This window comes from Micropterus salmoides, unplaced genomic scaffold (genome assembly GCF_014851395.1).
Source record: "Micropterus salmoides isolate LMB-PRFRI ecotype aquatic unplaced genomic scaffold, ASM1485139v1 Ms_hic_scaffold_2, whole genome shotgun sequence".
In the NCBI taxonomy this organism is placed as follows: Eukaryota; Metazoa; Chordata; class Actinopteri; order Centrarchiformes; family Centrarchidae; genus Micropterus; species Micropterus salmoides.
The window spans coordinates 30,702,677-30,819,480 of record NW_024041150.1 but is presented as its reverse complement, the minus strand read 5'-3'; the positions used below and the strand labels follow the sequence as shown (position 1 = coordinate 30,819,480).

Sequence of the window (116,804 nt, the reverse complement as noted above, 5' to 3'; positions counted from 1 at the left end):
TTTCTTAAGTTGAAAGGTGAACCAAATAAAATTTGACTGCTTTTGCGGCGTCTCTACGGGGGAGTCGCGGTGTGAACCGCTATGTTGGTCGTTGTTTTGCGCTCCATGTCACGTGACTGAAAACTATGAATAAAATGCCCCAATAAAAACACGTCTCCGAGCTAAAGGCAAGATTACCCTGATGACATCATCAGGAACCATTTTCTCAGACTGTAGACGGTGACACACACAGTGTCTTACATCTTTTATGGTTTTATTGCCCCAAAATGGTGCCACTAGTTGCTAAATTCAGCATATGGTTTATGTTTAGACCGCTACAATGAGAAAAGGAATGGACTGTTTTGAGCAGTGCCACTACAATAGTTCAATAGGGCCCCTTGTGTGTATTGGATGATACAATAATGGAAAAGTAGAGTCCAGAAAAGGAACTTTCTGTAAACAGAGGTGATCTTTTAGGTGACCTCTTCATCAAGTCATTAGTTCATTTTGTAAATTATGTGAAATTAATATGCAACTCCTTTAAACCCACAGGATTGTGCAACACCTAATGCACCATATAATTTGAAGATGTGTTTCCTGGCTGTGCTTTATTTGTGTAATAGTGCCTTTTAAAAATGTTCCATCGCAGTATGTTAATAGCTATAACTGGAGAGGTTAAAAAAGTATCTATAAAATGAAATACCGTTTTAAATTTTAGGATTTTAGGATTTAAGCACATTTTGTCATCAGAAAGTCTAATCATGTGGTATGTAAAATGTCAGCAATTCTATAAGAAAATATTCCAAATCAATCAATTAACTTGATTGAACAAAACAATGCACTATTTTTTATTATAGAAACGTCTTTAATACAGTTATAAAACAAAACATTCCATCATCAGAGCTTCACATTCTAAATGGCGACGCACATAAAATATATGGTCACATTTTTTATGATGTCTTGCCTACTTAAAGGGATGATGATTGTATTCCAGCTGTTGTTGATGTTTTATTCTACATTTTGAAATACTTTTCCTATTTAGTTTTTGTGGACTTATTATTTTGTTGCCATACCCAGCAACAGCAGTAGGTGTCAGCAGGAGTCAATGCATGGTCCCATGCCTTGGTGCTGCAACACAACACAGGCAAAACTTGATGAGATAGGCATATGTGTCTGTCCAACCTAAGTTTTCCATCTTTCACAAAGTGCCTCCTACCTTTCTGTGAGCATTTGCTTAAACTCCTCTCAGAGTTGACTAAGCTGACTCAGAGGAGGTTTTAAGTAGTCCATTAAAATATTCTGTAATTTAGCTATTTCTACAATTCTATTTCTACAATTATTTTACTTTTTAAATCTCCATGAAGGTGTTTATAAGATCACTTTAAAATATAACTTTTGCTGCCCAGCCAACTTTTGTTGCCTGTGCCTTTTATTATGGATGTAGCCAACCAAACCCCTTGCTTTGCAGTAGCACAGGCTGCCAATACAATCTGATTATTCCTGAAGCATCAAAATAATCTTCATAACGCAAAGAATTATTGTGGCAGTAACACGGAGCAGCGCCTTGTTGAAGCAGGTAAACCTACATATAGAGGAAGCTGTGCGTCATGCGTAAAACTCAACATGATTATTTTATCCACCCATATTTTCTCTCTCTCTGTGCATCTCAAAAATAAATAACAGCTGATAGCTGCTGAGTGAAAGATTAGTTTCACCGGCGACATTCTGTTTATGGACTCACCCTCTGACATCGCTAAACAAATAGTAACCAATGTGTATTAAAGAAAAGAAACAGACTTATGTCCAAAGTCAACAACAGGACACTTTTAATATGTCTCAATCAATGCAGTGATCGTCTGACATAGATCTTACAGTGTGTAGTCTAGTCTTCATTTGGTCCGCAGAGACTAAGTTAATGGAAAGTGAACATAAGTTCACTAGTAGAACATAAAGTCTGAAACTGAAAAGATATTTGCCTGATTTTCTAAATGTTTGCATCTGCCCAGCTCTGTGACTGTGACAAGCGCGACCAGCGCTTTACTGCGTAATTGCACGAGCACAGCCTGGATTTAAGCAAAATGCAGATTACAGATTGATTAAATTATGAAGATATGGATGGAAAATGTAGCAAAATAAAAAGTACATTAGACCCCTGCTGCAGACATCATCACTCCTGCCTTCACCTATAAGTAACAGCAGCACAAAGGAAAAGTCTGTAATATAGGCATATGTATATATGCATATATAGGCACTTTGCTGCGCCTTGAGCAACTTGTTTTTTCCTCCCTTAACATTTCTATCGGATACATTTTGTCCGCGACTGATGTGGAGTGTGTGAGTGATTGACTGTTCACTTAGTAAACCGCCTCCTATATGAGCCAGCTCCGAAATCGCCTGAGCCAGGTAGGCAATGCGAAATAAAACTTTAAATTAGGAAAGAGGGGGGACAAAACATATATTTTATATTAATATGTATAGGCCTAATACCTCTTATGCCTATTAGGTGATTAACCTCACCACAAATCCACACACGTTAATTCACGTTCGCCTCTGATAAAGTGCAGCTCACAGCTTCAGGTGGAGCAGAGAGGACAGACACAGAGCTACAGCTGGATCATCTTATTCTCGCTAAGGAGAATAAATAATAACAATAATCTCTCTCGCTGGCTCCCGTACAGGTAACGTTAGTTAAGCGAGTAAAGTTCAATTTTCGGCCTTTTGTTGTTTGTTTTTTAAAAATCCTTCTGAGATTCGGGGCTTTTCAAAAAACATCCGGATGCCCAGGGCTAACGACGCCGCTGATAGACGGTAGCCTACATAAGATAGTGGACATAGTAATCTTGACATCACCTGTTGCTTTGTGGACTGTTTTGCCTCGAGGTTGGCTGATAGGGCGCTGCCATGTAGAGGTTTTGCAACCAGTTGCAACGGACGTGACCGTATTTGGACAAGACAGTGGCGCTTAGTGTTGTGTCGTTCAAAGAACGTTTCGTCCATTTGACCTAATCTTGTATGTTACTCAGGAGGAACGGGTTGTCTCAGTGAGTAATTCATACATTTTCACACATGCTTGAATATCCAACAAAGGTTAAAATCAAGGGCAACTGGACTTGGTTGAAGATACTGGAAGACTTCTTCAGTTCTGACTGACTGGCAGGGAAACTCAGCTATTTAACCTCAGTGGGGTCGTTATCCCGGGTCATCGATACTGCTGGTTCGTTAGTGTTCCTTGTTGCTGTGACGACAGTCGTTACAGTCGTTAAGACTACCGGTGGCCAAGACTGAACGACCATCGTTGGTATCTTCACCTGAGGCCAAGAGGTTACGTTTGTTGAGTTTCCTGGGAAGTGATGAAAGGACAGCATTGTAAGTGGGGGATAAGTGGTGGCGTAGACCCCCTCCCCTGTTCAATGACGGCTTCTCAACCCTGGTGCAGATGGCTTCCTTGACACCTCTTTCAAACCATCCATCTTCTCTGTCTAAAATGTGCACCTGGTGGTCCTCAAACGAGTGTCCTCTGTCCTTCAGATGTAAGTAGACTGCAGAGTCTTGACCTGAGGAGTTGGCCCTTCTGTGTTGAGCCATGCGTTTGTGTAGTGGTTGTTTAGTCTCCCCAATATACAGGTCTGTGCATTCCTCACTGCATTGGACCGCATACACTAGATTGCTTTTCTTGTGTTTGGGTGTGCGGTAGTCCATAAATGCATGGAATGGCTTCTCCAGGATACAAATGGTAATATTGTTCACAGGTGATGGTGTTGTCCTTCTGTAACTGTAAACATTCTATGGCCTTTTTCTTGTATCCGCTGGTTGGGTCTCGTCTCAGTGTCTCATACGTGTTTGTGTCCATTAGTAGTGTGTTGACTTTGTTCTGGTAGTCAGCTGTGTTAAGTACTACCGTGCAGCTTCCTTTGTCAGCAGGTAGGATAGTGATGTTTTGATCCTTGCTCAGAGATGTCACAGCCTTCCTTTCTTGGATGGTGAGGTTGGAAGGGGGGGCCTTCGCATTAGAAATGGCTGCAGATACCTTTAGTCTGAGCTGTTCCGCTTCTGTTTCTGTTAATTTGTTTTTCCTAATGGCCGATTCTGTGGCTGTGATGAGGTCTACTATAGGTAGTTTCTGTGGTGTAATGGCGAAGTTTAATCCTTTGGCCAGAACGTCTTTCTCTGGTTGGGTGAGTTCCCTATCTGACAAGTTTTTCACCCATCTGTTGTCTGTTTCAAGTGTTGTGGGGTTATTGTCCTTTCTCCTCCAAGACAATTCTCCTGTTCTGTTAGTGCAGCTCGCTCTGGACTGTAGGTTTTGGAATTTCCAGGTCTGTCTTTCTTTGCTCTTGTTGTGCTGAGACACAGGAAACAGAATTGATTAGTTCAGGACTCTCAACTTTGGGTCTCTGTGTTTGAGTCATTTATTTTTCATGTGACATCTCGGCTACTGTGGAGCAGGATTTCGTTCAGCGCTCACATGGGTCCTCCTCGGAGTCTGTCTTCACTCGGCAGGCTGACTTGCACTGGGGAATGAGAGGCAGCTCTGTCAGGTGACAGTCACTGGACTGACATATATCTAATATCTATTTTGATAATTTTGTGACATTTAATAAAGCATAACGTTATTACAGCGCAATTATGTTGTGCTAAGTTATAGTTTTAACACAGCCGCACCATAACTTTAGTCCTGCTAGTGTTTACAGCCAACAGCTGATGAGAGTTGTTCTGGCTCCACTTCAGATCCCTGACAGGGTTCTACCGGGAGCTGAATTACCACAGAGGTCATCTCCTCTCCAAAACAAACAGACCCGGACATTAAACCATTAAAACACAGCCACGTAGCAACGTTATCGTTAGCCCTGTGATGTGTTTACAGCTAACAGCTGATCCATGTCCGCCAGAGAATGCAACTTAACTTTATTTATCAACAGAGCCATGCTTTTGTTTCACCGCTCCTGACTGGTGAACAACCTGCAGTGTTTGAGATTATTATTACATTTGTTAAATTTTAATAAAAGTGTGTTTATTCATCTAGTGTGTCAGGCTTATTACTTCAATATATTCCCTGTAAATCTGATGTTAATATATAGATTTTACTCATGGATAGGCGTTAGGCTGCTGTATAAATGAGCAATTTATAGCTATAGTGATAGTAATTATAATTATATATATATATGGCTGGTCTGGTAGTATACTCAGGAAAGATTGTGCAAATGGACGGATGTAGCCGGAGAAGTGGCTTAATCGAATATTGACAACATATTTCTGTGTTTTTTCCATGGTCTGAATTTGGTTGTGGCTCCATGGGGCTTTATAGAACCATGATAGAGAAAGAATTTGTGCATTATACTTTGACAGTTAGAGCAAGCCAGGCAGCCTTCTGTGTTTGAGAACTGCGCTGTTTTTTAAAAATCGCTCACAAGAAGGCTGCATTAGTTCATTTTAATGAACGAGATTTGGTGACTCGAGTCTTTCAAAAGAGTGACTTTTCCCATCACTAGTGGCGCTAACGGCCCTATGTGGAGCAGGCTAGCAAGTTGCATCTGTAATTCATGTTAACTGTGTTAACAGGGCTGACAATTTTTTCTAGCAAACAACAGGCTTAAAACTAAATGTACTCACCAGAGAAAGTGAACAGCCAACTCCTAATAAGCTTTTTCAATGGCACTGGTTAAATTTACACAGTGCCGTCGGCACTCTAGCCTGATTGACAGGTTGCCATTGTAATGACTTGTCAATCACAGATAATCCCGCCCTGAAGCATACTCTGCTTTATAATAATAAATGGAACCTGACATAATTTTGGCCGTTCAGTAGACTGCAGGTTTAAAGGACTTCCGCATTGGCTTCGCGTCTCAGACTGGAAGCTTCCCGCTATTAGGAATATAGGAATATATGGCACACATTTCATAACTGAACACGGCTGCAATTGCACATTTGATGCGTGTAATGTCTTTTTACATCATTTAACGTAAGAAAATACTATTACATATTTTGTGAAAAATAACTGTTAGAGTCAGATTCCTCAGTTGTGTGTGTGTGTGTGTGTGTGTGTAGAGGTGCTGACCCCCAGAGAGCAGAGGACAGATTATTAAAATAATAACTCTACTCAATTCAAGAGTTCAATCGTTCAGCTTTATTTCCACAAAGAAACTGCATATTTTAGCATATGATGATGCACCAACACAGTATGGAAATGTATTATTCTTTCCTACCTCGAGGTCAATCAGACAATTACAGAATTTTCTGTTGTTTAATGCAAATTTAACTACTGTTGATGCAGTGACCTATTAATAGTTCAGTTGTGCATTTCACATCTCCAAGGTCTTTCTCACATTAAAACCAGATGACATGATGAAATATTAAAACATTAAGACAAGGAACTTTACAGCTACATGTACTGTACATTTACTCGATATATATTTATTTAGCGATAAAACACATCATATAGAGGGATTTATAGGAATGCAATTTCACACTTTTCTAATGTCACTACTGATGCTGGGATTATAATGTATGATTTCAACTTAGTTCATTCCAGAATATGGGAGTAGAAAAAAAACTTTGATCTGATATCAGATGATTTTACAATCTTAGTCTCAGTGTCTGAAGAGATGGAGTCCTCCATCCTCCATCCTCCATCAGACAGATGTCTGGTTACGGGAGATTTCAGTGACACTAATCTGCATATGAAGAGCATGAAAATGAATGCATCAGTGAATGACACTGAAACTTTGGGCTCTGATCTATGTTTTGTGCAGAAACACAAATACACACTAGTTGATATCTTGCAAGGAGTGCAGGAAATTGCTATTTCTATTTTAAAACTATAGGTTCCAATATTTTTAACCCTCACTAAGGACTTTGTTTTGTGCTGTAGAAATACACTCTTTGGGCTCTGCTCTTCGCACCTAAGGGACAGAAAGAACTGGTGAAGGTATTGCAGTGAAGTACAATATGTGCACACATGCAGGATGTGAGGTGTAACCCCTACCTGATAGGCAGATGAAGTTGAAAAGCTCACCACAAGGCTGGTCATTCCACAGGAAGAGCTCGCCACTGGCCATGCCTCCACAGGGATTGGAGTAAAAGGGAGGTGCCAGATTTTGCGGCCATTTAGTAAATTTCATGGAATCGCCAGACATCCAGAACCACCTGTCGTCCATGATGTCTCTGCAAAATAGATGTATTAACATATTTACTTGTTAACAAAATGTTGATGTTTAATGACTGTACAGTGATTTCTGGCTGCGTTTTATAATCACTCCATAGCAACAGCTTCTAATGCAGAAATATTTTAACATTTTTGACAGCTTAAGTTTCACACGGGCCCGTCAAACATAAATCCGGCCTTCTCTTTATGATGTTATATAGGGCTACAACTAACAGATACTTAAATTATTCTTTTTTTTATTCATTCAGCCAATGCAGTGAATAAAACATAGTGGGGAAAAAAGCACTTCACAAGTTCTGAAAGCTTAAGTTGAGAGCTCCAAATGCTTTTTTGTCTGACAAAGAGACCAAAATGCAAAGATATTCAATTAAAAAAACCTATAAAACACAGAAAAGCAGCAAATCCTCACATTAAAAAAGATAGAACCAGCAAATGTTTGTGCCAGATTGACCAGCATAAACAATTTATAATCAGAATTAGTGGCTATTCATTTTCTGTCAATTGACAAGTGAATGAATTGACTCTCTGTTTCAGCTCTACTGATACAGTAGATTTGTCATAGCGTGTGGCTTCAGTGAAAGCTGTTAGCAAAGCATCCATGAATGTCTGTTTTGGGATGGCAGAAATGCAAATCAGACAAATAAGGACAGGCAACATTTGACTCATAGGCGTGTCTTTTGAGTATATGTAAATGAGCAACATTCAAATCCTTATTTTATTTTACTGTAAGGACAGAGAGCAGATTAGAACATCTCACCTCTCAGTCTATTCATGGAGCTTGTACCTTCATCAAGAGTCCAACTTCTAACATCTTTTAAACCTGAACAAGTTCCATGATCTTGCCTATGACTTAGGCCTTTACACTCAGTTTTCAAATTCTATATGTTGTAAGTTGCACTTCTGTGTTTAATAGATGAGTTCAGAGCAAATAGTCAACTCGGGGCTTTTTGTTCCAAAATGAACCCATTGCTGTTGTTATACAGAAGACTGGTTGAAAAAGTAGTATAACAAAATACAATACAGGGGTTTTGTGGGAGGTTATATATTAAAAACCTTAAATTCTGAACTTTAGGAAGGTATTTTATTCTTTAAAGATGACAATCAAAGAGGCCATCATGTAAATGAAAAACCACAACAGTTAATGTAGATTATATTAGGCTGAGTTGTACTTGAGTGAGACACTGAGCACTTACCTGTTCATTTTTACAGCTGCCCTGAATCAGAACATCAACTAAATCTCTAAAATGTCAATGTCAGTGTAGAGTACCTGCGCAATCCCAGCCAGACATGCTGTGTGAGGGAGAAAGGACTGCTGTTCAGCAGCTGCTCCACCTCACTCTGTTCTTCCTGGTTGGAAATGCTAAGCAGGTCCCAGTAGTAACGTCTACAGTAGAACAGAGCATCGGACCAGCAAAGCCTCTTCCCCACCACCGTCGCATTCCTGCCACTCAGGAGAATGCTCACAGTGGGAGGAGGAGGAGCAGCAGGAGGAGCAGTAGTAGGAGAAAAAGTGACTTCTGGCTCTGGAGAGAAAGAATGTTGTTGGTTTCTGTTGGCTTAATTCACATTTGATTGTTGTTTTAAAAACAGGCTTGTCTTGAAATGTCAAGACAAGCCTGGGGAGATTTGGTTTCAAAATGAAAAGATAGGGAGAAAAGTCAGAAGGTCAGCACCTGACCGTGTAGCCAAAAAGTCACTGGAATCAATTCACATTGTACCAAGATATGATTTTATTTTTTTCTGACGTAGTACTCTTTAAGTAATGGAAAAAGTTAAAATCAATAGTAAACATCTCATTTGTTGCTCACCAGCTGTATCTGACTTTAGACATTGTAGCAGCAACAACAGCAGCAACAACATTAGCTTCATAAGCCAACAATATAAGAAACAGAACCACGTCAATATATAAAAGTATTTGATAGCTTGTTTTCTATGTTTTTGGTTGATTTCCATCTATTGGACATATTATTCAAAGACCATACCTGCCAGAGAAGCATACACATTCACTTCACATAGCGTCAGAATCTTCCTGTCTCCTGGAATGGTCACAATGACGTAGCGACCTTCCATGCCTGCACACTGGAAGGTGAATACTGATGTTCCCTCCACTGATGAGATAACACCACAACTGATGGAGGGAGAGAAACATCATGTGATTTGGGGACAATTTCTCTAAAATGTAAATGTGCTTTAATGTGTAGCTGCTCTGAAGCTAAATCAGAAGAAACACATACTTTTTAATTATTAACTGACAAATATTCCAGTTGTAGAAATCACCTGGGGTTTTTAATGTTACTGTACCACTGTGAGTTCCCAATCAGGATCTGTGTCCCCAGCAGCCTTTCAGGACAACATTGTTTCCTGTTGACGATGGTGACAGCAGTAACCTTGTGAACAGCTAGCAAGTCTACTCCCCACCAGGGGTTGGATTGTATAAACGTACAGGAACAGCATTTATCGAGTCCACTTCTACACCCACTGACAGGATTAGAGGCCATCCAAAGCCCAGGCCGAAGAGATGGCCAAATAGATGACTGTGCTGTTGGTTTGTTCAAGGCCATGTTTGGTAAAGTTTCCACTAAAGAAAAAAACAACAAAAACAAACAAAACAGAAATGAATCAATATCTGACTGTTGTGTTGCAGTGAAATGAAGGTCGGGCATGCGATTCTAATCCAATATGCATTTATTTTTGGGTTAAATTCACTCCTCATGGTCTCATGTCCATTTTGTTTGTGCACTGAAACAAATCTTGTACACGGCCCTCGCTCTGTAAATGGGAAATAAAGTGGCTCAGACTGAACCACACGGCACTTTTCCAGTCATGATTTGTGTGGATAACGTTAAGTAACTTGCCCATGGACAATAAGCTTACTTTCTAGTTTGCCAAGACATGCTGATGCTGCGATTTTAGTTATAGTAGCAGGAGACTTGTGAGAACTGCTGTCTGGAGCTGATGTGCTGACTCCGAGACCACAACTCTACTCCAGAGACAGAACCAGAGTCAGAACAGAGTCTCTTCCTCGCCGGCCTCCAATACATTCCTTTCCCACGTTCATCCCCTTCCTCACACCCATCCTCAACATCCTATACTAGTTTCTTTCCTTAAACCTTTAAATTCACACTCACTGTTCTGGCAAGTCAAACAGTTACAGTTTTACCTGATGGGACAGCATACACCTCCACTTCGCACAGGGTGAGAGTCTTCTTCTTTCCAGGGATAATCACGTTCACAAAGCGACCCTCCATTCCACCCCCATCACAGTAGTATGTGCAGGTTTTGCCAGCTTTGATTTGGGGGATGGAAGCACACCTGATTGGGTAGAGTGGGGGAATAGTTGTGGTTATGTTATGGGGTTCTTGTTAAAAGAGAAAAGTCCACATTTTCAAGCCTTCTCTCACTAGATATATTTACTTGAACTCCAAAAGTAATTCACAATTGAATTGCCAATAAGTTGCTGCACCAACATTATAAAAAGTATCAGAATAATTATGCGCCATGCATGGCTAGTACAGAAATCGATGCCATTTGATTCTGACAAGTTGCTGCATCTAATTTTAGCCCAGTATTGGTTTTCTTCTAACTTGTGGGGATTATGTGTGCCTATTCTCAGACACATCAGGACATAAATCCTGTGCAAAATAATTGTAGGAGTCATTAACTGATTTATTGCAATTAAGCTGAATGCTAATGTTACCACGGTAGCATCACAATGATGACAATCCAAACATACGGAGGATAAGAGAGGAATATTTACCATGTTCGGCATAATTGTAATGTTTACCATGTTCTGAACATCTGTTGCTATGCTAATGCCATGCCATCTGAGTTTGATGGGAATGCCATTAGTTTTGCAAGTATTTGTTCTACCAAAGTAAACCAACCCAAAGAAAGGTCTGGGGATGAACAAAGTTATTAGATTTCATCATAAGCTTGACATGATTGTACCAAATGTCATGGCCATGGCTATGAAAAGTTATGGAAACATTTGACTGAATTGATCTGTTGGATTTATTATCTGGGGATCCTGAATGTCTGTAGAAACATGGCAATTTCCAACATATTTCAGTCTGGACCAAAGTGGTGGATGAGATGATTGACACTGGCAATCCCTAGATACACCACAACATTTGATAGACTATTTCCAGTATAGCATTTTAAATACCAACACTTGGGGTGGAAAACTAACTGGAAGAGTTGGTTCAGTACAGCTTTCTCTAAAATAAACACAGTTTTCAATCTGGACAAACATTTATCAATTTTAACAGATTTTCCTGTGAAAACTTGTTAAGGAGATCTCTGTTTTTGGATTCTCTAGTGGTAGCTAAGTAGCTGATGGGTTGGCTGATGTTCCAGTGGGCAGCTATATCTTTTTCCCTCTGTCTGTAATGGAGGTTAGTAATTGTTGGAAGGATACGTTGTATCATCTAAACACTGAAATGTTACTATTATTATAATTGTAAAATGAAATTTACATTGAATCCAGCATGTTCTGATCTCTTGTTTGTACCTGGGGTTGTTGTTTCCATTGTTCTCTTGTGAGTTCCCAATTCGGATCTCAGCTCCATCCAGCCTCTCAGCACAGCAGTCTCCTCTATTGGTGACTTTGACAGATGTCACTATATATGTCCGTTGCAGGTCCACACTCCACCAGGGGTCGGTCTCATTCTCTGCTGTGTGACTACAGAACCCACGGCTGTAGTATGAGATCCGTCTCCCATCAATGGCTTTGGAGGCAGCAGCGAAAGAAAGTGTTGATGACTGAGTGGCATCTCCTTTTAGTGCCACATTAGCTAAAGGATATGCTTGAAACAAAATTAAACAGATGGTTAAATTTATCATTTCTGGTTGTTTATCATTACATGCATGAAGATTACATATTGTCGCTGTATTGAAGGTAGTGAGGGGATCATTTAAAAAATCTGCAATAATTCAAATGACTCAGAGCTGGACAGGTATCCTGGTCCCAGACTACTGAATCTCCAACCACATCTCTGATCTGTTTAGTGAATCAAAGGATTAAAATTGTGGATGTCGTGTTTGTGAGCCTGAGCTAGAAAAACAGCTTTAAATCGACTAAATGACAACTGTAAAATTGCCATACTTCCTCAGTCATAAAACATTGTAAGTTAACTACTCATTTTTGTCAATTGAAAATGACATCAGCAAGACTGACATCACTTTTTAGTTGATTCGTATTAGCAAGACAACCCCAAATAACCCCAACTCCCAAACAGAAATCAGCTAACACACATTCAAATAGTGAGGTTAAACCCAATGGCAATTCTTTCAGATTATCAGGCCACTGGACAGGGTCTCTGCAGGAATGTGTCAAAGAAGATGTTTACTGCTGTTGCCTGTGGCCCAAAATGTCTATAGAACTACCCCTGTTCACAAAGGAACATTGATTTTAACATTTTGGGCCCCAAGCTAAAGAGTTCTTGAACTACTACATGTATCTAGATCAGACTGTATGACATGTATCATTACCATAGTTCACAGTGTACACCTCAACTTCACAGAGACTTAGAACCTTCTGGTTTCCTGGGAGAAGCACAGTGACGTAGCGTCCCTCTATAGCGCCACATGAAAAGTATAATGTGCACCCGCTTGGAATGTTAGAAATGACTGCACACCTGTGTGAGAGAAACGGAGTAAAGTAACAACTAAATGTTCTTCATATCACAGTGGGATTTGTATTATGCAGGTCCGTGTCACACTGTTTCACCTGATGTTGCTGCTGTCATTTGTCTTTATTGTGTTTCCAATCCATATTTCAGAACCATTGAGCCTGTCTGACTGTTCGTCTGTGTTGGTTATCGTCACAGCAGAAATGTTGTAGACATTCTGCAGATCTACCCTCCACCAGGGATCGGACTCTTCGTTGGTGAGGGAACAGGATCCATCTGAAAAATGTGGATCTCTGTTCCCATCAACTGCCCTGGCAGCAGCAGCTAAGCCATATTGTGAAGACTGAACAGCGTTTTGATTCAGTGCCACATTTTGTAGAAGATGACCTAACGGCAAACAAATAAATATTAGACAAGAAATCTGCAAAATGTGTCGAGGAATACAATAGCTTACCTGCCAGTGCCACAGATGTCAGCATGAGGGAAATGCCTAAGTGTTTAGAACACAGATGTTAACAAAGTGCATTTTGATATACAGAATATAAAAGTTGAACTTTTTTATAAAGTTTATAAAGAAACAGAAAAGTGCAACATATGTCACCAATACTGATAAAAATAAAGTGAGCTAATTAAAACAAAAAAGAAACATGACACTGACTTTTGTCTAATATGTGTGTCTAAAACAGCCTATTTGATCTAAAACTTTCTCAATTTAGACCTGTATTGATACATATTTTTATTAAAGATGATTTGAATTATTCTGTAATGTCAGTGGCAGGATACCAGTAATTAACCTCTGCAGGTCTACGGAATCTTTTTTGTGACTATTTTATCAAATTGTTTTGGTTTTAAGGTGAATGTCCAGTGGGCAGACAGAGTACTTCAATCACATGTTAATGCTAACACACATTACAAATAAAAAATCTTGGGATTTGGTGGTGGTTGAGTATCCATCACTTTGTTTTGATGATTTGTTTGTCCTATTTTGCAAAAATTAAAATAATATAATTCAGCTTAGCTTCAGAAGTTTAGACTAACAATTAAATATTGCATTTAAATTAAATAACTAATAAAATAAAGCATTTAGTTTAAGGTTCTGTGACTTACCAGTGATCCAGATGTATCGACTCCCAGTCATGGCTTTGGAGACGATCCCAGTGTCAAGGTTAGGATAATACAACTAATACACAGAAACTAGTGGTGGACTTCCTGTCTTTGTAGTTTTTGACTGAGCAATCACATACTGTACTGGATAATTTGTTCTGGTACATGAGAACATGTAAATTTGCAGTCAGAGATGTTTGCATAATGGACACCACACCCAGTTGGACATCTGGTTATTGCAAACAAATCCTGCCTGCGTTTCCATTAACTTTGATTAATATATTGTGTACAACACCATACAGTATATAAAGTTTATTCTTCTTTCTATTTATTTTTCTCCTGATTATAATTTCTACTTTCCCCAGTAGGTAGGCTGCATAATTTCCAAGACGTGACAAATGGTGTGAAATTAGGTTTTTCCCTCTTAAAGTTAAAACATGTTACAAAATACGGTATATTAAGTACCCTTACATAAATTGATATTGCTAAACAGATATGCTTTCAAAGTGTCCAAGATGGTATGCAATCACCCACTATTACCATGAAGTTATAAAATTACATAAAAGTAATAGCTTTTATCAGCTTCGCATTCTTAGTTTTAGACTTGGGTAGGAAGGGAAACACCAGCCAGACAGCCAGATGTTATTGCACAATTAATGTCAGGTCCCATATTGATCTGTAAAAAAATAATGATAACAAATATCCATTCTTTGTGGCACTGGTTGTAAAAATCTGCCTTTGTAAAGACTGATCTGCACTGAGGATTAAATAGAATGAAGATCATAGCAGTCTGAACTGCTTTCCACTGGGGTCAGAAATAAAAAAGAATGGAGTGATAAGTGGGGTAATTTCAGAGTATAGAAGATGTTTGTGAGGCAAGAAGACAAGATTCCAACACCGGAAGAACGAGGAAAGTAATTTGGTGTGCCTGATTTTGTGGGTTATATTTGCATTATGTTAAAGCATGAAGCCATATGAGAGAGCTCCACTAAGATGTTTCTGCTGTCGGGAATGTTGCTGCAGTATGTAGGCCAATATGAGTCCGAAGATGAGGAAGTGTGGGGATGACTACTGTGAAAGGGAGGAGCTTAAAGAAGAGCAGGAACAAGTAAAGTGCATAGGCCTAAATTGGAAATCACCATGCGGGGTTACACAATGTCCAAAAAGAATTAAGGATATTCGGTTGAGTAAGATCATAGTAAAGAAGTGTTATATATATATATATATATCGGGATTTGATATGGAATTTTAGGCATGTCACCACAGCCCTATAATGAACTGTGATGATGCTGAAAACTCCTTTTAGGAGTATTTAAATCAACAAAGGCTCAGTTTCAGATAATCTGATCTGCTTGTTGGTGATTGTGTTTACCATCTGTCAACAATAGCTTATCTGACAAGTTATTAATGCCACGAAGATATTCAGTTTGCATATTAAAAAATGTATTAAAAAAACAACATAACATTTACATTACATAATGTAATGTGCAAAATCAGTTTTACAAATATTTGTTATCATAGACAGTAAACAGCATTCTTTATGAGCAACTGGTCATATTCACATGTACTTACACATACAGGCACATGCACACATGAAAATATCAGCCAATGACGGCTTCATTGTAAAAACATTGTTGAATCATAAACAACCCATACATTCACACCAAAGACAATGAAATCATAATAATAACATAATGCAAAAACACACGTCTGCCATTTGCTGGCATCATTATGAGCAACAGGAGACGAAAAAACATTGTTTCTTTGCTTGTCTCATCAAGAAACACAACACATAAATGTAAATATGTAGTGACACACAAAAAGCTAAATAATGATCCTTCATAAGGGCACATCTACCTGTTCTGAGTAAAAAAATAATATCATGGTTAACAAAAGGTTCTTCATTAGTTCCTGAGTTTTCTGACAACAAGTTTTGTCAGATGTTTTCCTGGCATCACAGTATAATAATTTAATGGCTCTACGGGTTGCTATGGAGTTGGCTGAGGGCTTAAAAGGTAAATAGACTCCAAACGCAACATTTGTTTAAAGCATGACATGTACTGGTGAAGCCAGCTACTGGTTCAATTTATTTGGGTACAATTATTGCAATAGTGCTTCTCATTTGTACCCCATTCTAGCCATTCAAACACTGATTTTAAACCACTGACAGGGAGTCAGTGTAATTGTCTGCAATTAAGTAACTTGTAGGACAGAAACCTAAAAAGGTATTACACAACACATTAAATGAAAAACAAAACACAAATTTACTTGTTTGTTTCAGAGCCTATAACAGATGTGAAAGCAGTCGAAAGGCTGTGGAAATGTCACCGCCCTCCACCACGCCTCCTCTCACCTGCAGTGACTTGATAACAAATTAAGCATGATCATAATAATTTGTGATGTACTGTGTAAAGTGAACCTCCTGGGAGATGTGGAACAGTTTATATTCAGTAGCAAATGTTTATGAATAGGGAAGTTATGGTTTTCTTGTCTTCACTCATGGGGGTTTCAGTTTTCTCAGAGGATGGCCAGGCCCAGCACACCAACAGTGATCAGCAGAGCTATAGGGAAGATGGGAGAACAGGCACTATTTATTAGATATTATTCAAACCTGGCATTTTTTGAATAACTTTGCTCTTTTAGGATAACAACACTACCTCTTATGCTTACCTTGCATCAGTGATTGCTGTAGTGCAATGCCAGCGGTAGCGGAAGATGAAAGCAGATTGGTGACAGTGGCGTTAGGGTTTGACAGGTCTACAAGACCACTCCTAAATTTGAAGTCAGGCTTTCCCAGTGCCCCAGTCACTGAGAGTGCAAGCAAAAGACAAAAACATTGCTGATGTTGGGACATGGGAAAATATTAATATATTGTATGTGGTAGTCTTTGTGACAGTGGAACTTAGTTGACTGATGAAAGTGCACATGATGTGTGAGGAAATGTGTTAGCTTACAGATGTCGAAAGTTCCACTGGAGATTATGATTGCTAAATTTATTGTTTTAGTAGCTTGGTCTGGTACGGTGGCATCAAATGTACACTGGATTGTGGTTCCATTGAGCCTGCCCTTCACAGAGCTCACGTTCAGCTAGAGAGCAAAGACAGATGACCAAGATGTTAACATATATATTTACATATATACTAATATATAAATATATAAAGAAATATATATCTATATAAATAACAAAAGAAAATTAAATGGAAGCATCGATAGATAAGGATTATTACGCAACTAGATCAGCTGAATGTACTGCTGTTCACATACTGTTTTTATATTTTTTTTTTACACAATATGTTTATTATTGTTCAAGTTTATATGACAGGCCATTCATGTGTGCTATGCAGCTGCCATGAATCTAATTTTAATATTTTTTGGAGAGGTTAAATATATTGAACAAAAGATAAAGAGCATGAACATCTGTAGCGAAAGTTGTTTCCAACAGACCAATAAATCGTCCTCACCCAGCTCTACTCCCACCACTAGCTGAGTCAAGTACAACTCACCGTTGTTGGAATCAGTGTGCCGTTGTTGAGGAAAGTGCTGATGAATTGAACAGCACTGCCATTCTTAGCACAGACGTAGGTTGTGACGTTACCTGCCTGTGGTGCAAAACCAGAAATGGTTAGTGTAACCTGTTTACATGCCCATGAATTCATACAAAGTGTGTGCTGTGATTGGCTCTGGGTTTGACTTTTATCTGTTAGTGGCAGAACTCGACATACCAGTGTGGTGTTAGGTGCCAAGGAGGCAGCGATGTAGCCTGCTGACTGTCCTGAAAGCCCCAACATAAAGTTTTGACCACTCTGCTGCTGAGCAGAAAAAAAGAAACAAGATCCAGAGGAAGGGTCGCAGTTAGAGGGCTGAGCCGCGCAGAGCTGTTGAGTCCCACAGCCTGTCCTATTAAGAGGTGTCTGCAAGGGAGACGAGAAACGTGACAAGGAAATGTGCATTTAGATTATGTTCAAGTTCATTAATAAAAGTGACTTCAAATGTTCCTGTTCTGTTCTACTGTATTCCACTATTATCTCTTTTTTTTTATTGGCAATATTTACCTCAAGAGTTGAAACTGTTTGAGCATAGGTGCCCACAGATATCCAGGACAGCGTCAAAAACAGGACAGCGAGGATCAGTCTGTTATCCATACCTGGAGTGGGTAGGGTAAGATTTTCAGTTAAAAAATAAAAGGAGACACTTCTCTACAGTCTTTTCTGCATCTATAGTTGTGTTGTAACAGCATTTGTACCAGGTGAGCTCAGAAATATGTTAATAAATCTTTTAATAAACATAAGTCCCTATGAAAGTTGTTTATAGTTATACATATAATATATATATATATTATATATTATGTTTAATTTCTTCCCAAATTCTGTGTTTTACATTTAATTTTCTTTCAGTATTATACAATTTAAGAACATTTTGTAATCAGAAAGTGTCTGTCATGTGGTGGATGAATAACATTTCAACAATTAAACAAGAAATCTAAGCTGCAAGCAGCGATTAACCTAGATTGACCTAGCACCTCCCTCACGTCGGGATGTTCTGCAGCCGTGGTGTTGTTACCAGAGGTTTTCATCATACAGAAGTGGGCGTGGTTTCGTCTTAACTTTGCTGGGAAACGCAATCAGGCGTCTGAACAGTGCCCGTCCCTCAGTCTACAGATACACAAATCACTTTTTCTCCACGTTTCACTGAGATTTGTGGTGCAAAGTCAGAGGGCACAGAACTTGTGGGTGAAAAACTGCATTTGAGACTTGTACAGCAGATTTAAGAAGTTGTTGTTTTTTGTTTTGTTTTTTGTTTGTGCTAGCATATCCAAGAAAATATATATATATTCGGGTGTGAAAATCTGATTGCATGCAGTCACATGACTTCATATTTTTGATGGGGGTTTGTGAATTTGTTTTGCACTGTGTTCACTGCCGAAATGAGTTTCTTCATTTGTGATGTAAGATAGGATTTGTGCACCTGTAATGAAGAATTTGAGAAGGTATAATTGATGTGTTTGTGTGTGAGAAAAAGAAAAGGTTTTTACATTGCTAGGTTGCACTGCAAATATTTGTAGCTGACTGGATTATAAAATGGCCGTCAGTAAGTAAGTCCGCCACTTCTGACGTTTTCTGAAGTCTCCCAAGTTTTTGACAACATTTAGGCTGCCATCAAAGCTATTCATTTGAACAAAAAAAATTATAATTCCTTGTATTTCAATAGAGTGCTCTGTTCGTTGCACGGCTCCTAAATATTCCAAGTTTAATGAATATCATTGCACTAATTTATTATCAAAGAAAGTGCTTCAATACAGTTATAAAACAAACATCCGTCTTTTTGTATAATAAATGCTCAAGACAGCAATGGCAGCACCGCAAATCCTGTTTATTTTTCAGCTCCACACAAGCATGGTACATCAGGAGAATCTGAAGGCGGAGCGTGTTTCTGTTACTAGTAGTCACTTTAAATTGATTTTCTAAATATTTATTCAGATCTTCCTTGTTAAAAGTTTCTGCACTGTTGCTGTCATGGTAACGTAATGTGACACCATGGCTCATCTAACATTTTGGCCGTTTCATATTTACTGTTAATGAAACGCCCACGAATGAGTAAATTAATGGCTTAAACTTATGTTACAGACTTGTTATAATCTGTGACGGCCCCACGGTGTTAGGTTAATTTACTGATTGAAAAAAAATAATTAGATTAATCGATTTGAAAACTAATCGTTAGGGGCAGCCCTGATTTTACCTTCTGTATATGTCACTGTGTGTGTGTAGTAGCTCTCAAATCAGAAAGCAGAGGACACAAACCAATAATTTAACAATACTAAAGTCATGAATCTATTTCCATTAACAGATTAAAGCAAATGTCCAAGTAATGTAATCTAACATTTTTGTGAATGGTGTGACAATCTTCAAATTTAGAATATACATTTTAAAGATAAGATTATACTTGATTATAAATGCACATGATCATCAATTATTTATATTTTTAATCTTTAATTCTTATATTTGAATTCTTAATATTAATTGCTCTTGATAAGAAATTAAGAAAAACTAGAAATTTGATAGAGAAAATATTTATAAAACAGTCATTCATAAACCTAAATGGAATTCATAGAGAAACTTATATTCCATTAATTACATGTACATTATATACACCAATCAGTACAGTGACTTGTAAATAGTTTCAGCTTACCTGTAGATCTTCTTGTCTTCAGTTCTGAGGATAAAATTGGTTGAGGCAGCAAAGTTTCTTGAATTGAAGATCCTGCGTAGTTGTATTCTCAGGCTTGGCTTACAGGTAGACTGCTGGTACTTCTGATGTATTTAACAGGATCAAAGGTAAAGATGTGACACCTGTTCACTCTGTGTCGCTATTTAAGCAAAGGGGTATGGAAGAGTCAAGGTATCAGAGCCCAAAAACTCCCAACTTCTCTGACATCATCACTGATGTTTGTAGAGGGCATGTGATGGAAACCACAGATTGCCAGATGATAATGCATACTTCTTTGAAGACTCACAGTGCTCCTAACTTACCTGATTGACTTGATACAGATAAGGAAACACATTTTATTTTTACTGTGTCACACAACTGGTGACACAATGCCAAAAAGTTGTTTATTAGTGGAAGTGCAAGCTGTTGGGTTTGCCTCACTAACTCCATTGTGTTCTGTGATCTCAAGTAAATATTTAGCCACCAAAATGTATTAAGAAGGCAAATCTGAACTATCCATATGTGATGGACAGTGGTAATTATTCACTTAGGTCTGCACATTGGTCTTAGGTCTGTTAGATTGCCCTGTTTGTTTTGGACTGTGGTATCTTGGATTACCTGAACTCAGCCGCTCTTGTAAGTGTGCTCGCCTTATATTAAATTATCACTGAACTGTAACCACCAGTCTACGTGTCCTGCATTTGGGTCCTCCAACCTGCTCTGCCTCACCACCACAACTGTGACACCAACTCCCAAACAGAAATCAGCTAACACACATTCGAATAGTGAGGTTAAACCCAATGGCAATTCTTTCAGATTATCAGGCCACTGGACAGGGTCTCTGCAGGAATGTGTCAAAGAAGATGTTTACTGCTGTTGCCTGTGGCCCAAAATGTCTATAGAACTACCCCTGTTCACAAAGGAACATTGATTTTAACATTTTGGGCCCCAAGCTAAAGAGTTCTTGAACTACTACATGTATCTACATCAGACTGTATGACATGTATCATTACCATAGTTCACAGTGTACACCTCAACTTCACAGAGACTTAGAACCTTCTGGTTTCCTGGGAGAAGCACAGTGACGTAGCGTCCCTCTATAGCGCCACATGAAAAGTATAATGTGCACCCGCTTGGAATGTTTTAAGGTGAAGTGATGAGCATTGGACAGACACAGAACTTCAGTTCTACACACTAGCAATTACAAGGCAAGGCAAGTTTATTTGTATAGTACATTTCAACAACAAGGCAATTCAAAGTGCTTTACATAAAACAAAAAAGCAACAGGGAAATATAAAAATTTTTTAAAAGTTAAATAGTTAATATCTAAAAACAAAGAAAAAGAAAAGACCTGAGCAGCAGCGTTCTGAATCATCTGCAGCTGTCTGATGGATTTCTTAGGGAGCCCTGTAAGGACACTGTTAGTCAAGTCAAGTCGACTGAAGATAAATGCATGGATACGTTTTTACAGTTCTTGCTGAGACTTAAGTCCTTTAATCTTTGATATATTCTTCAGGTGATAGTAGGCTGACTTTGTCTTGATGTGGCTCCTCAAATTCAGGTCTGATTCCATGACTACACCAAGATTTCTGGCTTGATTTGTGGTCCTTAACATTACAGATTGAAGCTGAGTGCTGACTTTCAATCGTTCTTCCTTGGCTTCAGTCTTATCTTTGTTTAATTAAAGAAAATCCTGGCACATCCAACCATTGACCTGTTCAGTACAGTTACTCAGTATGTATGGGATCATAGTCCCCTGGTGATATGGTTATGTAAATCTGTGTGTCCTCTGCATAATTATGGTAACATATTTTTTTGTTTTTCATAATCTGAGCCAGTGAAGCATGTAAAAGTTAAACAAAAGAGGCCTTGGGGAACTCCACATGTCATTTTTGTCAGCTCAGATGTGTGATTACCTACAGACAAATTTAAAATCTTGGGATTTGGGGGTGGTTGAGTATCCATCACCTTGTTTTGATGATTTGTCATATTTTGCAAAATTAAAAAGAATATAATTCAGATTAGCTTCTGAAGTTAGATCAAATTGAACGATTAAAAATGTACAAATTAACAAATATTAGACTTAATAATTAAATGACTAATAAAATAAAGCATATAGTTTAAGGTACTATGACTTACCTGTGACCAGTCATGGCTTTGGAGACAATCCCAGTGTCAAGGTTAGGACAATATGACTAATGGTGGATATGCTGGATAATTTGTTCTTACACAAGCAAAATTGAGGAGCAGTTTGCTAACCCACAACTTAGCTATCATTAGTGACATTACTTGTTGCTTTGTTATTTGGTTCTTAACCTGGGGGTCGGGACCTCCCTGGGTCAGTTTGGGTGGACACTGTAAATATTTTGCACTGTTTAATTCAGCAGTTGGAGGTAATGCCAATCACTATAAAACGACAAAGAAGAATCAGGCCCCGATCAGACAAGCGCTTTGCAGGTTCAAAATATTTTCAACTTCAGAAAGGAGGTTGGACTGCCAGAAAGGTTAAGAACCCCAGCTCTACACCATGGTATTAGATTTTTGTCCAGAACTGCTTTTTCAGGGAATTTACAGAAATGTTCTTAATCGGGATATGTATCGTTATTGGGATATGAAATACCTATATCGGGATTAGATATGAGATTTTAGGCATATCACACAGCCCTATAATGAACTGTGATGATGCTGAAAACTCCTTTTAGGAGTATTTAAGTCAACAAAGTTAGAGAACACTGAAACATGCAGCTAAAGGCTCAGTTTCAAATAATCTGATCTGCTTGTTGGTGATTGTGTTTACCATCTGTCAACAATAGCTTATCTGACAAGTTATTAATGCCACTAAGATATTCAGTTTGCATATTAAAAAATGTAATAAAAAACAATTGTTACATAATGCAATATTCAAAATCAGTTTTACCAATATTTGTTATCATAGACAGTAAACAGCATTCTTTATGAGCAACTGGTCATATTCACATGTACTTACACATACAGGCACATGCACACATGAAAATATCAGCCAATGACGGCTTCATTGTAAAAACATTGTTGAATCATAAACAACCCATACATTCACACCAAAGACAATGAAATCATAATAATAATAATGCAAAAACACACATCTGCCATTTGCTGGCATCATTATGAGCAACAGGAGACGAAAAAACATTGTTTCTTTGCTTGTCTCATCAAGAAACACAACACATAAATGTAAATATCTAGTGACACACAAAAAGCTAAATAATGATCCTTCATAAGGGCACATCTACCTATTCTGAGGAAAAAATAATATCATGGTTAACAAAAGGTTCTTCATTAGTTCCTGAGTTTTCTGACAACAAGTTTTGTCAGATGTTTTCCTGGCATCACAGTATAATAATTTAATGGCTCTACGGGTTGCTATGGAGTTGGCTGAGGGCTTAAAAGATAAATAGACTCCAAACACAACATTTGTTTAATGCATGACATGTACTGGTGAAGCCAGCTACTGGTTCAATTTATTTGGGTACAATTATTGCAATAGTGCTTCTCATTTGTACCCCATTCTAGCCATTCAAACACTGATTTTAAACCACTGACAGGGAGTCCGTGTAATTATCTGCAATTAAGTAACTTGTAGGACAGAAACCTAAAAATGTATTAGACATAACATTACATTAAAACAAAACTTAACAAATTAAGCATGATCATAATAATTTGTGATGTACTGTGTAAAGTGAACCTCCTGGGAGATGTGGAACAGTTTATATTCAGTAGCAAATGTTTATGAATAGGGAAGTTATGGTTTTCTTGTCTTCAATCATGGGGGTTTCAGTTTTCTCAGAGGATGGCCAGGCCCAGCACACCAACAGTGATCAGCAGAGCTATAGGGAAGATGGGAGAACAGACACTATTTATAAGATATTATTCAAACCTGGCATTCTTTTGAAAAACTTTGCTCTTTTAGGATAACAACCAGGGGCGTTGCTAGACATAAAGCTCATCCTCCATGTAAATATTTGATTTATTTTTGATTGAAGTGTGTTAGTATGTGCCTCACCAGCTTCCCTTGCTTAGCCCATTAATATTGGCTCTGTCAGGTCAGAAAGGGCGTTGACCGGAGCATAAGCACACATTCGTATGTTACCACCTAAGAAGAATTCTGCCATGGCCCGCCTACCTGAATTGTGATCCATGTACACAATTTGCCATTGCTGCACAGTCACACCTGACACTGCAGTCTGTCTCTGTAATATGCCTGAATGGAAACCTCTTCTAGAAAAATCCTCTTATGTCTGTTAAGAATGATGCTGGTTGTACATCTCTGGCTGTGCTCGTACTGGCTGAGGATGCCTCTGTTTCACCTGGGTCTGTGTGACCTGCTAAAGACATCTGGACTGGGTCTGTGCTGGTACTGGATTTGGATCAACTACACTTGTACTGGCTTATGATCCAGCATCTACTTTACTGATAAATTTAAGGATAATGCCAAATACTTGATGCCAAACAGTGGATCACTTAACAAATCTGAAGCAGAGCATTCAGAACTATTATGATAAAATCTGTTTTCAACAAATGTACACAAGTAAAATTAAGATAAATCTTTTTGAGTCCCTTTTTCCTCAACAAAATAAATATCAATACAAAAAGTGGTAATTTGTTTATGATTCAAATGAACAAGATCAAACATTTATTGAATATTTATTGAACATTTGTTATATTGTTATTGAGGAAAATTAGACTTAGATAATTTTTGTTACTGTTTTATTGTCCAACCCTAATTTATACTACGACTTGACTGAATAAGTGATGTTTATTATTTACTGAGAGATATTCATCCATATTGCTCAGTCTGCCCTGCTTATCAACATTGTAATAGTCAATGTGAACAGAGACAAATATTCACTGTCTTGTTTTAAAGTGATGCGTGCCTATGAGGAGTGCCATCACATCTGTCTGGACTCTGAATGTTGCTACTGGAATGCTGAAAGTCCGACTGCGGACATAAGTTTACCTGACTGCTGTTCCTGAAAGTCACTCTCATTGAGTTATTTTCTCTTCTTCTACACAGAAGGATAGTCCCTATTTGTCCTCTCATCCCCGTTATAAACACCTGCTTTAAACACTGACTCTCTTTTTGTGACGTTTCATATCATTAACTAGCTTACGTACCGCTTCGCATTAGCCAGTAGTTCATTTTGAAAGTGTAAACGGACATTGCATTTATATTAACGTTATTGCTAACTTGACCAGCCAATTGTTGCTAACTTGACCGCGGAGACCTACACGTACAAAAACGACGCCAAGGGGTCTTGAGACTTTCACTGGGGCACAGCATATGAATACAGGAGCACGTGCCCCAGTAAAAACGGCCTATGATAATAATACTACCTCTTATGCTTACCTTGCATCACTGATTGCTGCAGTGCAATTCCAGCGGTAGCGGAAGATGGAAGCAGATTGGTGACAGTGGCGTTAGGGTTTGCCAGGTCTACAAGACCACTCCTTAATCTGAAGACAGGGTTTCCCAGTGCCCCAGATGCTGAGAGCGCAAGCAAAAGACAAAAACGTTGCTGATGTTGGGAAATGTGAAAATATTAATATATTGTATGTGGTAGTCTTTGTGACAGTGGAACTTAGTTGACTGATGAAAGTGCACATGATGTGTGAGGAAATGTTTTAGCTTACAGATGTCGAAAGTTCCACTGGAGATTACGATTGCTAATTTTGGTGATTTAGTAGCTTGGTCTGGTACGGTGGCAGCAAATGTACACTGGATTGTGGTTCCATTGAGCCTGCCCTTCACAGAGTTCACGTTCAGCTAGAGAGCAAAGACAGATGACCAAGGAGATGTGTGTTAACATATATATATATACACGGGGTGAAAATTTACTTTGTGGCTCACCTGCCAATTGGACTTGTAGATGAAAAGATCCAACGGCCAAATATATTTTTTTACCAGCCAAAATAATAACTTGCCTTTTTATGTCACGTAAACATTTGTTTCAGTACTTTTAATTTAGATAATAAGCTAATAATAAACAGGATAATAAACTTAAAGAAGAAATAATATATTAAATAATAAATAATAAAATAATTTATTGATATTAAATGTACTTCAGACATAATATTAAATTGTTTTATAAACTTACAAGGTGCTTATTAATCAATCATTCAACTTAAATCTTATCACTGCTCACTCTTTATCATGCTTTATCATTCAACTTAATCCTCCACATTAATTAATATATTTTTCACTTTTGCCCCCTCACTACATTCATTCAACATGTAAAGTGTATCACTACTATAGGCCTAATATTAATTGTGGGTTGTTTTCATTTATTAAGTCCTTGTGAAAGACAATTATTCAACATTGGTCTGTAATTTATTAATGATAAACAAAATAATCATAACCATTCATGCACAAAAATAACTTAGGTTGTAGTTTTTACTCGCACATCGTAAATCATTTTTCTGGTTTTCACGTTTCTTTTTAACAGGCAAATGCATGTTTTGGCTTTAATGGAAGTGAACGTAGCAAAGAGCAGGTACAAATAAACGGGAGGTTTATGGGGAAATATTTTAAAGGGAGGACATTGGGAGAGAATGTTAAAATGCGGGAGAAGCTGGGGGAAGATGAGCCATGTGTTGGACAGGTATGAAATCTACGATGGTAGCTAGCTAAATGCTAAAAAAAACAGTCCAGGTACTTCAAGGAAGACTTGACTGCTCCCAACTCCAATCCCCTAACGCCCACCCCCTTACATATCTATGCCAATCAAACACAAGAAACCTTAAATGAACATAAACAACAACCAATTAACGCCTCTAACCCGTGTGTTACACGATTTCGATCCCTTGGTACAGTGGGGACCAATTTCAGTACGACACACAACAAAACAACGCTGATCTGCTGTACCATTAAAAATATATTATATGGCGATAACATACTGAATAGGTTTACCTGCCAATGTGGCGGGTAGCCTTTCAACATTTAGCCGCCAAATGGAAAATCTACTCGCATTTGGCGCTTGGTGGGTGTTAATTTCCAGTCCTCTATTTACATATACATGTATACATGTACACACGTACATGCATATTTGACTTGTAGAACAAAAAGAAAATTTAATTGAAGCATGGATAGATAAGGATTATTACTAGACTAGATCAGCTGTATGTACTGCTGTTCACATACTGTTTTTTTAAAACAATTTCTTTTTTTTTAATACAATATGTGTATTATAGTTCAAGGTTATATGACAGGCCATTCATGTGTGCTATGCAGCTGCCATGAATCGAATTTATTACAAGTTTTTTTGGGGGTTAAATATCCAACAAAATATAAAGAGCATGAACATCTGTAGGGAAAGTGGTCTCCAACACACCAATAAATCGTCCTCACCCAGCTCTACTCCCACCACTAGCTGAGTCAAGTACAACTCACCGTTGTTGGAATCAGCTTGCCGCTGTTGAGAAAAGTGCTGAAGAATTGAACAGCACTGCCGTTCTTAGCACAGACGTAGGTTGTGACGTTACCTGCCTGTGGTGCAAAACCAGAAATGGTTAGTATAACCTGTTTACATGCTCATGAATTCATACAAAGTGTGTGCTGTGATTGGCTCTGGGTTTGACTTTTATCTGTTTTATCTGATAAAACTTGACATACCAGTGTGGTGTCAGGTGCCAGGGAGGCAGCGATGTAGCCTGCTGACTGTCCTGAAAGCCCCAACATAAAGTTTTGACCACTCTGCTGCTGAGCAGAAAGAAAGAAACATGATCCAGAGGAGGGGTCGCAGTTAGAGGGCTGAGCAGCGCAGAGCTGTTGGGTCCCACAGCCTGTCCTACTAAGAGGTGTCTGCAAGGGAGAAAAAAATGTTTAAGTGGGTAGGAAATGTTCACTTTAATTAATTTCAGTATCATTAATAGAAGTGACATCACATTATCCTGTCCTGTTCTACTCTTTTCCACTATGATCTTATTTTATTTTATTGGCATTATTTACCTGAAGGGCAGTCACTGTGGTGTTGGGAAACAGTGTGACAGTGGCAATAGGATTTCCCACGTCTACAAGACTACTCCTAAATTTTATGTCAGGGTTTCCCAGTACGTCAGTCGCTGAGAGTGCAAGCAAAAGACAAAAACATTGCTGAGGTTGGGACATGGGAAAATATTAATATATTGCATGTGGTAGTCTTTGTGACAGTGGAACTTAGTTGACTGATGAAAGTGCACATGATGTGTGAGGAAATGTGTTAGCTTACTGCTGTCGAAAGTTCCATTGGAGATTACGAGTGCTAAATTTGTTGTTTTAGTAGTTGGGGTTGGTACGGTGGCAGCAAATGTACACTGGATTTTGGTTCCATCGATCTTGCCCTTCACAGAGTTCACATTCAGCTAGAGAGCAAAGACAGATGACCAAGGAGAAGTGTGTTAACATATATATATTTACATATATACTCTCTCTCTCTCTCATATATATATACACACACACACACACACACACACACACACACACACACACACACACAAAGTATGTGCGTATTTGACTTGTAAAACAAAAAGAAAATTAAATGGAAGCATCAATAGATAAGGATTATTACTAGACTAGATCAGCTGTATGTACTGCTGTTCAAATACTGTTTTTTGTAAAACTATTTCTTTTTTTTTTCTCCCAATATGTGTATTTAAGTTCAAGTTTATATGACAGGCCATTCATGTGTGCTATGCAGCTGCCATGAATCTAATTTTAATATTTTTGGGGGGAGGTTAAATATATTGAACAAAAGATAAAGAGCATGAACATCTGTAAGGAAAGTGGTCTCCAACACACCAATAAATCGTCCTCACCCAGCTCTACTCCCACCACTAGCTGAGTCAAGTACAACTCACCGTTGTTGCAATCAGCTTGCCATTGTTGAGGAAAGTGCTGAAGAACTTAACAACACCACCCTTGTTAGCACAGACGTAGGTTGTGACGTCACCTGCCTGTGGTGCAAAACCAGAAATGTTTAGTATAACCTGTTTTCCTAAATGAATTCTAACAAAGTGTGTGCTGTGATTGGCTCTGGGTTTGACTTTTATCTGTTAGTGGCAGAACTTGACATACCAGTGTGGTGTCAGGTGCCAGGGAGGCAGCGATGTAGCCTGCTGACTGTCCTGAAAGCCCCAACATAAAGTTTTGACCACTCTGCTGCTGAGCAGAAAGAAAGAAACATGATCCAGAGGAGGGGTCGCAGTTAGAGGGCTCAGCCGCGCAGAGCTGTTGGGCCCCACAGCCTGTCCTACTAAGAGGTGTCTGCAAGGGAGAAAAGAAATGTTTAAGTGGGTAGGAAATGTTCACTTTGATTAATTTCAGTATCATTAATAGAAGTGACATCACATTATCCTGTCCTGTTCTACTCTTTTCCACTATGATCTTATTTTATTTTATTGGCATTATTTACCTGAAGGTCAGTCACTGTGGTGTTGGGAAACAGTGGGACAGTGGCAATAGGATTTCCCAAGTCTACAAGACCACTCTTAAATTTTATGTCAGGCTTTCCCAGTGCCCCAGATGCTGAGAGCCCAAGCAAAAGACAAAAACATTGCTGAGGTTGGGACATGGGAAAATATTAATATATTGCATGTGGTAGTCTTTGTGACAGTGGAACTTAGTTGACTGATGAAAGTGCACATGATGTGTGAGGGAATGTGTTAGCTTACTGCTGTTGAAAGTTCCATTGGAGATTACGAGTGCTAAATTTGGTGATTTAGTAGCTTGGTCTGGTACGGTGGCATCAAATTTACACTGGATTTTGGTTCCATCGATCTTGCCCTTCACAGAGCTCACGTTCAGCTAGAGAGCAAAGACAGATGACCAAGGAGATGTGTGTTAACATATATACATATATACTCTCTCTCTCTCTCTCTCTCAATCTATCTATCTATATAGATATAGACACACACACACACACACACAGTACATGCGTATTTGACTTGTAAAACAAAAAGAAAATTAAATGGAAGCATCAATAGATAAGGATTATTACTAGACTAGATCAGCTGTATGTACTGCTGTTCACATACTGTTTTTTGTTTTTTGTACAATTTCTTTTTTTTTCTCCCAATATGTGTTTTATAGTTCAAGGTTATATGACAGGCCATTCATGTGTACTATGCAGTTGCCATGACTCTAATTTTAATATTTTTGGGGGGAGGTTAAATATATCCAACAAAAGATAAAGAGCATGAACATCTGTAGGGAAAGTGGTCTCCAACACACCAATAAATCGTCCTCACCCAGCTCTACTCCCACCACTAGCTGAGTCAAGTACAACTCACCGTTGTTGCAATCAGTGTGCCGTTGTTGAGGAAAGTGCTGAAGAATTGAACATCACTGCCGTTCTTAGCACAGACGTAGGTTGTGACGTTACCTGCCTGTGGTGCAAAACCAGAAATGGTTAGTATTTACCTAAATTAATTCAAACAAAGTGTGTGCTGTGATTGGCTCTGGGTTTGACTTTTATCTGTTAGTGGCAGAGCTCGACATACCAGTGTGGTGTCAGGTGCCAGGGAGGCAGCGATGTAGCCTGCTGACTGTCCTGAAAGCCCCAACGTAAAGTTTTGACCACTCTGCTGCTGAGCAGAAAGAAAGAAACAAGATCCAGAGGAAGGGTCGCAGTTAGAGGGCTCAGCCGCGCAGAGCTGTTGGGCCCCACAGCCTGTCCTACTAAGAGGTGTCTGCAAGGGAGACGAGAAACATGGGAAGGAAATGTGCATTTAGATTAAGTTCAAGTTCATTAATAAAAGTGACTTCACATTATCCTGTCCTATTCTACTGTATTCCACTATTATCTCTTTTTTTTATTGGCATTATTTACCTCAAGAGTTGAAACTGTTTGAGCATAGGTGCCCACAGATATCCAGGACAGCATCAAAAACAGGACAGCAAGGATCAGTCTGTTGTCCATACCTAGAGTTGGTAGGGTAAGTTTTTTCCGTTAAATAATATAAGGAGACACTTCTCTACAGTCAGTTTCATGACTGAGAAATTCAATAGAAAAAATATTTACAGTCAGTCATGAATAAAACTAAATGGGATTCATAAACTTATATTCCATTAATTACATATACATTATATACACCAATTAGTACAGTGAGTTTCAGCTTACCTGTAGATCTTCTTGTCTTCAGTTCTGAGGATAAAATTGGTTGAGGCAGCAAAGTTTCTTGAATTGAAGATCCTGCGTAGTTGTATTCTCAGGCTTGGCTTACAGGTGGACTGCTGGTACTTCTGATGTTCTTAACAGGATCCCAGGTAAAGATGTGACACCTGTTCACTCTGTGTCGCTATTTAAGCAAAAGGGTAGGGAAGAGTCAAGGTATCAGAGCCCAAAAACACCCAACTTCTCTGATACCATCGCTGATGTTTGTAGAGGGTGGGGTGCATGTGATGGAAAACACAGATATCCAGATAATAGTAAACGCATACTTCCTTGAGGACTCACAGTGCTCGTATCTTACCAGACTGACTTGATAAAGATAAGGAGACAAACATTTTATTTTTTGTGTGTCACGCAACTAGTGACACAATGCCAAAAAGTGGTTTATCAGTCCAAGCTGTTGGGTTTGCCTCACTAACTCCATTGTGTTCTGTGGTTTCATGTAAACACACACAACACAAAAAAAACTTATTAATAACAAGGCAAATCTGAACTATCCATATGTGATGGACAGTGGTAATTATTCACTTAGGTCTGCATGTTGCACCAAAGTGTGATCACTGGAGGGGACTTTTAAAATGCAACATTTTAACAAATGGGTGTGATAAGAATGTTTCTCTGCATGTATATGATGCAGTTTCTTCCTTTTTTCATCTCCCGTAACGTTGGTGTACTTGAAGCCTGTGGATATCTTAAATGGACCTTACATTAGAAAAGGGTTGTCCAATGTCCAATGCAGTGAGGAAGACACAGACCTGTATATTAGGAAAAGTAAGCAACCACTACACAAACGCAGGGCTTAAAGCAAAAAAAATGTCTGTGCCTGAAATGGGTTTATGAAATGTGTTTATAAAAGAAAGTTTACGAAAGATGGAGGGTAGAGGGCAAGAGCGTAACTTTGGGTAGAAAACTGACGGGGACATAGGGACTCAGATTAGGGTTCTGACATACACTTAGCTCATGAAACATGAAGAAACACAATTCTGGGTTCACAAGAAAAAGGCAATAAGATAACTGTACACTGGTTAATTTCCTGCATTCTGGTTATATTTTCTGCCACCTCCTATAATCAGTGCTTGAAGTGGAAAATATAGATACTGGGCAATATGGCTGAAAATGTTATCACAAGCCAAGGACCAATCACTGAAAAGATTTCCTTATTTAAGAACATTCTCAGATAAATTCACATTGAATGGTGAAATTCCTAAGAGCAGTTTATATTCAACACACATTTAACAATAAAGATTTTTCAAGAAAATACATTCTGATATAGGCCTACACATTAATAAAGATAAAAAGTTTATCTTTATATATCTTTATAAGCGCCTGTGTTTGCTTCTGTCGGATTACAGGGGTGTTGTTGGGAAGTCAATGAAACGCGTGACCATGGAGCTGTAGGTGCCATAATTGTTTCCATGACTATTTAGCTTTTTGATGGTTGTGACAAGCCAAAATCATCAGCATTGCTGCATTTGTCCTGACGCAAAGAAATGAAGTGTCATCACCACCTTCAGTTTAACTGAAAACGCATTAATGTGTAAAGTCAGTGGTGAGATGACTTCCCTCACCAACTCGCTGACAAGAATTATGCCTTTGCTGTCCGACCCCATCTTATTAACTGCAAATCGTCAAATGTTTGAGAAACAATATTCCTCTCCTGAAAGATTTCCGCATGTCTCTGTCTCCACAGTGCCATCACAAGCCCCTACTGGTTCCTAACTCCTAACCACTTGAGAGACCTCTGGAGCTGTCTTAAATAACTGGGAGAGTAAGAGTGATTCTTAGCTTTAAGAAATTTGATAACTTGCTTTTATTCTTAAATTCTTAAATTTCATGAAATCTCAGCACTAAAATGGCACTTTGAGAAGCTTGATAAATACCAGCCCAGATGGTTAATTGTGGTTTTAAACAATTTTTATGGTCAGAGCACACTTAATGCCAGGATCCAGTGTTTCCCATACATTCATTTATTTGTGGCGACCCGCCACAATATACGCTGACCGCCATATATTGATTTTCGATTTCTTTTAAAACTAAGCCTATTTCAAATGGTATTTGATTGCAGAGCACCGTAGTGCATTCACGAAGCACATCCTCTCGCCCGTCCCTCTCTCTCTCTCCCTCATGAACACCGCTGCACTAATCTGTCCAACACAACGCTGTCAGATGCCCATCTTAAAAAAAGTTATTAGCAAGCACGTAAGAAGCCTAGCTAATAAGAAGAGCTAAGTTAACGTTAGAGCTGACCCCCTCCCCTTGTCACAACAACATTGTGATTCCATACGTGTCTGGAGTATCAGAGAAACTCAGGAGGATTTTCAACAAACATAACATCCCTGTGTTTTTTAAACCCATGAACACACTAAGACAGATGCTGGTAAACCCCAAAGACCGCACACCCAAACACAAGAAAAGCAATCTAGTGTATGCGGTCCAATGCAGTGAGGAATGCACAGACCTGTATATTGGGGAGACTAAACAACCACTACACAAACGCATGGCTCAACACAGAAGGGCCAACTCCTCAGGTCAAGACTCTGCAGTCTACTTACATCTGAAGGACAGAGGACACTCGTTTGAGGACCACCAGGTGCACATTTTAGACAGAGAAGATGGATGGTTTGAAAGAGGTGTCAAGGAAGCCATCTACACCCGGGTTGAGAAGCCGTCATTGAACAGGGGAGGGGGTCTACGCCACCACTTATCCCCCACTTACAATGCTGTCCTTTCATCACTTCCCAGGAAACTCAACAAACGTAACCTATTGGCCTCAGGTGAAGATACCAACGATGGTCGTTCAGTCTTGGCCACAGGTAGTCTTAACTACTGTAACGACTGTCGTCACAGCAACCAGGAACACTAACGAACCAGCGGTATCGATGACCCGGGCCAACGACCCCACTGAGGTTAAATAGCTGAGTTTCCCTGCCAGTCAGTCAGAACTGAAGAAGTCCTTTGGATGAGGGACGAAACGTCTTCCAGTATCTTCAACCAAGTCCAGTTGCCTTTGATTTTAACCTTCGTTGGATGATTATGTAGTGTACCAACAGTGTGGATTTGGGCATTTTATACCAAATAAGTTTGGACTACTCCAAATTCTTTCTCTCTCCCTGACAGAAGGAAGAGGGGGTTTGGATTATCAACCCTCTACAGACAGCCGAAGAGACCCCAAAGGAAGAGGTGAAAGGTTGCTCTCCCTAAGTGCTGTTTCTGGGCAGTCTGATCGTAAAACTGGCCACCTTTGGCAGCAGCCGTGATAATCTCGCTGCCTGACTGTTAAAATGACAAAAGAAACACTGTTCAGAGACTAGCTTTCTCCTGAACTCTTCTCTTCATAAGAGAGGGCAGGAAACCCTAAACTGCCCCCCACACACGTAACCATGGCAACTGACCTTCCTCTTTGTTTAATTACCTCACATCAAAGGCTTTTCTCCTTTTCACGCCCAGGTGTGAGAAACTCTGGTGTCCTGCCAACTCCTTTGTGTAAACAAAGAATGCTGTCTCCTCAAAACTCAAAGCATTACCTTGTTTAATTAAATCTTTAAAGTTACTTGACTAGGTCTCTCCACTACATTTTAGTAGTTATTTTACCATGTTGTTGTTGTTAATATTTGTTATTGAAAAGAATCTAAATAAGTTAATTTTGAAGTGTTTAATTTTCAGCAAAGACCTCTGACCTTTACACAGTCTATGTTGCAATCAATGCTTTGTTCACAACACTTTCTGACACTTCCTTTGGAAATGATGATAAAGAAATGTGATCCTATACTCGATTAATTTTCCAGCTTGAATGTAAGGTTAAAAATAACTAAATTCCACAGCTCCTGAGCAAAGATTGTTTTAGGGTTAATCCAAGCTATCGTCATGTAACCCCAGCTCCCCCAAGTGGACAAAATAAGTATTACATGATATCGTTTAATGTATAAATATCACTCATCTCTCACATCTTGTCAATAATCTGATGCCATTCGTGAATCTTGCTTATATTCTCTAAGAACGTGTAACAGCCAATATATCCACAAAGCTAGTTAAGTTCCTTTCATCTGCGATTCCTAGGAAATGCTAACCTTTTAAGGTCTAACTACTAACAATTGTTTTCCTTTTTATCAAATGTTTAAAACTAAGAAAGGTATACCCGTTTGATAATTAGTGCCGCGACCTCAGCTTTCCCTCGTTTAACAGCAACTTTACTTGCGTTGTATTTTCTTTGGTTTTGTTTTGTTGAAAGTTATCAGTCCGTTAAGTTACACTAGTTTAATTCAAGAACGACCAAGTTCTTTTTAAACCTTATCCATCGAGCTAACTTCCACTGATCCCTCCTCAACCCCCACCATGTGGTCCCGCCAGCAGTAACAAAGGACAACTAAAACCTTTGACCCGAACCAGGGGTGGAAAGGCCCCCACTGCGAGTTTCTTCAGTAAACCGACAAAGACGGACCTTCGGAGCAATTCCCTGGCAGATAAAGCGACTGGCCGACGGCTTTAAGCTGTCCTAACTGAGAACGCACAGATCTCAGCCATTGACCAGCACCCGGCTGGGAGAAGCGACACGCAGTAAGACCAAAACCCTGCATTCTGTGATCAGTGATGTCCCATAGTCTGTTAGTAGATTATCTTTAACTCTTAATGGACCGTGACTTTAAATTACCCTTTTTAAACTATGTGTAGTCCTTGGTCCTGCGTGTTCTTTCATGAAGCAATAGGAGAAGATGTTTTTGGTCCAAGTTGATCAGTTTTATTACAAGTAAATGAATAAAGCTTACAGAGCTCTGGGTTGATCTTCCTTTCCCTGACAAGCTGTATCAGTGTGACTGGCTATCTCTCCCTGACCCAGTGTTTTAGTATACATCGTCATGTCATAAAACAATAAAACAAAAGTGTAGGTCAGTCCATGATTGGCCCAAGTCCTCTGACCCCAATGTTTGTCCTCTGACTCCACAAATCGCCATGCTGTTGCTGGGCAGATTACGAGTGTAGTTCCTGAAATGAGATATCTTGGAGAAGAGATGTTTTGTGCCACATTCCAAACTACCCCTCACCCATTGTGAGGGGTGTCCTTATCTGATCATGCAGTGACCCCTGTTTCTGCACATCTCCAAAAAACACACACATCAGGTCTAGTTTAATAAATGATAAACCAACATATAAACTTCTACCTATAAAATACATCAGAGATCAATATAAGAAAACACAATAATTTTGGTTACCCTGAGTAATACAAAAATCATGCTATCATAATCTCTCAAAACTCATAGCTTGCGTTCATTAGCTGCCCGTATGAGTCAAATGCTCCCCACAATAGAACCCCTTCTCATTTTTAATTTCTTTGATGTATTTAACCGCATTTTTATATCACCTTAGTTATTTAATAAACTTCACTGTAATCAAGGAATTGTGTGTTTATTGCCTATCTCCAAGTCCCTGCCAAGAGAATTTACCCCTTCGATATGAGATTGACTGACTGATTTAAGATAATTGAGCAATTGTTAACTAACTGATCACTAGTGAATAATTGTCTAGTTATTAACCATACTGAGAGGTCCGGAGACTCTGGGCGAATTGGATCTCCGGTGGTGCCTCGCAAAACGAGAAGCTTTGTGAATTAATATTTTCTGAATATTAAAATTCATAATTTGGTATTAATTCTCGTAAATTTATTAAAACATAGTAGTCATGCTAGAACTAGAATGCTGGACGCTCCAATCGACTTAAAAACGTGAGTACGATGTTTTGTATCATTCCTTGAAATAGGGAAAAAACCTAGGTTGATAGGACATGTGTTGGAGATTTTCATCAGAATTCGGCGTAAGACCTTTGTGGTAACCAGGTGTTCTGTCGAGTCAGACACCTATTCCGGAAAAAGTTCGCCCAGTTGGGGTTTATAGAACTATAAATATAGTTAATCATCGGGGTGGTGATAACGCTTCTATTCGGGGGAGTTTAGACTTAAAATGGAACTCTAAAAATACATAAACAGAGAAAAAACAACAGGCCAGGAGTGATAAGTGCATAATCCCATTATGGTACCATAGTGATAAACTATCTAGGCGCTTATATAGACTAGCATACACATCTATTTCACTCCGTATTCTTTGGGAAGGAATTATTTTCCCTGACAGTCCCAGGACGCCAAAGAGTAAAATGTAGAAGTAACTTTCTGGTATCGGTGGCCCACTTCAAGCACTGCCTATTATCAAAATTGACACCACTTATCTGTGAAGCCTTACTCCACCAGTGGATTACATTCCACAGAAATTGGCTTGTTACGTTGCCAAAGGTCCAGATGATCCAATCCAGTAAAATATTTAGTCTAAAACGCATTATAATTTCAATAAATACACACGGACTGCTATTGTGTCTCTTTATATAGCCTAACTACAGCTAGCATGTAAACAAAAAATGTGTCTACACGTTGACTTTTTGAGTGACACCTTAATTGACCCAATAGAAACTTCCATGCCCTGTTCACACCCTACAATATATACCAATGAGTGTCCACGTCGCCGGGAAGTGCCAGTCCAAATTCAGAATATATGAAGGTATTTTTGTGTCTTTTTAATGCAAGCAAAAAAATGTTTTGAGAGCATATTTATTACACTGCAATCAAAAATTAAGTTTGTAATTAAAAATAAACCTAAAAATAAGCCTTTTTTTGTGTCACAAAAAGTTTTAATTGCTAATTTTTCCTTATTGATTGCAAGTTAAAAAGTTTTCCTTGCGAGTCAGAAAGTTTTGCAGGTTAAACCGTTTTGCAAGTGAGAGAGTTTTGCAAGTTGAAAAGTTTTGCAAGTCAAAAAAGGTCTAAATAAGAGATTCTATTGGTGGTTTGGCTGACCAATCATGGGTTTGCATCGAACGCATGGCCACGCCCACAATCCCCTCGCTCCGACGGCTCCGTTCACTTTCTGGAGACGGAGCTGGAAGGTGTGCAGGCCTTTTTATATAGTCTGTGGTACAGGCTATGGAGGTAAATTGACGTTGTGTCGCTTATTTCAATAGAAATGCTTTTTAAATGTAGTATGGCATGATTTAATGATTATTTATATTTACTGTTGGCAAGGTCACGGAGTCTATCGCTGTCTCCTTTTTTAGAATTTAGTGTATAACAGTTAGCTAACGTTAGCAGTCTTGACATGAAGCTTGACTGGCAGTGCATTTGTGCACTCGGACATGACGAGCTAGGCTAAGGTTAGCTACTCATGTTTAAAACACATTGTACATGATATCCAGCTAAACTAGTTTTTTGTGACTGTGGTAACTGAAATTTATGGTCACACAGCATTCACTGTAATATACATGAGACCGCTAATGTTATATTGGAAATATAGACTGTTATCTAGATATTTTGAAGTGTTGCTGCCTTGTTACGTTTTCTCCTGTAACGTTAGATGTGACAGAAGAATTTATTACACTCATTTATTTTCCTCCCATAGTTGCAGTGTGGATCATTGGTTACAGCTATGTCCAGCATGGTGGCCAGAGAGCTGCAGAGAGCTTAGGAAACATCTTCACCCTGCCCGATGTCTCTTGGTCTGGTTGGCTTCTCCCCTTCTTTTCCCCTCCCTGCGAAGAGGTGCACCATCAGATGTCCTCATCATCCACTGTGGCGGCAGCAGCATGGGGGAGGTCATCAGCATGAAGCTGGTCAACATGGAGGACGACCTGCACCGGCTTTACCTCCAGCACCCTGGCATGAAGATCCTGTTTTCGTCTGTGACGCAAAGTGTTGGTGGAAGGCTGGTGCCAATCAGTTAACAATGTTATGGCTGTATTTGTTTGTACCTTAAATGATGCCATGATTAACAACCCTCGCATCAGACATGGCAGTCCTGGGCTATATTTGAAAAATTTATTTTATTTCACAACTAGGGCAGATTATGTTTTCAAGTACAGTAACTAATTGCATCAAAGACCACCTCCAAATGCAATGAACTGCTTTCAGTTGGCAGTGTTACTGCTTTTGAATTTGGCTTTTAGGGCCCATTTTCTTGCACCTAAACATAGCTGACAGTCATGGTTAATGTTGTTTATGTTCATAATAGTTGTTAAAAAATAACACTCCCACCTTTATCCCCCTTTCTCCCTACCACCCCATGGACTCCTAAGTACTCTGGACCTATGCCGGACATACAGTAGCTGTTACCACTTGCACAGGCCCAGTCTGTTCATTTGAATAAATGTGTTTACTACATGTCCACATTTAAGAACATTTAAAAAAAATGTTTTACATTGCAATAAATTTTATTTATATATTTGCACTCCTTTTGTGTTTAATACTGACTGGAAATGTTAATTTCAAATTCTGATATACTGTAAGTCTAGTTCAAACATGTGCACATCCAACAAACTATGTTCACATAGTGCTGAATAAACGTGCTTAGAGTGAAAAAATAAGAATGACCTGCACACTAAGTAATTATGAATCCCACAAGGCAGTATCATTTATTGCAATGTTTCAAACTCAGGTCTTCTCAGGTAAATACACAGGTATCGTGAAGCTTTTACAGTGAGGCAAAGAAACAATCAGCTGATATGCACCTGTGATTAATAGGTGCTTTCTATCAGCTGATTTAGTTTTTTTCCTTTTGCCTCACTAAACCGGTAAAGCCTCACAATACCTGTGCAATATCTACAATACTTCTCAGAGGTTGCAATAAATAACACCTCCTAGGGAGCTTCAAAATTATTCTTTGTGAAGATATTTCTTTGAGTATAACTTCTAAGTGAATTTCACACTGGTCTCTTTTCCATTTTTTACTTTCTGCAAAAAGATTCAACATGTATAAATACCATCTCATTATTTTCATTTTCAACTATTAACCATCATATTTTGTGAAAGGTTTAGATCACTATTATGTTTCAAATTAACATTGGGAACTGATGATTAGTCCCGCGACCCTGTATGCAGGATAAGTGGTTGACGATGGTTAGATGGATGGAACTGATCATTAGTCTTGCCTGATTTTATTTAACAAATGATTACACTAAACAAGAAACAGCTGAACAAATTGAAGTCCTATCCTGCATCCATGAAAACAGCAGTAAAAAGGTTAAAATTGTTGTTTTGTATGACTTGTAATAATGTACAGTTAAGACACTTAAATAAATGAAAATTTGTAAAAGTTGTAATAAGTATGATAATTTAACCTGGATAGTAACAGTAGTAAATAAGTAGTGTTCATATACTGTGGGATTAGGTGTGGAGTAAAAATAAACACAATGGTTCAACAAAGCAGTAAGGTGCAGGTGCTGTCAGGGAGAGAGCCAGCCGCAATGGAAGGTGGGACTTTTATATCCTGTAGCGTACTGGGCCCAGGTGCTCCATATCAGGTAGAAGTAGACTAAGCAGGGGCCGTCACACGTCCTACATGAGAGACAGACGACAGGTACACAAAATAAGAAGCAGCTGTCTCACACATATTGCTCGCTAATCTAGCTTTACATAACTCGCCCTACAGCCCAGCTACCAGTCTTCATAAGGTACAGCCACTGATTCTGATAGTGTCCGCAAATCCTTCCTCTCCCTGACCACCCTGTTATAGTACCTTGCAAAGTAAAGTCAATTACTTGTCAAAAGTATTATCACTCTAAATTATAACACTTCTGTATTACGTCTTGACTTCCGTGCATGCTGGTTTAAAAACTACGGCTAGCATACACTCACATTATGTTAGTATCCTTAGCGCAGCTTGGCATTGCTTAATGCTGGCTAATTTGCTAGTTAATGAGCTAACCTTACATGCTGTTGCTGCCACAGTGGATCCGATGCTGCACTCCTGCAGCGTCCCATTTACCGCGGAAGTCGGAGGTCAGAGCTGGGAATGACGTCACACCCGAGTTGACGGCGTTCCAGTTAACAAGTCGGAAAACCTGCTCAGCCAGCTCTTTGTTAGCTATTGATATGCCGGTTGATTAAAAAAACGCATTATGTGGTATTTACACACACTAAACACTGTAGCAACACGTCCACAGACAGCTGTTGGACAGCACTTTCTATGAGTCACAAGTGCAAAGAAGTGCTAATTAACAGTATAAACTACAGCTTTCACTAACTGTTGATACCCCGACAGCCATCTTGGATCACGTAGTGGTAGTGCATTTGTCCCGTGTCAGAAATCCGACTTCAGGGGGCGTTCCAGTTGAAAGTTACAACTGGGAACTCTGACTTCACAGGGAGGGGAAAGACGGGGGGGGAGCCAGACCAAGAGACATCAGGCAGGGTGAAGATGTTTCCTAAGCTCTCTGCAGCTCTCTGGCCACCATGCTGGACATAGCTGTCACCAATGAGCCACACTGCAACTATGGGAGGAAAATAAATGAGTGTAATAAATTCTTCTGTCACATCTAACGTTACAGGAGAAAACGTAACAAGGCAGCAACACTTCAAAATATCTAGATAACAGTCTATATTTCCAATATAACATTAGCGGTCTCAAGTATATTACAGTGAATGCTGTGTGACCATAAATTTCAGTTACCACAGTCACAAAAAACTAGTTTAGCTGGATATCATGTACAATGTGTTTTAAACATGAGTAGCTAACCTTAGCCTAGCTCGTCATGTCCGAGTGCACAAATGCACTGCCAGTCAAGCTTCATGCCAAGACTGCTAACGTTATGCGATAAATATACTCTCAAAAAAAATTTTTGCTTGCATTAAAGAGACACAAAATACCTTCATAGAATACAGAATTCCGGCACAGTGCCAGAGAACTTTAAGCCCTGCAAACATGATGGTTTGATAGAAGTTTCAAGGAAACTATTTACACCCGGTTGACAAACCGTCGCTTAACAGAGGAGGGGGTCTGCGACACCGCTTATCCCCCACTTATGTAACAGCAGTATAATGAGATGGAATACGATGCCAATAAGGAACTTTGGAATACCAGTCAAGAGCAAGGTTACCCAAGAGCAGCCTTCAAGGAAGCCTTTTACTGGCCAACACCATGGCATCATGACGTCACTGGAGTTTTGTACCGGAGTGAAGACAGATAACCAATTTAACTCTAGTGTATCACTCAGTTATTATAAGTATTATACTTGGTTTATTTTCTGAATTACCAGATAGTTAAACGTCTGTGTTCATTGTAGGTCTGAACAACAAATGACCACAAACAGCTTTCTTAATTTATCAGAAAGACTTTCCCCGTTAACTTTTAGAATAGATATAGTTTTTTGTAGAGAGTCTGTCTGTCAGCACGAAACACTTTTTACATAATTTATTGTCATTTATATTCAGCCACATGTATCACTGTTCACTGAGAACTCCTGAGTGTCAGGTTTGATGTGAAGTACACCATTTTTTATTTCCCTGAAAGGTTTCTCAATAATGAATTCAGAATTAGAATATAAGTAAGTACAGATGATAATAATCATTAAATAATATAGGGACTGCAGATGTGAATTAGCTTGAAGCTATTAGCTGGTACAGTGCATCAAATGGTAACGTTTATGTTTTACTGTACGCTGTCCCTTTTTAAATAAAGAATTTAGTATATTAAGGCATTCTGCATATAGAAATGACTCCTGTGTCTCTGAGCCGGACATAAATACAGAATGCAGGTTGTTATTCATGTGCAGGTGTCTGTTAAACAGGTAACAGCAACAGAGAGAAAACACTTCTGCTATGATCCAGTTACAATCAGCTGCTGCTATCTTTAGAAATAGATGTCGCATCACGTCACGCTTCCGAGTAAAGGACGTCTCTTTTCTCTAAAAACATATTTCTTGTTTCTTCTTGTATGCTTTCCTCATGTCTTAGTCCCTCCCACCAGAGATGCACAGAGAGATGCAAGTGAGAGAAACGTGGATGCTATTAAGAGACTTGAGATGCATCTGTAAAAAAATAATTATGGTGCCAAAGTCCTAAAAAGGCTTATCGCAGTGGCCTGGGTTCGACCCCAGCCAGCAGCCCTTTGCTGCACGTCGTCCACTCTCTCCCTCAATTCCATCTCTCTTTATCCTATCCACAATAAAGGCCCCAAAAATATATTTATATATACAAAAATTATGTAGCTAAAATTTAGCTATAAGTTAATAAATTAAGTAGGGTTGAATGAAATGCAAAAAACAAACAAACTAATCATACAATAACACAAATCATGTTTTTAGTGAGAATGGTCATTTTTGCATTTAATTTAAAATTAAAATTAAAAAATTAAAAAGGATTTATGCTGGTTGTACCTAACAGACATTGTATTTGTTGGCTGGATCACCTTTGTAGCACCGTACTGCTTCATTAATAACGGCTCTTCCCCTATGTATATATCCCATTGATGCCATATGTGCTAATAACTTTTATTACTATTTATTGCTCATCGTATCTATTGTTACACGTAGATCTCTTACTTTATTGATGCTTGCATGTTCCTCAAAAGTCCCTTTGGATAAAATCATCTGCCAAATGAGTAAATGTAAATGATCTAACACTTTGTACCTTCATCAAAAAAAAATATTGCACTTGGCCATACTGTGATTTCAATAATACCCATTTAGTGCGAGCAAACTCAGACATGAACTCCATAGTGCTGTGCGAGAGAGAGGTTTTTTTTTCTTTTTCAAAACAGCATATCATATTTAGTAGTGTTGTAGTAGTGTTCGGAACAATATGCGCAATGTGAGTGCAGGCCAGCGGGGGAGTGGGGAGTAGGGATAGGAGAGAAAATCGATTCTTAGATGCATTGCGATGCGGACGTGGAACATTCTGTATCGATTAACAAATGTAAAAAATCAGTTATCTAAATGTTAATTGATAACGTAATGTTCATGGAACACAAAAAGCGGAAGTCTCAGAAGTGCACAAGTGCAGCACCTGGACAGTCAGAGACCAGTGTCCAGGCGCTTATTAAGATGAATGTGCAGTTCATGAGTTTCACTCGCACACATTAACACATTTATATGCAGTATAAACTGTAACACTCAACGCTGGGCTGGCTCCCTGTGTCACCTGTGTGTGTAGTGAGTGAGTGGGCGAGCAAATGAGAGAGAGCAGTTGCGGATTGGTCGTCGGGAGAGTTGGGGCATTTCCTGGTGGCCTGCGGGCCGTTTTGGTCAATTTGACCAGCGACATCAATAATCTTGCAAGCTTCTTTTAATAATCCTAATGCCAGGAATCCACTGACTCCGGCAATGGCACGTTATGGCTGCGCCACGGTTTTGATGCATCCATAGCCCGACGTGTAGAGCAATGCAGAGCTTCTGGTGTGAGCACAGAGCAAAATGGCTGCGATCCACGACACAGACAGACTCAGTAATTCCGAGGTCATGTTAACTTGGTATAAATGACTTGGTAGCAGGTGGGCCCCGTGATGAAGCTCGGCCCTCATCTCTCTCTCTGTTTCTCTGCCATTGTTAAGAGCTTCCACGCAGCTGGCCACATGTTTTAGCGTTTGTCTGTTCAAAGCCTCCTCCTGCGTCGTCTTTTGGATGCGCAGGCTGTCACTGCCCTCCTCATGTGAACAAACAGGCAAACAAGGGCTCAGTGAGGAAACAATAAACATCTGATGATCTGTTTCTATGATGACAAGCAGCACAGTGTCCCTGTTACACCAGCGGGAACATGCCCAAAGTCACAGCTACGGGGTTTCACTCAGTGACACTCTTGAAAGTGATGGCTTTTAAATAAGTCACTGTGCTTAAAACAGCATGCATCCGTCTTCTTTTCACTGCAACTCTGCATCGCGGTGTAACGTTACATATTTAATCTACTACTTTAAAAAGTAACAGTGGCAGTGAAGCTTTTTCTCATACTATGAGGGTTAAACTCGGCCCAACTGTGCCGAGGGAGGTGGGGGGTATTTTCATGACAAAAAGTATGAGTGGTTCAGCCTGAGAGAGACATTGAGAGGAGGGAGAGGGAAAGAGATGTGTGAGGAGCCATTTCCTGTGACTTTAGTATTAATAACATTTTAATTAAAGTTTTCAATACAAGTTTTTTTTTATTTCATGAAAAATTCCACCAAAAAATAATTGTTGTAGTTATTACACTACTACGCCACCATTAAATTTTTCCTGTTGCGCACCACACTTTGGAAATCACTGACTTAGGACATTGTACAACAGTGACAATACTGAGGTAAGTGCAAAAAGGAATAACAAATACTGATCATTGTGAAACTGCACTGCTCAGTGGTTATGAATAGAATAGAAGAATGTTCTAGACAAATGATACAATAAGAAAAAAATGCATGGACTGTGATTCATACTGTGATTTCCTGGCCTCGCTGTGTTAAACCTGTTTGGTTGTCATGGTAGAGAAGGATATTTGATCACATGAAACTGATCTTGTGATTTGTTTTAGCACATATTCATGTGGTGAATCAGACACAAACTAGTTAGCACACCCAAAAAATGTACCCTGCTCAAAAAAAGTAAGGACTAAAGCTAGTAACACTTTGGACACTGAATCACAAATCAGATCTTGATGAACGAAATAGTTCAATGTTCAAAATCTTTACTGTACATTGAATAATTTGTTGAGAACAAAATGACGTGCGTCCCCTCAACCCGACCCCGGATAAGCGGATGAAGATGGATGGATGGAAAATGACGTGTGTACCAAAATCATGAACCAATTGAGCGCTGGATTCAAAGCCACACCGAAAATCACAGTAAAAAAATTGAAATCACACACTGACGCAACCTCATGTGCCTGTATGCACTCCTAACAACGTCTGGGCATGCTCCTGATGAGATGGCAGATGGTTTCCTGGGGGATGTTCTCCCAGACTTGGATCAGGGGATCAGTGAGCTCCTGGACAGTCTGTGGCACTACTTGGCGGTGTCAGATGCACCAACACAGAGGTCCTGAATTGGATTCAGGACTTTAGAATATGAGGGCATCAAGGCCTTTTTCATCCAGGAGCTGCCTACACACTGGCCACATGAGGTCCATCAACAGGAGACACCCAGGGTCCACTGCACCAGCGAAAGGTCTTACAATGGATCTGTGGATTTGATCCTGGTACCCTTGGCTAGCACATGGAGGCCTGTGCAAACCTACAAGGATATGCCTCCCCAGACCATCATTGACCCACTGCCAAACAGTTCATGCTGGATGACCTTGCAGGCAGCAGAATATTCAGCACTTCTGTCTCCAGACTTTGTCACATTAAGGGATGTACTGGGACTGAAATTCAGCCCAGGACTTTGAGACAGAGAGACCCTGCCCTGCCTTATAGGCGCCTGCCACAGCAACCTTTCCACCTCGGAACAGGTCAGCTAATTTGGCGCATTTAGTTGCCACTTGCGGCAACATTTTTTGGCACCACCCATTTATTTTTCCTCTTTCTTTCTTTTGGCCATATTTACCTTCCCAATGGCAAGTCCGCCCCTGCTCACGTCTGTCACATGTGCTTAGTGTGAACCTGCCCTCATCTCTGAAGAGAATGGGACACCATTGCCTGAATTTCTCAGGCAAATGCCAATCGAACTGCACAGTGCTGGGCTGCTGCACATCCCATTAAAGGATGACAGGCACTCATGCCACCCTAAAGGACTTTGTTTCTTACAATTTGATCAGAGATATGCACACCAGTAGCCCACTGGAGGTGATTTTGTAGGGCTCTGACTCCTCTGGGTCCTTCTTGCACAAAGGAGCAGATACCGATAACAGAAGTGCCATCCTGTAAGAGCTGGACTACCTGTGCACTAGCAAAAACGCAAAACTAGAGAATCAATCAGTCAGGAAGGACAAGGAGGGAGCAATTGTCTTTTACAAAACCACTCCTTTTAGGGGGGTTGTCTTGCTGTTGGCTTTCCAGTGCACCTGTTATCATTTTCATTTGCAATAAAATAAGTGACACTGATTCGCAATTCCTTACAATTCCTAAGTGGACAGACTGATATTCCAAATTGTCATGATGTTATACTGTGTGTTCCCTTTGAGCAGGAAATTTAAGTAACAATAGAATACTAAAGAAGCATGTTGCACCACAAATACTACAACTAATGCAATGTCTCAATAAAGTATTGTATTGCTAAATGTATTAATGGAGAACTCTTATTTTCACAAATGTATATTGATTTCTTATTCAGCTCTCCCAAATGCAGTCCTAAGTGACCTTATTCCCCAGTCGCACAGATAGATACCAGTTCCTGGTAGATGTACAGTGTTTGCACTGTTTATTTGAACCAACCCAACCCCTTCTTGCTGTATTATTTGAGACTAGTTTTTTGTTTGATACTTTCAGTTTTACTTTTAGAGCCATCATACTGATGCATTAGAGGTGATCAGTGTTTCTCTCAGAGTTGACAAACAGACATGGAGATACGCTTGTTTCCACTGTGCTGGAATATACCCCGTATGTACCTACTCCCCTTTCTCTTTGTATAAATATCCAACCAATGCTGCTACAGTGTGTTGGATGGTAGATATCACTGAATTAGGCACAGTCCTTCATGAAACAGAAAAGAAATACACTGACAAATTCCTCCAGACCCCTTAATATTGTTGTATCTTATCATCGGTCTGTTCATTTGTGTTAGTAAAATATTTTTCATTTTATATATTTTCATAGTGGTATGTTAACAATGTCACAGGGTGAAAATATTCATTTCCCAATTTCTTCTATGTTTTCTTTAAATTGTGGTTTGCTAAATACCTTGCCTTTCACATCATGTACATACTATCCAAGGGTTGGGCGTGATGCGTAATAACAGGTTTAACTGATGCAAGAGTCCTGCCAAGTTTATGTAAAAAGGTTAGGTTTGACTGATGCTTTTCATCAGTCTCTTGTACAAATTGTTGCGGAGAGCTAGGACTGTATGTTGTTTTGGGGGGATTCGCTGGAACATCTCATCCACACAGACACTCCGATTAGAGAGCGAGGCCGGACACAATAGAACAGTTAACGTGGCTTTACTGATGAAGCACGACTCCAAATTACATACAGCTCTGTGTTTCTTGTTTGCTGTTTACAGTTTGATTTTTTACAATTTATCTCTATTGTCTGTTCTGTCTGTTTAAATTGGTCTGATTAACTTTCTTTCTGTACTGGTATCTGCAATAAACAAAACACATTATACGTGAAAATACTAGCTAAATGAGCACATGCTAACTCGAATTTAGCTTTAGCTTATTTAACAGTTACCATGTCAGTTATCACTTTAAACATCAAATAAACACTGCTGCATGATGTTATCTTGTGTTAGCGCTGAAATTCGCCCCTTCATTTGCATATCAAAATAACTTCATCACAACCCACCTTCATCACAAACGCAGACAGGCATCAATGTAAAATCAACCAGAATGCCCTGAACAATATTTTAACAATTATAACAATATTATGTTCCCAAGGACCCCTTAGCTGCCCAACAAGGTGCCTGATGTGAAAACACTAAATTCAGCATTGAACAAATCCTGCACCAAAAACACAGTAATAAAAGGGAATTTACACAAATGTTCACATTTGGCTCCTCAGGAACATTGTTTAAAAGAAAAAATACATGCTAACAATTTTCAGTTTTATTTGTCTTTTGTGAAACAGATTGTGACATGCTTGTGCAGAGAGATCATTAGGGCCCGCGCACGAAACGGGTGAGGTCCCTTTTGGAACTGACGAAATTATGTTTCTTTTTTTTTCTTCTTTGTTTTTCTCTCAATTGTGGAGGCCTGAACATGCTGTGGATTTAAAGGTAATTTATGGCAATTTAGTACTTTAGTACAAACTATTAGTCTGATTGACTTCAAATTTTCGCTGTGCAGTCTAAACTCATTGACGATTAAAAGTTGTACAAAAGGTTAAACTGTCCCAGAAAACCTTTGCCATGACGATGCCATGTTGTAAAACTTCCGAGGTTTCAGCAAATGGCGTGGCGTGGCGAAGTTAAACTCTGCGCCTTGACACAGGAAGTTGTCGTATATGATCAAATCTGTACCACATTTTACATGTTTAGAGTCCCACCCTGCCCACCTCATTAAAATCTAGCACAAGCGCCAGCTAAAGCTCTCTTTCCTAATCATGCACACAGCTTGGATGATAGCACATATCAATCAGTTTTCACTGAACTGCAGTTCTTTTTCTCTATTAATATGGCGTATCAGCCCAATTGTCCTGTGGCCCACCAGGAAAACTCTCAGTACTCCCTTGATATTAATGTTGAATGTTCTTTTAAACTGTAAAATCTATTGTCAGAAGGTACTGCAGCCTGTCCTAACAGCTATGTGTATGTTCAAACTGAGCCTAGTAATGTAAATTGTTACTATGTTGGGATTTATGCATTACTAAAACAACAGGAAGCATGTTTTACTCTTATCTTTGATTGGCCACCTGCCTTAGTTATTTCTTTACTTCAAACTAGGTAGGTTCTGACCCAAATAATCGTGGGGCAACCAATTTTAGCTGCTATAGTTACAAACTAATATCCAACGAGGGTTAAAATGAAGGGCAACTGGACTTGGTTGAAGATACTGGAAGACGTTTCGTCCCTCATCCAAAGGACTTCTTCAGTTCTGACTGACTGGCAGGGAAACTCAGCTATTTAACCTCAGTGGGGTCGTTATCCCGGGTCATCGATACCGCTGGTTCGTTAGTGTTCCTTGTTGCTGTGACGACAGTCGTTACAGTCGTTGAGACTACCTGTGGCCAAGACTGAACGACCATCGTTGGTATCTTCACCTGAGGCCAATAGGTTACGTTTGTTGAGTTTCCTGGGAAGTGATGAAAGGACAGCATTGTAAGTGGCCCAGTTGCCCTTCATTTTAACCCTCGTTGGATAACTATGACCTGGATGACTGAGAATCTTCATAGACATCTTACAAACTAATAATTACAATAATTCTAGTTATTGAGAAATCATGTAAATTGCATATAGACATTTGCAAATGTATGTGCATTTACTTATGGGGACAATTCACAATAAATGTACAGCAAATGTATAATATTATATCACTGTTGCAATAATTGTGAATTACTTTATACAGATTCAGGTTTATTACCATGCCAAATAGGTTTACATATTATAAAAGGAATTTGCTTTGGTATTTTTGTGCATGACAATAATAGAAAAATAGTAAGTAGAAACCAAATAAAGAGAAAGCAGCAAGTCAAGAACACAGTCAGCAAATCAAGACACAGTCAAATACACAGTGTTGGGGATTGAACATGGGGTCAGCTTTGGTTATTAGCTGAATATCAAATATATTCTGGAAATATTAATACAGTTATTAATATTTAAAATGATTAATTATTATTCATAAATAATGGGCAACACCCTGGAATCAAGGACCAACAACCAAATATGAACAAATAAGGTTTGTCCACCTATAGATTGCAATAGTAAGACTTGGCTATTACACAGTGAAGGGTGAATTTGTACACTGGCTGTAACCACCTCTTACTACAATATCATGGAGGAAAGGCACACAGAGCAAGGTTTACAAGATCCTGGTTTGGTTAGATACAATATAGCACAATCTATCAAACAGCCACCAGCAGAGAATCTTTGAGATTGAATGTACTATTGTCTCTGCATTGAGACAATAGGAGCTAACACCAGGAAAATATACAAATCCTGTGGCAAACAACTAACTTCATCAAACATGAACCAGTAGTGAACTTTACATTCAGCAACCGTGTTACTATACTTATTAATAATAACATTGATATTTGTCATACACACAGTAATTGGAACGAAAAATTTGCAGCCCAGTGGTGTGGTACTGGACAAAATCAATGTGCGTAGCACGGATAAACACACAGGACATGGCAGTCTTTAAATATCCCTCAGAACAGAAAAATCACCACATGAAGCGTGCACAAGGTACATTAAGGTTATAGTACCTATCATCTTCTGCCCATACATACAGAGCCTCTTACATGATTTCATTAGATTAGATCCGGCGGAGTCTGTTCTCAGCTCATTTCTGACAGTTTCAACGATGCACTGGTCCTTCAGCGGCACTAAAAGTAATCAGTGGAGTCGATAAGGTACAGAGTTACCTTCTCTCTGTAAAATATATTATGTAGTTATGCAAGTTCACACTTTTGAATAGTCACATTAAAATCATTGGTTCACATGTGATTTCAATTTAGTTCATCAGACAGATGTCTGGGTAAGATTGCAGTGACACAAACCCACTTATGGGGAGCAGGGAAATGAATGCATGAATGACAGCTTTGATGACTGTTTGGGATCTGATCCATGTTTGTTGCAGAAACACAGCATACACTCTTGCCCTTGCTATTTCAATTTTAAAAACATAGGTTCCAATATCGTTAACCCTCACTAAGGACTTTGAGGGTGCTGTAGAAATACACTGTTTGGGCTCTATGCTTTGCAGCTTACCAAAAGAGCTGGTGAAGGTACTGTGGTGAAGTACAATACAGTTGGGGGAAAATTTTTTGATCCCCTGCTGATTTTGTACGTTTGCCCACTGACAAAGAAATTATCAGTCTATAATTTTAGTGGTAGACAAAAAATCCAGATAAATGCCTGTCAAAAATGTTATAAATTGATTTGCATTTTAGTGAATGAAATAAGTATTTGACCTCTCTGCAAAACATGACTTAGTACTTGGTGGAAAAACCATTGTTGGCAATCACAGAGGTCAGATGTTTCTTGTAGTTGGCCACCAGGTTAACCCCTACCTGATGAGCAGACAAAGTTGAAGAGCTCCGTACAAGGTTGGTCCTCCCACAGGAAGAGCTCGCCACTGGCCATGCCTCCACAGGGATTGGAGTAAAGGGGAGGTCCCAAATCTTGCAGCCATTTGGTTAATTTCATGGATTCACCAGACATCCAGAACCACCTGTCGTCCAAATGTTTTATGGACTGTAAAACGGTTTCTGGCTGCATTTTGTAATCCCCCCATAGCAACAGGTATCAGACTCTCAAGAAGAACTATTTTGACAGCCCTGCAATATTTTGACAGCCCTGCAAATATAAGGCAATCCTCACATTAAAAAAGATACACCCAGCTACAACCAATGTTTTTTTCTGATCGAACACAGACATTTATTGTCAGAATTTAAACAGATACATTTTCTGTTAATTGACAAATTAATGCATTTACTCTTTGTTTTAATTCTAATGTTACAGTAGGTTTGTCATAGCGTGTGGCTTCAGTGATATCTGTAAGCAAAACATCCATGAATGTCTGTTTTGGAAAAGCAGAAATGCAAATAAGACAAAGGACATGCAAATTTGCTATTAAGAATTTTTTAATGTATGAAAAGATACCTGATTAGAGCACCTGCCCTCTCAGTCTATTCCAGGAGCTTGGACCTTCATCATGAGTCCACCTTCTAACATCTTTTAAACTTGAACAAATTCCATGATCTTGGCATTGACTCAGGCATTTCCCAGACTCACAGTTTTGTTGCACTTCTGTGTTTATTAGATGAATTCATTGCAAATAGTCAACTTTGGGCTTTTTGTTCCTAAATTAACCCAGTGCAGCCCAGCAGTATAAGCAAAACATGAAAATGGAAAGACAGGGCTTTTGTGGGAGGTTATGGTATTTTATACTGTACATTATAACTCTAAAGATGACTATCTGAGAGGCCATCATGTAAATGAAAAACAACACCAGATCATGTATATTATGTCATGTTGTGTTGTACTTAAGCGAGACACTGAGAACCTACCTGTTGATTCATACACCTGCCCTGAATCAGAGCATCAACTAAATCGCTAAAATATCAATATCAGTCAACCAGACATGCTCTGTGAGGGGAAAAGAACTGCGGCTCAGCAGGACCCAGTAGTGACGTTTACAGTAGGACAGAGCATCAGACCAGCATAATCTCTTTCCCACCACCGTCACGTTCCTGCCACTCAGCATCATGCTCACAGCGGTAGGAGGAGCAGTAGGCGGAGAATAACTGGCAGCTTCTGACTCTGGAAAGAAAGAATGTTGTTGGTTTCTGTTGGCTTAATTCACGTTTGATCATTTTAACAAAAACAGTCTTATCTTGAAACGTCAGATGCCTGAGGAGTTTTAGTTCCAAAATGAAAAGTCAGAAAGTCTGCAGCTGGGAGTGTCAAAAGAGTTACTGGAATTGATGTACATTAAGATATTACTTTACTGTTTTGTCTCATGTTGTATTTTGGAAAATTATAGCCTATATTGCTACCTATATAATTCTCCTTTTTGGTTAAGCTCATTGCACTTCTGTATTTATGTGTAAATGGGTTTTCGATACAGTCTCTTAATATGAAAGTAATTTGTGTTACTGCCACCATTAATGTTTTATTTGACGTTTACGCCTTGTATGAAACGTGTTGATATTTCAAATTCTTCCAAAATGACTGTTGATCATACATTGACTTCATGTCAACGTAGTACAATGAACTTTGATGATGCTGAAAACTCATTTCAGGGGAATTTAAATCAACAAAGTTAAAGAACACTGGAACATACCGCTAAAGGGTCAGTTTCAGATAATCTGATCTGCTTGTTGGTGATTGAGTTTACCTTCTGCCAACAATGTGTGACAAATTATTAACTACGATAATCACTATCCACTATGCCACTATGATAATCAGTTTCTGTATTTAATTAAAAATAATTTTTTACATACAAGTTACTCTGCTTCTCTTGTCAAGAAACATAGCACATAAATGGAAATATGTAGTGACACAAAAAGCTAAATAATGATCCTTCTTAAGGGCACATCTACCTATTCTGAGGCTAAAATAATATTACGGTTAACAAAAACTTCTTCATTACTTCCTGACTTCCTTCATTACTTTTTGACAAAAAGTTTTCAGATATTTTCCTGGCATCACAGTGTAATAATTTCATGGCTGTGGAGTTAAAATGTCACAAGGTTTTGACTGACAGAAGTTAAAAGGTAAATAGACTCCAAACACAAAAAGCATGACATCTAGTGGTGAAAACCAAGTACTGTTTCAATTGATTTGGTACATTGATTACTGTTAAAGATTCCAATTGCAATAGTGCTTCTTTTTTGTACACCATTCCAGCCATTACACCCTGGACAAGAGTCAGTGTAATTGCCAGCAATTAAGTAACTCATAGGATAGAAACCCATCAGTCCCTTTGTAATAAAACAAACAAAATTAATATTACATTAAAAACAAAAATTAATTGACTTGTTTGTTTCAGAATCTAAAACAAATGTGAAAGCAGTCTGAAGGCTGTGGAAATGTCACCGGCCTCCACCACGCCTCCTCTCACCTGCAGTGACTTGATAACAAATTAAGCATGATCATAATGATCTGGGATGCACTGTGTAAAGTGAACCTCCTGTGAGACGTGGAACAGTTTATATTCAGTAGCACATGAATATGAATAGGGACGTTGTGGTTTTCTTGTCTTCACTCATGGGGGTTTCAGTTTTCTCAGAGGATGGCCAGGCCCAGCAGACCAACATGGGAGAACAGTTTTTTACTGGGCAATGAACAATGTAATTCCATAACTATTTGGATAACTTTGCCCTCTGAGGAGATCAACCCTATCTCTCATGCTTACCTTGCCTCAGTGATTGCTGTAGTGTAATGACGTGGATAGCGTTTATGCCAGCAGTAACCAGGAAAGTAGTCGTGTTGGAGGAAAGCTGGTGACAGCAGCATTAGGGTTTGACAGATCTACAGCAGAGCTCTTTAGTAACTGGGTCTGGTACGGTGGCAGCAAATGTACACTGGATTGTGGTTCCATTGACCCTGCCCTTAACAGCATTGACGTTCAGCTTGAGAGCAAAGACTGATGACAAAGAAGAAGTTTGTTAATAGATATATACATGTACAGTATTTTGAGCAGCTGCCACAAATCTAATTTTTTACAATTTTTTGGGGCGGGTTAAATATATCCAACAAAAGATAAAGAGAATGCACATCTGCAGGGAAAGTGGTCTCAGTGGTTATAGCTGTTGATGTCGTTGCCGCTGCTGTGTTGTTTCCCGCTGTTTCTTACTAAGATATTCCAGCTAATTTTGAGCTAGAATGAACGAGTAACAGGGTATAAAAATGTATAACTTCTCGATTTAAGAATGCCAAGAAACAAGAACAGTAAAAGTTGTTTATTTCCATTTGTTATGTGTTCTCAGGCCATCTGAACCTGACAGAACCTGCTGCTTCATATCCAACATATTAAGATGACAGCAGGCTGGTCTATACAACATAATACAAATAACCATGATGGACAAAAACTGCATGGCTCAAATAAAACAAAATGACCAATCACAATGTAGCAATGAATATGGTTTATGCAGTAGGATCCTGCTAGCATAAGATTTTTTGTTTTGTAGGTAGATACTGCTCCTGAATTTCAGCAGTGGAGCACTGGAGGCAGCGATCTTTCAAAAGAGGAGGCCAGTACTTTTTGTGTCCAACTGAGTATACATAGTCTTCACAGACAGAAAGCTTAAACAGGTGCGACGCTACTACTTTGAAAAGAAATGGCTAGGGACCGAGCACAGCGTGGTCTTCTCTAAGGAGCTTTTCTGTCGACGCATAAGTAACACTATGACTAATATGATTTCTATTGCAAGAACCATAGAGGACTGACTGCAGATACCCAACCAAACATGAGGTGAATGTTATGGCAAAACGATTGGTGGATTACTATCCAATGATAAAAGACAGGTAATCAAACAGTCAGTGGGTGAGTAGATTTTTGTCACTATTGCTTGTTGATGGCATGATGTTAACTGTAAGATTTAGATAAATTCTATTCATACACTGTTAAACCATAACAGAAGGTTCAAATGGAGCTAGACTTAGCTGAAAACTGTAATTACAGTATAAGAAAGCTTGGGTCTCTTGTCATTTTCTCAATGTTTACTATGTGCAACATGCCTCACAGGAGCATGTTGCTAAAAAGTTCATGAAGAGACTCAAATGTCAGGTCAATGCCAAGTCCAAGGAAGGCCATGGATGAAAACTTAGACTAGTCATGCAGAGCTATTTAATGTTTAGACAATCAACCTAAAAGGCAACACCTGGGCAACAAGAAACATCTGTCAGTCACATGTTCCAATAGTTTTGCTCACTTGAAAAATGGGTAGGTTCAAACAAAGGGTGGTATGTCCTGAGTTGTTTAACATATCTAGATGTGAATACCAGAAAATGAGAGCTGAAATTCTGAACTCTTGTCTCAGTGAACAATGAAAACAAAGGAATTTGCCTTACCGTTCCAATACTTTTGGAGTGGACTGTATGTATTGTATTAAACATAGTTTTGGCATATCATACACTGGACATTCAGCAGCTTTAGAATCTTCCAGTGTCTGTCAAAAGACTATTGTCCAATGTTTTGCTTTTGGATCACGTAACATGAACATTAATTAATTCCTTTTTTTAAAAATTCCGTTTCATTATACTGAAAACTTATTAGTTAGTTAATTAGTAGAAATCTTATATACTCTTTCCACCATAACTTCCTCTAATATCTTCAGCTGGTTCAGTTGACTTCATGAAGACCCCGGAAACCCAAGCAAGACACTACAAGACCCTCCAAGAAATATCCAAAAAGCCTAACAAAGCTGTGATAACTCATTTGCTGAACGTCTCGGGCTACGTATGTAACCCTTGTTCCCCGAGAATGGGAATGAGACACTGCGTCGGTGACGACACCATGGGAACGCCTCAGGGTGTGGCAGGGCTGAACTATGAATGAAACTACTCCAATCCTCTTGGTGTTACTAGAATGGTTGTGTGTGACGGCGTAACCGGAGGGGTATATAAGCACGCTGGCACACAAGACACATTAGCCCTTTCTATGAAGCAAGGCACTCCAGACGGGGTGAGGTGTGGCGGACCGACGCAGTGTCTCGTTCCCCTTCTCGGGGAACAAGGGTTACATACGTAACCCGAGACGTTCCCCTTCGAGGGAACTCGAACTGCATCGGTGACGACACTATGGGAACGAGATACCCACTTAGGCCGCGCCGAAACCCCGCCTACCCCCAGCGTGCAGAACCTGACCGCATGAATAGGAGGAGAGCGCACTGGTGCCGGGTGGAGAAGGAAGGTCCAGACAGATAAAAGTGAGGGGTGGCCCAGCCAGCCGCGTCACACAAATCCTGGAGTGACGCCCCTGCGAGGAGGGCCCTAGAAGCCGCCATGACTCGCATAGAGTGCGCCCTTACGGCCATTGGTGAAGGCAAACCACGCACCTGATAGGCCAGGGAAATAGTCTGAACGATCCAGTTGCTGATGGTGTGTTTAGAAGCGGGGAGCCCAGCCTTGGGGGATCCGAAACACACCAGCAACTGGTCTGCTTTCCTCCACCAGGTAGACCTCAAAGTGTAAATACTCAGTGCTCTGACAGGGCAGAGCAGACGAAGTCTCCCATCCTCCGCCGTCACATGAGGTGGGGGATGAAATGCCTGCAGCACTGTGGACCCTGCCAGTCTGGCCGGAACCTTAGGGACATCTCAAGGCATCGGAAGAAATCGAAAGTGCCTGGAGATCCCCCACCCTCCTCAGAGAGGTGATAGCGAGGAGGAAGGTCATCTTAAGGGTCAGGTGCTTGGCCTCAGCCGACTCCAGGGGTTCGAAGGGGGCCTCAGCCAGCGCTTCGAGAACCACTGCCAGGTCCCAGGTGGGAACCCTGGAATGAGTCTCATCTTCCTGGCTCCACGGAGGAAGCGCACGACCAGTGGAAGCCTCCCCAAGGGCCCATCACTCAGAGGGCCGTGGAATGCAATGACAGCCACATACACTTTGAGCGTGGACGGGGAGAGGCCAGCGGAGAAACCGTGCTGGAGGAACTCCAGTATCACAATTACCGAGTGGGTAACTGGGTCCACCGCCTGTTCTCTGCACCAGGTGGTGATCCTTCTCGTGGACGGGGCTCTGGAGCTGAGCAGGGTCTTGACTGCTCCTGTCGTCAGGCCGGCCTCTAGGAACTGAGCTCCCTCAGGGGCCAGGCCCATAGCTGCCACAGGGCGGGGTGCGGGTGAAAGATCTGGTCCTCTGCCTGGGACAGCAGGTGTCTCCTCAGAGGGACCTGCCAAGAGAACCAAAACGGGGCTACTAATAGTAGACTGATGCTGTCCTGGCAGACCCGTTCCAGAACCCCCGGGAGCAGAGCGATTGGGGGAAACGCATACAGACGCAGCCTCGGCCACGTTTGCACCATGGCTGTTATGGCCGCTGCTGGCTGCCTTAGAGTAGTAGATTTGTTCTGGAGTTCTCTGAACGTTCTGCAAATCCCAGCTGTGAGCCCCTTTGTGGATTGGTTCCTCTGGACCTGGAACCACCCACTTCCTGGTTGCTGTTTGCTGGTGTCTGATTGGTGTGGCCGAAGATCCGACCAAACCTGCCAACCAGGACTCACCAGTCAACACCAGCTGGCCTAAAAATAGTTTGTGTTTCTGCAGTTCGAGGTGACTGTGTGTCAGTGATCAGTTCGCCTCGTTGTTGGTTGTGTACCCTTGTGAATAGTGAATTTCTTGAGTGTTGAAGTTACCTGTTTCTGTCGGTTGCCTGCCTAAGTGGCTTCCGTCAGTTAGAAACCTTGTAAACCACATAGTGTGAGTGTGAGTGGCATGTGAGCATTGTCTGTTTGGTTACTTTGCATTCTTGTAAAGCATGTAGGTACTGACCTCCTTTTGTTCAGTGTTTTTTGAGTAGAGAGCTGTCTTTGGGCAATACCTCCTTTTGTTTCCGTTTTTTTGTCAGTACCTTTACAAGAATGCAAACTTTTGTTACAACCCAGCTCGTTAGGGTAGGGCAGTAACAAGGCACCCAGCCCTAGCGGGGCTGGGGGCGAAAGGGAGAACCACAAGGGACAGTGCGCCGTCTCTCGGGACGCAAACAAGTCCACGTCTATGGGGTCGAACTCTTCGCATAATAACTCCACCACCTCGGGGTGGAGCCTCCATTCCCCGGGCCTCAGCCCCTGTCTCGACAGCAGAACTGCTCCTTGATTCTGGGTCCCAGGGATGTCCATCGCTCTGAGGGACAGTAGTTTCTGCTGGGACCACAGGAGGATCTGATGTGCCAGTTTGCATAACGGGCGCGAACGCAGACCCCCCCTGGTGATTTAAATAGGCCACCACTGCTGTATTGTCGCTCTGACAAGGATGTGGTGACCGCGGAGGGCGGGCAGAAAACTCCTCAGACCTCTGAAAACCGCCAACATTTCCAGGCAATTTATTTGCCAAGAGAAATGATGCTCCTCCCAGGAGCCTCTCGCGAAGCGGCCATCCATGACCGCACCCCATCCCGTGAGTGAGGCGTCTGTTGAAAGAATTGTTCGGCGACAGATAACTCCCAACACGGGACCTTGGGACAGGAACCAAGATTTCCTCCATACAGACAGGGAACGAAGGCATCCGCTCATAACCCGTATCAGACGGAGCGGATTTCCCCTTGGGGAGAATCCCTTGGATTTTAGCCACCACTGCAGGGCTCTCATCATGTGCAGTAGCCCGGAAGGTATTATACTGGACGCTGCTGCCAGGAGACCCAACACCCTCTGAAAGTGTTTTACAGTGATGGCGTGGCCTAACTGCACTCTGGCCACTATGGACAAAATGGACTCGACGCGTGCGGGAGACAGGTGGGCCCGCATCGTCATTGAGTCCCATACCACCCGTAGGAACGTAGTCCGTTGGGCGGGCGTCAGCACGCTCTTTTTCGTGTTGAGCCGCAGCCCCAAACGCTGAAGGTGGGCGAGGACTCCGCTAACTCTCGAGACCGGGCCAGGATGAGCTGGTCGTCGATGCAGTTCAGTATGCGGATGCCCTGGAGCCTCAACGGGGCCAGAGCTGCATCCATGCATTTGGTGAACGTGCGAGGAGAGAGTGCTAGGCCGAACAGAAGACAAACCAATCCTCGGATTGGATGTGACTGATGATGGCGGGGATGGTAAGCATCCTGAACCTGAATCTCCTCAGAGATTGGTTCAGGGACCGCAGATCCAAAATCGGACGCAATCCTCCGTCCTTCTTGGGAACCAGGAAATATCAGCTGTAGAAGCCAGCTTCCCTGACCTGGCGGGGAAATGAGTTCTATGGCCCCTTTCCCTAGCAGAGAGCAGACTTTCTGTCCCAACACCTGGCTCTGTTCTGCGTGTACTGCAGTCCCGACCATCCCGCAGAATCTGGGGGGGGGCGAACCCAGAACTGCAGCCTGTAGCCATCCACTACTGTGCGCTGACCCACAGGGAAATGTTCGCGAGGCTCCGCCAAGCTTCCGTGAAATTTGCGGGGCGGTGTCCCGCGGGAATCCCCGGTGGCGCCCTGAAGCGGAGGACCGCCAGGGAAAACTCGCCAGTGAACCACTGTTCGTGAGTCCAGTCGTGTTCCGGCTGCCGCCCCTCGGGGCAGACAGACCGGTGAGGGCCTGCTGGTGGCTAGCGCGTCCCGAGCGCTGAAGCGGTGGGAGAAAAAACGCCTGTTGCTGAAGCCACCATGAGAGAGGGGACCTCGATCGGCCTCTCTCAGGGGAAGGGGGTTGGGCAGGGAGGGGGAGGAGGCGGGGGGTGGTGGTGGGTCCCCCTACTCGAAGTCTCAGGACCTCTTCCCCCGGGCCCGCCGAGACTGAATGACGGTCCTCAGATCAGGGCTGTGGGCAAGAGCGCCGTCTTGCGTCCCAGGTTGGTTGAGGGGGATCCCGTGAAGCAACGCTCTGCTTCTGGCTGCGGCGGTAGGTGCTGGACGAAGGCTGTGTCCGCCTTTCCTGAGCTGTCGTCATCTGACACGGCTTGGTGGGGAGCGCCGGCGTCCGGAGGGATGAGGCGAGGTTGGGAGAGAGGTAGCTAGCCAGCGCCTCCTCCACCCGTGGCATCGCTACGTAGCCGTGCTGTCTGATCTCCGTCACGTTGCCGTAGTACAGCAAGGGGGACGTAGACAGCCGTGCAGAGAAGGGTTTGTTCCACAATCTACCGGAAAAAAGTGGTAAGGGCCGACGCGGGGGTGGCGCTCGGTGTTGCAGAAACCGCTAGTCCAGTTTGCTGCCCACCAAAGGCTGCTGCACTGCCTGTGGCCAATCACTGTGCAGCTTGGCCACAGCCCGCGTCACCACTTCCAACAACTCCTCGTATCCTGGCGAGGGCTGATGACGTTCCGTTTCCCCCGAAGTCATTCTCCATGCTAAGCACATCTAGCTCCTCAGAGCCAGATCGTGCAAGCCTCTCCAGACTCACACCTCAAGTGGGAGAAGCCAAGAAACGGGTTCCTGATCCGGACGAGGGGAGGAGGATTCCGCGGACGAGGACCGGAAAAAGGCCTCAGCCGTTCCGGCACCCTCAGCGATCTCGCGTTGTGATCCCGAGGATCGGAGCCAACCACGGGGCCTGTGCCACAGGGGGAGCGAATCCGACCATCCTCTAGAAAGAGAGCCATTGACTTATTCATCTTATGTAATAATTAGGGCTGTCAAATGATAATTTTTTTCTTAATCGGGATTAATCGCTGAATTTCGATGGTTAATTGTGATTAATCACATGTTTTATGACAAGATTAAAATTATATTATTATATTATTATATCTCAACTGTTTTAAGTCTGTATTAACAATGATAACAATTACCAGTGTATCTTGACTGGAAATCAAATTAATGCAAAGAAAGTTTGTTTATGAACTTGACTTTTTAGATTTATATGCAATATATGCAATGCAATGATATTTTAATTCCATTTCACACAAGGTGCATACTGCTTTTGACTTGTCAACAGAGCCGTCTGGGAGTTTCTTAAAGTCAAACGTGCCATTCAGGACTGTGTTGTTGTTGAAGAATCAGAAGCACAGCTAAGGATTTTGACATAAGCCGCTGACATCTCTTTTGGCCTCATCTATGTGGAGCCATTTTCATACAGTATTCCAAAGAAGACGTGGTTTAAGTGTGTGAAATGCAACAAATGGGCCTGTGAGGCTTGCAGTCAGGCCCGGCAATTTATTTGCGCCAGAACTGTGACTCTAAACACGTCTGATTAGTTAGATACATATGTACGTTGTACAGAAATGCTAAATTAGTTGCATTAGTGTGTTTAAACACCACAGCTGTTTAGTTAAGAAGTTATACATTTAAGCAAGTTATCTGCACCATTACATTCAATTACCATAGATCCATTTGCACTCCAGAGAACATTTAATTTTAAAGTTCAAAGAAAGAGCTTAATGTGTGCTCTGCCAACATATTAGTTTTCAATTAAATTATTTATTTTCATTTTCATTTTCATTTCATATATTCTCTAGGCTTGATTGTTGATTGATTTTTATTTTTTAGTTCTGGTTACAATTTGAAATTGAAATCAATATTCTCAGTTAAGTGTTCTAACTGTTTGATAATCCAGTGTGACAAATTACCTGCGGATGGGGCAAATTGTCACAAGTGCACACTCTCTATTCAACAGTCTACAGCTCCATAATGAGATAAGATGTGAAAATGTAATGAATACAAAACTTCTGCCCAAGACTTCCTTCTTTCATTTTGTATGACATTTTTACCATTGTGATGTACGGTGCTCAGTAAATATCAGACAGTGTAAAAAGTGTGACAACATACCCGCTCTCCCCTATGATAAGTAAACTAGTGGAAGTAGCTAACGAGAGAGCTATTTCGTTTCCTTCTCATCTCTGATGAGAGTTTCACTTGCGCAGTAGCCTACCGATAATCCCCAATCTAGGGCTCAACAATAAGGACAGTCCGACCTGCAGCCTCTCCCCTCCTGTGTCTCTGCAGAGCGCCTATGTGGTGCAATAAAACGTTTTTGAATAAAAAGATAATTACTTTATCAATACACCTGTTTAATAAGCATAAACATGCTGAACACGATATTTTATTCTGCTCAGTCTCTCATCCACAGCAGCTGTTTTTTGTTTTACACAAGCACAACGCTTATTCAGCTAATCACTTATTATTGCTGGCTGAGACAAACCAGCCCTCCTCTGGAGGACTGGAGGAAAGACAGATAGGGAATGAGTTCATCATTATTTCTAAACTTCACTTAGTATTTTGATGTCAGGAATATGATTTATTTTATTGACATTTTAGATTTGTTTCCAGTGAGATATTGACTTTGCTGTAAAAAAAATCCTGTTCCTACTCTAAAAAACATTTAGTAATAACATTTTTTTTTTTAAATAAGATAATTTTTAAAGCAATTTGTTTAGTAATGAAAAAATACTGAGAAGAGTATCAATAAAGAACTTGTAGTGAACAAATAATACATATCAAAAAAGATTAATCCAGAATCTCTCCCAAAAAGGGGGGTGGTGATGTAACAGTGGATAGGACACATGCCTTTGGTGTGAGAGACCCAGGTTCAACTCCCCACTGTAACACATCCCCTGAGCAAGACACTTAGTAGACCCTAGTTGCGCCAGAGGCATGCGACTTCTGACATATATAGCAATTGTAAGTTGCTTTGTATAAAAGTGTCAGCTAAAAGTAATAATTATATCAAGATATCAACCCTCAACAGACAGCTGAAGTTCTCCACAAGTTGAGATAACATACTCTATGCAATATTTATTAAAATGACAATATTAATCTTGTCCAGAGTATAACGTCGACCTGTTCTTGTTAAAAACTATGTTGGAAAGAAGGAACCACAAATATATTAATTTTGCAGTGCTTTTAATCTTCATCAACGCTCGCCAACATTTCCACATTTAATTCATGTTGTAACTAAAGCATTGTTCCCAGCACCATTATATACTCTCTTAGAAATTATATGATACTGAAATAACTGAAATACTGAAATAATGAAATGTATTAAATAACCAATTTTCCTAGCTCCTGAACCAAGGATTGAGTTACAGTTATTGCCGATAGTTCCCAGAGATAGTATGTAGCTTGTAGTCATAGCAACACCACACACAACTGCCACAAGGTAATGTTCAATGCGACACACACACCAACGATCCACACAGCTTTTTCTCACAGAGCAGAGGGCTCTGTGAGCGGGCGGGTGGCCGGAATCACACGCTCCTCCCACTTCTCCTAAAACTGTCAATATTCTAAATCTACACATCTGATTTCTCACCTCAAAACTTCTCAGAAGATTTGGTGATGAAATTACATACGAAAACTGTAAAATATAAAACTTTCTGTTGCTGGCCTCTGTGTGGTGCACACAATGATGATGCAGTTAATAGAGACTATTCTCTCTGACCAATCAACAGTCTGTCGTGTTTTCACTACATTTTAGTATCCCTCAGCTCGCTTGGAACCTCGACGGAGGTGAGGTGATACGAAAAAAAATACCTGGAAGCAGGTCCAGGTACAACATTTCTACAATGGAAAAGCAAACAAAGGCGAGTCCAGCTGGTACTGTGCAGTGGAAGGCAAGGCAAGTTTATTTTTGTATAGCACATTTCAACAACAAGGTAATTCAAAGTGCTTTACATAAAACATAAAAGGGGAATATAAAAAAAAGTTTAAAAGCAACATAGGGACAATCTACTAGTTAAAGGCAGGGGCAAAAAGAAAAATCTTAAATATTTAATTAAAAGCAATGGTAAAAAGAAAAGTCTTCAGTCTTAATTTAAAAGAACTGACAGTTTCAGCAGACCTGCAGTTATCTGGGAGTTTGTTCCAGATATAGGGAGCATAATAACTGAACATTGCTTCTCCTTGTTTAGATTTGACTCTGTGGACAGAAAGCAAACCTGCCCCAGACGACCTGAGAGGTCTGGATGGTTGTAACAAAGCAGAAGATCAGAAATGTATTTTGTCCCTAAACCATTAGTAGTAAATAAAGGCCAGCTTCGCGCGATTCATTATGGAGGGGCGGATGGGAGGCGCAAAACAGTCCCTTAGCATCATATTACAGTTACATATATACAACTATATAATACTATAATATATATATATATATAATACTTTCAGTAACAATTAATTATTCAGATGTGTGTGGGAGAATAGGCTGGGATCACAGCTAAACCGCTGTCGGTTTGACATGAACTTGCGACCGCGGTTGTATATTCGTCGCTGTCTAACTCTGCCATGGCAGCAGGGGGCTGTAAAGACCTGTGGGTGATGCAGAACAGGGGTCTCAATTATAAAAACGTCCCCAGAAACCTCGCTAAAAGTGTATGTCCAAAAGACAAAATGGCTTACGCCATAAAAAATATTCAGACTTATAAAACCCTGCATATGCACCCTTGTAAGCTTGTTCCCTTTATAAATCACAATCAACTTGAAATGTGGTCTATGTGAGGAAGGTCCGTGTACGAAGCGCCATATCCATCCCTTCAAACGCTTACAACTGTCTATAATTGGACAGTGGAATTAATATTAATAGGTAGGCCTACTGACTGTGGGAAGAAAAGGATGCAAACTCTGACAGAGGAGCTACACAACGAGATTTAACTCAGTGGTTATATAACACAAAACAGATGGCTCTCACAAGATGATTACAAACGCGTGTGTGATTATTTAGCGTTCTTGTTTTAAACTGAATATGCATGAGGAGACCAAAACATAAGGCTCTCAAGTAGACGTCAATCGATATGCATATTATAGCTTTGACGGGTGCAAGAATAGGATACCTCCCCCACATCATATAGATATGTTTTCTAGTGATCCTTCTGTGGTGTCCGAACAATAATGCTGCGATGATGTGTTGAGAAGAAATCCGCTTGACACTGTTCTTGATCATAAAAGTTTATTACATCAAGGAATTCAGCATCAATTACAAGCTCTGCAGCAGCTTGGAGAGTGACCCAGCCCGATGGCCACTCTGTCTCTCTGTACATCGAACACAGCTTATATAAGACATGTTTAGGTCTCTGCTAAATACCATATAAGGGCACAGTGCTGTAGAATAAGTGTAACCATCTGTTAGACACCACAGAAGGGTACAGTCCCTTCATACACACTAATCTCTTCATACACACTAATCTCTACTTCCCCTAACACTGCACCCATCAATCATTACTTCCCCTAACACTGGGTCCACGGTTCACTCTTTGTACACCCATCAATCATTACTTCCCCATAAGGGTTCACTGTCCCTCTCACCAGCTGCAGAGCATTATGTTAAACTGTAATGGTCAAATGCACATATGTTATACACCACACATCCTTAATGTGTTGTGTATGTTTTCTGCGAAGTTTTTCATGGAGGGAGAGAGTAATGCGTCCATCGACCTCTTGAAAGCAGGCGCCTGTCGGCCTGTGCTAAAGGAGCGAATCTTTAATGTAGAAAACCTAACATCCGTCTGATCAACGTAATATCAGACACGGGGCAAATCTGTTTTTTATCTTATGAGGAGCAAACGGTAGCCTATAGCCTAGTTAGAGAGAGGGACGGATTTATGCGTGAGAACACAAAACAGATGTTTCTCACATGATGTTTGCAAATGTTGCGCAAGTGTTTATTTATCGTTCTTGTTTTAAAACTGTCAGTAACAAATATTTCAAATGCATGCATTTTGCACCATAGGAAAAGAGGCTCTGTGGCTCTCCTTCCTTTATAACCGATCTGCAAGAACGGGGCATTCCTCCTGTGTAATGACGTCACTGACCGAAGGGGGACACTCACACACACACACACACACACACACACACAAGACGGTTGTACCCGGTTGTAAAGAGAGTAAACCAAATACATTCCACCTGTGTTTATGCATGTATTTAGGTTGAGCAAAACAGTCCACTCACAATGATGGCGATGAGTTAAAAGAAAGCTTGTGACTTGTTATAAAGGACATTGAAATAGTGTTATTTTCCATGACAAACCGCATCACATCCATACCATTTTCCGGTTTAATACTGCAACACAGAGCGTCGGACATTGTGGGATTTAAGCTAAGATAGATATCACCCTATCTACTATCCTAACAATAGGAGACAATTTAAGTATCTGAGAAATAAAAAGGCTTTCGAACTAAAAAATAAAACTGCAAGACTTCAGGTCGTGTACACGATACGCAGAGTTTTTCCTGATCTGAGAACTTTACCATACCATGGCTGTTAAGGAGACTGATGGTTTTGATTTTAGACTACAACATCCTTTTAGTCTAATTGTGTCAGGTCCTTCAAACAGTGGTAAATCATATTTTGTGAAAATGTTGATTGAAAATGCCGATAAGCTCATTTCAAAACAGATTGAAAATGCTTGATGATTGATTTTAAAGCTAAGACCTGATGATTTCAGACTCAGAACTGACTTGCTTTCAGACCTGCCTGTTGTGTATGTGCCTAAGAGAAAGTAAATAAACATGTCTGATCACATTAAAAGAAACCTGTCTTTTCTGCAAACTATGCACGGAGCATCTCCATCTCAGAGAGTGAATATTATTAAATCTGCATCACCAGACCTTTTGGTATCGTTATGTGAAATAGCTTACAATATTTTAAAAGGTAAAATTCCTTTAAATAAGACACAGTATCAAAAATTAAAAAAGAAGAAGGCGGGGATTAGACTGCTCGCCAATAAAAAGGTTTGCGCTTCAAAGAAAAAGAAGACGTTGCTTAAACAGTCTGGCGGTTTTCGTCTCCCCCTCCTGAGTATCGCTGTGTCTTTTATAACGAGTCTTATTGCTTCAAGACAGTATGCACAAAAAATGTTTCTGGTACCTAAACAACAGCTTGATCTTTTAAGAAGACCTCCGGCACACAGGTCAATTCGAGAAACTGTTGAAAATGACCTGGGTCGTACTATAAAAGACATTCTGGATCAAAAGACTGAAAAAAAATATTCCATGGCATTGCAGAGATTTCTCACCATGGTAAAACAAGGAGAAAAAGACCAGAACACACTAACTTTGTCAATGCCGGTCGCTGAGGATTTTCACTCTTCAGAGCAGAAGAATCAAGAAGGAAGAGACTTTGTTTTTGAAGAACTTAAAAAAAAAACTGCCAAAAAATAGCAGGAATAAAGCTCAGCATATTTTGGATAAAATGTCCTCCTCAAAAAACATATCTGCATGGACTGAACGTGGGGAGTTTGTGTTTAATGGTAATTTTATTGAAGGATCTCATGTGTATGATTTGATAAGAGGAGTAACTGCTTCTCACAAAGTGTCTGACAGCCAGAGACCTACAGGTTGGGATGAATATCTGCAATCGTTGGCTATATTGAATATACCTTTATCAGTTGTACCAAATCAACAGGTCAAAAGAAAAATTGACGAGATTAAGAGAAAGACTTTTGGAGAATCTTCTCCTCTTATTACTGGACCGCCATCTACACCTCTTGTTACCAGAGGACATCGATTAGCAAACAATGAAACAAGTTCATTTGTATCTCCTAAAATGCGATTGAGTCATTGGATAACTTTTTAATTGTATATCATTATCGGTTTTAAATAAATACATAGAGACATAACTTTATCATTTCAAAGTGTTTTTATTTATATCACCATAATGACAAAATACATTGTCGTACACATTTCAATCTATAAATCATTTTGATAATGAATGGCACACAACTTCTAATATTATTATACACATTTAAGATAATCTGATACTTGGACACACTGGTTACATTCTGCAAAATTATTTAGACCACTTTCAACCGAGGGTCGTATTTTTTTCACAAATTTGCACACCATAAAATCATTGCATGACCGTTTATTACTATATTTAGTCATTACATTGTCATAAGACAATCCTCTATCCATATGGTAAAGAAAAAACACACAATTGCTTACCGCACACTGCAGAATCCACATCTTGCACTTGTCTAACAGAATGTTGCGTGGACTTACAATTACTGTTGAGAAAGACAGAAAAGGATTCAGGAAAATGTGAGTATATCGGAGAGTTCCCAAAACTGTCAAAGAATGATCCCACACCATGCTTGTCAATATAGATAGCGACCCAGTGTTGTCCTCCCAGGTGGGAGGGGTCTGTGTTTACCACCAACATGGTGGGTCTCTTTTTAATAACTGATTTAGGAAGCTTGTCACTAGCAAATACTCCAAGAAAGACGCCTTGCTTCACTACCTTATCAAGTACTTTTAAAAATTCTATCGTATTCATACTATCGTTTGTTAAAGTTAGAAAAAGTCAATGGGAACCTGTCTTCTTGATGATATCTCAATTATAGAATCATATGTGGTGTAAATGACCACATTTATTGTGCATTGAAGCAGATTTCTAAAACGAGCATCTAATCTAACGCTACCGCTGGGTTGAAAGGGTTTTGTTGGCCATCAACGTATAAACATAAAAACTCTATATCATAATGGTTAAATGTAAATGGATTACGCGCATAACTACCTGTAAATGCCTCATGATCTACAAATCCTACTACAATAAATTTAGGTAGTTGTCCCAAGAATACATTTTCTTGATTGCAAACACGAGTGCCCGTTGGGACGCTAAAATTTTTAAGACAGACTCTGTCTATGGGATATTTAACGTTGCCATGCATTAATGCCTTAGCGTGCGCTAGCTTAACAGCCGGAGATACGGTGACTTTCTTTACAAACAGGCTTGCTGACATAATGTTAACCCAAAAGTCGTCTACAGTGTTACGCATTAAGCAAAATTCGTTTTTAGATCTTATGAATTTTATCTTGAGGTCTACGTCATTTATCATTAACTTCTCTTGAAAAAACAAGTCAGAATGTAAAGGGGATATTAGCTCCACTACGCGGCCGCCTTGTGTGTACTCCATTCTTTTAACTAGTCCCTCATTGCGTCCTCCAGCCGTTGCGTCGTCCATATGACCTGCTGTATCCATGCAAAATAGTCCAGATCCAAACTGTGTCTGCAGAGCGTCCTTTCCGTAGTTCAAAAGGTACTCTATTATACCCCTGTACGGATATGTGTTTGATGATTGCGTTATGAGTCGGTCCCCCAACAATATGTCGACCTGTGAAAATATTGTACATCCAGGGTAGTTGATAAAGCCCACTTCGTCTGCTTGATCCAGGTTTCCCGCCATTAGCTTTAGTGATATTTGCGCGCGTGTACACAAACGTATTGTTTAGATCCAGGTAATCCTCTTTACTAGCTGGAATGAAAAATTCAAGGGGTGCAGAGTCTGATACTGCTGCTAGAGGACGGAATTCGACGTAGATGCATTTCTCAATACTTGTTTGTGTTAACGGTACCATAAACAGGTCTAGCTCCGACTTAACGCACTCTTGTGACAGGCTATGTACCAACGACATTCTCGTTAGAAAATGTCTCTTGTCTTCTGACGTTTTAGTCTTAGTATGGGTCTTCTTATTTATTGTTCGGCTACGCCTCTTTGGTGGGGAACTCCGTCTTTTCCCTGGAGGTTGTTTTATTGGACGGGGAGCCACGGCCACTATACCCGACCCCTCTTGATGTCTGTTCATGACGTTAGTAATAACATCCATAGCTATGTTTTTAGCAGCTGTCTTTAAATGAGGGGCAACAAATGTAAATCCTTTCTTGAATAAGGGGAATGCTAATCTAAACAATCCCCTAAAGATACCCCCTAACCCTGCACCATACTGAGCACAGAGGCCGCTGTATCCTGGTAAATCAGCATCCGCTTTGGCTGTATAATATGCAACGTACTTGTCCGCATTGTGAGCATATGGATGGTACATGTTTGCTCCTTGTCTAATACTGATATTTTACGGGTCGAAAGTGTAGCTTTATTATCACTTTGCCGTACGTAAAAGGGTTATGTTGATTCTGATCTGTCTTGAGAGAAATCTCGATACTATCAATGTGTGTTTTGCAGAGCCTCAGATAGTGTGGTCTGTCATAAGTTTTTGTGATCATATGGTTGTTTGGACCCGATATATGTACTATTCTTAAAAGAGGGACGTAACTATCCCCTACTGTTTGATGATCAACAATATCGGTATAAACAAATATATTATACATCCCTACATTAACAATGTCTGGCATCTGTGTCAACACTGTGTTAGTTTGTGGCTGAGATCTAAATGTTGCAGTTCCCTCGTGAGTTTTAAAAGCCGCTCTGGGGATAAATACTAACATTTGTGCAAGTTTTCCTTGAAACGTTAATTCTACGTCTCTCAGTGGTAAAATGCTTAATCTGTTGGTAATGTTCTTGTGATCAAGCTCAATGTGACCCATGTCGTTTTCAGATAAACAACTGTTTAGTTCAGCTATTATCTGTGACATTGTTGTATAGAATCCCTGTGTCGCTGATAGAACTACCCTCTTGTTGGATTTTTTATCAAACACGACAGATTTTGAGTCTTCTGATGAAAACGATTTCCATGTTTTTGGATATTGTATTTCTATCAAACCCACCTCGTATGCTGATTTAAAGTGTAAAGGCTTGGACAGTTTCGTTGTAAAATTTGCTATTGTATTGCTCGGGTAAAATAATGCAGACGAGTTGCTGGGCAGGGTGACAAAAAAATCCTCTGTATCCATTTATGTGTGTTTGTAATCTGCTAAGGTAGCTGAATGAAAAGCTGTTTTTCCAAAATCCACGAGTTAAATTTATCTGGCCATCCGACCCATTTGACTAACACCATGTCCCGACCTTGTCTTTTCTTTCTAGATAAGATCTTTTCTATTTTAAATGTTTTGTTTTTATCTATAATAACTTTTTGCATCTCTTGCTCATAAAATGTCCCCTGTAATATTTCACCGTCATAGTCTTTTAACCTGTAAATAGGAGGGTCCCTTGACACGCATTCCTTTACAGTGCTTTTTTAAAAGGGACCGCGTAGTTTTGAAATTCTCACATTATCGCCCAACTCATATTTAAAATGAATTACTTTTTTATCTTTTGTTTTATACAAGTTGTTAAATACGATATCTTCAGTGTCTTTTGTTACATCAATCGGTTTCATTTCAATACTACGATGATAACTATGATTGTAGGAGATGACTAAATCCTGCAATATATCTACGTATCGTTTAGAATTATTGGCTGTTAAATAACGCCACATTTTAGATTTCAGAGTCCTGTTAAAGCGCTCTACTACAGATGCCTTAGTCTCATTTGATGTGGTAAAATGTACGATACTATTAATTTTCATTAACGCCTCGAAATCTTTGTTTAGGAACTCTTTTCCCTCGTCTGTTTGAATTTTATGTGGTATTCTACCTTCAGCTAAGATATCTTTAAAGGACACTGTGACGCATTTAAACAACGCACCCATGCGTATTTTGAAAACAAATCTATACCCCATCATTTTCAGTAGAATAAGCGGACATGTCGACTAGATCTATCTGGAATTGCCAATCTATTGAATTCACTAAAACCTTGTTTCTCTTAAAATGCACTGGAGCTGTCTTGTGTAGAGTATAGGCATCTTGCTTCATGAGCCAGTTTTCTACGTCTGAATCTGCGTACTGAACCCCAGTAGTGTCAAATATGGCCCTTTTAAGCTTTTGCTTGCCTCCATAAGCCCCTGCATTTTCAGTCGCATAGTATATATTCCTCATCACCTCCTCCATGATCTTTGTTACAAAGACTGACGCTTCAACGTCTGTTCAAGTATTTTATTTCCAGCAACATACACAACATATCCGTCAGCAATGATTACAAGTATACACTTTTCAGAAAATCAGTACAAGCACCTATGTTTTTACAAACCAAAGATTCAGTTAAGCAATACATCACATCAGCAACATCGACATGTTGTTTTCTGGTTAGCATTAAAACACACAAATCAATGCTAAAAGTACAAAAACAAAACACATGACCCGTATGAAAATCATTATCGTTCACAGGAAAAACATTTGCTATATCGAGTAGAGTTTGCACCATGGTACGCCATCCAGAGGTCATTCGTCTAACACATTCTGTCTGTTTGTCAAATCTAGAACAACATAGTGTCCTATCTGTGTCACATATCGCATTGTTAACAGCTTCACACAACAGTGTTCTCATCTTATACACGATGTATCTCTTTTTGACATGGTTTACTAGACTAGACACATTCCCCATTGTTTTTAGTGTTGTTCCCAATTCCAGATGTCCATAGATTCCATAACTACAGTGTTCACACTGTCCTCCACTCTAACTACCCGTTTAAGCGAAGCAATGAGAAAAGGGTTCCTCAGCCAAATCTGTAGAGCAGTTGCTGCAACGTCTCGAATACTGCACTCACACGTTGGCACCAACCCAAGACCGCGTAGTACATACTTTTGAGCATCAGCGAAATTTTTGTTAAAAAGCTTCTGCATAATTTCTCTCTTATGTCCTTTAATATAAAAGAAGGTCAGTGTCTCAATACATGTGTGAGGTTGTTTTCTGCTTTTTTTTGATTAATTAGTTTTTGATAAAATTTTTTATTAATCAAAAATATATTCGCGTGCATGTTCACATGCTGGCCTTTATTTACTACTACCATTTAGTGCTTTATAAACTAACAGCAGGATTTTGAAATCAATTCTTTTACATACAGGAAACCAATGTAAAGACCTCAGAACTGGAGTGATGTGATCCACCTTTTTGGTCTTAGTGAGGACTCGAGCAGCAGTGTTCTGAATCAGCTGCAGCTGTCTGATGGATTTCTTAGGGAGCCCTGTAAGGATGCTGTTACAGTAGTCAAGTCGACTGAAGATAAATGCATGGATAAGCTTTTCCAGATCCTGCTGAGCCATAAGTCCTTTAATCCTTGATATATTCTTCAGGTGATAGTAGGCTGACTTTGTAATTGTGTTAATATGGCTCCTCAAATTCAGGTCTGAGTCCATGACTACACCAAGATTTCTGGCTTGATTTGTGGTTCTTAGCATTACAGATTGAAGTTGAGCACTGACTTTCAATCGTTCCTCCCTGGCTCCAAAAACAACTTCAGTTTTATCCTTGTTTAATTGAAGAAAATTCTGGCATTTCAAATTCAGGCCAATCGTTGACCTGCTCAATACACTTACTCTGCACCTGTATGGGATCATAGTCCCCTGGTGAAATGGTTATGTAAATCTGTGTGTCATCTGCATAATTATGGTAACATATTTTGTTGTTTTTTATAATCTGAGCCAGTGGAAGCATGTAAATGTTAAACAAAAGAGGTCCCAGAATGGAGCCTTGGGGAACTCCACACGTCATTTTTGTCAGCTCAGATGTGTGATTACCTATAGACACAAAGTAGTCCCTGTCCTTTAAGTAGGATTCAAACCATTTTATTACTGTGCCAGAAAGTCCAACCCAGTTTTCAAGTCTGTCAAGTAATATGTTGTGGTTGACCGTGTCGAATGCAGCACGGAGATCCAATAATACTAAGACTGAAATTCTGCCACTGTCAGTGTTTAAATGGATGTCCTTAACAAGACCTTAACAAGAGCTGTCTCAGTGCTGTGGTGTTATTTAACAGTCATTTAGTGCCAAGAAAGCACTAAGCTGTTGAAAAACAGCCTTTTCAATGATTTTACTTAGAAATGGGAGATTTGTTATGGGCCTATAATTGCACATTAGTGAACTGTCTAGATTGTTCTTTTTTAAGAGTGGCTTAATGACAGTTTTCAGGGCCTGTGGGAAAAAACCTGAGAGGAGAGACATGTTGACAATTTGTAGTAAATCTGAGGCCATGCCAAAACCTGTTGGCGTAATATCAAGGCAGCATTAGGAGGATTTCAGATGTTGTATTATGTCCTCCACGTTTTATGGTTAATAGAATCAAATTGTCTCGTGCTATATGAATTGTTTTTAAGTGAACACAGGGACAAGACATACCCTGTTACTGACATGGAGGCACTGATTGCTTGTCTAATTGTTTGAATTTTGTCTGTGAAGAAGGAAGCAAATTCCTTGCAGGCCCTGGTGGATAGAAGTTCAGAGGCTACAGACACAGGAGGGTTGGTTAGCCTGTCGACAGTAGCAAACAGGGCGCGTGCATTATTAGTGTTTTTGGTGACCAGAGACCACTTTCACCTTAGCTGGTGCAATGGCATCAATAACATTTGTAATTTTAGAACTAAAATTATCTACAAGCTCATTGACTGAGACCCATGAGAGGGCGGGTGTTGAGGAGAAAGCCTCAATAAATTTTTCACTAGTGTTTTCAGTGATATGCCATTTTGTGATTACCTCTGTTTGTTGTAGTGGACCTAAATTTATTAGTTATGCATTTTAATAAATTTATGAGAATTGATACCCAATTATGAATTATTATTCATAAAATCAGAATTTCCTCGTAAAGGGCACCACCTGTTGTGGTGGCAGCCCGGCTGACGGTGAGTGTCCTGGTTTTTCCTCCTTTATATCAGTTTTCTGCTTTTTCCCTTGGTTTCCTGTTCTCTGCCCGCCTCTCTGTGTTTTCTCCCCCGTGTGCTCTCTCTCCCTCTGCTCCTGAGCCCAGCCAACTACCTGCACCTGCAACCCATCATCCACCTCGTCAGCCTGCCACACCTGCCAGTAATCAACCTCATCCCAGCCTGTATTTCAACCCCGGTTCTCCACACCATCCTTGCTTGATCGTCGTTGCTCCATACCTGGTGCCACTCCTGTGTTCAGGCTTCCTTGTTTCTTGTTTTTTCAAACTTACCCTGTGCCTTGTCATTGTCTCCCCCTAACCTTGTCTCTCTGTTTGTTTCCCTCCCAGGTACACTCACCCTCGTCCTCCGCTCGGCTGGGCTCATCCACTGGCCCACTCCCCTTCGGACCTCCCTCTCGGCGTCCTCCCTGTTCCCCTGCCTCTCCTCGCTTCCTCGGCCCGTGTTCCCCGGCTCCCTGGCCCCCTGTCTCCTTGGTTCCCCGTGCCAGTACTTCCCCGACGTCCTCCTCTCCCTCCACTCCAGTCCCTCTCACCCTTTTTTCCCCCAATAAACCTCCTTCCCTCTGAGTGCAGCATTTGGGTCCTCTCTGTCTACACACCACACCCCGTAACAGAACGATCAAGCCACGCATGGACCCAGCTCACTCACCCTCCCCCCTCTCCACCGACTCCTTGGAATTTGAGTCCTGGCTCCGGGACTTCCTCAAGCTCAAAGAGCTGTGGAAGGGAGCCATAAATGACGGCCTGAAGAAGGCTTTCCGCGCCAGGGCTCAACAGCTGCTGTGGGCTGAGCCTCGCCTGAGGGATTTCGTCCCACCATGGGATGCCAGCTTCCTCCACGCCCTGGCCCTTCCCCCCGCCAAGGAGCCCCTAAGCGCGCCCCTGCCGGTGTCTGCATCTGGTCCGTTACCTCGGCCTGAGCTCGGAGACTGCTGGACCGGACCGGAGGTGGGCCTGGCGGCCGTTAGCCCCTCCACAGAGGATCTCTGCCAGGTGAGGACCCTCGCGGACAGTCTTCTTGGGGACTTAAGGGTGGAGGATTGGCACAAGAGGCTGGACGCGCTAGTCGGCTTCGAGAGGGCTCTGGGTCAACAACCGCGCCTACTGCGTACTCCAGGCATGGCTGAGCTGCTTTGGGAGGTGGGTCGCCTCAAGGAAGCCCTGCGATCGGCCCTGAATTCCCCCGGTGCTCTTCTTGCTGGGCTTAGCATGCGGCCCGCTGGTCCCCTGCCTGTCCCTCTAGCGGCGGGCGCCGCTAGCCTCCAGTCAGTCCCTCCTGATCCCCAGCTCACTAGCGCCGCTAGCCCCCAGCCTGGCCCTGATCCCCAGCCAGTTTGCCCCGACCCCCAGCCTGTCCCTCAGCCTGCTAGCGCCGCTAGCCCCCAGCCTGGCCCCCCCGATCCCCCCCTTAGGGCCACTGCTCCTCGTGTTCTGTTGGCGGACGGACCGGCTTCAGCCCCGCCGGTGGTCCGGCCGACCCCTGCTCCTCGTGTTCTGTTGGCGGACGGACCGGCTTCAGCCCCGCCGGTGGTCCGGCCGACCCCTGCTCCTCGTGTTCTGTTGGCGGACGGACCGGCTTCAGCCCCGCCGGTGGTCCGGCCGACCCCTGCTCCTCGTGTTCTGTTGGCGGACGGACCGGCTTCAGCCCCGCCGGTGGTCCGGCCGACCCCTGCTCCTCGTGTTCTGTTGGCGGACGGACCGGCTTCAGCCCCGCCGGTGGTCCGGCCGACCCCTGCTCCTCGTGTTCTGTTGGCGGACGGACCGGCTACAGCACCGCCGGTGGTCCGGCCGACCCCTGCTCCTCGTGTTCTGTTGGCGGACGGACCGGCTTCAGCCCCGCCGGTGGTCCGGCCGACCCCTGCTCCTCGTGTTCTGTTGGCGGACGGACCGGCCTCAGCCCCGCCGGTGGTCCGGCCGACCCCTGCTCCTCGTGTTCTGTTGGCGGACGGACCGGCCTCAGCCCCGCCGGTGGTCCGGCCGACCCCTGCTCCTCGTGTTCTGTTGGCGGACGGACCGGCCTCAGCCCCGCCGGTGGTCCGGCCGACCCCTGTTCCTCGCACCGAGGCCCTCAGCCCAGCAGCCTCATCCCTGACTCCCCCCGCTGCTGTCGCGCTGCCAGCCCCACGCCCGGCTCCCCGGCCTCTGGAGAGGCCGCCACGCCCGGCTCCCCGGCCTCTGGAGAGGTCGTCTCGCCCCCTAGCCCGTCCCTCGGGCCGCCCGCCCGAACTCTCTGGTTTGTCTCGCCCTGCTCCCCGGCCTCTAGTGAGGTCGCCACGCCCGGCTCCCCGGCTGCCACGCCCGGCTCCCCGGCCTCAGGAGAGGTCGTCTCGCCCCCTAGCCCATCCCTCGGGCCGCCCGCCCGAACTCTCTGGCTTGTCTCGCCCTGCTCCCCGGCTTCTGGAGAGGTCGTCTCGCCCCCTAGCCCGTCCCTCGGGCCGCCCGCCCGAACTCTCTGGCTTGTCTCGCCCTGCTCCCCGGCTTCTGGAGAGGTCGTCTCGCCCCCTAGCCCGTCCCTCGGGCCGCCCGCCCGAACTCTCTGGCTTGTCTCGCCCGGCTCCCCGGCCTCTGGTGAGGTCGCCACGCCCGGCTCCCTGCCCGGCTCCCCGGCCTCTGGAGAGGCCGCCACGCCCGGCTTCCCGGCCGCCACGCCCGGCTCCCCGGCCTCTGGTGAGGTCGCCACGCCCGGCTCCCTGCCCGGCTCCCCGGCCTCTGGAGAGGTCGTCTCGCCCCCTAGTCCGTCCCTCGGGCCGCCCGCCCGAACTCTCTGGCTTGTCTCGCCTTGCTCCCCGGCCTCTGGTGAGGTCGCCACGCCCGGCTCCCTGCCCGGCTCCCCGGCCTCTGGAGAGGTCGTCTCGCCCCCTAGCCCAGCCCTCGGGCCGCCCTCCAGGCTCCCCTGGTCCGCCCTCAGGCCGCCCACCGAGCTCCCCTGGTCCGCCGGACCCTCCTGGCTCCCCTGGTCCGCCGGACCCTCCCGGATCCCCTGGTCCGCCCTCGGGCCGCCCGCCGGGCTCCCCTGGTCCGCCCTCGGGCCGCCCGCCGGACCCTCCTGGTTCCCCTGGTCCGCCCTCGGGCCGCCCGCCGGACCCTCCTGGCTCCCCTGGTCTGCCCTCGGGCTCCCCTGTCCCGCCGGACCCTCCTGGCTCTCCTGCTCTGCCTTCGACCTGCCCCCCTGAACTTCCTGGCTCCCCCTGTCCGCCCTCGGGCTGCCCGTCGGACCAACCCTGCTCCCCTGAACTTCCTGGCTCCCCCTGTCCGCCCTCGGGCTGCCCGTCGGACCAACCCTGCTCCCCTGAACTTCCTGGTTCCCCCTGTCCGCCCTCGGGCCGCCCGCCGGACCCTCCTGGCTCCCCTGGTCTGCCCTCGGGCTCCCCTGTCCCGCCGGACCCTCCTGGCTCTCCTGCTCTGCATTCGACTTGCCCCCCTGAACTTCCTGGCTCCCCCTGTCCGCCCTCGGGCTGCCCGTCGGACCAACCTGGCTCCCCTGGTCTGCCCTCGGGCTCCCCTGTTCCACCGGACCCTCATGGCTCCCCTGTTCCGCCCTCGGCCTGCCCGCCGGATCTCCCTGGCTCTCCTGCTCTGCATTCGACCTGCCCCCCTGAACTTCCTGGCTCCCCCTGTCCGCCCTCGGGCTGCCCGTCGGACCAACCTGGCTCCCCTGGTCTGCCCTCGGGCTCCCCTGTTCCACCGGACCCTCATGGTCCCTCTGTTCCGCCCTCGGGACGTCCGCCCGAACCCCTTGGTCCCCCAGCTCCGCCCTCGGGACGTCCGCCCGAACCCCTTGGTCCCTCTGCTCCGCCCTCGGGACGTCCGCCCGAACCCCTTGGTCCCTCTGCTCCGCCCTCGGGACGTCCGCCCGAACCCCTTGGTCCCTCTGCTCCGCCCTCGGGACGTCCGCCCGAACCCCTTGGTCCCTCTGCTCCGCCCTCGGGACGTCCGCCCGAACCCCTTGGTCCCTCTGCTCCGCCCTCGGGACGTCCGCCCGAACCCCTTGGTCCCCCTGTTCCGCCCTCGGGACGTCCGCCCGAACCCCTTGGTCCCTCTGTTCCGCCCTCGGGACGTCCGCCCGAACTCCCTGGTCCCCCAGCGCTACCCTCTGGCACCCTGTCTAGCCCTGAGCTTCCAGTTCTGCCCTGCCTGTTCCCCTAACTCTTCCCTGTCCTGAAGCCCTCCCTGTATTCCCAGTTTGGTTTTGGACCCTGGACCCCCATCAGCCGGACCCCAGTACGACATCTTCCCCCCCGTGTTCGCCTGCCGAACCCCCTGTCCTACAGGAAGGCCGCCGGGAGGCGTCCATTGAGGAGGGGGCCCTGTTGTGGTGGCAGCCCGGCTGACGGTGAGTGTCCTGGTTTTTCCTCCTTTATATCAGTTTTCTGCTTTTTCCCTTGGTTTCCTGTTCTCTGCCCGCCTCTCTGTGTTTTCTCCCCCGTGTGCTCTCTCTCCCTCTGCTCCTGAGCCCAGCCAACTACCTGCACCTGCAACCCATCATCCACCTCGTCAGCCTGCCACACCTGCCAGTAATCAACCTCATCCCAGCCTGTATTTCAACCCCGGTTCTCCACACCATCCTTGCTTGATCGTCGTTGCTCCATACCTGGTGCCACTCCTGTGTTCAGGCTTCCTTGTTTCTTGTTTTTTCAAACTTACCCTGTGCCTTGTCATTGTCTCCCCTAACCTTGTCTCTCTGTTTGTTTCCCTCCCAGGTACACTCACCCTCGTCCTCCGCTCGGCTGGGCTCATCCACTGGCCCACTCCCCTTCGGACCTCCCTCTCGGCGTCCTCCCTGTTCCCCTGCCTCTCCTCGCTTCCTCGGCCCGTGTTCCCCGGCTCCCTGGCCCCCTGTCTCCTTGGTTCCCCGTGCCAGTACTTCCCCGACGTCCTCCTCTCCCTCCACTCCAGTCCCTCTCACCCTTTTTTCCCCCAATAAACCTCCTTCCCTCTGAGTGCAGCATTTGGGTCCTCTCTGTCTACACACCACACCCCGTAACACCACCGGAGTTGTTATAATCCTAGAGTCTCCGGACCTCTAGGTAGTTTTGAATAATTATACAATTATTACTAGTGATCAGTTAGTTAATAATCGCTCAATTATCTTAAATCAGTCAGTCAGTCTCATATCTAAAGGGTCAATTCTCTTGGCAGGAACTATAAATAGGCAACACACACAGCTCTTGGTTATATTACAGTGAATTTATTCTCTAATTAAGGTGATAAAAAGATGGTTGGATACAGGGAACATAAACATTTGCTGACCAATGAGCCTGGAGGTTCGATTGTGGGAAGCATTTGACTCATACGGCATAGAAGAGCTAATGAAAGTAAACTAATGCTATAGTTTAGGAGTTAAAATGGACATCTGATCACAGGACGTGTGTTAAGTCTTACTGCTTGTCGACAGCCTGCTTTTGGCCTGTTGCAAGGGTCCCACTCTAGCTGCCGATCCTGGCTTTTTGCTAGGGATTCTTCGGGGTTCTCCGTGTCTGATTGAAAACGCCTCCTCCGTCTGGCAATTCGGCTGTTTGCTGGTTTCCTTGGTTGTAGCTGGCGAGACCACGTGGCTTGGTCTGACCTCGGTGAAGTTGGCTCGACGAAAAAGGCTTAAAATGGAACTTGGTCGTTCCTGAATTAGTCCAGTGTAACTTAACGGACTCATAACTTTAACAAACCAAAGAAATAAAGAAAATAAAACAAACTGAAGGCAGATCGATGTCTCGGCACTTCAGGTGTGTAGCTTCAGGCGAACAAAGGCCTGTTTGTTTCGCTGGCCGAGTCTGGGCGTTGCCTGGCGAGGCACGCCACGCGCGTGCCGAAGCATCCAGAGGGCAGAGTGGAAGAGCGAGAGAGGGAAGAGTGAAGAGTCTAGAGTGAAGAGTCTAGAGACTGGCGAGCAGGTCGCGTGTCGCTCTTTTGTTGCCTGGGGCGTGGTTCCCCAGGGGGTGTCTCAGGTTTCCCAAGGGACTGCCTTTCTAAACTTAATGTCTAAAGAAAAGAAATCTATTTGCACGTATTATAATCAAATATTTTCCACAATTGAACCTCAATGGTTGAACGGTTGTACTGTTCTAGGCATTTGGTAACAGGAAACAATTGTCACATTATTGGTCAGTATTTTTACACATTTAACCGCATTTCCGACGGGGGCATGTAATACTTATTTCGTCCACTTGGGGGAGCTCAGGTTACATGAGGAAAGCTTGGATTAAATCAAAGATCGTCTCTCCTTAGGAACCGGGGAATATTGTTGATTCATCCTTAAATTCAAGCTGGCGATTAAGAGTATAGTAAAACATTTCTTTGTCATCATTTCTAAAGGGATTTTGTAAGAAAGTATTATGAACAAGCATTGATTACATTAGATGAAGGAGTGTCTTGCTGAAAATAAAAACATTGCACAAGTAACTTCTTTTCAGCACTAATATCAACAACAGATAGCAACAACAGTTAACATAACTACTCAAATAGTGGCAAACATATTCAGGTAACTAAAGATTTAATTAAATTTAATTAGATGCTTTGAGTCTTTTGGAGATTGCAGTCCTTTGTCATCCAAAGTTCAGTGTCTGGAACATGTCACACTTAGGTGAGACAAGGAGTATCCTTTTGATGTGGTAATAAACAAAGAATAAGGTCAGTTTCCACGGAAACGTGTGTGGTGGGGTAAGTTTTGATAGGCTGTTCAGGGAGATGCCAATGGCTGGCTCGTGTCCCTTTGTCAGTTTAACAGTCAGGCCCCACGTTATCAGCTTCGGAATCAAAATGGTTCCAGTTTTATGGTCGGGATAGCACTTAGAGAAAGCAACTTTGACCCCTCCCCATCTTCTCTGGGGAGGAGAAAGGAATTTAGGGTAGCTCCACATTCATTCAATATAAAATGCACAAATCCACACTGTTGTTCACTACATTGTACATTTGTGTACACGCAGATAGCACTCTCAAAGAAAACACAGGAATGATCAGAGAGAGCAACATCAGTCACCACAACCTTGGAAATGTCCAGACCCTTGGAGATGACCAAGTCCAAAGTGTGCCCCTTATTGTGTGTGGGCCTCATGTTGAGTCAGTCTATAATTATCAAGAACACAAAACAGTTCTTTAGTACCTCTTTCCTGGGGTTTGTCAACATGGATGTTAAAATCACCAACAATAACCACACAGTCAAAGTCAATACAGATTATAGACAGCAGTTCACCAAAGTCATCAAAAAAGTTTGCACAGTATTTAGGGGGTCTGTAGATATTTAGAAAAATAGCTTGAGAAGAGGAATTCAGCTGAAGAGCCATATATTCAAAAGAAGCAACATCCCCAAAGACATCTTTTTGCATTGGAGGGGGTCATTAAACAAAATGGCAACTCCACCTCCTCTCTTATGCACTCTAGCTTCACTCATAAAACTGAAGTTGGGAGGGGTAGACTTGATAAGGACAGCTGCACCGTTATCTTGGTCCAACCAAGTTTCAGTTAAAAACATGAAATTAAGATTGTGAGTGATTATAAAATCATTGATTAAAAATGTTTTTCCTGCCAAAGACCTAACGTTTAACAAAGCAAATTTTAGTGTGTTTAGTGCTGACGAGGAATTAATACTAAATTTGCAGGATATGTTGAGTGCTTCCTGTTTCTTAACACATTCACCATGCTTTTTCTGTTACCTGTCAAGACAGGGATGGAGAAGACTACCAGCACACTGTGCCCCAGCTTGTCCTGGGAAGAGTCATGAGTGCTATTTTCCTTGTAGCCTGGACCCAGCACATATCAGACAGAGCTTACTGGGCTTTTTCGCCATTGTGGAGCGGGACGGCGGGTAGTGCTCTGTATTTATGACACGTGTCAAACCTGGAGGACTTAGAACCAGTGGTGGAGGTGGACGGTGAGGGGGGTTTAGGGTAGAGAAAATGGGAGTGGAGCGAGGGAAAAATTTGGCCCCACTCTAACAAGGTCTTCCATGTGATCAGTGAAGTCCAACAGGGGGGAGAGGAGAGAAATGGTGTCTGAAGGTGGGGATTGAGGGGGTAGAGATGTTGAATCCTCACTGTTGATTTTCAGTGAGAGAGGTGGAGACTCTTCCTCTTGGCTCAGATGTCTCCCGTGATCAGAGCTCTCTTCCAGTGGGGGTTGGAGTGGCTCTCCTTCAAGGTTTCTGGTGTGTTGTGTTATGTCTTTTTCTTGTTTTGATTCCTCTTGTTTCTTGTTCTTGGCAGAGGGAACAGATGAGTGACGCAGAAAGTAAAACAGGTTGGAGCTAAACAATTTTATTCCTGACTTGTTAAGGCGAAGTCCATCTGCCTTAAAAAGATGTCTGCGGTCCCACAGAAAGTAAAAGTTTTTGACGAAATGCACTGAATGGACAGTACATGCCGTTGAGAGACACGTGTTCAATGCTATCAATCTGCTGAATCTCTCAGCTCCTCTTCGAATTGGCGGTATAGGGCCACCGATAAACACCTCAGCATTCAAAGAGCTGACCGTGTTCAAGAGATTATTAAAGTCCTCTTTCAACGCTTCAGACTGTTGCTTCACAACATCATTGGCCCCGATGTGCAGTATGATGTTTTCTCAGTAGGATGTTCAGCCACGATATGCAGGATTCTTTCTGCCAAGTCAGACACCGTATCCTTCGGAAAACAGATTATTTTGGTGTTCTTACTGCACATGCTTCCTACATCGTTTACAGCAGAGTCACCCACAATCAGAGTTTGAGGCCCAGTCGTTAGCTTTCCCTGCAGGCTTTTACTTTCTGATGTACTCTCAGTCCTTACCCTTCTGTGTGAGGATGGGATGTTATCCAGGTCATCAGACGGAGATCCAGGGACCTGCAGTAGTGCTGTCTGCTATTGCACACTCGGTTGTTGGGGAGGTTTGTTGCTAACTCTCCCTTTTGCAACTGTCCTACCAAGAACAGGGGTTGAAGAGGCGCTCTGCCTGGATGATAATGCAGGCCAGCCAATCGCATCACAAATCTCAGGGCGCTGGGTTCTGCCTGTTACTTTTCCTCCCATTTCCCCAGGAAATTATTTACTCTTAGGCTTTGCACCAAGAGCGTTCCAGGGAGGACTCACACTTTTATATTTATTACCCAGTACACAGGCCTCCTGCTTCTTGGTAGTCTTGTTGGTGCTAATTAGCCGTGTGTTAGCATGCTCTTGTCCACTGTTTTGGGTCCACGGTAAAGTGGTGTCTGTCCCACATAATCCATTCGCTTCCACATTCACTTCTAACTTGTGGATCTTGGTTTCCAGCACAGTAATTTTCTATAGAAGTTTGTAGAAGTCATTCGTGGAGAAGGGGATCTTGTTGCTAATTAGCATTAGCTATAGCTCCAGTCACTGCAGTACAGGCTAGTGCTATTGATAGGCCGCACTCGCGTAGCACTAAGATCATAAAAGGTTTTAAAGTATGGCAAGAGCCTACTTTATCTGACAGTCCCAGTGATTTAAAAGCATCCAAGAGCTGCTGATTTCTAGCAGGGAAAAAAAGAGAGTTTAAGCAAAAGAATGCAAGCAGAGGCAAGAGCAAGCAGCAAAGCAGAGCAATAAACAACCTGTAGCGGCTAAATAAAGGGCATAGTCACTACACTATCTACATATGTACATAACCGCGGGCCCCCCTTTCGATGGATGTCACCATGTTGCACCGTTATGTTTCTACAGTAGCTGAAAACGGACAAACAATGCTATAGAACGCATTTCGTCTTGTTCTACTTCTGGTAGAATTCAGGCAGTGAAGACACTCATCACTACACTGAATATGTACAGAAGGAGAAGGAGGAGAAGAAAAATTAATACAGCAGAGGTTGGCAAATAAGTTTCAAAGCACAAGGCACTTTCTGTTGGCTCTGGGGCATTGCGGGGTATATCTGCCTGTTGATATTTCAAATTCTTTCTAATTGACTGTTGATCGTACATTGACTTCCTGTTAGCGTAGTACAATGAACTGTGATGCTAAAAACTCATTTCAGGAGAATTTAACTCAACAAAGTTACAAAAAACTGAAACATTCGATACCGCTAAAGGTACAGTTTCAGATTTGCTTGCAGTTGATAGTGTTTACCCTTTGTCAACAATGTCGGAGAAATGATAAATGCCACTTAGATAATCAGTTTGCATTAAGTTTTTAATTAACAAATGTAATAAAAACAAAATTTTTACATAATGTAACGTGCAAAATCTGATTCTCCAATATTTGGTACTGTATACAGCTTAGCAACTGGTCATTTTCATGTGTAATTGCACATATACACACATAAAAATATCAGCCAGTGAAGGCTTCATTGTAAAAACATTGTTGAATCACCAACAATATATTCACACCAAAGACAATGACATCATAATGCAATAATGAAAAAACACACGTCTGCCATTTGCTGGCATCATTATGAGTGACAGGAGAGGACAAAAACATTGTTTCTTTGCGGATCTTGTCTTGTCAGAAAACATAACACATAAATGTAAATATGTAGTGACACACACAAGGTAAATAATTATCATCCTTCATAAGGGCCCATCTACCTACTCTGAGTCTAAAATAATAGCATGGTTAATAAAAGGTTCTTCTTTAGTTCCTGAACTATTAAAACGTAAATAGACTCCAAACACAACATTTGTATAAAGCATGCCAACTACAGATGAAAGCCAGGCACTGGTTGAATTGATTTGGTACATTGATTTCTCTTAATGCTTCTAACTGCAAAAGTGCCTCTGATTTGTACACCATTCTAGCGATTCAAATATTGATTTTACACCCTGGACACAGAGTCAATGTACTTGCCTGCAATTAAGTAACTTGTAGGACAGAAACCAAGCAGTGCCATGGTTACAAAACAAACACAAATGTATTACACGTAACATTTCAATCAAAACAAAACATGATTTTGCTTGTTTATTTCAGAGCCTATGACTAATGTGAAAGCAGTCTGAAGGCTGTACAATAGTCACCACCCTCCACCACTCCTCCTTCACCTGGAGTGAGTTGATACAAAAGTAAGGATGATCATAATATTCTTGTCTTCACTCAGTTTCCTCAGAGGATGGTCAGGCCCAGCACACCAACAGTGATCAGCAGAGCTATAGCGAAGGATGGGAGAACAGACAGTTTTTTTTTATGGACAAACCTGGCACTTTTTGGATAACTTTGTTCTCTTATGAGAACAGCCCTACCTCTTATGCTTACCTTGCATCAGTGATTGCTGCAGTGCAATGCCAGCGGTAGCGGAAGATGGAAGCAGATTGTTGACAGTGGAGTTAGGGTTTGACAGGTCTACAAGACCACTCCTAAATTGAAGGGCAGGCTTTCCCAGAACTCCATTCGCTGAGAGGGCAAGCAAAAGACAAAAATATTGCTAATGTTATTAGCACATTATAAAACATTAATATAATGTCTTTGCTTGTCTTTGTGACAGTCTTAGTTGACTGATGAAAGTGCACATGATGTGTGAGGGAATGTGTTAGCTTACTGCTGTCGAAAGTTCCATTGGAGATTACGAGTACTAAATTTGTTGCTTTAGTAGTTGGGGTTGGTACGGTGGCAGCAAATGTACACTGGATTGTGGTTCCATCGAGCCTGCCCTTCACAGAGTTCACGTTCAGCTACAGAGCAAAGACAGATGACAAAGGAGAAGTGTGTTAACATATAAATATATACATTTATATGTGTATCATTGTACAAGGTTATTTGAAAGGCCATTGATGTGTGCTATGCATGCAGCCAAATCTCATTCATTACAATTTTTTGAAAGGTGGTCTCCAACAGACCAATAAATCGTCCTCACCCAGCTCTACTCCCACCACTAGCTGAGTCAAGTACAACTCACCGTTGTTGGAATCAGTGTGCCGTTGTTGAGGAAAGTGCTGAAGAATTGAACAGCACTGCCGTTCTTAGCACAGACGTAGGTTGTGACGTTACCTGCCTGTGGTGCAAAACCAGAAATGTTTAGTATAACCTGTTTACCTAAATGAATTCAAAGTGTATGTTGTGATTGGCTCTGGGTTTGACTTTTATCTTTTAGTGGCAGAGCTCGACATACCAGTGTGGTGTCAGGTGCCAGGGAGGCAGCGATGTAGCCTGCTGACCGTCCTGAAAGCCCCAACATAAAGTTTTGACCACTCTGCTGCTGAGCAGAAAGAAAGAAACAAGATCCAGAGGAGGGGTCGCAGTTAGAGGGCTGAGCCGCGCAGAGCTGTTGGGCCCCACAGCCTGTCCTACTAAGAGGTGTCTGCAAGAGAGACGAGAAACATGGGAAGGAAATGTGCATTTAGATTATGTTCAACAATATTAATAAAAGTGACTTTATGTTATCCTGTTCTGTTCTACTCTATTCCACTATGATATTGTTTTTATTGGTATTATTTACCTGAAGGGCAGTCACTGTGGTGTTGGGCGTCAGTGGGGGAGCTGTTGTTGTTGCCGTTGGGGCCGCGGTTGTTGTTGCCGTTGGGGCTGCGGTTGTTGTCGTCGCTCCGGCCGCGGCCGCGGTACTTGTCGTCGCTCCGGCCGCGGCCGCGGTACTTGTCGGCGCTCCGGCCGCGGTTGTTGTTGCCGTTGGGGCTCCGGCCGCGGCCGCGGTAGTTGTCGTCGCTCCGGTACTTGTCGTCGCTCCGGCCGCGGCCGTGGTAGTTGTCGTCGCTCCGGTACTTGTCGTCGCTCCGGCCGCGGCCGCGGTAGTTGTCGTCGCTCCGGTACTTGTCGTCGCTCCGGCCGCGGCCGCGGTAGTTGTCGTCGCTCCGGTACTTGTCGTCGCTCCGGCCGCGGCCGCGGTAGTTGTCGTCGCTCCGGTACTTGTCGTCGCTCCGGCCGCGGCCGCGGTTGTTGTCGTAGCTGGTGCCGCGGTGGTTATCGTCGTCGTAGGGGCCGCGGTTGTCGTAGTTTGAGCATAGCCCACAGATATCCAGGACAGCGTCACTAACAGGACAGCGAAGATCAGTCTGTTGTCCATACCTGGAGTGAGTAGGGTAAAATTTCATTTAATTAATATAAGGGGACACTTAGTTGTGTGGGAACAGCATTTGTATCAGGTGAGCTCTGAAATATGTTAATAAATATTTTAATAAGAAATAGAGGCCTATTATATCTGTTTTAATTTTTTACCAGATTATGTAAAATTGTTTCCCAATATCTGTGTTTTCTGTTTTTTATATTGTTTTACAATTTAAGAACATTTTGTCATCAAAAGGAGTGTCTAAACATGTGGTGGATGAATAACATTTTAACAATTCATTAAGAAATTTGTCAAAAGGTTCTCTGATCTGTGAACCGTGCCGGTCCCTCTCTCTATAGATACACAAATGACTTTTTTCTCCACATTCTACTGACATAAGTGGTGCAAAAGTCAGAGAGTGCAGAACTTGTCATTTGTGAGTGAAAACTTGTAGCAGCAGATTCAATTAGTTGTAGTTAGTGCCACTCCCATGTGCGAGAACCCAGTTGTAAATATCCACCACTTCTTATATATGTGCAAAGCTTCATGGACTTTCATGCACATTTAGGCTGCCAAAATGCTATTCATTTGGACAAAGAAAAATTATAATTCTTTGCATTTCATTAGGGTCCTTGCTCCTGTTGGTGCACAGCTCCTAAATATTCCAAATTTAATGAATATCAGTGAATTTGATGTAACACAACATTGCACTATTTTTTTTTATCAAAGCAGGTGCTTCAATAGTTCTAAAACAAAACACCCCATTCTTTTGTTAAATAAATACTTCACATCTGAGCATCACATTATAATGTTCCAAAAGTCACTGTGTGTAGTAGCTGTCAATACAGAGAGAAGAGCACACAAGCAAACAATAATTTAATACTGAAGACATATTTGTGTTTTCATTAACACATGAAAGCACATGCCCAATATGTATTTAACCTACTGTGTTTTTAGTGAATGCTGTTAACCATAAAACCTCAAATTTAGAATATAAATGTTAAATAATGTCAAATAAGATTATATTTATCAATAACTACTGACATATTTTAGTTTATATCACTTAAATGCTCATAATTATCAATTACTTATTTCCTTATATTTTTTTTTATTAATTGCTCTTGATAATTCACATAACTGAAATTGCTTTAAGAAATGGCAAAGAACAAATATTTACATGTCAAAAATAAACCAAATGGGAGTCATAGAGATATGTATATTCCATTAATTACACATACACCTACTGGTATTAATCCAGAAGAAATTTATGAATAGATATATTGACTAGCAAATAGTTTTAGCTTACCTGTAGATCTTCTTGTCTTCAGTTCAGTGAGGGTGAAATTGGGCAGCAAAGTTTCTTGAAATGAAGATCCTGTGTAGTTGTATTCTCAGGCTTGGCTTACAGGTGGACTGCTGGTACTTCTGATGTTCTTAACAGGATCCCAGGTAAAGATGTGACACCTGATCACTCTGTGTCACTATTTAAGCAGAGGGGTAGGGAAGAGTCAAGGTATCAGAGCCCAAAAACTCCCAACTTCTCTGACATCATCAATGTTTGTAGAGGGCGGGGTGGGGTGCATGTGATGGAAACCACATATTGCCAGACAATAATAAATGGATAGTTCCCTGAGTGCTCGTAACTCACCTGACTGACTTGATACAGACAAAGAAACAAACACTATTTTTACTGAGTCGCACCACTGGTGACAAAACGCCAAGAATTGGTTTCCCAGTGGCAGTGCAAGTTCTTGTGTTTGCCTCAATATCTCTGTAGTGTTCTGTGGTTTCTTGTAAACATTTACCCCTAGAATGTATTAAGCAGGCAAATCTGAACTCCATCTGTGATAATGGACAGTGGTTATTATTCATTCATTCAAGGTCTGCACATTGCAGAAGTGTTATCACAGGAGAGGACTTTCATCAAAGATTTCTCTCTGCCAATGCCCGTGATAAGAAGGCGGTAAAGGATACCCTAAAATGTTATGTATTAGGAAATTATCTCTTCTGCAATGATTGTAATGATCAAAGGAAAAAAACTACTCGAAGTGGAGTAAGTTCAGATTTAGGATCTAATACAATCCAGGAAACAAATGAATTACTAGCAAATAAAATCAAATTATTTGACTTTTTATAACTTCTTGATAGTCAAAACAAACAAAAAAGTAGTTTTTAAATCTGTAATTTTACTTTTACTTAAGTATGTTTGGTTTAAAGTATTGTACTTCGCTACAGTTTCAATCACATCTGTTACTGTCCTGGCTCTTGAGCACCGGCCGGTTCGGCCTGAAATGGACCGGCCATTCTGGAATGTTCCCATAATTCCCGATGGCCAACCCGCCCCTGGGCGCAGCTGCATAATACCATCGAAACCGGTTGATTATTTTATCATGCCAATTAGAGTTACAATTACAATTACAGATTTTAACTATAACTCCTGAGGGAAGTGCCTCCTATGCTGCAGTCTGACAGCATTTTCTAGTTCATAACAGTAGGTCTATGAAGTAAAGCCTGTCTAGATTTATTATTATGTATTTAGGCCAACCATGTTTTTTTAGGAGCCTGTTCACACTGATATAAGCTAATGAAATCATATAATTTTTGAAAGTTGAAAATATTAAACAGTAATATGGCAATTATTTTTACGTCCCCCACAGTGTCTGCTTCAAACAATTCGTGCCTTGGAACACTAGTTGGGGACCCCTGATGTAGTCGTCAGTTAAATAATAGCTTGCTTCCAGTGGTAGTTAAAAATAAGTTTTCATAATTTAGTAAGATGCTTTGCTCCAAATAGCCAAAAAAGATTGGTGCTTATTATACTAACGCATATAATATCCCATTAAAATGACCACCTGTTTGAATGTAAATAGGGATATGACTTCATATGAAGTCCTGTGTTTCCCGTTTTCCTAGTCCAACTGAACTGTGAATGATGCAAAGGAGTGCGATTTAATTAGATAAGTATAATACATATAAACAAGATATTAAATCAGTATAAATGAGTTATTTCAGGAGGTTAAAAAAGTAACAAAGTAACTTTTAGTCTGAGTAAATGAGTAAAAGTTAGCTTTTGAGCAAAGCTAGTTTTTACTTTAATGGAGTAGATTTTTATACTAGTAATTTTACTTGTACTTAAGTAAATGTTCATCAAAGTAATCATACTTTTTTACTTATGTAGAATGTATGTATGAATGTACATGTATTTTTGTAGTCTTTCCACCTCTGATGACACGATTAACTTAAATAAAGGCTTTAGGACGATGCAACCCTCATTTCAAGTTGAACAACTATTTCCTGATCACTGTCCAAACTTGGTAAAACACACGAAGCACATGAAAACATGATGCGTGCAATTACTGAGAGCACTGCTGTTTGCGGACAGAGTTTTGGGCGATACCATTTAGGAAAAGGGTATGAGATTGAGTTTCCGGTAGGTGAAATATGGTTAAGCGCATTTACGCCTAACTTCATATCAAAATTTCCTGACACGGCGAAATTATCAGTCAGGATCTAATGTTAATTAATGTTCTTTGTTTTTCTACACATCCAAACGGTCTCACTCACAGTACAGGTTCGGAGTAAAACAGCAGTCCTCCTGATCAATCGTGAGTTCCAGCAGAGCATCTAAACATATTTCAGAAGCTTAAAGGTGATTTCTGTTTCCTCTGGAGAGATACCTATGGCTTTCCAGTCTAGTTTATAACTACAGTTTTGATGGTTAAATGTCTGACATAACTGCGTTAAAGAAAACACTGACACACTAGTACAACACACACTACAGATATCATCTGGAAAGTTAATAGGAGCGGTAGGGGTAGGTTACATTTGAGAAAACAATTAGTTTGGTGGAAGGCGGGTTGATGATTTATGCGCACATCTGAATTCTGAAACCTTGAGATAATGTCAAGGCTGAGCGCATCATCAAATCAGCTGCTATAAACAGAGCAAACAGTTGCTGATGTCAAATTATTAGGCTGTAATATTAACCAGAGCATCCTCTACATTCAGCATTACTTTGCTGTATTTCATGTTGTAGGGTAATGTCCTGTACCAGGAGGAACGCAGGTCCCACTGTACCAGCCTAAGGTCTGACAATGATGACCAAGAAGCCGGTGCAGAGTGGAGCTTACTTTGTGTTGAAAAGTGGTGGGGACATCAGGGCTCATATAAGGGGCGTGATGATACATTTGGGTCATGAGACATGATGATGCACGAGAACAAGACAAGAAGATTTTTAGCACCATTTAGATTAAATATTTGATGTTGAAATATATGTACCGTGGACCAGTTTGGGTCAGACAGCAGTGTAGAGCTGTGTGCTCGTGTTTACTCTCAGAGGAGGGAGGGTGTTTCCCTAAGTGTTTCCCTAAGTTAAGTGTTCAGTCTTGTGTTTTCAGTTAAATCTTACATGCTTGCTTTTACTTTTAAGCAAGTAGTTTTCTGTTGCTTTTCTCATTTTACATTTACTAATTTTCCCAGTAATTAGTAGTGTAACAGATTCCACTTCACCAGCTTCAGCAGATGTAATAGGCACTGTTACTGTGCCACACACTACATTCACCCCAAGCGGAGCACGGTCCCAAATGCTGCCCCCAGTCCCCAGCCTCTATGGTGCCAACTCTGAAATAGATGCATAGACAGTTCCTGGTAAATATACGGTTTTTGCAGAACACTGCTTCTTTAAACCAACCCAACACCTAGCCCAACACACTCAGAATTTTTTCTTGCTGTATTTTTTTGACAATGACAGAGGGTAGTTTGCTGTAGCTTTCAGCTTTAACACCATCATATGGAAGCATTAGGGCGACAAGTCCTAGTTATCTGTAGTGTATAGGCAAAACCAAAACATGAATACACTGGCTGTTGGCATGTTGAGATGATGTGTGTTTCAAAAGGTTCTGTTCATAACAACAAGGGTGCCGGGGCATAGACAAAAACCTCCTGTTTTCTCTAGTGGTCAACCAAAATGGATTTTTCAATGGCCGATGCAGATATTTAGAAAGCGTGGCGGAAAATCATTTATAATTCCATTATTTCATGCAGAGTATAATCTAACATATCATACCAGTAACATGTTGTTATATGTTAATAATTTGTTTATTAATGAATGAAAGACACTGCTGTTTAAGGGACAGTGGGGTACCGTTTACCAGAATTAACATAATTCAACTGAATTATTCTCTACAGTATAATGACATATATATTTAATGCTGAATCGTTTTAGATTGGGTTTGATGTCATTTAGGATGATATTGCCTTGTAAGAGCAGATATAGGCCGATTATCTCAAAATGCCAGATATTGGCCTATTTAATTGGCTGACAGATAAATGGGTCTATCATTAGTGTTCTCCAGTTCACTTATCCACAGCAATCTTCCTAAATGGATCTGCTACAGGTGCCTCCGGCGTAGGAATGTATTTATAGTTCAGCATCAGAATTTACTCATTGACAGCACTTCCCTTTCCTATACACACATAAAGCATTGTGCTTCTTTCTTCCTGGGATTCCCCTCCTATTGCCCCATTATTCTGACAGCAAAAAAATAATAATACTTAATATCTTCAACCAGGCAGCATGTGTGTGTGTTTTAGATGTTCGTATTAAAAGTGTAACTTTATAATTAAAAATCCATCGTAGTCAGTGAATTCTGTAATAGTTTGATGGATATCACTGAAACACTGAGGTGATACACAGCCAGGGAGAGCTGCTCGTTTCCACTGAGCTAGAATATACCACTATCTATTTTATTTTCATTTTTAAATGTTGATTAAAAAAGTCAGTGTATTAATAAAATTGCATTAGTGCCCATTAAACTTGTGATACGCCAGGCGTTGTGTAAAGGTATACTTAGCCAAGGATTTGTGATCTGTAACATAGCACTTTTCAACAGAATACTTTGTGACCTTGCAGAAATGTGAGATCTGAGATCAGATCTTGTTGCTCAAGACTGTTTTCAAGAATAGTGAATACGCAAAAATCCAGCTCTGCTTGTTCATCTGGATCACTCATTGTGCTACACTGTTTTGTGTTTGTCCTCAAGAGTTACAGTAATTAGCAGGTAGTAGCCTTCAGGCATTTCATCTTGTTTCTGTTTCTATCACACAATCAGTTCCACACCCATTTCTGTTTCTGGCACCTATCAGACTTATGGTTTACACAAAATCTGGCAGGCATGTTGGAATGCGATTCATGCATTGACGCAAATAAATGCGAAAACCACCAAAGATGTCTATGTTTTATTGTTAGTATAGTTTTGAACATTACTTCATCCATACAGACAAAAATCACATCCATAAATCTGTAGGGGACAGCGGAGTGAGTGGTGTCTTTAAACTGAGGACATGACAGTAAGGTCTCCAACTAAAATATGCACATATTTTGGTTGACATCAATGTCATTTCATCATGCAAACTCAAACGCCAGGTCTCAACATTTAATTGCATTTAGTAGTGAAACCTTGCAGCTATGTCTCCTGGTTGTTTCATGTCAATGTATTGCTTTAGAATGTAATGTAAAATTACAGTCAAATATCTGGCTCAACTTCCCCCAGGTCTCAAATTACCCCATCCCTGCCATTTTAACAGATTTGTGTCATTCCACCACATTTATGTTAAGGACTAGTTAGGTTTTTACTTATACACAGCAAGGGTCAACATAGTTTTGGGGGCTGTGACCATCAAATTTGGATGATGAAAAAAAAAATAAAAAAAACTGAGCTCCATCTGTATGGTAGGCCGTATTTAAAGTTTTCTAAAGATACTTTATTTTATCAAAGCATATTACTTAAAGCATAGGAGCATTCATTTAACCGTATCCTTGAAGATTTTTAGAAGATACCTTTGTGTAGTAGAACAAAGATTATTCAAATGGACAAAATTTGGCAAAGCACTGGTGTGGCAACGCCAAACAAGCTGGAGCAGATTCTTTCTGCACTACACATACAAGGTGTAAAAGGTACCATCCTGATCACATGCTCACACATGCAGGTGTACTATGCCTTCAACTGGCAAATACTTTTTACAAGCAACATATTTAAAGAGTTTTAATAATGACATTATAAAGCATATTTCATAAAAAGCTAAATACCAATATACTGAATATCTTGCTGGCAAAATATTCCTCCTAAAAAAAAAAAGTATTTTAAGTTTTAGAAGACCCTCTAATTGCATAGCCTATTTTTCCTCATGTAACTAATATAATGTACTAGAGATGTCAACAGACAGCTCTTTTCTTCCTCTCACTGATTATGATACAGTGTCACCACATCAGTGTTATGCCACAATTTCAGCCACATATGACAAAAATGCACAACGTTTTGTGTAAGTTGTTTGAAAAAACAAATAGTGATTACCATGAAGACACCCATCACATTTGTGTCGAGAGCTGGAGACTGGAAAAAACCCTGGCATAGCTGCATTCCCAGTGCTTTTTTTTACTGTTAACATGTAAGAATGTTCTTCCTCCCTGGGTGTTTGCCAGAAGGAGACAAATTACAGGTCTAAGCATAAAAAGCTAACTTGAGTTCAGTAAATTGCTGCGTCACTTTAGAAGAAACTATAAATACTGTCAGTGCGGGGTTGTGTAACCCATGGAAGCACGATTAACATTAACATCTTAGACAACCACTAGCGGTATATTTACACGTTAGAATTTGTGCCGATTATTATTTATTTATTATTATTTTAGGCTAAAAGCCTGACTGAATTCTAAAAACACATTTACATTAAATTCTCAAAATCAGCATTAAGACATTTTTTTTCTTTTGCCACTACCAAGAACTCTTGTCATAAGGGTTTACACTGGGCCAATGTTAATAATTAAAATTACAGGTTCAGCCAGTAGGTGTGTAAAGCTAAACTATTGTACCATTGAAAAACTACAATACCAATTATCTGCCAATGACGCCACTGCAGTCTGGAGAGGCTCCCCAAGATCCCTATTACATCAATGACTCTTGCCTGGCCAACAGGTTGAACCAGTTTAACTGTCATTTTCAGTGCCAATGGGACAGTCCTGACACCAAACCCTGTGATTCCACCTGTTCCACCTCCCTTTCCATGTCAGAGATCAACAACATCAACAACCTATTCAGGAGGCAGTGATTAAGTGACGTTTATTGAGTAATAAATACGTGTGTATTTGTATGACTTTTAACACTATTAATTATTTAATTAGTCCTGAATCAAGTCTGCTTAATGTGAAAGAATAGCTTTTATCTCTTTTATCTTCACCACACTAGATTGTCATCGTCCTTTATATGGCCAGAGAAACAACTTCAGTGGGTGCCGACATTGCTGTGGTTCTGCTGGATGTGTACGTTAATGTAAACTGTATACTATACTCTAGCTATGGAAGATAACATCTTGTTAATGACATAATCTTTAAAGGAAGTGATTATTGAGTTTATTTTAAGAAACAATACACTTACTTTAACAATGTACATATGCCTACTGTAGAGCAATGGAGTAATAGTCATTTTAAAGAGTTGAACTCCACCTTTTGACTCTGCTTTATGATATGATCAATGTAGTGCTGAGTAATATTATATAGTCACTTACACAAAGTTAATGCCTAACAAGCCGTACTGCTGAACAAAATTCTTCCCTCATCATTATCTGACAAGTTCAAGAAGCGTGAAGGTAATACTCATATTGTTGATGTATCAAGATGTCGCAATATTTGGTGCTATCTCAAGATATGAGGCTGATCTTTGAAAGTCTCACTGACAGGACACACAAAGAAAAATGGCCTAAAGGATGACACAGTGGCCAAAATATGATCAAATTCAGGGATTTTATTGAAGCTAGTAAAGGTTTATTATGAAAGGAAGGACAGAAACAGGCGCTGTATTTTCACAGTGCACTGGCCCTCTGGAGAGTGAGGGTTTAGAGGTCACAGTAGATTCGCCATAATCCCTGAGGGTCAAATTGTGTTGTAGCAAGTAGCCACTAACTTATAACCATCAATTCAAAAATTAGACATGCATAGGACTCTTGCGCCATGACAAATGTGGGATAATCACCATTTCAACAGTGAAATCTAAAGTACTTTATTTAAGACAAGGAAGTTAATCAAATACATAAGTGGACATCAGGTGTGGTATGTTTAGGCGTCAGTGGAATCAGTAGTGTAAAGAGGGATGATGTAATGTGGTAGTGTATAGAGAACAAAAGAGATTAAGACTGCTGTCGTCAAATGGATGGCATGACCATGAGTAACAGGTTAACTAGCTTTTATAGTGTACTCGGGTTGCGGTGGAGATGAGCAGTGGATAAGACACATGCCTTTGGTGTGAGAGACCAATGTGTCCCTGAGCAAGACACTTATCCCCGAGCTGCTCTGGTGTGCAACCTCTGACATAAATAGAAATTGTAAGTCACTTTGGATAAAAGCGTCATTTAAATGAATAAATGTAAATGAAATGTATAGGCTGGGAAAACCGGTCCCAGGTCTTAGGGGGAAAAAAGTAGTTTGGGGAAGTATTGTTTCCAGTTTTAACAATAGTTTAAAAAGTATTCAGATATTTTACTTAGTAAGTAAAAATAGTAATATCACACAGAGAAAATGCTCCACTACTACGTAAAAGTCCTGCAATCAAAACCTTACTTAAGTAAAAGAATGTAAGCATTATCAGCAAAATGTACTTAAAAGTACCAAAAGTAAAAGTACTCATAGTGACAGTTCCTGTCAGTGCTTTACCAATACGATGTTTTCGGATTAATAATACAGTGTCATACTTAGCATCAGTTTACATAACTAAAACAAACAATTTACATAAAACACACGAGGTATGTGGCAAACAAGAATGATGGAGGTTAAGAGGAATGACTTGTTGTAACGGTCGTTATTACTGATAAGCTAAAGGAGTCTCTGACTGAAGATACTTTGTTGTCTGACCAGTAGTTCGGGCAGAGGATGTGAAGTATAATCCATAATTTAAAAAATTATGCAACAGGATTAATATTCCTGCGTGCATGCATGTGTATGTTGCTTTTTACTGCTGTGGATGTTTTAACTCTGTAACACAGCAATACAGTAATGCATCATATTCTGTAAGGTCATCATTTGTTTGCAGCATCGCTGTCCTTTGAGAACCACATCATCTCTAAAGTCAATTTTTCAGAAACTCAGAAAAACAGCCCTGATGCCAGCTGATCTAAAGTCAGTAAAAAAAAATTATTTAGATTAAGAAGTAGGATCAACCCTTAAAGCAACACTTCATTCAATTTCTAATTCCAAATCATCATATTTGGAGATACATGGTTTTCACTGGACAGGAAAGGTATGAAAGATTGTAATGTAAAAAGTAAGTAGTAATTAAAGCACATCAGACAAATGTAGTGGAATAGAAACTACAATATTTGTCTCTGAGATGTACTTAGTTACATTCCAGCACCGGTTCAATGTACATGTGGGTAATTAAGTATTGTTTTAAGATAGACTTTAATAAATGTGAATGTTGGCACAACTTAATTCATTTGTTCAGTGTGTTGGGTTTGTGTAAAGTAATGTCTTCATCGTGATCTCACTGAGTTACACCTCATTCAGAATAATCCACAACAGGTGTGTGGTGCCTTTTTTGCCCACCTGGTGCATGCTTCATGCTGAAATGGTGATGAGCACAGAGGAATTCAAGTGAAGCCAGACAGACGGGCTTGTCATCTTGTTTATTGTTCTTCATGCGCACACCAGTGCATCACACACTGAGCACAAGGTGATCACGCCTCATCCACGCCTGAGTTCTATGCTTAATCCAATGCTTTATTATTGTATGAGTAAGCAAAAATGCTTTCCTTCCTCCCTATTGGTCTGTTGGGTATGACTGCCTTTCACAACTGAGACAGCAGATTAAAATGGCTAAATATAAATATTTAATATGACTACAAAATAGAAATATTGAAAGAAAAAGTTATAATTAATTGATTCTAAACTACAATGCCACTTATGCTGAAACTAGTTTCTGGGATTAGGATTGAGAAAGTGAGGCTTTGGTTTTGTTTCATAACCCCAGTATCCTTCATTTTTTAAGCTCAACAAGTTTCTTCAGATCAGACTTCAACAGCTCCCCCTCCTCTACCTCCACCTCTATACCATCCATGGTTTTCTGCACCTGCTCCTTGATGCGGTTCAGTTCCAGCAGCCCATTCTGCAGGTCCTTGCAAACTTCTCGGATCTTAGCAGCAAACTCTGTCTTTGCGCCCTTTTTGAGTTCCATGGAATCCTTCGCCAGGAAAAAGACATCAAGAGCCAGGAAGAGACCTGACATAAGTCCAGTGGTAACACTCATTACCTGGGCGGCTTTGGCAGCACCACCTGCAACATTGAGTACCTGAATGGTACTAATCAGGCTCTCGGTGTTGATCACTAAAGCCTTGCCCGCCCGGCCGCCCTCCTTCATTACATGTTTGACATTCTGGTTGAGGTGCTTCTTTGAGATGCTCTCAGCGTACTTCTCAAAGTTCCATTCCTCAAGTGTCTCCATCCCTTCCTGGCGGATAGATAACGAATCGGAGATTTGACATTAGGATTACACAATTTTTGAAATCCAAAATATTTCTCAAACCTGTCAATGTGCAATGACAACATTTAGCTTTAGGATCGTATTCTATTTATAGATTGTTTCGCATTTGTTTTCAGAACTTTGACATTTCTCTGTCAAATAGAGTATGCGGCATTCAGACCAAACGCAAATTTAATCCACGCAACGCTTTCCTCACAGGGTTTTATCGCTGGAGTGTTCACACACAACGTGATGACGCGAATAAACACAACTTGCCATTTCCACAGCTGTATGAAACCAAAGTAAACCTTTTGCTGTGATTAATTAGCAATAAATGGATCAAACTGATGCCGAAATAACTACAATATGAAGCTGATTTGTTAAACATATGAATTCATGCTTTGTCAGGTCTGTCAGCAAGACAGCAGGACAAATACTTCTAAAATGTTTGTTTTCTGAATGGAGTTTTGATCGATCTGGGCTATGCTATGCTACCTTGGTCACAGTAAAGTACAATGATAGCTGGAATAAAATTACATACACATGTTTTTGAACTCACCAGGTAGTTCAACCTCCTCGCTTTCTTTTCTCCCAGCAATGTCCAGCAGGAAATCGTAGCTCTACGCGTCTTTGCATTAACTTTGTATGTAAACTCACCGCCCCGAACGCTCGCTTCGCTTTTGGTCTGAAAGCACCATAACTTGGATTTTCAAACCACTGTTTCAAGACATTCAAATTCTGTGCAATGCTCAGCATTCAAGTATTAAATCTGCCTTTGCAGGTCACAGTGTATTTGTGGATCGCTTCATGTCTACAAATCATTATGACACTGTTTTACCACAAAGAGTGTGAATTCGATCCAGGGCTTGCTATGTGATGTCACATATCCTCAATACACGTTTCAGAATAAGAAATCAATCGATTTGTCTTTACAATAGGTAAAATATATTTGTGACTCAGTCTGTGAATATACAAGGATATGACATCAATTTACCCTCTACAACTATTTTTCACACTTAAAGTTTAAAGGACATGAGTAAAATGATCATTAGGTCAGCAATAAGTTTTCAAGCTTTACATGCAACTGAGACAAACTGGCTGAAAACCTGTCTTCTGTCTTCACACCTGCAAAAACTCCAGGCACTCCTTGATGTCCTTCATCTCCTCCTGGTAGTCTTGGATCATCTTCTCCACCTTCTTGCGGTCCATTTTTGAATGGACTGTGTCTGTGATGTTGGCTGAAGCAGATGCCACCCCACCTGCCGTAGCTATACCAATGCCTACAGCTGTAACGATGAGCGACGTTCCTGCAGTGAAGGGCGCCAGAATGAGGCCGGTGATCGTAGTGATGGATCCTGCAACACTGGCCACTCCACCACCGACACTGGTTGTGACTGTTTTCTTATGGAAAATGTCAGCTGTATCAGCCAGATCGAGCAGCTCCAGGATACGCTGCTGGAGTGAGACGCCACGCTGGTTGAAAAAGTGAACAAAAAGACGAGCCGCCATGAAGACACGATCAGCGACCTGTTCCACCACTCTGAGACAGGGAAAACATGTTGAGGGAGAAACACTGAAAAGGAGCTGAATAAGTGAATTTCAGAATTAGTTATTTTTTGTAAAGGTTAGTTTTTTGTGGACTTACTTGTAAAGGATTAGCAGAAAAAAATATTTTGTATGGTAGAAATATCACTGTAAATATTGTGTTACCAAACTCATTTATCAAACTCATTTTAAGCATGGTCCTGTGATACAGTTTATAAATTGTTTTTAAAAAGTTATTAGATGTTTTTATGTTGATACTGGCCAGTGCTACTCTAAAGCTTTAAAACAAACCAAAAAAAACTACTAGCAAATTGATAACTTCAGTAGATGTGCTACTTACTCTTCATCATTCTGGTTTGCCTCAGTCCACTCATCCCAGTCTGACACACAGAAAAGAAACAAATACAACTTTAAAGTTCCAGCTGCAGTACACAAGATCCCCAATAAATCAAACAAAATCAACAAGCAACAAAATCTTGCCAGTTTTAAGCATACCCTCTACGGTTCTCCACCACGCTAAAAGGCCTTCCTCATCCTGAAAGTGAACAATTTTAAAGTCATTGGAATAATTCTGTAATGTAAATGTTCTGTACAGCGCCTTTCTAGTCTTTGCAACCACTCAAAGCACTTTTACACTACATCTCATTCAGCATTCACCATTGCCACCAGGGGCTATTTGGGGTTCAGTATCTTCAGTATCTCAACATGCAGCCTGGAGGAGCCAGGGATTGAACCGCCGATCTTCCGATTATCGGGCAACTCGCTCTAACCCACAGCCACCTCTCTGTATGTACAGGGAAATTAAATCACACTGATAATATTATAAGAAACTATAAAAATGAGCTTACATCTAGAGGGTCCAGGACTGTTCCTTTGCTGGGAACTGGTACTTCAGCCATCTCTAGCATCTCAACTTCCATTGCTTCCTGTAACAGAAAAATACGGCACACTGTACACCCATATTTGGACAACATTTCATAAGCGCTGTGAAATGCTACCAATTACACACCATCGTAAAATCCTGTTTTGCTGCCATGCAATGGCTGACAAATTCCACCTTGCTGCATCTTTTGTTCCCATTTCAAGAAAGCAAGGACTGCAAGTACAATTAACTGGCTACCATTAGGGGTGACCCCGAATAGTCGAGGTTTCGATTATTCAATGGGCAGAGCCTGATTCGACTCCCAATAATCTTCATAGAGACGTTCTGAAATGAGGATCATGCCGTTTTAGCTTTATGGGGGGTGCATTACGTCTAATTTTACTCCCATTAAGTTAATATACAGCCTATTATGATATAAACATCAACATATAATGCTGCAAAAACATATTAGGTCTACATGTTAGGTTAGCTACAGTGCTACAAAGATGTCATCTATGAGATAGAATATTTGCCAGTCAAGAAATTAGGTTTCTTTAGATACAGTAGATATATTAAGAAATTACATTAACTAAATTATTCAGTAAAACCATGTTTTTTTTTTATATTAATGTTACTTATTAATAAACAACAGCCACATCAAGAAATGAAGTGCTACATGATGTCTCATACTCCTGTAATACAGTATTTTACAGCTTGGGAGGGTTGGCTCATCTGGACTAACATACCAAGTAAATGAAGAACATCTCAAAAACTATCACATCTAGTGCATCAAATATGACCACTGACCGATAACAGGACAATTTAAGCCTCTCTGTTTCTGCACCACAGTCCATTATAAACAACATAATACATGAAGTTTACAAATGCATTGGCTGGTGAGGCTTCTCTCACATTGCTTAGTTAACTAGAAAAGCAATCTGCAAATCTTACCAAAATGTCTTTTTTATTTTTTAGTAGTATTGACAGCCATAATTTCAGCTTGTAGTAAAACGGTGCAACATTTTTAATGGGCATTTAGCATGTGAAAGTACAAATTACACATTTGTGTGCACAGTGGCGAAGCAATATCCATAATAATAATAATTAATGAATAATAATATAATGCAAATTCGGAAAGTATTCATTATTGGTCACTTGATAGGCACATGGTCTTGTTATATATCACCATTAGCAGTAAAATACATGTTTTCCACCAGGGCAGTAAAATGTGAAGTATAGCTGCTGATCTGAGCTTCCCTGCTGTTACCGTTTTATTGCCAATTAGTGATCAGCTGATTGTCTCACAAAGGTAACAAAACCAAAACAGAGCTCTGGATAGAGAGATTAATTACATGAAATTAATCCAACTACATATTTTACACCACAAGCCAAAGCACAGCGTTTGAGAATAAACCAATCCAGCTAACCTTACATGATTTTTCTACCAGGGCAGTAAAAGTTTAGCTGGCTGATGCTTCCATGCTCTAAGCTAACGTTAGGGTTTTATTGCCAATTAACGTTACTGATCAGCTGATTGCTAATGTAACCGGCAAAGCCAAAGCACAGGCTGGAGAATAAGTAGGCGACAGGAAATTAATCCAACTACATATTTTACACCACTGACAGGGGAAACATATCACGGCTCTCAGTGATTATGGACAGCTTCTAGGTAAAGCTATCAAAGAACAGCTTTCATTTGCACCGCTAAAGTCTGATAAACTTTAGTTAATTACCTGTCCAGCAGAAAACAGACAACTTCAGCACTGGTTTGAAAACATCTGTCCCACATTATAGCCTTCCATGTGGGAAAATCCACATTCTGATTTCTGCCATCATCTGTCTGCATCTGTCGCTACTTCATCTGGCTTCATGCTATAAAGATCCACAGGCTTCTAATAAACCATAAGACTACTCAGAGACTGCATATTGTTGTCATTATTATTTCCTCTTCTTCTTCTTTGTACATATTGAATGTAGTGACGGGCGTCTACACCGCTGGAATTATACAAGCACAAGAAGGATGGCATGATGAGGTAAGGCGCTCTGTAGCACTGTTTGTCCGTTGTCGGCTACGGTAGAAACATGACGACAAAATACGGTGACCTCCATAGAAGGGGGTGCCCGCGGTTATGTAGATAAAAATGTCTCATTCTAAGGTAATAAAAACATAACGGTTCATTATGTAAGGTCTTTATACACCACTGAAAACATAGTTATAGATCTTATATTGCATTTCTGTCAATAGATCCTCAGAAATATTACACACTGAACCTTTAAAGTGCGTGAATAAATCCAAAATTGTAACCCTAACCCTTAAGATAAGGGGTGTCAGTGCGCACGTGTGGTGTAGCCTGTGTGTGATAGAAGAAGCAGAGAGTCAGAGCACCAGCAGTGCTGAGTCTATCACCATTGTTGAATCACACAAAGAATATTGTATCATTTTTAAACAGTACTTGGAATAGACCTGCAAGGAACAGCGACGTGCATGTAGATTGTCGGCACGTTGGCGGATTTACACATCTCTGCGCAAGGCGAGCAGAGCAGAGAGAATGTGCAGTGTAAGTTACAGTGACTAATGAATAGAGACTGCAGCTCTGCAGCTTCTCAAGATAAAAGCTCAGCTACCATGTGTAGATAGAAATAGCTCATTCTAAGGTAATAACAACATAACGGTTCTAGCGCTGAATAGTAGAAGATTCGATGGGTGGAGCCTGATTTGACTGTCAATCTCACCGTTAAATATTCGCAGCGAAATGAGGATCGTGCCATTTTTGCGATATGGGGTTGCTCAATGTCTGATTTTACAAAGAACTACTGGTTTATTACCAATTACTTACAGTTAATATACACCCTAATTTTGATATAAATATCAATATAATCCTGTAAATAAAAATGTGAAAAGAAAAAATTATTTTTTCAAAGTGCATGAATAAATCCAATATTTTAACCCTAACCCTTAAGGAAGGGGGCGTCCTCTGTGTACAGTCTATGGTGTGGTCAGGCAGAGAGACAGCGCACAAGCTTCACCGGTGTTGTGCCGGAAATGCACATTGTAAGTTACATCAGAGACTAGTGAATACAGACTGCAGCTCTGCAGCTTCTCAAGATTAAAGCGGATCTATCGTGTGTACACCCTACAACACTCAACCCCCTGGTCCCCCAAGCTTCGCACAAACACACATAGGCAACACTTGACAAATCTGATTTGACTATGTAAATTCTTAGTCGAGGACGGCCCTTAATGGTTCATTATGTAAGGTCTTTATCCACCACTGAAAACATAGTTATGTATATTATATTGCATTTCTGTCAATAGATCCTCATAAATATTACACACTGAACCTTTAAGTTTGAGCTATATTTAACTACTTCATATACGGTTTAGTAGTTCTACAGAAATGCATCATATTCTAAAAGATCATCATATTTTTACACTTTTTGAGCATGTTATTTTAAAGAAAACATGTATATTAAATGATAAATAGTATATCGTGGTATAAGCTTACACTATTGAGATATTATTTATAAGCCATTTCACCGAGCCCAAACTCTACAACTGGTATGAAATTAATGATAAATATTGATCAAATTAGTGCTGTTTTTTTGTATTGATGTTGGAAATGCCTGTTATGGTAGTTGTTTAAGTTAATGTAATATTAAATGATGATCTGTCATGTTTAGCAGAATACATATCAATCTGACTTGCTTGATTTATGGTCACACTTTGTAACACAGTTGTGAGTTGACTTAGCTGACTTGAGTTATGAGTGAGTTGTGTTATTGTTGAAGCATGATGCTGGAGACAAAGCACTCTTATTGATGGACTGTCACAAAGTAAAGTGCAAAGCAAAGTGGATTTAATATAAAGTTAAAAAAAACAGGGTGTTGTCCTTCGGGTTCTTCAAAGTTACCCAGGCTGTTTTTCAAGTTTGGGCGGGAGTGGAACACAACCTTGTATAACTTTACAAAATCTGGTTCCACTAAACAGTGACTTCACAATAGAGTTTACCCACAGAGAGTCCACGGGTTTTTGTTTCGCGTGGTTTTAAAAAGTAAAATGCCTCAAGCTACTAGAAGCAGGTTGGAACTGCAGCCTCAATCCACCAAGATGTTTAAGCCGGAATGAGGAATTTTCAAATGCATATTTAAATGTGGTTTATTCATGTGTGTGTAATTACTATTAATAACATTATACATTATAACATATTGTGAGGTGTTGGATTTCTTGCAATTTAACAGATGTCTGTCTTTTTTTTATTATTTTTCACCTGTAATGAAAGTACCTGGGGAATCAAATGTTAATTTAGAATCATAACTTCCTTACATACATGCCTCTTTTGATCAGAAAGCTTTATGAGCTGTGTCTCCATTTTGGATCAATGGAAACAAAATCTTGAAATGTATCACTTCATGTATTAAATTCACCTGCACACATAAGTGGAATTACACTACTTACGTACTAGTATGAGCTTGTGTGTCATGACACTGTAGGTGGCCAAGTGTGCTGTTGTGTTGTTAGTTTTACAAGTAAAGGACATTAGTGGGCATGTTTTTACAATATGTACTCGCTTGCTTCTTATTTCACCGTTACATTTATAGTAGTGCTGGGCAACATTTAAAATCCCGATAATCCCGATTAATCGCATTGTTATGCACAAAATTGAATAATGAATTCTAAAGTAGTTTATTGTGCACTTTTAATTTAAATGTACTGCTATATACACAAAAGTGCAATAACGTGGTTTGGAACCAAATAAGGTGCTTTTTACCAGCAGTATTCCCTTTACACAGTAGCAATAAAATATTTCTTGTAAATCTCAATTTAAACATTAATGTAATCAAATCAAATATTAAACCAAAGCTATTTGCCACTGCCAGGGCCTTCCCTTTTATCTAGCTTGTTAAAACAAGTTACCATCAGAGTCCAGTTTTCTTGGGTCTTTTTCTGAACAGATATCAGCAGAAACATTGTTTTTTTTTTTTTTTCCAGAGAGCGGCATAAACGGTCTGTTCAGTAGCAAGTTTCCCTATTAACATGCCCAGGCCTAATTTATAGCCTACTTCATTCGCCACCTTATTTAAGTTTTCACTCACTTATTGAATCTGCCTCATTTTCGTTCTGTGCTCTTTCCCCTACACTCACAGACCTAACGTCCCTCTGTCCTCTCCTTCTTTCCATTTCCCTCTCTCCCTGTATATACGTGACTTTCTCCATCAGTACCAGGCTACGTTAGATAAAGTCAGAAAAAAAAAATCAGAACTCGTCTTCTGGACTTTTCCACCCGGGGTTCCGTTCTCAGCAGCAGCTGCGTCGCATGTTGAGGAGGCGTCTTGACTACGTACTGTAGCTTTTCAAAACAAACCCAAAGTGTTAACAAATGCTAACAAATGACATCTGTGTGTTTCTCTCTGTCTACAGAATCCGGACCTGATGTGGCCCATTCTGTGTTCAGACACAAACTGCCGTGGTTATTTTGTTCCTCTCTCTGTGCTGGAGTTCTTTTAAGAACTTGATGGTTTTATCCAGATTATTATTAAATTGGTTGAATTTTAATAATAGTGTGTTTATTCATCTAATGTTCAAGCTTATTACTTCAATATATTCCCAGCAAATCTGATGTTAATATAATAGATAACATATAATACAAACTGTTGACAGCTAACTAACCAGACATTGTGTTGATCGACAAACAGCAAAAGAAGGCTGCAGTGATAGATGTGGTAATCCCAAGCGACAGCAACATCAAGAAGAAGGAACACGAGAAGCTTGAGAAATACCAAGGGCTGAAAGAGGAGCTAGAAAAGATGTGGAAAGTAGGAGCAACAGTGGTGCCAGTGGTAATCGGAGCACTGGGGGCTGTGACCCCCAAACTGGGAGAGTGGCTACAGCAGATACCAGGTAAATCAGAGGTCTCTGACCAGAAGATACTGCGCAGAACCGTCAAACTCCCAGGCCTCTGGTAGAGGACCCGAGCTTGAGGATGAGACACATACCACTCCGCAAGGGGTAATTTGATATGAGCAAAGATTGTGAAAATGGACAGATTTAGCTCGAGTAGCAGCGATTGCATATTGACAACATATTTGTGTGTCATTTAAGCTCTGAGTTGCCATGTGATAAATGGATGCACTTGCCAAAAGGAAATAAAGAGAGACGTGGGAAACTACACAATGGAAAAACAAGAAGCTGCTCTGTCATGTTGAGGTTAAGATAGGGCACAATATAACCCAACAAAAGGGCTCTTACTTGAATAAAAATAAGTAACTAAATTCTATCCCCTATCCACACAGCCTTTATAAAAATATTGCACTGCCCAGTTTATGGAATCAGCCTTGTCGTGCTGAGTAAAGTTTTATTTGTAGTTTCATAATGTCACTGCGAACTGATGTGAATGAGAATGTGTGCGCTTGATAAGCACCAACTTTAATTTGCACTGTGGGGAAAAACAGCTGTAATGCGGCTCAGCTGTACTCACTTGGACATTAACTATACTGCACTTTGATTTGGGGTCAATTTATTACTGCACCAAAACTGTATTGAGTCTATGATTGCTTTGTTGGTTGTATTTATTTTTATGCTTTTAAAATTGTTCCTATGTTGTTGTTCTTTATTATTTACTTTACCTTATGTAAAGCACTAAACTGATTGTGCTTTATGCATAAAGCTGCCTTGCCTACTCACCTAGGGCAGTGTCTGAGTATCACATGAGTAGTGTGGAGCAAAAAAATAAATCAATTCTAAGAAAAACTGGAAATTTAAAATAATTGAAGGGAACAAAACTGCACTATAGAAAAAAACGTTCCATTTTTTTACCCAGGCAGGGTACATTTTTGGGTTGTATCCCCATGTTTGAATGCACTTATTGTAAGACACTTTGGTTAAAGTGTCATAAATCATTTTTAAATGTATAACCGTGAAAAAAATGAAACAAGGCAAAATTGTGACTTCCAATGTAGAAAATGTCATTTAAAAATTTTTTTACTACAATGTAATGGAAAGAATATAAATAATAATACAGCATTTTATGGCTAAATAAATGAGTCCCCTCGAAAATGCTACATGTTTATGGGTACTTCTGTTCGTGACCCAAACAATACACTGCATGTGACTACAAACTAGGTGCAGGATAGGGACAGTTTTGCATTTATTGGGTTAAAAGTTTTATTACATGTTTATTCACTGGGATGTTTCCTTATGACTAATAACAATAACAATCCAGGAAGGGTGAACAATGAACGTCATACACTTCTCACATTACAGATACTTAGAATTTTTCTGGCTAGACAGCATCCTTTCATTGGACAAAAAGTCAGCCACTGTTAACAGCTGTCCGTACCAGCTAGAGATCACATTTGGCTCATTAGATTCAAGGCAAAAACCTTCATCTAGGTATCTAGATTTATTTCAGAAATTGGGAAAAACAAACAGCATTTTTAAAAACAAATCATTCAAGAAACTGAGGAGATGCACTTAAGGTCATACATGTCTCTCTGTGGTGCTGTCATGCAAGCTTTCATAGCTGGCGGAGTGTTCACTGTGAATAGCTGTGTTTTTCTAATAAGAGTTTTAAAAAATGGGTGGGTGGAAAACAAAAGTTACAAGCAGCTGTTAAGAAAAAAACATTGGTTTCTTGTGAGTTAATTATTGACATCCGCAGAACAAATGATACTGATAACATAATTTGTAATGAGGGATTGTGTTTGTGGCTTAAGTTACCAACACACACCATACATCCGGATCACCTCTCAAATGACCCCCACTTACTAAAACTGAGTAAAACATCCTCATTCCTTCAAAAAATAAACATTTTACTGTAACCCATACCTGTGTCTTGAATGAGGAAGCATTACTGGGAACATCTTTGTTTGAGTTTGTTCGATAACCCTCATCGAGAATCTATATCACAACAAAACCTGCCCATCCAGTTGGTGTAGAAAATAATGCCAACCCAGGAAAAAATGAGAACACAAAGTCCCTCTTACATGTTAAGTAAACTTAACATGCAATTGCAAAATCTGAAGTTGAAGTGGTTATCTTCTGCACAGTAACCTTCCTGTGTGTAAGCCCTAAAATGGGTTTAATTTCTGCACCAGCCCCCTGACCATCAAAGGCTCAAAGATCCATCCATCCATCGTCAACCACTTATCCTGCGTACAGGGTCGCGGGGGGGCTGAAGCCAATCCCTGCTGACATTGGGCGAAAGGCAGGGTACAACCTGGACATCGCAGGGCCACACATAGACAGACAACTCACACTGACATTCACGCCTAAGGACAATTTCGAAGACACCAATTAACCTACATGTCTTTGGATGGTGGTCACACAGAAAGGTCGGGGCAACCGGGGTTTGAACACACAACCTTCTTGCTGTGAGGCGACAGTGCTAACCACTGCACCAGAGTGCCGCCCATGGGTTCAAAGATCTTTACAAAAAAATGCACAAATACAGAAAAAACAAGTATATATTCGTTACATTCTGTTATTTATGACACAGTAGATGTTTTAGAAAAACAATCTCACCCTATCTATGCTGGGTATATTCAGGAGGTGGACAAAAAACTAACTAAAAGAGCCAAGTTGCTTTCTTTGGCACCATCTAGTGGTAGTAGCAAGGATAACACTGGTAGGAATCAATGCATGCTGCTACTTTCTACATACTGGAGGATTATTGACAAATTTACTATTTTATGAGAGTCATTATGGTTTATGTTTTCTCTGTGTGCAGCTATAAAAATACTATTGCTACACATAGGTAGTTGACATGCATAAAGTGTGTTACTTTGTTTTTGCCCAACACCTACATGATCAGTTTTTTAACAAAGCCTTCTGGGGTCTGCTTTTTGACAAAGTGATAAATTGCGTGGACCTACCTGCTTCTCTGGCAAGTTGTTACTGTCTGCTAAGCTTCCATTGCTGAAGGAGAGGTCACTGTGCAGAGGCCCAGTATCCTGGACAAACAAGATGCAAGACAGAGACACAAACTGAGGATGTGAAGAAGGGGGCATCCTTGGTGAGATAATAATGTCCAGTGTCATCAGTTTTACAACTGGTACCTTTGGCTGTGAGGATTTAAATGGGTTGACTTTCTGCATCATCCCTGCAATCATCCCTGAGTTCTAAATAATAAACACATTAATTGGACAACTGAAGCATAACAAATTGAAATAATCACAATGCCATATCAACAAGCTGAAAATTTTACCTGTGTGTCTTTAAGTTCTTTCCCTGTTTCTGGTGGACCTGCAGAATCATTTTGAAGATCGCTCTTTGGCACCTGCAGGGGAAAAAATAAGATACTCAAAATAAAGCAATCTAATATTTTGCACTGTAAACTCCAAATCTTTAATATATCAAGCTAAGAATTGAAAATTGGACAAATGAGAAATACAGAATTAATTAGCTTTTCACCATTCACATTTGAATTCCTTTTTCATTATTTTGAGATTAAACTAAACTCAAGGTAGTAGCAAAGTGACAGTTAAATATATGTCATCAATTCTGTAGTTACCAGGGAGGTAAACCTGAAGGGGTTGACCTTCTGCAAGACTCCTTTCAGCATCCAAGGTTTCTGGAATACAAGTTTCAGATATTTCATGAACTGATGCATTCAATTTTGAATTCAAGTCCTATAGTCCTGCTCCTTTAACTTGTAGCTTTATTAAAGGAATTTACAGCTGACTGAAGGCAGTTATCACCTAGTGTGAAAAAAGCAAACAAAAATAAATACATCCATACTGTGGCTTATTTGGAACAACTACAGCCCCGTTTAAAACTTGTCGTTTCAAGTCTTGTATCCAGATAAAATTCGGATGACATTTTTATTTATACTTAGCCACATACACTCACCGGCCACTATATTAGGTACACCTTGCTAGTACTGGGTTGGACCCCCTTTTGCCTTCAGAACTGCCTTAATTCTTCATGGCATACTTTCAACAAGGTGTTGGAAACATTCCTCAGAGACTTTGGTCCATATTGACATGACGCATCACGGAGTCCATGATATGAATCTCTCGTTCCACCACGTCTCAAAGGTGCTCTATTGGATTGAGATCTGGTGACTGTGGAGGCCGTTGGAGTTCAGTGAACTCATTGTCACGTTCAAGAAACCAGTTTGAGATAATTTGAGCTTTGTGACATGGTGCATGATCCTGCTGAAAGTAGCCATAAGAAGATGGGTACACTGTGGTCATAAAGGGACGGATATCGTCAGCAACAATACTCAGGTAGGCTGTCAAGTTAAAACAATGCTCAGTTGGTATTAAGGGGTCCAAAGTGTGCCAAGAAAACACCCCCACACCATTACACCACCACCAGCAGCCTGAACCGTTCATACAAGGCAGGATGGATCCATGCTTTCATGTTGTTTACGCCAAATTCTGACCCTACCGTCTGAATGTTGCAGATGAAATCGAGACTCCTCAGACCAGGCAACGTCTTTCCAATCTTCTACTGTCCAGCTTTGGTGAGCCTGTGTGAATTGTAGCCTCAGTTTCTTGTTCTTAGCTGATAGGAGTGGCACCTGGTGTGGCCTTCTGCTGCTGTAGCCCATCTGCTTCAAGGTTTGACTTGTTCAGAGATGGTATTCTGCATACCTTGGTAGTAACAAGTGGTTATTTGAGTTACTGTTGTCTTTCTGTTACCTCAAACCATCTCTTGTATGTGTAGAAATGGCTGGAGCCGCTTTTCCCTGTTGCTTTAATGATACAGAGAACAAATGGCTAATTTCAGTGTGGCTTTAGCTGCTGTTATCACAAGGACAGAGGAGACAGACCATGGATGTATTAAGAAAATCAGACAGTGAGTGGCTATTTCCACAAACGGCTTACTGATGTAGTTAGAGACTTTAATCCCCTAGAGCATCTGGCTAGTATGTGTCCCCGAAGATGGTTTGAGCAATTGGATTTCAATCCCTCTTGAATGCTTCTTGGATGCACTTACACTTGGACCTCATTTACACTTAGTCACTTAATACATCTTAGGTGGATCGAATAGCCACCTGATCTCAAAAAAGTGTAAATGAAAGAGTCTCTTCTGTATTTTATCTTGATAAGAGACACTTGTGGCGTAAATAGGGTCTACAGTTTAACACCAGCTTGAAATTGTGCTGGTTCATACTTTACAATTCACGGTTTGTAAACTGTTAACGGTGCAGCTAAAGCAATATGTATTGGCTTTTTGACATTTTCATCATCTATTGCTGTTGAGATATAGCCATATCAGCTTTTTTTCTGTTGTATGCTTTGTTGAAATAACACACCATTGTACTGTTTTGCAGTAACTACTAACATTATTCAGTTCTTAATCCGGTAATAGTAATAAAGGCTCCTATTGACTTGTGTTTTTGTCAGAATAAATGGAGGAAAGTGAAAATCACGTTTGGACAAATGACAAAAACATAACTATATACACATTGCACAATACACACCCTGGTCACCCATCCGTCCTGCAAAGTCATGGCACATGTTGTAGTTGAGTTTTTCTCACCTGTGTGGAGTTTGGTCCTTCTTCTAGTGATCCAGAGGAAGGAGCTTTGCTGACTATGGAGGGGGCCTGAAGAAACAACAAACTATTTTACAAAAAATTTCAAAATTTAGTCATCGGTTTAAAAACATGTCTGTCTTTACAAGGCGTCTTGCTGTTATTTTTCCATTGACTGTACTTTTTTTAAATAGCTACTATACTATAAAATGGTGGTAAATCAGTGTTCCAGGTGGCAAGTTTTTCCTGTATGAATCGCTTCAATCCAATAAAATGTGTGATATGTGACCACAATCCCAAATCCAGTCCACAAATTAGTTTTCCTTCTGCCACACTGTAACACAATGAAAGGAGCTCTAAATTCCAAATGCAATAAGAAAAATTTTTAAATAAAGTGAAAACACAAAACAAAGACCGTACTGAAAATTCTAATTTATATGTAAAATATGCATTAATTAAATACATACATATTAATAATTTACTAGTTATTATTTGATTTATTATTTTTTATCTTTTATCTGTATCTTTTATTAATTCATCTTTATGTTTATATTTCTCTTTATATATTCCACATATATTTTCTCATTCTTTGACAGATTAATTCTTTCTAATGGCATTCCTATTTCGCCACTGTTGGTTTAAGAAATAATTTTACAGTCAAAATATGTGGGGGACATCTCTGATGTGTAGGCCTATGGTCTTTCATGCAGTCTGGCTGTTTGGGCTGTGTGTGATGGGTCTGTCTAAATCCTAGTGATGAATGAAGGCCACAATTAATGGAAAAACACATGTGAAACAAACAACTAGCCCCGACCACTCTCTCGCACTTTCCATAGCCTACCTCATTGCTGGGTCTAGGTGGGACCCCCACTGGAGGTGGTGCTGTTGAGCCTTCATCGCTTTTGAACATATTCATGCTGAAATACATGGTGTTACAAACGTTATGGCCAGGAAACATGGCTCAAAACAAATACAACCTCTGACAGCCACCTGGGTCATGCTGGTTTGTTTTAAATCACAATAGTGTTTTAAAGCTGTCATCTGCTGCCAAGGTCACTCACTGCTGTTTTCTCTGCGTAGTTACACACATAAAAATCACATTCCAAATATTTTGCCATTTAACGTGCTCCGCATGTAATCTTGCAAAAGTCGTTAAGTATGAGTTGAGTTAAAGAAATGGGTGCAAATCAGACCCATCATACAGTACTATACATTCAGTAATATTTCCACTTTATTTAGGTCACGTCATCAAGCGCTAAGGCCCATTCACAAAGAAGCCTGTGTGAAATCTGTGCAAGCGAATTATAAAAGTTTATAGTACAAGGGATGCTTTGGTAAACAGGATTTCACCAAATTAACAAATGTGTCCAGCGGAGTGTTTGCAAGTCTTGAAGTCGCTTTCAACGTGTGAAAGTTAACAAAAAAGGCAAGAATCCTTTCAGTAGGATTAACTTTGAGCACAGTTTGGCTTAAACGTCGTTCGTGCTCATACAAAATAACGCCACTTATAGATTCCAACAACATCGTAGCCTACATTGTGTCTGCTACTACACAGGAATGTTTGACAACACAAAACGCCAGCAATTACACAATGAAGCGGCCAGGGTGCCTACCTCAGTGTGGCCGCATGAAAAACACTGGCTGGTGAAGCAACAACAGAAAGGTGAACGACTTTGAAAGTTGACACAGTCCTTCAGTTCCCCTTCATTGTGAAGAGACGTCAGGGTGGTCTGGCAAAAACTGAGGGCGGGCGTCAGCGTTACTGACTATAAAACTCTGGCTCTGATTTCAGGGAAGGGTTTAAAGTTAGATTTGAAGGCGAACAACGTACGAGTAGCCTACTAAACACACACCAAAGGTTTGCATGCGGAGTGAGAAAATAGCGCCCCTTGTCGTCACTTACTGAACTGTGGCGTGGTCTCTCACTTTCCCCTCAGGTTAGTTTGCTCCATGGATCGTGTACTTCTGTACATTTTGGGCTGCCTGACACTATCTAGAATGGAAATCCTGTTGGATTTCTTTTTATTCCTTAATTTTAAAAACATTTACGCTCCTCTGTTTAAGTCGTTTCACTGTATTTATTTAAACTACATAATATACAAAATTAGGCCTATTGTTTTCAAAGTCATTACTTAATATTCACTTGCTTTAGCTGATTCTAAACAATCTTAGGAGAGTAGGCTATTTTCATGAAATAGCTTTTTAAATGCTTTAATCAGATATCTGAATACAGGTGCTGGTCATATAATTAGATTATTTCAGTTATTCCATTCAAAAAGTGAAACTTTGATATTTTATTGATTCATTCAACACAGAATAATGTATTTCAAATGTTTATTTCATTTAATTGTGATGATTAAAACTGACAACTAATGAAAATCCCAAATTCAGTATTCTCAGAAAATTAGAATATTACTTAAGACCAATGCAAAAAAGGATTTTTAGAAATGTTGGCCAACTGAAAAGTATGAGCATGTACGTCACTCAATACTTAGTTGGGGCTCCTTTTGCCTGAATTACTGCAGCAATGCAGCATGGCATGGAGTCGATCAGTCTGTGGCACTGCTCAGGTGTTATGAGAGCCCAGGTTGCTCTGATAGTGGCCTTCAGCTCTTCTGCATTGTTGGGTCTGGCGTATCACATCTTCCTCTTCACAATACCACATAGATTTTCTATAGGGTTAAGGTCAGGAGAGTTTGCTGGCCAACTAAGAACAGGGATACCATGGTCCTTAAACCAGGTACTGGTAGCTTTGGCACTGTGTGCAGGTGCCAAGTCCTGTTGGAAAATGAAATCTGCATCTCCATAAAGTTGGTCAGCAGCAGGAAGCATGAAGTGCTCTAAAACTTCCTAGTAGACGGCTGCGTTGACCTTGGACCTCAGAAAACACAGTGGACCAACACCAGCAGATAACATGGGACCCCAGACCATCACTGACTGTGGAAACTTTACACTGGACTTCAAGCAACATGGATTCTGTGCCTGTCCTCTCTTCCTCCAGACTCTGGGACCTTGATTTCCAAAGGAAATGCAAAATTTACTTTCATCAGAGAACATAACTTTGGACCACTCAGCAGCAGTCCAGAGACACTTCTGACGCTGTGTCTTGTTCAAGAGTGGCTTGACACAAGGAATGCGACAGCTGAAACCCATGTCTTGCATACGTCTGTGCGTGGTGGTTCTTGAAGCACTGACTCCAGCTGCAGTCCACTCTTTGTGAATCTCCCCCACATTTTTGAATGGGT

General features: G+C 41.0%; 4 protein-coding genes and 2 long non-coding RNA genes across 9 annotated transcripts; all 6 read right to left on the bottom strand.

Moving 5' to 3' along the window:
- Positions 1–6,080: 6,080 nt before the first annotated feature.
- Positions 6,081–9,283, bottom strand: LOC119911298. 2 transcript variants are annotated; one of them, XR_005445839.1, is made up of 3 exons: positions 8,335–9,283; positions 6,962–7,140; positions 6,081–6,878 (listed from the first exon to the last, which is right to left on the bottom strand). It is a non-coding gene; the product is annotated as an uncharacterized LOC119911298 (long non-coding RNA). The 2 variants fall into 2 exon arrangements; XR_005445838.1 differs by having other exon boundaries at positions 8,409–9,276.
- Positions 9,284–10,050: 767 nt separating this feature from the next.
- Positions 10,051–13,909, bottom strand: LOC119911922 (fucolectin-1-like). Its single transcript, XM_038730900.1, has 5 exons — positions 13,879–13,909; positions 13,226–13,261; positions 11,652–11,946; positions 10,302–10,453; positions 10,051–10,121 (listed from the first exon to the last, which is right to left on the bottom strand). The coding sequence occupies exons 1-5, from the start codon at positions 13,907–13,909 to the stop codon at positions 10,051–10,053; spliced, it is 585 nt and encodes a 194-aa protein (XP_038586828.1).
- A 1,387-nt stretch (positions 13,910–15,296) lies between these two features.
- Positions 15,297–20,235, bottom strand: LOC119912400 (putative ferric-chelate reductase 1). Its single transcript, XM_038731578.1, has 7 exons — positions 20,062–20,235; positions 17,928–18,019; positions 17,598–17,786; positions 17,379–17,474; positions 16,830–16,962; positions 16,546–16,683; positions 15,297–16,436 (listed from the first exon to the last, which is right to left on the bottom strand). Exons 2-7 carry the CDS (start codon positions 18,015–18,017, stop codon positions 16,393–16,395), a joined length of 690 nt encoding a protein of 229 aa, XP_038587506.1. The 5' UTR covers positions 18,018–18,019; positions 20,062–20,235; the 3' UTR covers positions 15,297–16,392.
- Positions 20,236–22,930: 2,695 nt separating this feature from the next.
- Positions 22,931–89,627, bottom strand: LOC119912399 (mucin-5AC-like). 3 transcript variants are annotated; one of them, XM_038731575.1, is made up of 16 exons: positions 89,476–89,627; positions 88,031–88,189; positions 87,606–87,982; positions 87,279–87,467; positions 87,066–87,161; positions 29,761–29,893; positions 29,502–29,614; positions 29,165–29,353; positions 28,948–29,043; positions 28,320–28,452; positions 28,061–28,173; positions 27,725–27,913; positions 27,503–27,598; positions 25,747–25,879; positions 25,463–25,600; positions 22,931–23,942 (listed from the first exon to the last, which is right to left on the bottom strand). In XM_038731575.1, exons 2-16 carry the CDS (start codon positions 88,185–88,187, stop codon positions 23,899–23,901), a joined length of 2,196 nt encoding a protein of 731 aa, XP_038587503.1. In that variant the 5' UTR covers positions 88,188–88,189; positions 89,476–89,627; the 3' UTR covers positions 22,931–23,898. The 3 variants fall into 3 exon arrangements, with proteins under 3 accessions (XP_038587503.1, XP_038587502.1, XP_038587505.1); XM_038731574.1 differs by having other exon boundaries at positions 87,606–88,189; XM_038731577.1 differs by lacking the exons at positions 87,066–87,161; positions 87,279–87,467; positions 87,606–87,982; positions 88,031–88,189; positions 89,476–89,627 and adding exons at positions 30,379–30,474; positions 30,589–30,777; positions 30,918–31,009; positions 31,209–31,370.
- Positions 40,208–41,412, bottom strand: LOC119912401. Its single transcript, XR_005446148.1, has 2 exons — positions 40,999–41,412; positions 40,208–40,623 (listed from the first exon to the last, which is right to left on the bottom strand). It is a non-coding gene; the product is annotated as an uncharacterized LOC119912401 (long non-coding RNA).
- A 7,317-nt stretch (positions 89,628–96,944) lies between the features above and the next one.
- si:cabz01007802.1 (apolipoprotein L6) lies at positions 96,945–115,446 on the bottom strand. Its single transcript, XM_038731683.1, has 12 exons — positions 115,173–115,446; positions 114,401–114,476; positions 113,566–113,631; positions 111,587–111,646; positions 111,281–111,352; positions 111,132–111,194; positions 110,949–111,026; positions 102,064–102,141; positions 101,711–101,750; positions 101,556–101,595; positions 100,796–101,210; positions 96,945–99,658 (listed from the first exon to the last, which is right to left on the bottom strand). The coding sequence occupies exons 2-12, from the start codon at positions 114,473–114,475 to the stop codon at positions 99,188–99,190; spliced, it is 1,458 nt and encodes a 485-aa protein (XP_038587611.1). The 5' UTR covers position 114,476; positions 115,173–115,446; the 3' UTR covers positions 96,945–99,187.
- Between the last annotated feature and the right edge of the window lie 1,358 nt (positions 115,447–116,804).

Bases quoted from the DNA above. Each gene is read 5' to 3' on its own strand.
- LOC119911922 (XM_038730900.1), bottom strand. From the start codon at position 13,909: ATGACTGGGAGTCGATACATCTGGATCACTG. The intron at 13,262-13,878 runs GTAAGTCACAGA...CTAAACACTTAG, and splicing joins TCGATACATCTGGATCACTG to GCATTTCCCTCATGCTGACA. The intron at 10,122-10,301 runs GTAAAACTGTAA...TCTCTGGAGTAG, and splicing joins GGTGTATGCTGTCCCATCAG to AGTTGTGGTCTCGGAGTCAG.
- LOC119912400 (XM_038731578.1), bottom strand. From the start codon at position 18,017: ATGGATAACAGACTGATCCTCGCTGTCCTGTTTTTGACGCTGTCCTGG. The intron at 17,475-17,597 runs GTATGTCGAGTT...TTTGCACCACAG, and splicing joins TGGCACCTAACACCACACTG to GCAGGTAACGTCACAACCTA. The intron at 16,437-16,545 runs GTAAGCATAAGA...TCTTCCCTATAG, and splicing joins ACAGCAATCACTGATGCAAG to CTCTGCTGATCACTGTTGGT.
- LOC119912399 (XM_038731574.1), bottom strand. From the start codon at position 88,187: ATGGACAACAGACTGATCTTCGCTGTCCTGTTAGTGACGCTGTCCTGG. The intron at 28,174-28,319 runs GTAAGCTAACAC...TTGCACTCTCAG, and splicing joins CAATGGAACTTTCGACAGCA to CGACTGACGTACTGGGAAAC. The intron at 25,880-27,502 runs GTGAGTTGTACT...TTTGCTCTCTAG, and splicing joins GCAAGCTGATTCCAACAACG to CTGAACGTGAACTCTGTGAA.
- si:cabz01007802.1 (XM_038731683.1), bottom strand. From the start codon at position 114,475: ATGAATATGTTCAAAAGCGATGAAGGCTCAACAGCACCACCTCCAGTG. The intron at 101,596-101,710 runs GTATGCTTAAAA...TCTGTGTGTCAG, and splicing joins GTGGTGGAGAACCGTAGAGG to ACTGGGATGAGTGGACTGAG. The intron at 99,659-100,795 runs GTGTGAAGACAG...TCTATCCGCCAG, and splicing joins AGTGCCTGGAGTTTTTGCAG to GAAGGGATGGAGACACTTGA.